Here is a 144,179-nt window from a genome sequence, read left to right on the forward strand (position 1 = left end):
AGTGTGTGATTCTGTACTATGCGTGTGATTCTGTACTCTGTGTGTGTGATTCTGCACTCTGTATGTGTGATTCTGCACTCTGTGTGTGTGATTCTGTACTCTTTGTGTGATTCTGTACTCTGTGTGTGATTCTGTACTCTGTGTGATTCTGTACTCTGTGTGTGTGATTCTGTATGCTTGTGTGTGATTCTGTACTCTGTGTGTGATTCTGTACTCTGTGTGAGATTCTGTACCCTGTGTGTGATTCTGTACTCTGTATGTGTGATTCTGTACTCTGTGTGATTCTGTACTCTGTGTGTGTGATTCTGTACTGTGTGTGTGATTCTGTACTCGGTGTGTGATTCTGTACCCTGTGTGTGATTCTGTACTTTGTATGTGTGATTCTGTACTCTGTGTGATTCTGTACTCTGTGTGTGTGATTCTGTACTGTGTGTGATTCTGTACTCTGTGTGTGATTCTGTACTCTGTGTGTGATTCTGTACTCTGTGTGTGATTCTGTACTCTGTGTGTGTGATTCTGTACTATGCGTGTGATTCTGTACTCTGTGTGTGATTCTGCACTCTGTGTGTGTGATTCTGTACTCTGTGTGTGTGATTCTGTACTATGCGTGTGATTCTGTACTCTGTGTGTGATTCTGCACTCTGTGTGTGATTGTGCACTCTGCGTGTGATTCTGTACTCTGTGTGTGTGATTCTGTACTCTGTGTGTGATTCTGTACTCTGCGTGTGTGATTCTGTACTATGCGTGTGATTCTGTACTATGCGTGTGATTCTGTACTCTGTGTGATTCTGTATTCAGTGTGTGATTCTGTACTATGCGTGTGATTCTGTACTCTGTGTGTGTGATTCTGCACTCTGTATGTGTGATTCTGCACTCTGTGTGTGTGATTCTGTACTCTTTGTGTGATTCTGTACTCTGTGTCTGATTCTGTACTCTGTGTTTGATTCTGTACTCTGTGTGTGTGATTCTGTACTCTTGTGTGTGATTCTGTACTCTTTTGTGTAATTCTAACTCTGTGTGTGATTCTGCACTCTGTGTGTGTGATTCTGTATGCTTGTGTGTGATTCTGTACTCTGTGTGTGACTCTGTACTCTGTGTGAGATTCTGTACCCTGTGTGTGATTCTGTACTCTGTATGTGTGATTCTGTACTCTGTGTGATTCTGTACTCTGGGTGTGTGATTCTGTACTGTGTGTGTGATTCTGTACTCGGTGTGTGATTCTGTACCCTGTGTGTGATTCTGTACTCTGTATGTGTGATTCTGTACTCTGTGTGATTCTGTACTCTGTGTGTGTGATTCTGTACTGTGTGTGATTCTGCACTCTGTGTGTGATTCTGTACTCTGTGTGTGATTCTGTCCTCTGTGTGTGATTCTGTACTCTGTGTGTGTGATTCTGTACTATGCGTGTGATTCTGTACTCTGTGTGTGATTCTGCACTCTGTGTGTGTGATTCTGTACTCTGTGTGTGTGATTCTGTACTATGCGTGTGATTCTGTACTCTGTGTGTGATTCTGCACTCTGTGTGTGATTTTGCACTCTGCGTGTGATTCTGTACTCTGTGTGTGTGATTCTGTACTCTGTGTGTGATTCTGTACTCTGCGTGTGTGATTCTGTACTATGCGTGTGATTCTGTACTATGCGTGTGATTCTGTACTCTGTGTGATTCTGTATTCAGTGTGTGATTCTGTACTATGCGTGTGATTCTGTAGTCTGTGTGTGTGATTCTGCACTCTGTATGTGTGATTCTGCACTCTGTGTGTGTGATTCTGTACTCTTTGTGTGATTCTGTACTCTGTGTGTGATTCTGTACTCTGCGTGTGTGATTCTGTACTATGCGTGTGATTCTGTACTATGCGTGTGATTCTGTACTCTGTGTGTGATTCTGTACTCTGTATGTGTGATTCTGTACTCTGTGTGATTCTGTACTCTGTGTGTGTGATTCTGCAATGTGTGTGTGATTCTGTACTCTGTGTGTGTGATTCTGCACTCTGTGTGTGTGATTCTGTACTCTGTGTGTGATTCTGTACGCTGTGTGAGATTCTGTACTCTGTGTGTGATTCTGTACTCTGTGTGATTCTGTACTCTGTGTGTGTGATTCTGTATGCTTGTGTGTGATTCTGTACTCTGTGTGTGATTCTGTACTCTGTGTGAGATTCTGTACCCTGTGTGTGATTCTGTACTCTGTATGTGTGATTCTGTACTCTGTGTGATTCTGTACTCAGTGTGTGTGATTCTGTACTGTGTGTGTGATTCTGTACTCGGTGTGTGATTCTGTACCCTGTGTGTGATTCTGTACTCTGTATGTGTGATTCTGTACTCTGTGTGTGTGATTCTGTTCTATGCGTGTGATTCTGTACTCTGTGTGTGATTCTGCACTCTGTGTGTGTGATTCTGTACTCTGTGTGTGTGATTCTGTACTATGCGTGTGATTCTGTACTCTGTGTGTGATTCTGCACTCTGTGTGTGATTGTGCACTCTGCGTGTGATTCTGTACTCTGTGTGTGTGATTCTGTACTCTGTGTGTGATTCTGTACTCTGCGTGTGTGATTCTGTACTATGCGTGTGATTCTGTACTATGCGTGTGATTCTGTACTCTGTGTGATTCTGTATTCAGTGTGTGATTATGTACTATGCGTGTGATTCTGTACTCTGTGTGTGTGATTCTGCACTCTGTATGTGTGATTCTGCACTCTGTGTGTGTGATTCTGTACTCTTTGTGTGATTCTGTACTCTGTGTCTGATTCTGTACTCTGTGTTTGATTCTGTACTCTGTGTGTGTGATTCTGTACTCTTGTGTGTGATTCTGTACTCTTGTGTGTGATTCTGTACTCTGTGTGTGATTCTGCACTCTGTGTGTGTGATTCTGTATGCTTGTGTGTGATTCTGTACTCTGTGTGTGATTCTGTACTCTGTGTGAGATTCTGTACCCTGTGTGTGATTCTGTACTCTGTATGTGTGATTCTGTAATCTGTGTGATTCTGTACTCTGTGTGTGTGATTCTGTACTGTGTGTGTGATTCTGTACTCGGTGTGTGATTCTGTACCCTGTGTGTGATTCTGTACTCTGTATGTGTGATTCTGTACTCTGTGTGATTCTGTACTCTGTGTGTGTGATTCTGTACTGTGTGTGATTCTGCACTCTGTGTGTGATTCTGTACTCTGTGTGTGATTCTGTACTCTGTGTGCGATTCTGTACTCTGTGTGTGTGATTCTGTACTATGCGTGTGATTCTGTACTCTGTGTGTGATTCTGCACTCTGTGTGTGTGATTCTGTACTCTGTGTGTGTGATTCTGTACTGTGCGTGTGATTCTGTACTCTGTGTGTGATTCTGCACTCTGTGTGTGTGATTCTGTACTCTGTGTGTGATTCTGTACTATGCGTGTGATTCTGTACTCTGTGTGTGATTCTGCACTCTGTGTGTGATTGTGCACTCTGCGTGTGATTCTGTACTCTGTGCGTGTGATTCTGTACTCTGTGTGTGATTCTGTACTCTGCGTGTGTGATTCTGTACTATGCGTGTGATTCTGTACGATGCGTGTGATTCTGTACTCTGTGTGATTCTGTATTCAGTGTGTGATTCTGTACTATGCGTGTGATTCTGTACTCTGTGTGTGTGATTCTGCACTCTGTATGTGTGATTCTGCACTCTGTGTGTGTGATTCTGTACTCTTTGTGTGATTCTGTACTCTGTGTGTGATTCTGTACTCTGTGTGATTCTGTACTCTGTGTGTGTGATTCTGTATGCTTGTGTGTGATTCTGTACTCTGTGTGTGATTCTGTACTCTGTGTGAGATTCTGTACCCTGTGTGTGATTCTGTACTCTGTATGTGTGATTCTGTACTCTGTGTGATTCTGTACTCTGTGTGTGTGATTCTGTACTGTGTGTGTGATTCTGTACTCGGTGTGTGATTCTGTACCCTGTGTGTGATTCTGTACTTTGTATGTGTGATTCTGTACTCTGTGTGATTCTGTACTCTGTGTGTGTGATTCTGTACTGTGTGTGATTCTGTACTCTGTGTGTGATTCTGTACTCTGTGTGTGATTCTGTACTCTGTGTGTGATTCTGTACTCTGTGTGTGTGATTCTGTACTATGCGTGTGATTCTGTACTCTGTGTGTGATTCTGCACTCTGTGTGTGTGATTCTGTACTCTGTGTGTGTGATTCTGTACTATGCGTGTGATTCTGTACTCTGTGTGTGATTCTGCACTCTGTGTGTGATTGTGCACTCTGCGTGTGATTCTGTACTCTGTGTGTGTGATTCTGTACTCTGTGTGTGATTCTGTACTCTGCGTGTGTGATTCTGTACTATGCGTGTGATTCTGTACTATGCGTGTGATTCTGTACTCTGTGTGATTCTGTATTCAGTGTGTGATTCTGTACTATGCGTGTGATTCTGTACTCTGTGTGTGTGATTCTGCACTCTGTATGTGTGATTCTGCACTCTGTGTGTGTGATTCTGTACTCTTTGTGTGATTCTGTACTCTGTGTCTGATTCTGTACTCTGTGTTTGATTCTGTACTCTGTGTGTGTGATTCTGTACTCTTGTGTGTGATTCTGTACTCTTTTGTGTAATTCTGTACTCTGTGTGTGATTCTGCACTCTGTGTGTGTGATTCTGTATGCTTGTGTGTGATTCTGTACTCTGTGTGTGACTCTGTACTCTGTGTGAGATTCTGTACCCTGTGTGTGTTTCTGTACTCTGTATGTGTGATTCTGTACTCTGTGTGATTCTGTACTCTGGGTGTGTGATTCTGTACTGTGTGTGTGATTCTGTACTCGGTGTGTGATTCTGTACCCTGTGTGTGATTCTGTACTCTGTATGTGTGATTCTGTACTCTGTGTGATTCTGTACTCTGTGTGTGTGATTCTGTACTGTGTGTGATTCTGCACTCTGTGTGTGATTCTGTACTCTGTGTGTGATTCTGTCCTCTGTGTGTGATTCTGTACTCTGTGTGTGTGATTCTGTACTATGCGTGTGATTCTGTACTCTGTGTGTGATTCTGCACTCTGTGTGTGTGATTCTGTACTCTGTGTGTGTGATTCTGTACTATGCGTGTGATTCTGTACTCTGTGTGTGATTCTGCACTCTGTGTGTGATTTTGCACTCTGCGTGTGATTCTGTACTCTGTGTGTGTGATTCTGTACTCTGTGTGTGATTCTGTACTCTGCGTGTGTGATTCTGTACTATGCGTGTGATTCTGTACTATGCGTGTGATTCTGTACTCTGTGTGATTCTGTATTCAGTGTGTGATTCTGTACTATGCGTGTGATTCTGTAGTCTGTGTGTGTGATTCTGCACTCTGTATGTGTGATTCTGCACTCTGTGTGTGTGATTCTGTACTCTTTGTGTGATTCTGTACTCTGTGTGTGATTCTGTACTCTGCGTGTGTGATTCTGTACTATGCGTGTGATTCTGTACTATGCGTGTGATTCTGTACTCTGTGTGTGATTCTGTACTCTGTATGTGTGATTCTGTACTCTGTGTGATTCTGTACTCTGTGTGTGTGATTCTGCACTGTGTGTGTGATTCTGTACTCTGTGTGTGTGATTCTGCACTCTGTGTGTGTGATTCTGTACTCTGTGTGTGATTCTGTACGCTGTGTGAGATTCTGTACTCTGTGTGTGATTCTGTACTCTGTGTGATTCTGTACTCTGTGTGTGTGATTCTGTATGCTTGTGTGTGATTCTGTACTCTGTGTGTGATTCTGTACTCTGTGTGAGATTCTGTACCCTGTGTGTGATTCTGTACTCTGTATGTGTGATTCTGTACTCTGTGTGATTCTGTACTCTGTGTGTGATTCTGTACTGTGTGTGTGATTCTGTACTCGGTGTGTGATTCTGTACCCTGTGTGTGATTCTGTACTCTGTATGTGTGATTCTGTACTCTGTGTGATTCTGTACTCAGTGTGTGTGATTCTGTACTGTGTGTGATTCTGCACTCTGTGTGTGATTCTGTACTCTGTGTGTGATTCTGTACTCTGTGTGTGATTCTGTACTCTGTGTGTGTGATTCTGTTCTATGCGTGTGATTCTGTACTCTGTGTGTGATTCTGCACTCTGTGTGTGTGATTCTGTACTCTGTGTGTGTGATTCTGTACTATGCGTGTGATTCTGTACTCTGTGTGTGATTCTGCACTCTGTGTGTGATTGTGCACTCTGCGTGTGATTCTGTACTCTGTGTGTGTGATTCTGTACTCTGTGTGTGATTCTGTACTCTGCGTGTGTGATTCTGTACTATGCGTGTGATTCTGTACTATGCGTGTGATTCTGTACTCTGTGTGATTCTGTATTCAGTGTGTGATTATGTACTATGCGTGTGATTCTGTACTCTGTGTGTGTGATTCTGCACTCTGTATGTGTGATTCTGCACTCTGTGTGTGTGATTCTGTACTCTTTGTGTGATTCTGTACTCTGTGTCTGATTCTGTACTCTGTGTTTGATTCTGTACTCTGTGTGTGTGATTCTGTACTCTTGTGTGTGATTCTGTACTCTTGTGTGTGATTCTGTACTCTGTGTGTGATTCTGCACTCTGTGTGTGTGATTCTGTATGCTTGTGTGTGATTCTGTACTCTGTGTGTGACTCTGTACTCTGTGTGAGATTTTGTACCCTGTATGTGATTCTGTACTCTGTATGTGTGATTCTGTACTCTGTGTGATTCTATACTCTGGGTGTGTGATTCTGTACTCGGTGTGTGATTCTGTACCCTGTGTGTGATTCTGTACTCTGTATGTGTGATTCTGTACTCTGTGTGATTCTGTACTCTGTGTGTGTGATTCTGTACTGTGTCTGATTCTGTACTCTGTGTGTGATTCTGTACTCTGTGTGTGTGATTCTGTACTATGCGTGTGATTCTGTACTCTGTGTGTGATTCTGCACTCTGTGTGTGTGATTCTGTACTCTGTGTGTGTGATTCTGTACTATGCGTGTGATTCTGTACTCTGTGTGTGATTCTGCACTCTGTGTGTGATTGTGCACTCTGCGTGTGATTCTGTACTCTGTGTGTGTGATTCTGTACTCTGTGTGTGAATCTGTACTCTGCGTGTGTGATTCTGTACTATGCGTGTGATTCTGTACTATGCGTGTGATTCTGTACTCTGTGTGATTCTGTATTCAGTGTGTGATTCTGTGCTATGCGTGTGATTCTGTACTCTGTGTGTGTGATTCTGCACTCTGTATGTGTGATTCTGCACTCTGTGTGTGTGATTCTGTACTCTTTGTGTGATTCTGTACTCTGTGTGTGATTCTGTACTCTGTGTGTGATTCTGTACTCTGTGTGTGATTCTGTACACTGAGTGTGATTCTGTACTCTGTGTGTGATTCTGTCCTCGGTATGTGATTCTGTACTATGCGTGTGATTCTGTACTCTGTATGTGTGATTCTGTACTCTGTGTGATTCTGTACTCTGTGTGTGTGATTCTGTACTGTGTGTGTGATTCTGTACTCGGTGTGTGATTCTGTACCCTGTGTGTGATTCTGTACTTTGTATGTGTGATTCTGTACTCTGTGTGATTCTGTACTCTGTGTGTGTGATTCTGTACTGTGTGTGATTCTGTACTCTGTGTGTGATTCTGTACTCTGTGTGTGATTCTGTACTCTGTGTGTGATTCTGTACTCTGTGTGTGTGATTCTGTACTATGCGTGTGATTCTGTACTCTGTGTGTGATTCTGCACTCTGTGTGTGTGATTCTGTACTCTGTGTGTGTGATTCTGTACTATGCGTGTGATTCTGTACTCTGTGTGTGATTCTGCACTCTGTGTGTGATTGTGCACTCTGCGTGTGATTCTGTACTCTGTGTGTGTGATTCTGTACTCTGTGTGTGATTCTGTACTCTGCGTGTGTGATTCTGTACTATGCGTGTGATTCTGTACTATGCGTGTGATTCTGTACTCTGTGTGATTCTGTATTCAGTGTGTGATTCTGTACTATGCGTGTGATTCTGTACTCTGTGTGTGTGATTCTGCACTCTGTATGTGTGATTCTGCACTCTGTGTGTGTGATTCTGTACTCTTTGTGTGATTCTGTACTCTGTGTCTGATTCTGTACTCTGTGTTTGATTCTGTACTCTGTGTGTGTGATTCTGTACTCTTGTGTGTGATTCTGTACTCTTTTGTGTAATTCTGTACTCTGTGTGTGATTCTGCACTCTGTGTGTGTGATTCTGTATGCTTGTGTGTGATTCTGTACTCTGTGTGTGACTCTGTACTCTGTGTGAGATTCTGTACCCTGTGTGTGATTCTGTACTCTGTATGTGTGATTCTGTACTCTGTGTGATTCTGTACTCTGGGTGTGTGATTCTGTACTGTGTGTGTGATTCTGTACTCGGTGTGTGATTCTGTACCCTGTGTGTGATTCTGTACTCTGTATGTGTGATTCTGTACTCTGTGTGATTCTGTACTCTGTGTGTGTGATTCTGTACTGTGTGTGATTCTGCACTCTGTGTGTGATTCTGTACTCTGTGTGTGATTCTGTCCTCTGTGTGTGATTCTGTACTCTGTGTGTGTGATTCTGTACTATGCGTGTGATTCTGTACTCTGTGTGTGATTCTGCACTCTGTGTGTGTGATTCTGTACTCTGTGTGTGTGATTCTGTACTATGCGTGTGATTCTGTACTCTGTGTGTGATTCTGCACTCTGTGTGTGATTTTGCACTCTGCGTGTGATTCTGTACTCTGTGTGTGTGATTCTGTAATCTGTGTGTGATTCTGTACTCTGCGTGTGTGATTCTGTACTATGCGTGTGATTCTGTACTATGCGTGTGATTCTGTACACTGTGTGATTCTGTATTCAGTGTGTGATTCTGTACTATGCGTGTGATTCTGTAGTCTGTGTGTGTGATTCTGCACTCTGTATGTGTGATTCTGCACTCTGTGTGTGTGATTCTGTACTCTTTGTGTGATTCTGTACTCTGTGTGTGATTCTGTACTCTGCGTGTGTGATTCTGTACTATGCGTGTGATTCTGTACTATGCGTGTGATTCTGTACTCTGTGTGTGATTCTGTACTCTGTATGTGTGATTCTGTACTCTGTGTGATTCTGTACTCTGTGTGTGTGATTCTGCACTGTGTGTGTGATTCTGTACTCTGTGTGTGTGATTCTGCACTCTGTGTGTGTGATTCTGTACTCTGTGTGTGATTCTGTACGCTGTGTGAGATTCTGTACTCTGTGTGTGATTCTGTACTCTGTGTGATTCTGTACTCTGTGTGTGTGATTCTGTATGCTTGTGTGTGATTCTGTACTCTGTGTGTGATTCTGTACTCTGTGTGAGATTCTGTACCCTGTGTGTGATTCTGTACTCTGTATGTGTGATTCTGTACTCTGTGTGATTCTGTACTCTGTGTGTGATTCTGTACTGTGTGTGTGATTCTGTACTCGGTGTGTGATTCTGTACCCTGTGTGTGATTCTGTACTCTGTATGTGTGATTCTGTACTCTGTGTGATTCTGTACTCAGTGTGTGTGATTCTGTACTGTGTGTGATTCTGCACTCTGTGTGTGATTCTGTACTCTGTGTGTGATTCTGTACTCTGTGTGTGATTCTGTACTCTGTGTGTGTGATTCTGTTCTATGCGTGTGATTCTGTACTCTGTGTGTGATTCTGCACTCTGTGTGTGTGATTCTGTACTCTGTGTGTGTGATTCTGTACTATGCGTGTGATTCTGTACTCTGTGTGTGATTCTGCACTCTGTGTGTGATTGTGCACTCTGCGTGTGATTCTGTACTCTGTGTGTGTGATTCTGTACTCTGTGTGTGATTCTGTACTCTGCGTGTGTGATTCTGTACTATGCGTGTGATTCTGTACTATGCGTGTGATTCTGTACTCTGTGTGATTCTGTATTCAGTGTGTGATTATGTACTATGCGTGTGATTCTGTACTCTGTGTGTGTGATTCTGCACTCTGTATGTGTGATTCTGCACTCTGTGTGTGTGATTCTGTACTCTTTGTGTGATTCTGTACTCTGTGTCTGATTCTGTACTCTGTGTTTGATTCTGTACTCTGTGTGTGTGATTCTGTACTCTTGTGTGTGATTCTGTACTCTTGTGTGTGATTCTGTACTCTGTGTGTGATTCTGCACTCTGTGTGTGTGATTCTGTATGCTTGTGTGTGATTCTGTACTCTGTGTGTGACTCTGTACTCTGTGTGAGATTCTGTACCCTGTGTGTGATTCTGTACTCTGTATGTGTGATTCTGTACTCTGTGTGATTCTATACTCTGGGTGTGTGATTCTGTACTCGGTGTGTGATTCTGTACCCTGTGTGTGATTCTGTACTCTGTATGTGTGATTCTGTACTCTGTGTGATTCTGTACTCTGTGTGTGTGATTCTGTACTGTGTCTGATTCTGTACTCTGTGTGTGATTCTGTACTCTGTGTGTGTGATTCTGTACTATGCGTGTGATTCTGTACTCTGTGTGTGATTCTGCACTCTGTGTGTGTGATTCTGTACTCTGTGTGTGTGATTCTGTACTATGCGTGTGATTCTGTACTCTGTGTGTGATTCTGCACTCTGTGTGTGATTGTGCACTCTGCGTGTGATTCTGTACTCTGTGTGTGTGATTCTGTACTCTGTGTGTGAATCTGTACTCTGCGTGTGTGATTCTGTACTATGCGTGTGATTCTGTACTATGCGTGTGATTCTGTACTCTGTGTGATTCTGTATTCAGTGTGTGATTCTGTACTATGCGTGTGATTCTGTACTCTGTGTGTGTGATTCTGCACTCTGTATGTGTGATTCTGCACTCTGTGTGTGTGATTCTGTACTCTTTGTGTGATTCTGTACTCTGTGTGTGATTCTGTACTCTGTGTGTGATTCTGTACTCTGTGTGTGATTCTGTACACTGAGTGTGATTCTGTACTCTGTGTGTGATTCTGTCCTCGGTATGTGATTCTGTACTATGCGTGTGATTCTGTACTCTGTGTGATTCTGTACTCTTGTGTGTGATTCTGTACTCTTTTGTGTAATTCTGTACTCTGTGTGTGATTCTGCACTCTGTGTGTGTGATTCTGTATGCTTGTGTGTGATTCTGTACTCTGTGTGTGACTCTGTACTCTGTGTGAGATTCTGTACCCTGTGTGTGATTCTGTACTCTGTATGTGTGATTCTGTACTCTGTGTGATTCTGTACTCTGGGTGTGTGATTCTGTACTGTGTGTGTGATTCTGTACTCGGTGTGTGATTCTGTACCCTGTGTGTGATTCTGTACTCTGTATGTGTGATTCTGTACTCTGTGTGATTCTGTACTCTGTGTGTGTGATTCTGTACTGTGTGTGATTCTGCACTCTGTGTGTGATTCTGTACTCTGTGTGTGATTCTGTCCTCTGTGTGTGATTCTGTACTCTGTGTGTGTGATTCTGTACTATGCGTGTGATTCTGTACTCTGTGTGTGATTCTGCACTCTGTGTGTGTGATTCTGTACTCTGTGTGTGTGATTCTGTACTATGCGTGTGATTCTGTACTCTGTGTGTGATTCTGCACTCTGTGTGTGATTTTGCACTCTGCGTGTGATTCTGTACTCTGTGTGTGTGATTCTGTACTCTGTGTGTGATTCTGTACTCTGCGTGTGTGATTCTGTACTATGCGTGTGATTCTGTACTATGCGTGTGATTCTGTACTCTGTGTGATTCTGTATTCAGTGTGTGATTCTGTACTATGCGTGTGATTCTGTAGTCTGTGTGTGTGATTCTGCACTCTGTATGTGTGATTCTGCACTCTGTGTGTGTGATTCTGTACTCTTTGTGTGATTCTGTACTCTGTGTGTGATTCTGTACTCTGCGTGTGTGATTCTGTACTATGCGTGTGATTCTGTACTATGCGTGTGATTCTGTACTCTGTGTGTGATTCTGTACTCTGTATGTGTGATTCTGTACTCTGTGTGATTCTGTACTCTGTGTGTGTGATTCTGCACTGTGTGTGTGATTCTGTACTCTGTGTGTGTGATTCTGCACTCTGTGTGTGTGATTCTGTACTCTGTGTGTGATTCTGTACGCTGTGTGAGATTCTGTACTCTGTGTGTGATTCTGTACTCTGTGTGATTCTGTACTCTGTGTGTGTGATTCTGTATGCTTGTGTGTGATTCTGTACTCTGTGTGTGATTCTGTACTCTGTGTGAGATTCTGTACCCTGTGTGTGATTCTGTACTCTGTATGTGTGATTCTGTACTCTGTGTGATTCTGTACTCTGTGTGTGATTCTGTACTGTGTGTGTGATTCTGTACTCGGTGTGTGATTCTGTACCCTGTGTGTGATTCTGTACTCTGTATGTGTGATTCTGTACTCTGTGTGATTCTGTACTCAGTGTGTGTGATTCTGTACTGTGTGTGATTCTGCACTCTGTGTGTGATTCTGTACTCTGTGTGTGATTCTGTACTCTGTGTGTGATTCTGTACTCTGTGTGTGTGATTCTGTTCTATGCGTGTGATTCTGTACTCTGTGTGTGATTCTGCACTCTGTGTGTGTGATTCTGTTCTATGCGTGTGATTCTGTACTATGCGTGTGATTCTGTACTCTGTGTGATTCTGTATTCAGTGTGTGATTCTGTACTATGCGTGTGATTCTGTACTCTGTGTGTGTGATTCTGCACTCTGTATGTGTGATTCTGCACTCTGTGTGTGTGATTCTGTACTCTTTGTGTGATTCTGTACTCTGTGTCTGATTCTGTACTCTGTGTTTGATTCTGTACTCTGTGTGTGTGATTCTGTACTCTTGTGTGTGATTCTGTACTCTTTTGTGTAATTCTGTACTCTGTGTGTGATTCTGCACTCTGTGTGTGTGATTCTGTATGCTTGTGTGTGATTCTGTACTCTGTGTGTGACTCTGTACTCTGTGTGAGATTCTGTACCCTGTGTGTGTTTCTGTACTCTGTATGTGTGATTCTGTACTCTGTGTGATTCTGTACTCTGGGTGTGTGATTCTGTACTGTGTGTGTGATTCTGTACTCGGTGTGTGATTCTGTACCCTGTGTGTGATTCTGTACTCTGTATGTGTGATTCTGTACTCTGTGTGATTCTGTACTCTGTGTGTGTGATTCTGTACTGTGTGTGATTCTGCACTCTGTGTGTGATTCTGTACTCTGTGTGTGATTCTGTCCTCTGTGTGTGATTCTGTACTCTGTGTGTGTGATTCTGTACTATGCGTGTGATTCTGTACTCTGTGTGTGATTCTGCACTCTGTGTGTGTGATTCTGTACTCTGTGTGTGTGATTCTGTACTATGCGTGTGATTCTGTACTCTGTGTGTGATTCTGCACTCTGTGTGTGATTTTGCACTCTGCGTGTGATTCTGTACTCTGTGTGTGTGATTCTGTACTCTGTGTGTGATTCTGTACTCTGCGTGTGTGATTCTGTACTATGCGTGTGATTCTGTACTATGCGTGTGATTCTGTACTCTGTGTGATTCTGTATTCAGTGTGTGATTCTGTACTATGCGTGTGATTCTGTAGTCTGTGTGTGTGATTCTGCACTCTGTATGTGTGATTCTGCACTCTGTGTGTGTGATTCTGTACTCTTTGTGTGATTCTGTACTCTGTGTGTGATTCTGTACTCTGCGTGTGTGATTCTGTACTATGCGTGTGATTCTGTACTATGCGTGTGATTCTGTACTCTGTGTGTGATTCTGTACTCTGTATGTGTGATTCTGTACTCTGTGTGATTCTGTACTCTGTGTGTGTGATTCTGCACTGTGTGTGTGATTCTGTACTCTGTGTGTGTGATTCTGCACTCTGTGTGTGTGATTCTGTACTCTGTGTGTGATTCTGTACGCTGTGTGAGATTCTGTACTCTGTGTGTGATTCTGTACTCTGTGTGATTCTGTACTCTGTGTGTGTGATTCTGTATGCTTGTGTGTGATTCTGTACTCTGTGTGTGATTCTGTACTCTGTGTGAGATTCTGTACCCTGTGTGTGATTCTGTACTCTGTATGTGTGATTCTGTACTCTGTGTGATTCTGTACTCTGTGTGTGATTCTGTACTGTGTGTGTGATTCTGTACTCGGTGTGTGATTCTGTACCCTGTGTGTGATTCTGTACTCTGTATGTGTGATTCTGTACTCTGTGTGATTCTGTACTCAGTGTGTGTGATTCTGTACTGTGTGTGATTCTGCACTCTGTGTGTGATTCTGTACTCTGTGTGTGATTCTGTACTCTGTGTGTGATTCTGTACTCTGTGTGTGTGATTCTGTTCTATGCGTGTGATTCTGTACTCTGTGTGTGATTCTGCACTCTGTGTGTGTGATTCTGTACTCTGTGTGTGTGATTCTGTACTATGCGTGTGATTCTGTACTCTGTGTGTGATTCTGCACTCTGTGTGTGATTGTGCACTCTGCGTGTGATTCTGTACTCTGTGTGTGTGATTCTGTACTCTGTGTGTGATTCTGTACTCTGCGTGTGTGATTCTGTACTATGCGTGTGATTCTGTACTATGCGTGTGATTCTGTACTCTGTGTGATTCTGTATTCAGTGTGTGATTATGTACTATGCGTGTGATTCTGTACTCTGTGTGTGTGATTCTGCACTCTGTATGTGTGATTCTGCACTCTGTGTGTGTGATTCTGTACTCTTTGTGTGATTCTGTACTCTGTGTCTGATTCTGTACTCTGTGTTTGATTCTGTACTCTGTGTGTGTGATTCTGTACTCTTGTGTGTGATTCTGTACTCTTGTGTGTGATTCTGTACTCTGTGTGTGATTCTGCACTCTGTGTGTGTGATTCTGTATGCTTGTGTGTGATTCTGTACTCTGTGTGTGACTCTGTACTCTGTGTGAGATTTTGTACCCTGTATGTGATTCTGTACTCTGTATGTGTGATTCTGTACTCTGTGTGATTCTATACTCTGGGTGTGTGATTCTGTACTCGGTGTGTGATTCTGTACCCTGTGTGTGATTCTGTACTCTGTATGTGTGATTCTGTACTCTGTGTGATTCTGTACTCTGTGTGTGTGATTCTGTACTGTGTCTGATTCTGTACTCTGTGTGTGATTCTGTACTCTGTGTGTGTGATTCTGTACTATGCGTGTGATTCTGTACTCTGTGTGTGATTCTGCACTCTGTGTGTGTGATTCTGTACTCTGTGTGTGTGATTCTGTACTATGCGTGTGATTCTGTACTCTGTGTGTGATTCTGCACTCTGTGTGTGATTGTGCACTCTGCGTGTGATTCTGTACTCTGTGTGTGTGATTCTGTACTCTGTGTGTGAATCTGTACTCTGCGTGTGTGATTCTGTACTATGCGTGTGATTCTGTACTATGCGTGTGATTCTGTACTCTGTGTGATTCTGTATTCAGTGTGTGATTCTGTGCTATGCGTGTGATTCTGTACTCTGTGTGTGTGATTCTGCACTCTGTATGTGTGATTCTGCACTCTGTGTGTGTGATTCTGTACTCTTTGTGTGATTCTGTACTCTGTGTGTGATTCTGTACTCTGTGTGTGATTCTGTACTCTGTGTGTGATTCTGTACACTGAGTGTGATTCTGTACTCTGTGTGTGATTCTGTCCTCGGTATGTGATTCTGTACTATGCGTGTGATTCTGTACTCTGTATGTGTGATTCTGTACTCTGTGTGATTCTGTACTCTGTGTGTGTGATTCTGTACTGTGTGTGTGATTCTGTACTCGGTGTGTGATTCTGTACCCTGTGTGTGATTCTGTACTTTGTATGTGTGATTCTGTACTCTGTGTGATTCTGTACTCTGTGTGTGTGATTCTGTACTGTGTGTGATTCTGTACTCTGTGTGTGATTCTGTACTCTGTGTGTGATTCTGTACTCTGTGTGTGATTCTGTACTCTGTGTGTGTGATTCTGTACTATGCGTGTGATTCTGTACTCTGTGTGTGATTCTGCACTCTGTGTGTGTGATTCTGTACTCTGTGTGTGTGATTCTGTACTATGCGTGTGATTCTGTACTCTGTGTGTGATTCTGCACTCTGTGTGTGATTGTGCACTCTGCGTGTGATTCTGTACTCTGTGTGTGTGATTCTGTACTCTGTGTGTGATTCTGTACTCTGCGTGTGTGATTCTGTACTATGCGTGTGATTCTGTACTATGCGTGTGATTCTGTACTCTGTGTGATTCTGTATTCAGTGTGTGATTCTGTACTATGCGTGTGATTCTGTACTCTGTGTGTGTGATTCTGCACTCTGTATGTGTGATTCTGCACTCTGTGTGTGTGATTCTGTACTCTTTGTGTGATTCTGTACTCTGTGTCTGATTCTGTACTCTGTGTTTGATTCTGTACTCTGTGTGTGTGATTCTGTACTCTTGTGTGTGATTCTGTACTCTTTTGTGTAATTCTGTACTCTGTGTGTGATTCTGCACTCTGTGTGTGTGATTCTGTATGCTTGTGTGTGATTCTGTACTCTGTGTGTGACTCTGTACTCTGTGTGAGATTCTGTACCCTGTGTGTGATTCTGTACTCTGTATGTGTGATTCTGTACTCTGTGTGATTCTGTACTCTGGGTGTGTGATTCTGTACTGTGTGTGTGATTCTGTACTCGGTGTGTGATTCTGTACCCTGTGTGTGATTCTGTACTCTGTATGTGTGATTCTGTACTCTGTGTGATTCTGTACTCTGTGTGTGTGATTCTGTACTGTGTGTGATTCTGCACTCTGTGTGTGATTCTGTACTCTGTGTGTGATTCTGTCCTCTGTGTGTGATTCTGTACTCTGTGTGTGTGATTCTGTACTATGCGTGTGATTCTGTACTCTGTGTGTGATTCTGCACTCTGTGTGTGTGATTCTGTACTCTGTGTGTGTGATTCTGTACTATGCGTGTGATTCTGTACTCTGTGTGTGATTCTGCACTCTGTGTGTGATTTTGCACTCTGCGTGTGATTCTGTACTCTGTGTGTGTGATTCTGTAATCTGTGTGTGATTCTGTACTCTGCGTGTGTGATTCTGTACTATGCGTGTGATTCTGTACTATGCGTGTGATTCTGTACACTGTGTGATTCTGTATTCAGTGTGTGATTCTGTACTATGCGTGTGATTCTGTAGTCTGTGTGTGTGATTCTGCACTCTGTATGTGTGATTCTGCACTCTGTGTGTGTGATTCTGTACTCTTTGTGTGATTCTGTACTCTGTGTGTGATTCTGTACTCTGCGTGTGTGATTCTGTACTATGCGTGTGATTCTGTACTATGCGTGTGATTCTGTACTCTGTGTGTGATTCTGTACTCTGTATGTGTGATTCTGTACTCTGTGTGATTCTGTACTCTGTGTGTGTGATTCTGCACTGTGTGTGTGATTCTGTACTCTGTGTGTGTGATTCTGCACTCTGTGTGTGTGATTCTGTACTCTGTGTGTGATTCTGTACGCTGTGTGAGATTCTGTACTCTGTGTGTGATTCTGTACTCTGTGTGATTCTGTACTCTGTGTGTGTGATTCTGTATGCTTGTGTGTGATTCTGTACTCTGTGTGTGATTCTGTACTCTGTGTGAGATTCTGTACCCTGTGTGTGATTCTGTACTCTGTATGTGTGATTCTGTACTCTGTGTGATTCTGTACTCTGTGTGTGATTCTGTACTGTGTGTGTGATTCTGTACTCGGTGTGTGATTCTGTACCCTGTGTGTGATTCTGTACTCTGTATGTGTGATTCTGTACTCTGTGTGATTCTGTACTCAGTGTGTGTGATTCTGTACTGTGTGTGATTCTGCACTCTGTGTGTGATTCTGTACTCTGTGTGTGATTCTGTACTCTGTGTGTGATTCTGTACTCTGTGTGTGTGATTCTGTTCTATGCGTGTGATTCTGTACTCTGTGTGTGATTCTGCACTCTGTGTGTGTGATTCTGTACTCTGTGTGTGTGATTCTGTACTATGCGTGTGATTCTGTACTCTGTGTGTGATTCTGCACTCTGTGTGTGATTGTGCACTCTGCGTGTGATTCTGTACTCTGTGTGTGTGATTCTGTACTCTGTGTGTGATTCTGTACTCTGCGTGTGTGATTCTGTACTATGCGTGTGATTCTGTACTATGCGTGTGATTCTGTACTCTGTGTGATTCTGTATTCAGTGTGTGATTATGTACTATGCGTGTGATTCTGTACTCTGTGTGTGTGATTCTGCACTCTGTATGTGTGATTCTGCACTCTGTGTGTGTGATTCTGTACTCTTTGTGTGATTCTGTACTCTGTGTCTGATTCTGTACTCTGTGTTTGATTCTGTACTCTGTGTGTGTGATTCTGTACTCTTGTGTGTGATTCTGTACTCTTGTGTGTGATTCTGTACTCTGTGTGTGATTCTGCACTCTGTGTGTGTGATTCTGTATGCTTGTGTGTGATTCTGTACTCTGTGTGTGACTCTGTACTCTGTGTGAGATTCTGTACCCTGTGTGTGATTCTGTACTCTGTATGTGTGATTCTGTACTCTGTGTGATTCTATACTCTGGGTGTGTGATTCTGTACTCGGTGTGTGATTCTGTACCCTGTGTGTGATTCTGTACTCTGTATGTGTGATTCTGTACTCTGTGTGATTCTGTACTCTGTGTGTGTGATTCTGTACTGTGTCTGATTCTGTACTCTGTGTGTGATTCTGTACTCTGTGTGTGTGATTCTGTACTATGCGTGTGATTCTGTACTCTGTGTGTGATTCTGCACTCTGTGTGTGTGATTCTGTACTCTGTGTGTGTGATTCTGTACTATGCGTGTGATTCTGTACTCTGTGTGTGATTCTGCACTCTGTGTGTGATTGTGCACTCTGCGTGTGATTCTGTACTCTGTGTGTGTGATTCTGTACTCTGTGTGTGAATCTGTACTCTGCGTGTGTGATTCTGTACTATGCGTGTGATTCTGTACTATGCGTGTGATTCTGTACTCTGTGTGATTCTGTATTCAGTGTGTGATTCTGTACTATGCGTGTGATTCTGTACTCTGTGTGTGTGATTCTGCACTCTGTATGTGTGATTCTGCACTCTGTGTGTGTGATTCTGTACTCTTTGTGTGATTCTGTACTCTGTGTGTGATTCTGTACTCTGTGTGTGATTCTGTACTCTGTGTGTGATTCTGTACACTGAGTGTGATTCTGTACTCTGTGTGTGATTCTGTCCTCGGTATGTGATTCTGTACTATGCGTGTGATTCTGTACTCTGTGTGATTCTGTACTCTTGTGTGTGATTCTGTACTCTTTTGTGTAATTCTGTACTCTGTGTGTGATTCTGCACTCTGTGTGTGTGATTCTGTATGCTTGTGTGTGATTCTGTACTCTGTGTGTGACTCTGTACTCTGTGTGAGATTCTGTACCCTGTGTGTGATTCTGTACTCTGTATGTGTGATTCTGTACTCTGTGTGATTCTGTACTCTGGGTGTGTGATTCTGTACTGTGTGTGTGATTCTGTACTCGGTGTGTGATTCTGTACCCTGTGTGTGATTCTGTACTCTGTATGTGTGATTCTGTACTCTGTGTGATTCTGTACTCTGTGTGTGTGATTCTGTACTGTGTGTGATTCTGCACTCTGTGTGTGATTCTGTACTCTGTGTGTGATTCTGTCCTCTGTGTGTGATTCTGTACTCTGTGTGTGTGATTCTGTACTATGCGTGTGATTCTGTACTCTGTGTGTGATTCTGCACTCTGTGTGTGTGATTCTGTACTCTGTGTGTGTGATTCTGTACTATGCGTGTGATTCTGTACTCTGTGTGTGATTCTGCACTCTGTGTGTGATTTTGCACTCTGCGTGTGATTCTGTACTCTGTGTGTGTGATTCTGTACTCTGTGTGTGATTCTGTACTCTGCGTGTGTGATTCTGTACTATGCGTGTGATTCTGTACTATGCGTGTGATTCTGTACTCTGTGTGATTCTGTATTCAGTGTGTGATTCTGTACTATGCGTGTGATTCTGTAGTCTGTGTGTGTGATTCTGCACTCTGTATGTGTGATTCTGCACTCTGTGTGTGTGATTCTGTACTCTTTGTGTGATTCTGTACTCTGTGTGTGATTCTGTACTCTGCGTGTGTGATTCTGTACTATGCGTGTGATTCTGTACTATGCGTGTGATTCTGTACTCTGTGTGTGATTCTGTACTCTGTATGTGTGATTCTGTACTCTGTGTGATTCTGTACTCTGTGTGTGTGATTCTGCACTGTGTGTGTGATTCTGTACTCTGTGTGTGTGATTCTGCACTCTGTGTGTGTGATTCTGTACTCTGTGTGTGATTCTGTACGCTGTGTGAGATTCTGTACTCTGTGTGTGATTCTGTACTCTGTGTGATTCTGTACTCTGTGTGTGTGATTCTGTATGCTTGTGTGTGATTCTGTACTCTGTGTGTGATTCTGTACTCTGTGTGAGATTCTGTACCCTGTGTGTGATTCTGTACTCTGTATGTGTGATTCTGTACTCTGTGTGATTCTGTACTCTGTGTGTGATTCTGTACTGTGTGTGTGATTCTGTACTCGGTGTGTGATTCTGTACCCTGTGTGTGATTCTGTACTCTGTATGTGTGATTCTGTACTCTGTGTGATTCTGTACTCAGTGTGTGTGATTCTGTACTGTGTGTGATTCTGCACTCTGTGTGTGATTCTGTACTCTGTGTGTGATTCTGTACTCTGTGTGTGATTCTGTACTCTGTGTGTGTGATTCTGTTCTATGCGTGTGATTCTGTACTCTGTGTGTGATTCTGCACTCTGTGTGTGTGATTCTGTACTCTGTGTGTGTGATTCTGTACTATGCGTGTGATTCTGTACTCTGTGTGTGATTCTGCACTCTGTGTGTGATTGTGCACTCTGCGTGTGATTCTGTACTCTGTGTGTGTGATTCTGTACTCTGTGTGTGATTCTGTACTCTGCGTGTGTGATTCTGTACTATGCGTGTGATTCTGTACTATGCGTGTGATTCTGTACTCTGTGTGATTCTGTATTCAGTGTGTGATTATGTACTATGCGTGTGATTCTGTACTCTGTGTGTGTGATTCTGCACTCTGTATGTGTGATTCTGCACTCTGTGTGTGTGATTCTGTACTCTTTGTGTGATTCTGTACTCTGTGTCTGATTCTGTACTCTGTGTTTGATTCTGTACTCTATGTGTGTGATTCTGTACTCTTGTGTGTGATTCTGTACTCTTGTGTGTGATTCTGTACTCTGTGTGTGATTCTGCACTCTGTGTGTGTGATTCTGTATGCTTGTGTGTGATTCTGTACTCTGTGTGTGACTCTGTACTCTGTGTGAGATTCTGTACTCTGTATGTGATTCTGTACTCTGTATGTGTGATTCTGTACTCTGTGTGATTCTATACTCTGGGTGTGTGATTCTGTACTCGGTGTGTGATTCTGTACCCTGTGTGTGATTCTGTACTCTGTATGTGTGATTCTGTACTCTGTGTGATTCTGTACTCTGTGTGTGTGATTCTGTACTGTGTCTGATTCTGTACTCTGTGTGTGATTCTGTACTCTGTGTGTGTGATTCTGTACTATGCGTGTGATTCTGTACTCTGTGTGTGATTCTGCACTCTGTGTGTGTGATTCTGTACTCTGTGTGTGTGATTCTGTACTATGCGTGTGATTCTGTACTCTGTGTGTGATTCTGCACTCTGTGTGTGATTGTGCACTCTGCGTGTGATTCTGTACTCTGTGTGTGTGATTCTGTACTCTGTGTGTGAATCTGTACTCTGCGTGTGTGATTCTGTACTATGCGTGTGATTCTGTACTATGCGTGTGATTCTGTACTCTGTGTGATTCTGTATTCAGTGTGTGATTCTGTACTATGCGTGTGATTCTGTACTCTGTGTGTGTGATTCTGCACTCTGTATGTGTGATTCTGCACTCTGTGTGTGTGATTCTGTACTCTTTGTGTGATTCTGTACTCTGTGTGTGATTCTGTACTCTGTGTGTGATTCTGTACTCTGTGTGTGATTCTGTACACTGAGTGTGATTCTGTACTCTGTGTGTGATTCTGTCCTCGGTATGTGATTCTGTACTATGCGTGTGATTCTGTACTCTGTATGTGTGATTCTGTACTCTGTGTGATTCTGTACTCTGTGTGTGTGATTCTGTACTGTGTGTGTGATTCTGTACTCGGTGTGTGATTCTGTACCCTGTGTGTGATTCTGTACTTTGTATGTGTGATTCTGTACTCTGTGTGATTCTGTACTCTGTGTGTGTGATTCTGTACTGTGTGTGATTCTGTACTCTGTGTGTGATTCTGTACTCTGTGTGTGATTCTGTACTCTGTGTGTGATTCTGTACTCTGTGTGTGTGATTCTGTACTATGCGTGTGATTCTGTACTCTGTGTGTGATTCTGCACTCTGTGTGTGTGATTCTGTACTCTGTGTGTGTGATTCTGTACTATGCGTGTGATTCTGTACTCTGTGTGTGATTCTGCACTCTGTGTGTGATTGTGCACTCTGCGTGTGATTCTGTACTCTGTGTGTGTGATTCTGTACTCTGTGTGTGATTCTGTACTCTGCGTGTGTGATTCTGTACTATGCGTGTGATTCTGTACTATGCGTGTGATTCTGTACTCTGTGTGATTCTGTATTCAGTGTGTGATTCTGTACTATGCGTGTGATTCTGTACTCTGTGTGTGTGATTCTGCACTCTGTATGTGTGATTCTGCACTCTGTGTGTGTGATTCTGTACTCTTTGTGTGATTCTGTACTCTGTGTCTGATTCTGTACTCTGTGTTTGATTCTGTACTCTGTGTGTGTGATTCTGTACTCTTGTGTGTGATTCTGTACTCTTTTGTGTAATTCTGTACTCTGTGTGTGATTCTGCACTCTGTGTGTGTGATTCTGTATGCTTGTGTGTGATTCTGTACTCTGTGTGTGACTCTGTACTCTGTGTGAGATTCTGTACCCTGTGTGTGATTCTGTACTCTGTATGTGTGATTCTGTACTCTGTGTGATTCTGTACTCTGGGTGTGTGATTCTGTACTGTGTGTGTGATTCTGTACTCGGTGTGTGATTCTGTACCCTGTGTGTGATTCTGTACTCTGTATGTGTGATTCTGTACTCTGTGTGATTCTGTACTCTGTGTGTGTGATTCTGTACTGTGTGTGATTCTGCACTCTGTGTGTGATTCTGTACTCTGTGTGTGATTCTGTCCTCTGTGTGTGATTCTGTACTCTGTGTGTGTGATTCTGTACTCTGTGTGTGTGATTCTGTACTATGCGTGTGATTCTGTACTCTGTGTGTGATTCTGCACTCTGTGTGTGATTTTGCACTCTGCGTGTGATTCTGTACTCTGTGTGTGTGATTCTGTACTCTGTGTGTGATTCTGTACTCTGCGTGTGTGATTCTGTACTATGCGTGTGATTCTGTACTATGCGTGTGATTCTGTACTCTGTGTGATTCTGTATTCAGTGTGTGATTCTGTACTATGCCTGTGATTCTGTAGTCTGTGTGTGTGATTCTGCACTCTGTATGTGTGATTCTGCACTCTGTGTGTGTGATTCTGTACTCTTTGTGTGATTCTGTACTCTGTGTGTGATTCTGTACTCTGCGTGTGTGATTCTGTACTATGCGTGTGATTCTGTACTATGCGTGTGATTCTGTACTCTGTGTGTGATTCTGTACTCTGTATGTGTGATTCTGTACTCTGTGTGATTCTGTACTCTGTGTGTGTGATTCTGCACTGTGTGTGTGATTCTGTACTCTGTGTGTGTGATTCTGCACTCTGTGTGTGTGATTCTGTACTCTGTGTGTGATTCTGTACGCTGTGTGAGATTCTGTACTCTGTGTGTGATTCTGTACTCTGTGTGATTCTGTACTCTGTGTGTGTGATTCTGTATGCTTGTGTGTGATTCTGTACTCTGTGTGTGATTCTGTACTCTGTGTGAGATTCTGTACCCTGTGTGTGATTCTGTACTCTGTATGTGTGATTCTGTACTCTGTGTGATTCTGTACTCTGTGTGTGATTCTGTACTGTGTGTGTGATTCTGTACTCGGTGTGTGATTCTGTACCCTGTGTGTGATTCTGTACTCTGTATGTGTGATTCTGTACTCTGTGTGATTCTGTACTCAGTGTGTGTGATTCTGTACTGTGTGTGATTCTGCACTCTGTGTGTGATTCTGTACTCTGTGTGTGATTCTGTACTCTGCGTGTGATTCTGTACTCTGTGTGTGATTCTGCACTCTGTGTGTGATTGTGCACTCTGCGTGTGATTCTGTACTCTGTGTGTGTGATTCTGTACTCTGTGTGTGAATCTGTACTCTGCGTGTGTGATTCTGTACTATGCGTGTGATTCTGTACTATGCGTGTGATTCTGTACTCTGTGTGATTCTGTATTCAGTGTGTGATTCTGTACTATGCGTGTGATTCTGTACTCTGTGTGTGTGATTCTGCACTCTGTATGTGTGATTCTGCACTCTGTGTGTGTGATTCTGTACTCTTTGTGTGATTCTGTACTCTGTGTGTGATTCTGTACTCTGTGTGTGATTCTGTACTCTGTGTGTGATTCTGTACACTGAGTGTGATTCTGTACTCTGTGTGTGATTCTGTCCTCGGTATGTGATTCTGTACTATGCGTGTGATTCTGTACTCTGTATGTGTGATTCTGTACTCTGTGTGATTCTGTACTCTGTGTGTGTGATTCTGTACTGTGTGTGTGATTCTGTACTCGGTGTGTGATTCTGTACCCTGTGTGTGATTCTGTACTTTGTATGTGTGATTCTGTACTCTGTGTGATTCTGTACTCTGTGTGTGTGATTCTGTACTGTGTGTGATTCTGTACTCTGTGTGTGATTCTGTACTCTGTGTGTGATTCTGTACTCTGTGTGTGATTCTGTACTCTGTGTGTGTGATTCTGTACTATGCGTGTGATTCTGTACTCTGTGTGTGATTCTGCACTCTGTGTGTGTGATTCTGTACTCTGTGTGTGTGATTCTGTACTATGCGTGTGATTCTGTACTCTGTGTGTGATTCTGCACTCTGTGTGTGATTGTGCACTCTGCGTGTGATTCTGTACTCTGTGTGTGTGATTCTGTACTCTGTGTGTGATTCTGTACTCTGCGTGTGTGATTCTGTACTATGCGTGTGATTCTGTACTATGCGTGTGATTCTGTACTCTGTGTGATTCTGTATTCAGTGTGTGATTCTGTACTATGCGTGTGATTCTGTACTCTGTGTGTGTGATTCTGCACTCTGTATGTGTGATTCTGCACTCTGTGTGTGTGATTCTGTACTCTTTGTGTGATTCTGTACTCTGTGTCTGATTCTGTACTCTGTGTTTGATTCTGTACTCTGTGTGTGTGATTCTGTACTCTTGTGTGTGATTCTGTACTCTTTTGTGTAATTCTGTACTCTGTGTGTGATTCTGCACTCTGTGTGTGTGATTCTGTATGCTTGTGTGTGATTCTGTACTCTGTGTGTGACTCTGTACTCTGTGTGAGATTCTGTACCCTGTGTGTGATTCTGTACTCTGTATGTGTGATTCTGTACTCTGTGTGATTCTGTACTCTGGGTGTGTGATTCTGTACTGTGTGTGTGATTCTGTACTCGGTGTGTGATTCTGTACCCTGTGTGTGATTCTGTACTCTGTATGTGTGATTCTGTACTCTGTGTGATTCTGTACTCTGTGTGTGTGATTCTGTACTGTGTGTGATTCTGCACTCTGTGTGTGATTCTGTACTCTGTGTGTGATTCTGTCCTCTGTGTGTGATTCTGTACTCTGTGTGTGTGATTCTGTACTCTGTGTGTGTGATTCTGTACTATGCGTGTGATTCTGTACTCTGTGTGTGATTCTGCACTCTGTGTGTGATTTTGCACTCTGCGTGTGATTCTGTACTCTGTGTGTGTGATTCTGTACTCTGTGTGTGATTCTGTACTCTGCGTGTGTGATTCTGTACTATGCGTGTGATTCTGTACTATGCGTGTGATTCTGTACTCTGTGTGATTCTGTATTCAGTGTGTGATTCTGTACTATGCCTGTGATTCTGTAGTCTGTGTGTGTGATTCTGCACTCTGTATGTGTGATTCTGCACTCTGTGTGTGTGATTCTGTACTCTTTGTGTGATTCTGTACTCTGTGTGTGATTCTGTACTCTGCGTGTGTGATTCTGTACTATGCGTGTGATTCTGTACTATGCGTGTGATTCTGTACTCTGTGTGTGATTCTGTACTCTGTATGTGTGATTCTGTACTCTGTGTGATTCTGTACTCTGTGTGTGTGATTCTGCACTGTGTGTGTGATTCTGTACTCTGTGTGTGTGATTCTGCACTCTGTGTGTGTGATTCTGTACTCTGTGTGTGATTCTGTACGCTGTGTGAGATTCTGTACTCTGTGTGTGATTCTGTACTCTGTGTGATTCTGTACTCTGTGTGTGTGATTCTGTATGCTTGTGTGTGATTCTGTACTCTGTGTGTGATTCTGTACTCTGTGTGAGATTCTGTACCCTGTGTGTGATTCTGTACTCTGTATGTGTGATTCTGTACTCTGTGTGATTCTGTACTCTGTGTGTGATTCTGTACTGTGTGTGTGATTCTGTACTCGGTGTGTGATTCTGTACCCTGTGTGTGATTCTGTACTCTGTATGTGTGATTCTGTACTCTGTGTGATTCTGTACTCAGTGTGTGTGATTCTGTACTGTGTGTGATTCTGCACTCTGTGTGTGATTCTGTACTCTGTGTGTGATTCTGTACTCTGTGTGTGATTCTGTACTCTGTGTGTGTGATTCTGTTCTATGCGTGTGATTCTGTACTCTGTGTGTGATTCTGCACTCTGTGTGTGTGATTCTGTACTCTGTGTGTGTGATTCTGTACTATGCGTGTGATTCTGTACTCTGTGTGTGATTCTGCACTCTGTGTGTGATTGTGCACTCTGCGTGTGATTCTGTACTCTGTGTGTGTGATTCTGTACTCTGTGTGTGATTCTGTACTCTGCGTGTGTGATTCTGTACTATGCGTGTGATTCTGTACTATTCGTGTGATTCTGTACTCTGTGTGATTCTGTATTCAGTGTGTGATTATGTACTATGCGTGTGATTCTGTACTCTGTGTGTGTGATTCTGCACTCTGTATGTGTGATTCTGCACTCTGTGTGTGTGATTCTGTACTCTTTGTGTGATTCTGTACTCTGTGTCTGATTCTGTACTCTGTGTTTGATTCTGTACTCTGTGTGTGTGATTCTGTACTCTTGTGTGTGATTCTGTACTCTTGTGTGTGATTCTGTACTCTGTGTGTGATTCTGCACTCTGTGTGTGTGATTCTGTATGCTTGTGTGTGATTCTGTACTCTGTGTGTGACTCTGTACTCTGTGTGAGATTCTGTACCCTGTGTGTGATTCTGTACTCTGTATGTGTGATTCTGTACTCTGTGTGATTCTATACTCTGGGTGTGTGATTCTGTACTCGGTGTGTGATTCTGTACCCTGTGTGTGATTCTGTACTCTGTATGTGTGATTCTGTACTCTGTGTGATTCTGTACTCTGTGTGTGTGATTCTGTACTGTGTCTGATTCTGTACTCTGTGTGTGATTCTGTACTCTGTGTGTGTGATTCTGTACTATGCGTGTGATTCTGTACTCTGTGTGTGATTCTGCACTCTGTGTGTGTGATTCTGTACTCTGTGTGTGTGATTCTGTACTATGCGTGTGATTCTGTACTCTGTGTGTGATTCTGCACTCTGTGTGTGATTGTGCACTCTGCGTGTGATTCTGTACTCTGTGTGTGTGATTCTGTACTCTGTGTGTGAATCTGTACTCTGCGTGTGTGATTCTGTACTATGCGTGTGATTCTGTACTATGCGTGTGATTCTGTACTCTGTGTGATTCTGTATTCAGTGTGTGATTCTGTACTATGCGTGTGATTCTGTACTCTGTGTGTGTGATTCTGCACTCTGTATGTGTGATTCTGCACTCTGTGTGTGTGATTCTGTACTCTTTGTGTGATTCTGTACTCTGTGTGTGATTCTGTACTCTGTGTGTGATTCTGTACTCTGTGTGTGATTCTGTACACTGAGTGTGATTCTGTACTCTGTGTGTGATTCTGTCCTCGGTATGTGATTCTGTACTATGCGTGTGATTCTGTACTCTGTGTGATTCTGTATTCAGTGTGTGATTCTGTACTATGCGTGTGATTCTGTACGCTGTGTGTGTGATTCTGCACTCTTTATGTGTGATTCCGCACTCTGTGTGTGTGATTCTGTACTCTTTGTGTGTTTCTGTACTCTTTGTGTGATTCTGTACTCTGTGTGTGATTCTGTACTATGCGTGTGATTCTTTACTATACGTGTGATTCTGTACTCTGTGTGTGATTCTGCACACTGTATGTGATTCTGTACTCTGTGTGTGATTCTGTACTCTGTGATGATTCTGTTCTCTATGTGTGATTCTGTACTGTGTGTGTGATTCTGTACAATGTATGGGATTTTGTACTCTGTGTGTGTGATTCTGTACTATGCGTGTGATTCTGTACTCTGGGTGTGTGATTCTGTACTCTTTATGTGTGATTCTGCACTCTGTGTGTGTGATTCTGTACTCTGTGTGTGATTCTGTACTCTGTGTTTGATTCTGTACTCTGTGTGTGTGATTCTGTACTCTTGTGTGTGATTCTGTACTCTTGTGTGTGATTCTGTACTCTGTGTGTGATTCTGCACTCTGTGTGTGTGATTCTGTATGCTTGTGTGTGATTCTGTACTCTGTGTGTGATTCTGTACTCTGTGTGAGATTCTGTACCCTGTGTGTGATTCTGTACTCTGTATGTGTGATTCTGTAATCTGTGTGATTCTGTACTCTGTGTGTGTGATTCTGTACTGTGTGTGTGATTCTGTACTCGGTGTGTGATTCTGTACCCTGTGTGTGATTCTGTACTCTGTATGTGTGATTCTGTACTCTGTGTGATTCTGTACTCTGTGTGTGTGATTCTGTACTGTGTGTGATTCTGCACTCTGTGTGTGATTCTGTACTCTGTGTGTGATTCTGTACTCTGTGTGCGATTCTGTACTCTGTGTGTGTGATTCTGTACTATGCGTGTGATTCTGTACTCTGTGTGTGATTCTGCACTCTGTGTGTGTGATTCTGTACTCTGTGTGTGTGATTCTGTACTATGCGTGTGATTCTGTACTCTGTGTGTGATTCTGCACTCTGTGTGTGATTTTGCACTCTGCGTGTGATTCTGTACTCTGTGTGTGTGATTCTGTACTCTGTGTGTGATTCTGTACTCTGCGTGTGTCATTCTGTAATATGCGTGTGATTCTGTACTATGCGTGTGATTCTGTACTCTGTGTGATTCTGTATTCAGTGTGTGATTCTGTACTATGCGTGTGATTCTGTACTCTGTGTGTGTGATTCTGTACTCTGTGTGTGATTCTGTACACTGTGTGTGATTCTGTACTCTGTGTGTGATTCTGTACTCTGTATGTGATTCTGTACTCTGCGTGTGATTCTGTACTCTGTGTGATTCTGTATTCAGTGTGTGATTCTGTACTATGCGTGTGATTCTGTACTCTATGTGTGTGATTCTGCACTCTGTATGTGTGATTCCGCACTCTGTGTGTGTGATTCTGTACTCTTTGTGTGATTCTGCACTCTGTGTGTGATTGTGCACTCTGCGTGTGATTCTGTACTCTGTGTGTGTGATTCTGTACTCTGTGTGTGATTCTGTACTCTGCGTGTGTGATTCTGTACTATGCGTGTGATTCTGTACTCTGTGTGTGATTCTGCACTCTGTGTGTGATTGTGCACTCTGCGTGTGATTCTGTACTCTGTGTGTGTGATTCTGTACTCTGTGTGTGATTCTGTACTCTGCGTGTGTGATTCTGTACTATGCGTGTGATTCTGTACTATGCGTGTGATTCTGTACTCTGTGTGATTCTGTATTCAGTGTGTGATTCTGTACTATGCGTGTGATTCTGTACTCTGTGTGTGTGATTCTGCACTCTGTATGTGTGATTCTGCACTCTGTGTGTGTGATTCTGTACTCTTTGTGTGATTCTGTACTCTGTGTGTGATTCTGTACTCTGTGTGTGATTCTGTACTCTGTGTGTGATTCTGTACACTGTGTGTGATTCTGTACTCTGTGTGTGATTCTGTACTCGGTATGTGATTCTGTACTATGCGTGTGATTCTGTACTCTGTGTGATTCTGTATTCAGTGTGTGATTCTGTACTATGCGTGTGATTCTGTACTCTGTGTGTGTGATTCTGCACTCTGTATGTGTGATTCTGCACTCTGTGTGTGATTCTGTACTCTGTGTGTGATTCTGTACTCTGTGTGTGATTCTGTACACAGTGTGTGATTCTGTACTCTGTATGTGATTCTGTACTCTGCGTGTGATTCTGTACTCTGTGTGATTCTGTATTCAGTGTGTGATTCTGTACTATGCGTGTGATTCTGTACTATACGTGTGATTCTGTACTCTGTGTGTGATTCTGTACACTCTATGTGATTCTGTACTCTGTGTGTGATTCTGTACTCGTGAGATTCTGTACTCTGTGATGATTCTGTACTCTGTGTGTGATTCTGTACTCGGTATGTGATTCTGTACTATGCGTGTGATTCTGTACTCTGTGTGATTCTGTATTCAGTGTGTGATTCTGTACTATGCGTGTGATTCTGTACTCTGTGTGTGTGATTCTGCACTCTGTATGTGTGATTCCGCACTCTGTGTGTGTGATTCTGTACTCTTTGTGTGTTTCTGTACTCTTTGTGTGATTCTGTACTCTGTGTGTGATTCTGTACTATGCGTGTGATTCTGTACTCTGTGTGTGATTCTGTACTCTGTATGTGTGATTCTGTACTCTGTGTGATTCTGTACTCTGTGTGTGTGATTCTGCACTGTGTGTGTGATTCTGTACTCTGTATGTGTGATTCTGCACTCTGTGTGTGTGATTCTGTACTCTGTGTGTGATTCTGTAAGCTGTGTGAGATTCTGTACTCTGTGTGTGATTCTGTACTCTGTGTGATTCTGTACTCTGTGTGTGTGATTCTGTATGCTTGTGTGTGATTCTGTACTCTGTATGTGTGATTCCGCACTCTGTGTGTGTGATTCTGTACTCTTTGTGTGATTCTGCACTCTGTGTGTGATTGTGCACTCTGCGTGTGATTCTGTACTCTGTGTGTGTGATTCTGTACTATGCGTGTGATTCTGTACTCTGTGTGTGATTCTGCACTCTGTGTGTGATTGTGCACTCTGCGTGTGATTCTGTACTCTGTGTGTGTGATTCTGTACTCTGTGTGTGATTCTGTACTCTGCGTGTGTGATTCTGTACTATGCGTGTGATTCTGTACTATGCGTGTGATTCTGTACTCTGTGTGATTCTGTATTCAGTGTGTGATTCTGTACTATGCGTGTGATTCTGTACTCTGTGTGTGTGATTCTGTACTGTGTGTGATTCTGCACTCTGTGTGTGATTCTGTACTCTGTGTGTGATTCTGTACTCTGTGTGCGATTCTGTACTCTGTGTGTGTGATTCTGTACTATGCGTGTGATTCTGTACTCTGTGTGTGATTCTGCACTCTGTGTGTGTGATTCTGTACTCTGTGTGTGTGATTCTGTACTATGCGTGTGATTCTGTACTCTGTGTGTGATTCTGCACTCTGTGTGTGATTTTGCACTCTGCGTGTGATTCTGTACTCTGTGTGTGTGATTCTGTACTCTGTGTGTGATTCTGTACTCTGCGTGTGTCATTCTGTACTATGCGTGTGATTCTGTACTATGCGTGTGATTCTGTACTCTGTGTGATTCTGTATTCAGTGTGTGATTCTGTACTATGCGTGTGATTCTGTACTCTGTGTGTGTGATTCTGTACTCTGTGTGTGATTCTGTACACTGTGTGTGATTCTGTACTCTGTGTGTGATTCTGTACTCTGTATGTGATTCTGTACTCTGCGTGTGATTCTGTACTCTGTGTGATTCTGTATTCAGTGTGTGATTCTGTACTATGCGTGTGATTCTGTACTCTATGTGTGTGATTCTGCACTCTGTATGTGTGATTCCGCACTCTGTGTGTGTGATTCTGTACTCTTTGTGTGATTCTGCACTCTGTGTGTGATTGTGCACTCTGCGTGTGATTCTGTACTCTGTGTGTGTGATTCTGTACTCTGTGTGTGATTCTGTACTCTGCGTGTGTGATTCTGTACTATGCGTGTGATTCTGTACTATGCGTGTGATTCTGTACTCTGTGTGATTCTGTATTCAGTGTGTGATTCTGTACTATGCGTGTGATTCTGTACTCTGTGTGTGTGATTCTGCACTCTGTATGTGTGATTCTGCACTCTGTGTGTGTGATTCTGTACTCTTTGTGTGATTCTGTACTCTGTGTGTGATTCTGTACTCTGTGTGTGATTCTGTACTCTGTGTGTGATTCTGTACACTGTGTGTGATTCTGTACTCTGTGTGTGATTCTGTACTCGGTATGTGATTCTGTACTATGCGTGTGATTCTGTACTCTGTGTGATTCTGTATTCAGTGTGTGATTCTGTACTATGCGTGTGATTCTGTACTCTGTGTGTGTGATTCTGCACTCTGTATGTGTGATTCTGCACTCTGTGTGTGTGATTCTGTACTCTTTGTGTGATTCTGTACTCTGTGTGTGATTCTGTACTCTGTGTGTGATTCTGTACTCTGTGTGTGATTCTGTACACAGTGTGTGATTCTGTACTCTGTATGTGATTCTGTACTCTGCGTGTGATTCTGTACTCTGTGTGATTCTGTATTCAGTGTGTGATTCTGTACTATGCGTGTGATTCTGTACTATACGTGTGATTCTGTACTCTGTGTGTGATTCTGTACACTCTATGTGATTCTGTACTCTGTGTGTGATTCTGTACTCGTGAGATTCTGTACTCTGTGATGATTCTGTACTCTGTGTGTGATTCTGTACTCGGTATGTGATTCTGTACTATGCGTGTGATTCTGTACTCTGTGTGATTCTGTATTCAGTGTGTGATTCTGTACTATGCGTGTGATTCTGTACTCTGTGTGTGTGATTCTGCACTCTGTATGTGTGATTCCGCACTCTGTGTGTGTGATTCTGTACTCTTTGTGTGTTTCTGTACTCTTTGTGTGATTCTGTACTCTGTGTGTGATTCTGTACTATGCGTGTGATTCTGTACTCTGTGTGTGATTCTGTACTCTGTATGTGTGATTCTGTACTCTGTGTGATTCTGTACTCTGTGTGTGTGATTCTGCACTGTGTGTGTGATTCTGTACTCTGTATGTGTGATTCTGCACTCTGTGTGTGTGATTCTGTACTCTGTGTGTGATTCTGTACGCTGTGTGAGATTCTGTACTCTGTGTGTGATTCTGTACTCTGTGTGATTCTGTACTCTGTGTGTGTGATTCTGTATGCTTGTGTGTGATTCTGTACTCTGTATGTGTGATTCCGCACTCTGTGTGTGTGATTCTGTACTCTTTGTGTGATTCTGCACTCTGTGTGTGATTGTGCACTCTGCGTGTGATTCTGTACTCTGTGTGTGTGATTCTGTACTCTGTGTGTGATTCTGTACTCTGCGTGTGTGATTCTGTACTATGCGTGTGATTCTGTACTCTGTGAGTGATTCGGCACTCTGTGTGTGATTGTGCACTCTGCGTGTGATTCTGTACTCTGTGTGTGTGATTCTGTACTCTGTGTGTGATTCTGTACTCTGCGTGTGTGATTCTGTACTATGCGTGTGATTCTGTACTATGCGTGTGATTCTGTACTCTGTGTGATTCTGTATTCAGTGTGTGATTCTGTACTATGCGTGTGATTCTGTACTCTGTGTGTGTGATTCTGCAATCTGTATGTGTGATTCTGCACTCTGTGTGTGTGATTCTGTACTCTTTGTGTGATTCTGTACTCTGTGTGTGATTCTGTACTCTGTGTGTGATTCTGTACTCTGTGTGTGATTCTGTACACTGTGTGTGATTCTGTACTCTGTGTGTGATTCTGTACTCGGTATGTGATTCTGTACTATGCGTGTGATTCTGTACTCTGTGTGATTCTGTATTCAGTGTGTGATTCTGTACTATGCGTGTGATTCTGTACTCTGTGTGTGTGATTCTGCACTCTGTATGTGTGATTCTGCACTCTGTGTGTGTGATTCTGTACTCTTTGTGTGATTCTGTACTCTGTGTGTGATTCTGTAATCTGTGTGTGATTCTGTACTCTGTGTGTGATTCTGTACACAGTGTGTGATTCTGTACTCTGTATGTGATTCTGTACTCTGCGTGTGATTCTGTACTCTGTGTGATTCTGTATTCAGTGTGTGATTCTGTACTATGCGTGTGATTCTGTACTATACGTGTGATTCTGTACTCTGTGTGTGATTCTGTACACTCTATGTGATTCTGTACTCTGTGTGTGATTCTGTACTCGTGAGATTCTGTACTCTGTGATGATTCTGTACTCTGTGTGTGTGATTCTGCACTCTGTATGTGTGATTCCGCACTCTGTGTGTGTGATTCTGTACTCTTTGTGTGTTTCTGTACTCTTTGTGTGATTCTGTACTCTGTGTGTGATTCTGTACTATGCGTGTGATTCTGTACTCTGTGTGTGATTCTGTACTCTGTATGTGTGATTCTGTACTCTGTGTGATTCTGTACTCTGTGTGTGTGATTCTGCACTGTGTGTGTGATTCTGTACTCTGTATGTGTGATTCTGCACTCTGTGTGTGTGATTCTGTACTCTGTGTGTGATTCTGTACGCTGTGTGAGATTCTGTACTCTGTGTGTGATTCTGTACTCTGTGTGATTCTGTACTCTGTGTGTGTGATTCTGTATGCTTGTGTGTGATTCTGTACTCTGTGTGTGATTCTGTACTCTGTGTGAGATTCTGTACCCTGTGTGTGATTCTGTACTCTGTATGTGTGATTCTGTACTCTGTGTGATTCTGTACTCTGTGTGTGTGATTCTGTACTGTGTGTGTGATTCTGTACTCGGTGTGTTATTCTGTACCCTGTGTGTGTTTCTGAACTCTTTATGTGTGATTCTGTACTCTGTGTGATTCTGTACTCTGTGTGTGTGATTCTGTACTGTGTGTGATTCTGCACTCTGTGTGTGATTCTGTACTCTGTGTGTGATTCTGTACTCTGTGTGTGATTCTGTACTCTGTGTGTGATTCTGTACTATGCGTGTGATTCTGTACTCTGTGTGTGATTCTGCACTCTGTGTGTGTGATTCTGTACTCTGTGTGTGTGATTCTGTACTATGTGTGTGATTCTGTACTCTGTGTGTGATTCTGCACTCTGTGTGTGATTGTGCACTCTGCGTGTGATTCTGTACTCTGTGTGTGTGATTCTGTACTCTGTGTGTGATTCTGTACTCTGCGTGTGTGATTCTGTACTATGCGTGTGATTCTGTACTATGCGTGTGATTCTGTACTCTGTGTGATTCTGTATTCAGTGTGTGATTCTGTACTATGCGTGTGATTCTGTACTCTGTGTGTGTGATTCTGCACTCTGTATGTGTGATTCTGCACTCTGTGTGTGTGATTCTGTACTCTTTGTGTGATTCTGTACTCTGTGTGTGATTCTGTACTCTGTGTGTGATTCTGTACTCTGTGTGTGATTCTGTACACTGTGTGTGATTCTGTACTCTGTGTGTGATTCTGTACTCGGTATGTGATTCTGTACTATGCGTGTGATTCTGTACTCTGTGTGATTCTGTATTCAGTGTGTGATTCTGTACTATGCGTGTGATTCTGTACTCTGTGTGTGTGATTCTGTACTCTTTGTGTGTTTCTGTACTCTTTGTGTGATTCTGTACTCTGTGTGTGATTCTGTACTATGCGTGTGATTCTTTACTATACGTGTGATTCTGTACTCTGTGTGTGATTCTGTACAATTTATGTGATTCTGTACTCTGTGTGTGATTCTGTACTCTGTGATGATTCTGTACTCTATGTGTGATTCTGTACTGTGTGTGTGATTCTGTACTATGTATGGGATTCTGTACTCTGTGTGTGTGATTCTGTACTATGCGTGTGATTCTGTACTCTGGGTGTGTGATTCTGTACTCTTTATGTGTGATTCTGCACTCTGTGTGTGTGATTCTGTACTCTGTGTGTGATTCTGTACTCTGTGTTTGATTCTGTACTCTTGTGTGTGATTCTGTACTCTGTGTGTGATTCTGCACTCTGTGTGTGTGATTCTGTATGCTTGTGTGTGATTCTGTACTCTGTGTGTGATTCTGTACTCTGTATGTGTGATTCTGTAATCTGTGTGATTCTGTACTCTGTGTGTGTGTGATTCTGTACTGTGTGTGTGATTCTGTACTCGGTGTGTGATTCTGTACCCTGTGTGTGATTCTGTACTCTGTATGTGTGATTCTGTACTCTGTGTGATTCTGTACTCTGTGTGTGTGATTCTGCACTGTGTGTGATTCTGCACTGTGTGTGATTCTGCACTCTGTGTGTGATTCTGTACTCTGTGTGTGATTCTGTACTCTTTATGTGTGATTCTGCACTCTGTGTGTGTGATTCTGTATGCTTGTGTGTGATTCTGTACTCTGTGTGTGATTCTGTACTCTGTATGTGTGATTCTGTAATCTGTGTGATTCTGTACTCTGTGTGTGTGTGATTCTGTACAGTGTGTGTGATTCTGTACTCGGTGTGTGATTCTGTACCCTGTGTGTGATTCTGTACTCTGTATGTGTGATTCTGTACTCTGTGTGATTCTGTACTCTGTGTGTGTGATTCTGCACTGTGTGAGATTCTGTACCCTGTGTGTGATTCTGTACTCTGTATGTGTGATTCTGTAATCTGTGTGATTCTGTACTCTGTGTGTGTGTGATTCTGTACTGTGTGTGTGATTCTGTACTCGGTGTGTGATTCTGTACCCTGTGTGTGATTCTGTACTCTGTATGTGTGATTCTGTACTCTGTGTGATTCTGTACTCTGTGTGTGTGATTCTGCACTGTGTGTGATTCTGCACTCTGTGTGTGATTCTGTACTCTGTGTGTGATTCTGTACTCTTTATGTGTGATTCTGCACTCTGTGTGTGTGATTCTGTACTCTGTGTGTGATTCTGTACTCTGTGTGTGATTCTGTACTCTGTGTGAGATTCTGTACCCTGTGTGTGATTCTGTACTCTGTATGTGTGATTCTGTAATCTGTGTGATTCTGTACTCTGTGTGTGTGATTCTGTACTGTGTGTGTGATTCTGTACTCGGTGTGTGATTCTGTACCCCGTGTGTGATTCTGTACTCTGTGTGATTCTGTACTCTGTGTGTGTGATTCTGTGCTGTGTGTGATTCTGCACTCTGTGTGTGATTCTGTACTCTGTGTGTGATTCTGTACTCTGTGTGCGATTCTGTACTCTGTGTGTGTGATTCTGTACTATGCGTGTGATTCTGTACTCTGTGTGTGATTCTGCACTCTGTGTGTGTGATTCTGTACTATGCGTGTGATTCTGTACTCTGTGTGTGATTCTGCACTCTGTGTGTGATTTTGCACTCTGCGTGTGATTCTGTACTCTGTGTGTGTGATTCTGTACTCTGTGTGTGATTATGTACTCTGCGTGTGTCATTCTGTACTATGCGTGTGATTCTGTACTATGCGTGTGATTCTGTACTCTGTGTGATTCTGTATTCAGTGTGTGATTCTGTACTATGCGTGTGATTCTGTACTCTGTGTGTGTGATTCTGCACTCTGTATGTGTGATTCTGCACACTGTGTGTGTGATTCTGTACTCTTTGTGTGATTCTGTACTCTGTGTGTGATTCTGTACTCTGTGTGTGATTCTGTACTCTGTGTGTGATTCTGTACACAGTGTGTGATTCTGTACTCTGTGTGTGATTCTGTACTCTGTATGTGATTCTGTACTCTGCGTGTGATTCTGTACTCTGTGTGATTCTGTATTCAGTGTGTGATTCTGTACTATGCGTGTGATTCTGTACTCTGTGTGTGTGATTCTGCACTCTGTATGTGTGATTCTGCACTCTGTGTGTGTGATTCTGTACTCTTTGTGTGTTTCTGTACTCTTTGTGTGATTCTGTACTCTGTGTGTGATTCTGTACTATGCGTGTGATTCTTTACTATACGTGTGATTCTGAACTCTGTGTGTGATTCTGTACACTGTATGTGATTCTGTACTCTGTGTGTGATTCTGTACTCGTGAGATTCTGTACTCTGTGATGATTCTGTACTCTGTGTGTGATTCTGTACTCGGTATGTGATTCTGTACTATGCGTGTGATTCTGTACTCTGTGTGATTCTGTATTCAGTGTGTGATTCTGTACTATGCGTGTGATTCTGTACTCTGTGTGTGTGATTCTGCACTCTGTATGTGTGATTCCGCACTCTGTGTGTGTGATTCTGTACTCTTTGTGTGTTTCTGTACTCTTTGTGTGATTCTGTACTCTGTGTGATTCTGTACTATGCGTGTGATTCTGTACTCTGTGTGTGATTCTGTACTCTGTATGTGTGATTCTGTACTCTGTGTGATTCTGTACTCTGTGTGTGTGATTCTGCACTGTGTGTGTGATTCTGTACTCTGTATGTGTGATTCTGCACTCTGTGTGTGTGATTCTGTACTCTGTGTGTGATTCTGTACGCTGTGTGAGATTCTGTACTCTGTGTGTGATTCTGTACTCTGTGTGATTCTGTACTCTGTGTGTGTGATTCTGTATGCTTGTGTGTGATTCTGTACTCTGTGTGTGATTCTGTACTCTGTGTGAGATTCTGTACCCTGTGTGTGATTCTGTACTCTGTATGTGTGATTCTGTACTCTGTGTGATTCTGTACTCTGTGTGTGTGATTCTGTACTGTGTGTGTGATTCTGTACTCGGTGTGTGATTCTGTACCCTGTGTGTGATTCTGTACTCTGTATGTGTGATTCTGTACTCTGTGTGATTCTGTACTCTGTGTGTGTGATTCTGTACTGTGTGTGATTCTGCACTCTGTGTGTGATTCTGTACTCTGTGTGTGATTCTGTACTCTGTGTGTGATTCTGTACTCTGTGTGTGATTCTGTACTATGCGTGTGATTCTGTACTCTGTGTGTGATTCTGCACTCTGTGTGTGTGATTCTGTACTCTGTGTGTGTGATTCTGTACTATGCGTGTGATTCTGAACTCTGTGTGTGATTCTGCACTCTGTGTGTGATTGTGCACTCTGCGTGTGATTCTGTACTCTGTGTGTGTGATTCTGTACTCTGTGTGTGATTCTGTACTCTGCGTGTGTGATTCTGTACTATGCGTGTGATTCTGTACAATGCATGTGATTCTGTACTCTGTGTGATTCTGTATTCAGTGTGTGATTCTGTACTATGCGTGTGATTCTGTACTCTGTGTGTGTGATTCTGCACTCTGTATGTGTGATTCTGCACTCTGTGTGTGTGATTCTGTACTCTTTGTGTGATTCTGTACTCTGTGTGTGATTCTGTACTCTGTGTGTGATTCTGTACACTGTGTGTGATTCTGTACGCTGTGTGAGATTCTGTACTCTGTGTGTGATTCTGTACTCTGTGTGATTCTGTACTCTGTGTGTGTGATTCTGTATGCTTGTGTGTGATTCTGTACTCTGTGTGTGATTCTGTACGCTGTGTGAGATTCTGTACTCTGTGTGTGATTCTGTACTCTGTGTGATTCTGTACTCTGTGTGTGATTCTGTACTCTGTATGTGTGATTCTGTACTCTGTGTGATTCTGTACTCTGTGTGTGTGATTCTGTACTGTGTGTGTGATTCTGTACTCGGTGTGTGATTCTGTACCCTGTGTGTGATTCTGTACTCTGTATGTGTGATTCTGTACTCTGTGTGATTCTGTACTCTGTGTGTGTGATTCTGTACTGTGTGTGATTCTGCACTCTGTGTGTGATTCTGTACTCTGTGTGTGATTCTGTACTCTGTGTGTGATTCTGTACTCTGTGTGTGATTCTGTACTATGCGTGTGATTCTGTACTCTGTGTGTGATTCTGCACTCTGTGTGTGTGATTCTGTACTCTGTGTGTGTGATTCTGTACTATGCGTGTGATTGTGTACTCTGTGTGTGATTCTGCACTCTGTGTGTGATTGTGCACTCTGCGTGTGATTCTGTACTCTGTGTGTGTGATTCTGTACTCTGTGTGTGATTCTGTACTCTGCGTGTGTGATTCTGTACTATGCGTGTGATTCTGTACTATGCGTGTGATTCTGTACTCTGTGTGATTCTGTATTCAGTGTGTGATTCTGTACTATGCGTGTGATTCTGTACTCTGTGTGTGTGATTCTGCACTCTGTATGTGTGATTCTGCACTCTGTGTGTGTGATTCTGTACTCTTTGTGTGATTCTGTACTCTGTGTGTGATTCTGTACTCTGTGTGTGATTCTGTACTCTGTGTGTGATTCTGTACACTGTGTGTGATTCTGTACTCTGTGTGTGATTCTGTACTCGGTATGTGATTCTGTACTATGCGTGTGATTCTGTACTCTGTGTGATTCTGTATTCAGTGTGTGATTCTGTACTATGCGTGTGATTCTGTACTCTGTGTGTGTGATTCTGCACTCTGTATGTGTGATTCCGCACTCTGTGTGTGTGATTCTGTACTCTTTGTGTGTTTCTGTACTCTTTGTGTGATTCTGTACTCTGTGTGTGATTCTGTACTATGCGTGTGATTCTTTACTATACGTGTGATTCTGTACTCTGTGTGTGATTCTGTACAATTTATGCGATTCTGTACTCTGTGTGTGATTCTGTACTCTGTGATGATTCTGTACTCTATGTGTGATTCTGTACTGTGTGTGTGATTCTGTACTATGTATGGGATTCTGTACTCTGTGTGTGTGATTCTGTACTATGCGTGTGATTCTGTACTCTGGGTGTGTGATTCTGTACTCTTTATGTGTGATTCTGCACTCTGTGTGTGTGATTCTGTTCTCTGTGTGTGATTCTGTACTCTGTGTTTGATTCTGTACTCTTGTGTGTGATTCTGTACTCTGTGTGTGATTCTGCACTCTGTGTGTGTGATTCTGTATGCTTGTGTGTGATTCTGTACTCTGTGTGTGATTCTGTACTCTGTGTGAGATTCTGTACCCTGTGTGTGATTCTGTACTCTGTATGTGTGATTCTGTAATCTGTGTGATTCTGTACTCTGTGTGTGTGATTCTGTACTGTGTGTGTGATTCTGTACTCGGTGTGTGATTCTGTAGCCTGTGTGTGATTCTGTACTCTGTATGTGTGATTCTGTACTCTGTGTGATTCTGTACTCTGTGTGTGTGATTCTGCACTGTGTGTGATTCTGCACTCTGTGTGTGATTCTGTACTCTGTGTGTGATTCTGTACTCTGTGTGCGATTCTGTACTCTGTGTGTGTGATTCTGTACTATGCGTGTGATTCTGTACTCTGTGTGTGATTCTGCACTCTGTGTGTGTGATTCTGTACTCTGTGTGTGTGATTCTGTACTATGCGTGTGATTCTGTACTCTGTGTGTGATTCTGCACTCTGTGTGTGATTTTGCACTCTGCGTGTGATTCTGTACTCTGTGTGTGTGATTCTGTACTCTGTGTGTGATTCTGTCCTCTGCGTGTGTCATTCTGTACTATGCGTGTGATTCTGTACTATGCGTGTGATTCTGTACTCTGTGTGATTCTGTATTCAGTGTGTGATTCTGTACTATGCGTGTGATTCTGTACTCTGTGTGTGTGATTCTGCACTCTGTATGTGTGATTCTGCACTCTGTGTGTGTGATTCTGTACTCTTTGTGTGATTCTGTACTCTGTGTTTGATTCTGTACTCTGTGTGTGATTCTGTACTCTGTGTGTGATTCTGTACACAGTGTGTGATTCTGTACTCTGTGTGTGATTCTGTACTCTGTATGTGATTCTGTACTCTGCGTGTGATTCTGTACTCTGTATGTGTGATTCTGTACTCTGTGTGATTCTGTACTCTGTGTGTGTGATTCTGCACTGTGTGTGTGATTCTGTACTCTGTATGTGTGATTCTGCACTCTGTGTGTGTGATTCTGTACTCTGTGTGTGATTCTGTACGCTGTGTGAGATTCTGTACTCTGTGTGTGATTCTGTACTCTGTGTGATTCTGTACTCTGTGTGTGTGATTCTGTATGCTTGTGTGTGATTCTGTACTCTGTGTGTGATCCTGTACTCTGCGTGTGTGATTCTGTACTATGCGTGTGATTCTGTACAATGCATGTGATTCTGTACTCTGTGTGATTCTGTATTCAGTGTGTGATTCTGTACTATGCGTGTGATTCTGTACTCTGTGTGTGTGATTCTGCACTCTGTATGTGTGATTCTGCACTCTGTGTGTGTGATTCTGTACTCTTTGTGTGATTCTGTACTCTGTGTGTGATTCTGTACTCTGTGTGTGATTCTGTACACTGTGTGTGATTCTGTACGCTGTGTGAGATTCTGTACTCTGTGTGTGATTCTGTACTCTGTGTGATTCTGTACTCTGTGTGTGTGATTCTGTATGCTTGTGTGTGATTCTGTACTCTGTGTGTGATTCTGTACGCTGTGTGAGATTCTGTACTCTGTGTGTGATTCTGTACTCTGTGTGATTCTGTACTCTGTGTGTCTGATTCTGTATGCTTGTGTGTGATTCTGTACTCTTTGTGTGATTCTGTACTCTGTGTGAGATTCTGTACCCTGTGTGTGATTCTGTACTCTGTATGTGTGATTCTGTACTCTGTGTGATTCTGTACTCTGTGTGTGTGATTCTGTACTGTGTGTGTGATTCTGTACTCGGTGTGTGATTCTGTACCCTGTGTGTGATTCTGTACTCTGTATGTGTGATTCTGTACTCTGTGTGATTCTGTACTCTGTTTGTGTGAGTCTGTACTGTGTGTGATTCTGCACTCTGTGTGTGATTCTGTACTCTGTGTGTGATTCTGTACTCTGTGTGTGATTCTGTACTCTGTGTGTGATTCTGTACTATGCGTGTGATTCTGTACTCTGTGTGTGATTCTGCACTCTGTGTGTGTGATTCTGTATGCTTGTGTGTGATTCTGTACTCTGTGTGTGATTCTGTACTCTGTGTGAGATTCTGTACCCTGTGTGTGATTCTGTACTCTGTATGTGTGATTCTGTAATCTGTGTGATTCTGTACTCTGTGTGTGTGATTCTGTACTGTGTGTGTGATTCTGTACTCGGTGTGTGATTCTGTACCCTGTGTGTGATTCTGTACTCTGTAAGTGTGATTCTGTACTCTGTGTGATTCTGTACTCTGTGTGCGATTCTGTACTCTGTGTGTGTGATTCTGTACTATGCGTGTGATTCTGTTCTCTGTGTGTGATTCTGCACTCTGTGTGTGTGATTCTGTACTCTGTGTGTGTGATTCTGTACTATGCGTGTGATTCTGTACTCTGTGTGTGATTCTGCACTCTGTGTGTGATTTTGCACTCTGCGTGTGATTCTGTACTCTGTGTGTGTGATTCTGTACTCTGTGTGTGATTATGTACTCTGCGTGTGTCATTCTGTACTATGCGTGTGATTCTGTACTATGCGTGTGATTCTGTACTCTGTGTGATTCTGTATTCAGTGTGTGATTCTGTACTATGCGTGTGATTCTGTACTCTGTGTGTGTGATTCTGCACTCTGTATGTGTGATTCTGCACACTGTGTGTGTGATTCTGTACTCTTTGTGTGATTCTGTACTCTGTGTGTGATTCTGTACTCTGTGTGTGATTCTGTACTCTGTGTGTGATTCTGTACACAGTGTGTGATTCTGTACTCTGTGTGTGATTCTGTACTCTGTATGTGATTCTGTACTCTGCGTGTGATTCTGTACTCTGTGTGATTCTGTATTCAGTGTGTGATTCTGTACTATGCGTGTGATTCTGTACTCTGTGTGTGTGATTCTGCACTCTGTATGTGTGATTCTGCACTCTGTGTGTGTGATTCTGTACTCTTTGTGTGTTTCTGTACTCTTTGTGTGATTCTGTACTCTGTGTGTGATTCTGTACTATGCGTGTGATTCTTTACTATACGTGTGATTCTGAACTCTGTGTGTGATTCTGTACACTGTATGTGATTCTGTACTCTGTGTGTGATTCTGTACTCGTGAGATTCTGTACTCTGTGATGATTCTGTACTCTGTGTGTGATTCTGTACTCGGTATGTGATTCTGTACTATGCGTGTGATTCTGTACTCTGTGTGATTCTGTATTCAGTGTGTGATTCTGTACTATGCGTGTGATTCTGTACTCTGTGTGTGTGATTCTGCACTCTGTATGTGTGATTCCGCACTCTGTGTGTGTGATTCTGTACTCTTTGTGTGTTTCTGTACTCTTTGTGTGATTCTGTACTCTGTATGTGTGATTCTGTACTCTGTGTGATTCTGTACTCTGTGTGTGTGATTCTGCACTGTGTGTGTGATTCTGTACTCTGTATGTGTGATTCTGCACTCTGTGTGTGTGATTCTGTACTCTGTGTGTGATTCTGTACTCTGTGTGTGATTCTGTACACTGTGTGTGATTCTGTACGCTGTGTGAGATTCTGTACTCTGTGTGTGATTCTGTACTCTGTGTGATTCTGTACTCTGTGTGTGTGATTCTGTATGCTTGTGTGTGATTCTGCACTCTGTGTGTGATTCTGTACGCTGTGTGAGATTCTGTACTCTGTGTGTGATTCTGTACTCTGTGTGATTCTGTACTCTGTGTGTCTGATTCTGTATGCTTGTGTGTGATTCTGTACTCTTTGTGTGATTCTGTACTCTGTGTGAGATTCTGTACCCTGTGTGTGATTCTGTACTCTGTATGTGTGATTCTGTACTCTGTGTGATTCTGTACTCTGTGTGTGTGATTCTGTACTGTGTGTGTGATTCTGTACTCGGTGTGTGATTCTGTACCCTGTGTGTGATTCTGTACTCTGTATGTGTGATTCTGTACTCTGTGTGATTCTGTACTCTGTGTGTGTGATTCTGTACTGTGTGTGATTCTGCACTCTGTGTGTGATTCTGTACTCTGTGTGTGATTCTGTACTCTGTGTGTGATTCTGTACTCTGTGTGTGATTCTGTACTATGCGTGTGATTCTGTACTCTGTGTGTGATTCTGCACTCTGTGTGTGTGATTCTGTACTCTGTGTGTGTGATTCTGTACTATGCGTGTGATTCTGTACTCTGTGTGTGATTCTGCACTCTGTGTGTGATTGTGCACTCTGCGTGTGATTCTGTACTCTGTGTGTGTGATTCTGTACTCTGTGTGTGATTCTGTACTCTGCGTGTGTGATTCTGTACTATGCGTGTGATTCTGTACTATGCGTGTGATTCTGTACTCTGTGTGATTCTGTATTCAGTGTGTGATTCTGTACTATGCGTGTGATTCTGTACTCTGTGTGTGTGATTCTGCACTCTGTATGTGTGATTCTGCACTCTGTGTGTGTGATTCTGTACTCTTTGTGTGATTCTGTACTCTGTGTGTGATTCTGTACTTTGTGTGTGATTCTGTACTCTGTGTGTGATTCTGTACACTGTGTGTGATTCTGTACTCTGTGTGTGATTCTGTACTCGGTATGTGATTCTGTACTATGCGTGTGATTCTGTACTCTGTGTGATTCTGTATTCAGTGTGTGATTCTGTACTATGCGTGTGATTCTGTACTCTGTGTGTGTGATTCTGCACTCTGTATGTGTGATTCCGCACTCTGTGTGTGTGATTCTGTACTCTTTGTGTGTTTCTGTACTCTTTGTGTGATTCTGTACTCTGTGTGTGATTCTGTACTATGCGTGTGATTCTTTACTATACGTGTGATTCTGTACTCTGTGTGTGATTCTGTACAATTTATGCGATTCTGTACTCTGTGTGTGATTCTGTACTCTGTGATGATTCTGTACTCTATGTGTGATTCTGTACTGTGTGTGTGATTCTGTACTATGTATGGGATTCTGTACTCTGTGTGTGATTCTGTACTATGCGTGTGATTCTGTACTCTGGGTGTGTGATTCTGTACTCTTTATGTGTGATTCTGCACTCTGTGTGTGTGATTCTGTACTCTGTGTGTGATTCTGTACTCTGTGTGTGATTCTGTACTCTGTGTGAGATTCTGTACCCTGTGTGTGATTCTGTACTCTGTATGTGTGATTCTGTAATCTGTGTGATTCTGTACTCTGTGTGTGTGATTCTGTACTGTGTGTGTGATTCTGTACTCGGTGTGTGATTCTGTAGCCTGTGTGTGATTCTGTACTCTGTATGTGTGATTCTGTACTCTGTGTGATTCTGTACTCTGTGTGTGTGATTCTGCACTGTGTGTGATTCTGCACTCTGTGTGTGATTCTGTACTCTGTGTGTGATTCTGTACTCTGTGTGCGATTCTGTACTCTGTGTGTGTGATTCTGTACTATGCGTGTGATTCTGTACTCTGTGTGTGATTCTGCACTCTGTGTGTGTGATTCTGTACTCGGTGTGTGATTCTGTACCCTGTGTGTGATTCTGTACTCTGTATGTGTGATTCTGTACTCTGTGTGATTCTGTACTCTGTGTGTGTGATTCTGTACTGTGTGTGATTCTGCACTCTGTGTGTGATTCTGTACTCTGTGTGTGATTCTGTACTCTGTGTGTGATTCTGTACTCTGTGTGTGATTCTGTACTATGCGTGTGATTCTGTACTCTGTGTGTGATTCTGCACTCTGTGTGTGTGATTCTGTACTCTGTGTGTGTGATTCTGTACTATGCGTGTGATTCTGTACTCTGTGTGTGATTCTGCACTCTGCGTGTGATTCTGTACTCTGTGTGTGTGATTCTGTACTCTGTGTGTGATTCTGTACTCTGCGTGTGTGATTCTGTACTATGCGTGTGATTCTGTACTATGCGTGTGATTCTGTACTCTGTGTGATTCTGTATTCAGTGTGTGATTCTGTACTATGCGTGTGATTCTGTACTCTGTGTGTGTGATTCTGCACTCTGTATGTGTGATTCTGCACTCTGTGTGTGTGATTCTGTACTCTTTGTGTGATTCTGTACTCTGTGTGTGATTCTGTACTTTGTGTGTGATTCTGTACTCTGTGTGTGATTCTGTACACTGTGTGTGATTCTGTACTCTGCGTGTGTGATTCTGTACTATGCGTGTGATTCTGTACTATGCGTGTGATTCTGTACTCTGTGTGATTCTGTATTCAGTGTGTGATTCTGTACTATGCGTGTGATTCTGTACTCTGTGTGTGTGATTCTGCACTCTGTATGTGTGATTCTGCACTCTGTGTGTGTGATTCTGTACTCTTTGTGTGATTCTGTACTCTGTGTGTGATTCTGTACTTTGTGTGTGATTCTGTACTCTGTGTGTGATTCTGTACACTGTGTGTGATTCTGTACTCTGTGTGTGATTCTGTACTCGGTATGTGATTCTGTACTATGCGTGTGATTCTGTACTCTGTGTGATTCTGTATTCAGTGTGTGATTCTGTACTATGCGTGTGATTCTGTACTCTGTGTGTGTGATTCTGCACTCTGTATGTGTGATTCCGCACTCTGTGTGTGTGATTCTGTACTCTTTGTGTGTTTCTGTACTCTTTGTGTGATTCTGTACTCTGTGTGTGATTCTGTACTATGCGTGTGATTCTTTACTATACGTGTGATTCTGTACTCTGTGTGTGATTCTGTACAATTTATGCGATTCTGTACTCTGTGTGTGATTCTGTACTCTGTGATGATTCTGTACTCTATGTGTGATTCTGTACTGTGTGTGTGATTCTGTACTATGTATGGGATTCTGTACTCTGTGTGTGTGATTCTGTACTATGCGTGTGATTCTGTACTCTGGGTGTGTGATTCTGTACTCTTTATGTGTGATTCTGCACTCTGTGTGTGTGATTCTGTACTCTGTGTGTGATTCTGTACTCTGTGTGTGATTCTGTACTCTGTGTGAGATTCTGTACCCTGTGTGTGATTCTGTACTCTGTATGTGTGATTCTGTAATCTGTGTGATTCTGTACTCTGTGTGTGTGATTCTGTACTGTGTGTGTGATTCTGTACTCGGTGTGTGATTCTGTAGCCTGTGTGTGATTCTGTACTCTGTATGTGTGATTCTGTACTCTGTGTGATTCTGTACTCTGTGTGTGTGATTCTGCACTGTGTGTGATTCTGCACTCTGTGTGTGATTCTGTACTCTGTGTGTGATTCTGTACTCTGTGTGCGATTCTGTACTCTGTGTGTGTGATTCTGTACTATGCGTGTGATTCTGTACTCTGTGTGTGATTCTGCACTCTGTGTGTGTGATTCTGTACTCGGTGTGTGATTCTGTACCCTGTGTGTGATTCTGTACTCTGTATGTGTGATTCTGTACTCTGTGTGATTCTGTACTCTGTGTGTGTGATTCTGTACTGTGTGTGATTCTGCACTCTGTGTGTGATTCTGTACTCTGTGTGTGATTCTGTACTCTGTGTGTGATTCTGTACTCTGTGTGTGATTCTGTACTATGCGTGTGATTCTGTACTCTGTGTGTGATTCTGCACTCTGTGTGTGTGATTCTGTACTCTGTGTGTGTGATTCTGTACTATGCGTGTGATTCTGTACTCTGTGTGTGATTCTGCACTCTGCGTGTGATTCTGTACTCTGTGTGTGTGATTCCGTACTCTGTGTGTGATTCTGTACTCTGCGTGTGTGATTCTGTACTATGCGTGTGATTCTGTACTATGCGTGTGATTCTGTACTCTGTGTGATTCTGTATTCAGTGTGTGATTCTGTACTATGCGTGTGATTCTGTACTCTGTGTGTGTGATTCTGCACTCTGTATGTGTGATTCTGCACTCTGTGTGTGTGATTCTGTACTCTTTGTGTGATTCTGTACTCTGTGTGTGATTCTGTACTTTGTGTGTGATTCTGTACTCTGTGTGTGATTCTGTACACTGTGTGTGATTCTGTACTCTGTGTGTGATTCTGTACTCGGTATGTGATTCTGTACTATGCGTGTGATTCTGTACTCTGTGTGATTCTGTATTCAGTGTGTGATTCTGTACTATGCGTGTGATTCTGTACTCTGTGTGTGTGATTCTGCACTCTGTATGTGTGATTCCGCACTCTGTGTGTGTGATTCTGTACTCTTTGTGTGTTTCTGTACTCTTTGTGTGATTCTGTACTCTGTGTGTGATTCTGTACTATGCGTGTGATTCTTTACTATACGTGTGATTCTGTACTCTGTGTGTGATTCTGTACAATTTATGCGATTCTGTACTCTGTGTGTGATTCTGTACTCTGTGATGATTCTGTACTCTATGTGTGATTCTGTACTGTGTGTGTGATTCTGTACTATGTATGGGATTCTGTACTCTGTGTGTGTGATTCTGTACTATGCGTGTGATTCTGTACTCTGGGTGTGTGATTCTGTACTCTTTATGTGTGATTCTGCACTCTGTGTGTGTGATTCTGTACTCTGTGTGTGATTCTGTACTCTGTGTGTGATTCTGTACTCTGTGTGAGATTCTGTACCCTGTGTGTGATTCTGTACTCTGTATGTGTGATTCTGTAATCTGTGTGATTCTGTACTCTGTGTGTGTGATTCTGTACTGTGTGTGTGATTCTGTACTCGGTGTGTGATTCTGTAGCCTGTGTGTGATTCTGTACTCTGTATGTGTGATTCTGTACTCTGTGTGATTCTGTACTCTGTGTGTGTGATTCTGCACTGTGTGTGATTCTGCACTCTGTGTGTGATTCTGTACTCTGTGTGTGATTCTGTACTCTGTGTGCGATTCTGTACTCTGTGTGTGTGATTCTGTACTATGCGTGTGATTCTGTACTCTGTGTGTGATTCTGCACTCTGTGTGTGTGATTCTGTACTCTGTGTGTGTGATTCTGTACTATTCGTGTGATTCTGTACTCTGTGTGTGATTCTGCACTCTGTGTGTGATTTTGCACTCTGCGTGTGATTCTGTACTCTGTGTGTGTGATTCTGTACTCTGTGTGTGATTCTGTACTCTGCGTGTGTCATTCTGTACTATGCGTGTGATTCTGTACTATGCGTGTGATTCTGTACTCTGTGTGATTCTGTATTCAGTGTGTGATTCTGTACTATGCGTGTGATTCTGTACTCTGTGTGTGTGATTCTGCACTCTGTATGTGTGATTCTGCACTCTGTGTGTGTGATTCTGTACTCTTTGTGTGATTCTGTACTCTGTGTTTGATTCTGTACTCTGTGTGTGATTCTGTACTCTGTGTGTGATTCTGTACACAGTGTGTGATTCTGTACTCTGTGTGTGATTCTGTACTCTGTATGTGATTCTGTACTCTGCGTGTGATTCTGTACTCTGTATGTGTGATTCTGTACTCTGTGTGATTCTGTACTCTGTGTGTGTGATTCTGCACTGTGTGTGTGATTCTGTACTCTGTATGTGTGATTCTGCACTCTGTGTGTGTGATTCTGTACTCTGTGTGTGATTCTGTACGCTGTGTGAGATTCTGTACTCTGTGTGTGATTCTGTACTCTGTGTGATTCTGTACTCTGTGTGTGTGATTCTGTATGCTTGTGTGTGATTCTGTACTCTGTGTGTGATTCTGTACTCTGCGTGTGTGATTCTGTACTATGCGTGTGATTCTGTACAATGCATGTGATTCTGTACTCTGTGTGATTCTGTATTCAGTGTGTGATTCTGTACTATGCGTGTAATTCTGTACTCTGTGTGTGTGATTCTGCACTCTGTATGTGTGATTCTGCACTCTGTGTGTGTGATTCTGTACTCTTTGTGTGATTCTGTACTCTGTGTGTGATTCTGTACTCTGTGTGTGATTCTGTACACTGAGTGTGATTCTGTACGCTGTGTGAGATTCTGTACTCTGTGTGTGATTCTGTACTCTGTGTGATTCTGTACTCTGTGTGTGTGATTCTGTATGCTTGTGTGTGATTCTGTACTCTGTGTGTGATTCTGTACGCTGTGTGAGATTCTGTACTCTGTGTGTGATTCTGTACTCTGTGTGATTCTGTACTCTGTGTGTCTGATTCTGTATGCTTGTGTGTGATTCTGTACTCTGTGTGTGATTCTGTACTCTGTGTGTGATTCTGTACTATGCGTGTGATTCTGTACTCTGTGTGTGATTCTGCACTCTGTGTGTGTGATTCTGTACTCTGTGTGTGTGATTCTGTACTATGCGTGTGATTCTGTACTCTGTGTGTGATTCTGCACTCTGTGTGTGATTGTGCACTCTGCGTGTGATTCTGTACTCTGTGTGTGTGATTCTGTACTCTGTGTGTGATTCTGTACTCTGCGTGTGTGATTCTGTACTATGCGTGTGATTCTGTACTATGCGTGTGATTCTGTACTCTGTGTGATTCTGTATTCAGTGTGTGATTCTGTACTATGCGTGTGATTCTGTACTCTGCGTGTGTGATTCTGCACTCTGTATGTGTGATTCTGCACTGTGTGTGTGATTCTGTACTCTTTGTGTGATTCTGTACTCTGTGTGTGATTCTGTACTCTGTGTGTGATTCTGTACTCTGTGTGTGATTCTGTACACTGTGTGTGATTCTGTACTCTGTGTGTGATTCTGTACTCGGTATGTGATTCTGTACTATGCGTGTGATTCTGTACTCTGTGTGTGTGATTCCGCACTCTGTGTGTGTGATTCTGTACTCTTTGTGTGTTTCTGTACTCTGTATGTGTGATTCTGTACTCTTTGTGATTCTGTACTCTGTGTGTGTGATTCTGTACTGTGTGTGATTCTGCACTCTGTGTGTGATTCTGTACTCTTTGTGTGATTCTGTACTCTGTGTGTGATTCTGTACTATGCGTGTGATTCTTTACTATACGTGTGATTCTGTACTCTGTGTGTGTGATTCTGCACTCTGTATGTGTGATTCCGCACTCTGTGTGTGTGATTCTGTACTCTTTGTGTGTTTCTGTACTCTTTGTGTGATTCTGTACTCTGTGTGTGATTCTGTACTATGCGTGTGATTCTTTACTATACGTGTGATTCTGTACTCTGTGTGTGATTCTGTACAATTTATGCGATTCTGTACTCTGTGTGTGATTCTGTACTCTGTGATGATTCTGTACTCTATGTGTGATTCTGTACTGTGTGTGTGATTCTGTACTATGTATGGGATTCTGTACTCTGTGTGTGTGATTCTGTACTATGCGTGTGATTCTGTACTCTGGGTGTGTGATTCTGTACTCTTTATGTGTGATTCTGCACTCTGTGTGTGTGATTCTGTACTCTGTGTGTGATTCTGTACTCTGTGTGTGATTCTGTACTCTGTGTGAGATTCTGTACCCTGTGTGTGATTCTGTACTCTGTATGTGTGATTCTGTAATCTGTGTGATTCTGTACTCTGTGTGTGTGATTCTGTACTGTGTGTGTGATTCTGTACTCGGTGTGTGATTCTGTAGCCTGTGTGTGATTCTGTACTCTGTATGTGTGATTCTGTACTCTGTGTGATTCTGTACTCTGTGTGTGTGATTCTGCACTGTGTGTGATTCTGCACTCTGTGTGTGATTCTGTACTCTGTGTGTGATTCTGTACTCTGTGTGCGATTCTGTACTCTGTGTGTGTGATTCTGTACTATGCGTGTGATTCTGTACTCTGTGTGTGATTCTGCACTCTGTGTGTGTGATTCTGTACTCGGTGTGTGATTCTGTACCCTGTGTGTGATTCTATACTCTGTATGTGTGATTCTGTACTCTGTGTGATTCTGTACTCTGTGTGTGTGATTCTGTACTGTGTGTGATTCTGCACTCTGTGTGTGATTCTGTACTCTGTGTGTGATTCTGTACTCTGTGTGTGATTCTGTACTCTGTGTGTGATTCTGTACTATGCGTGTGATTCTGTACTCTGTGTGTGATTCTGCACTCTGTGTGTGTGATTCTGTACTCTGTGTGTGTGATTCTGTACTATGCGTGTGATTCTGTACTCTGTGTGTGATTCTGCACTCTGCGTGTGATTCTGTACTCTGTGTGTGTGATTCCGTACTCTGTGTGTGATTCTGTACTCTGCGTGTGTGATTCTGTACTATGCGTGTGATTCTGTACTATGCGTGTGATTCTGTACTCTGTGTGATTCTGTATTCAGTGTGTGATTCTGTACTATGCGTGTGATTCTGTACTCTGTGTGTGTGATTCTGCACTCTGTATGTGTGATTCTGCACTCTGTGTGTGTGATTCTGTACTCTTTGTGTGATTCTGTACTCTGTGTGTGATTCTGTACTTTGTGTGTGATTCTGTACTCTGTGTGTGATTCTGTACACTGTGTGTGATTCTGTACTCTGTGTGTGATTCTGTACTCGGTATGTGATTCTGTACTATGCGTGTGATTCTGTACTCTGTGTGATTCTGTATTCAGTGTGTGATTCTGTACTATGCGTGTGATTCTGTACTCTGTGTGTGTGATTCTGCACTCTGTATGTGTGATTCCGCACTCTGTGTGTGTGATTCTGTACTCTTTGTGTGTTTCTGTACTCTTTGTGTGATTCTGTACTCTGTGTGTGATTCTGTACTATGCGTGTGATTCTTTACTATACGTGTGATTCTGTACTCTGTGTGTGATTCTGTACAATTTATGCGATTCTGTACTCTGTGTGTGATTCTGTACTCTGTGATGATTCTGTACTCTATGTGTGATTCTGTACTGTGTGTGTGATTCTGTACTATGTATGGGATTCTGTACTCTGTGTGTGTGATTCTGTACTATGCGTGTGATTCTGTACTCTGGGTGTGTGATTCTGTACTCTTTATGTGTGATTCTGCACTCTGTGTGTGTGATTCTGTACTCTGTGTGTGATTCTGTACTCTGTGTGTGATTCTGTACTCTGTGTGAGATTCTGTACCCTGTGTGTGATTCTGTACTCTGTATGTGTGATTCTGTAATCTGTGTGATTCTGTACTCTGTGTGTGTGATTCTGTACTGTGTGTGTGATTCTGTACTCGGTGTGTGATTCTGTAGCCTGTGTGTGATTCTGTACTCTGTATGTGTGATTCTGTACTCTGTGTGATTCTGTACTCTGTGTGTGTGATTCTGCACTGTGTGTGATTCTGCACTCTGTGTGTGATTCTGTACTCTGTGTGTGATTCTGTACTCTGTGTGCGATTCTGTACTCTGTGTGTGTGATTCTGTACTATGCGTGTGATTCTGTACTCTGTGTGTGATTCTGCACTCTGTGTGTGTGATTCTGTACTCTGTGTGTGTGATTCTGTACTATTCGTGTGATTCTGTACTCTGTGTGTGATTCTGCACTCTGTGTGTGATTTTGCACTCTGCGTGTGATTCTGTACTCTGTGTGTGTGATTCTGTACTCTGTGTGTGATTCTGTACTCTGCGTGTGTCATTCTGTACTATGCGTGTGATTCTGTACTATGCGTGTGATTCTGTACTCTGTGTGATTCTGTATTCAGTGTGTGATTCTGTACTATGCGTGTGATTCTGTACTCTGTGTGTGTGATTCTGCACTCTGTATGTGTGATTCTGCACTCTGTGTGTGTGATTCTGTACTCTTTGTGTGATTCTGTACTCTGTGTTTGATTCTGTACTCTGTGTGTGATTCTGTACTCTGTGTGTGATTCTGTACACAGTGTGTGATTCTGTACTCTGTGTGTGATTCTGTACTCTGTATGTGATTCTGTACTCTGCGTGTGATTCTGTACTCTGTATGTGTGATTCTGTACTCTGTGTGATTCTGTACTCTGTGTGTGTGATTCTGCACTGTGTGTGTGATTCTGTACTCTGTATGTGTGATTCTGCACTCTGTGTGTGTGATTCTGTACTCTGTGTGTGATTCTGTACGCTGTGTGAGATTCTGTACTCTGTGTGTGATTCTGTACTCTGTGTGATTCTGTACTCTGTGTGTGTGATTCTGTATGCTTGTGTGTGATTCTGTACTCTGTGTGTGATTCTGTACTCTGCGTGTGTGATTCTGTACTATGCGTGTGATTCTGTACAATGCATGTGATTCTGTACTCTGTGTGATTCTGTATTCAGTGTGTGATTCTGTACTATGCGTGTAATTCTGTACTCTGTGTGTGTGATTCTGCACTCTGTATGTGTGATTCTGCACTCTGTGTGTGTGATTCTGTACTCTTTGTGTGATTCTGTACTCTGTGTGTGATTCTGTACTCTGTGTGTGATTCTGTACACTGAGTGTGATTCTGTACGCTGTGTGAGATTCTGTACTCTGTGTGTGATTCTGTACTCTGTGTGATTCTGTACTCTGTGTGTGTGATTCTGTATGCTTGTGTGTGATTCTGTACTCTGTGTGTGATTCTGTACGCTGTGTGAGATTCTGTACTCTGTGTGTGATTCTGTACTCTGTGTGATTCTGTACTCTGTGTGTCTGATTCTGTATGCTTGTGTGTGATTCTGTACTCTGTGTGTGATTCTGTACTCTGTGTGTGATTCTGTACTATGCGTGTGATTCTGTACTCTGTGTGTGATTCTGCACTCTGTGTGTGTGATTCTGTACTCTGTGTGTGTGATTCTGTACTATGCGTGTGATTCTGTACTCTGTGTGTGATTCTGCACTCTGTGTGTGATTGTGCACTCTGCGTGTGATTCTGTACTCTGTGTGTGTGATTCTGTACTCTGTGTGTGATTCTGTACTCTGCGTGTGTGATTCTGTACTATGCGTGTGATTCTGTACTATGCGTGTGATTCTGTACTCTGTGTGATTCTGTATTCAGTGTGTGATTCTGTACTATGCGTGTGATTCTGTACTCTGCGTGTGTGATTCTGCACTCTGTATGTGTGATTCTGCACTGTGTGTGTGATTCTGTACTCTTTGTGTGATTCTGTACTCTGTGTGTGATTCTGTACTCTGTGTGTGATTCTGTACTCTGTGTGTGATTCTGTACACTGTGTGTGATTCTGTACTCTGTGTGTGATTCTGTACTCGGTATGTGATTCTGTACTATGCGTGTGATTCTGTACTCTGTGTGTGTGATTCCGCACTCTGTGTGTGTGATTCTGTACTCTTTGTGTGTTTCTGTACTCTGTATGTGTGATTCTGTACTCTTTGTGATTCTGTACTCTGTGTGTGTGATTCTGTACTGTGTGTGATTCTGCACTCTGTGTGTGATTCTGTACTCTTTGTGTGATTCTGTACTCTGTGTGTGATTCTGTACTATGCGTGTGATTCTTTACTATACGTGTGATTCTGTACTCTGTGTGTGTGATTCTGCACTCTGTATGTGTGATTCCGCACTCTGTGTGTGTGATTCTGTACTCTTTGTGTGTTTCTGTACTCTTTGTGTGATTCTGTACTCTGTGTGTGATTCTGTACTATGCGTGTGATTCTTTACTATACGTGTGATTCTGTACTCTGTGTGTGATTCTGTACAATTTATGCGATTCTGTACTCTGTGTGTGATTCTGTACTCTGTGATGATTCTGTACTCTATGTGTGATTCTGTACTGTGTGTGTGATTCTGTACTATGTATGGGATTCTGTACTCTGTGTGTGTGATTCTGTACTATGCGTGTGATTCTGTACTCTGGGTGTGTGATTCTGTACTCTTTATGTGTGATTCTGCACTCTGTGTGTGTGATTCTGTACTCTGTGTGTGATTCTGTACTCTGTGTGTGATTCTGTACTCTGTGTGAGATTCTGTACCCTGTGTGTGATTCTGTACTCTGTATGTGTGATTCTGTAATCTGTGTGATTCTGTACTCTGTGTGTGTGATTCTGTACTGTGTGTGTGATTCTGTACTCGGTGTGTGATTCTGTAGCCTGTGTGTGATTCTGTACTCTGTATGTGTGATTCTGTACTCTGTGTGATTCTGTACTCTGTGTGTGTGATTCTGCACTGTGTGTGATTCTGCACTCTGTGTGTGATTCTGTACTCTGTGTGTGATTCTGTACTCTGTGTGCGATTCTGTACTCTGTGTGTGTGATTCTGTACTATGCGTGTGATTCTGTACTCTGTGTGTGATTCTGCACTCTGTGTGTGTGATTCTGTACTCGGTGTGTGATTCTGTACCCTGTGTGTGATTCTGTACTCTGTATGTGTGATTCTGTACTCTGTGTGATTCTGTACTCTGTGTGTGTGATTCTGTACTGTGTGTGATTCTGCACTCTGTGTGTGATTCTGTACTCTGTGTGTGATTCTGTACTCTGTGTGTGATTCTGTACTCTGTGTGTGATTCTGTACTATGCGTGTGATTCTGTACTCTGTGTGTGATTCTGCACTCTGTGTGTGTGATTCTGTACTCTGTGTGTGTGATTCTGTACTATGCGTGTGATTCTGTACTCTGTGTGTGATTCTGCACTCTGCGTGTGATTCTGTACTCTGTGTGTGTGATTCCGTACTCTGTGTGTGATTCTGTACTCTGCGTGTGTGATTCTGTACTATGCGTGTGATTCTGTACTATGCGTGTGATTCTGTACTCTGTGTGATTCTGTATTCAGTGTGTGATTCTGTACTATGCGTGTGATTCTGTACTCTGTGTGTGTGATTCTGCACTCTGTATGTGTGATTCTGCACTCTGTGTGTGTGATTCTGTACTCTTTGTGTGATTCTGTACTCTGTGTGTGATTCTGTACTTTGTGTGTGATTCTGTACTCTGTGTGTGATTCTGTACACTGTGTGTGATTCTGTACTCTGTGTGTGATTCTGTACTCGGTATGTGATTCTGTACTATGCGTGTGATTCTGTACTCTGTGTGATTCTGTATTCAGTGTGTGATTCTGTACTATGCGTGTGATTCTGTACTCTGTGTGTGTGATTCTGCACTCTGTATGTGTGATTCCGCACTCTGTGTGTGTGATTCTGTACTCTTTGTGTGTTTCTGTACTCTTTGTGTGATTCTGTACTCTGTGTGTGATTCTGTACTATGCGTGTGATTCTTTACTATACGTGTGATTCTGTACTCTGTGTGTGATTCTGTACAATTTATGCGATTCTGTACTCTGTGTGTGATTCTGTACTCTGTGATGATTCTGTACTCTATGTGTGATTCTGTACTGTGTGTGTGATTCTGTACTATGTATGGGATTCTGTACTCTGTGTGTGTGATTCTGTACTATGCGTGTGATTCTGTACTCTGGGTGTGTGATTCTGTACTCTTTATGTGTGATTCTGCACTCTGTGTGTGTGATTCTGTACTCTGTGTGTGATTCTGTACTCTGTGTGTGATTCTGTACTCTGTGTGAGATTCTGTACCCTGTGTGTGATTCTGTACTCTGTATGTGTGATTCTGTAATCTGTGTGATTCTGTACTCTGTGTGTGTGATTCTGTACTGTGTGTGTGATTCTGTACTCGGTGTGTGATTCTGTAGCCTGTGTGTGATTCTGTACTCTGTATGTGTGATTCTGTACTCTGTGTGATTCTGTACTCTGTGTGTGTGATTCTGCACTGTGTGTGATTCTGCACTCTGTGTGTGATTCTGTACTCTGTGTGTGATTCTGTACTCTGTGTGCGATTCTGTACTCTGTGTGTGTGATTCTGTACTATGCGTGTGATTCTGTACTCTGTGTGTGATTCTGCACTCTGTGTGTGTGATTCTGTACTCTGTGTGTGTGATTCTGTACTATTCGTGTGATTCTGTACTCTGTGTGTGATTCTGCACTCTGTGTGTGATTTTGCACTCTGCGTGTGATTCTGTACTCTGTGTGTGTGATTCTGTACTCTGTGTGTGATTCTGTACTCTGCGTGTGTCATTCTGTACTATGCGTGTGATTCTGTACTATGCGTGTGATTCTGTACTCTGTGTGATTCTGTATTCAGTGTGTGATTCTGTACTATGCGTGTGATTCTGTACTCTGTGTGTGTGATTCTGCACTCTGTATGTGTGATTCTGCACTCTGTGTGTGTGATTCTGTACTCTTTGTGTGATTCTGTACTCTGTGTTTGATTCTGTACTCTGTGTGTGATTCTGTACTCTGTGTGTGATTCTGTACACAGTGTGTGATTCTGTACTCTGTGTGTGATTCTGTACTCTGTATGTGATTCTGTACTCTGCGTGTGATTCTGTACTCTGTATGTGTGATTCTGTACTCTGTGTGATTCTGTACTCTGTGTGTGTGATTCTGCACTGTGTGTGTGATTCTGTACTCTGTATGTGTGATTCTGCACTCTGTGTGTGTGATTCTGTACTCTGTGTGTGATTCTGTACGCTGTGTGAGATTCTGTACTCTGTGTGTGATTCTGTACTCTGTGTGATTCTGTACTCTGTGTGTGTGATTCTGTATGCTTGTGTGTGATTCTGTACTCTGTGTGTGATTCTGTACTCTGCGTGTGTGATTCTGTACTATGCGTGTGATTCTGTACAATGCATGTGATTCTGTACTCTGTGTGATTCTGTATTCAGTGTGTGATTCTGTACTATGCGTGTAATTCTGTACTCTGTGTGTGTGATTCTGCACTCTGTATGTGTGATTCTGCACTCTGTGTGTGTGATTCTGTACTCTTTGTGTGATTCTGTACTCTGTGTGTGATTCTGTACTCTGTGTGTGATTCTGTACACTGAGTGTGATTCTGTACGCTGTGTGAGATTCTGTACTCTGTGTGTGATTCTGTACTCTGTGTGATTCTGTACTCTGTGTGTGTGATTCTGTATGCTTGTGTGTGATTCTGTACTCTGTGTGTGATTCTGTACGCTGTGTGAGATTCTGTACTCTGTGTGTGATTCTGTACTCTGTGTGATTCTGTACTCTGTGTGTCTGATTCTGTATGCTTGTGTGTGATTCTGTACTCTGTGTGTGATTCTGTACTCTGTGTGTGATTCTGTACTATGCGTGTGATTCTGTACTCTGTGTGTGATTCTGCACTCTGTGTGTGTGATTCTGTACTCTGTGTGTGTGATTCTGTACTATGCGTGTGATTCTGTACTCTGTGTGTGATTCTGCACTCTGTGTGTGATTGTGCACTCTGCGTGTGATTCTGTACTCTGTGTGTGTGATTCTGTACTCTGTGTGTGATTCTGTACTCTGCGTGTGTGATTCTGTACTATGCGTGTGATTCTGTACTATGCGTGTGATTCTGTACTCTGTGTGATTCTGTATTCAGTGTGTGATTCTGTACTATGCGTGTGATTCTGTACTCTGCGTGTGTGATTCTGCACTCTGTATGTGTGATTCTGCACTGTGTGTGTGATTCTGTACTCTTTGTGTGATTCTGTACTCTGTGTGTGATTCTGTACTCTGTGTGTGATTCTGTACTCTGTGTGTGATTCTGTACACTGTGTGTGATTCTGTACTCTGTGTGTGATTCTGTACTCGGTATGTGATTCTGTACTATGCGTGTGATTCTGTACTCTGTGTGTGTGATTCCGCACTCTGTGTGTGTGATTCTGTACTCTTTGTGTGTTTCTGTACTCTGTATGTGTGATTCTGTACTCTTTGTGATTCTGTACTCTGTGTGTGTGATTCTGTACTGTGTGTGATTCTGCACTCTGTGTGTGATTCTGTACTCTTTGTGTGATTCTGTACTCTGTGTGTGATTCTGTACTCTGTGTGTGATTCTGTACTATGCGTGTGATTCTTTACTATACGTGTGATTCTGTACTCTGTGTGTGATTCTGTACAATTTATGTGATTCTGTACTCTGTGTGTGATTCTGTACTCTGTGATGATTCTGTACTCTATGTGTGATTCTGTACTGTGTGTGTGATTCTGTACTATGTATGGGATTCTGTACTCTGTGTGTGTGATTCTGTACTCTTGTGTGTGATTCTGTACTCTGTGTTTGATTCTGTACTCTTGTGTGTGATTCTGTACTCTGGGTGTGTGATTCTGTACTCTTTATGTGTGATTCTGCACTCTGTGTGTGTGATTCTGTACTCTGTGTGTGATTCTGTACTCTGTGTTTGATTCTGTACTCTTGTGTGTGATTCTGTACTCTGTGTGTGATTCTGCACTCTGTGTGTGTGATTCTGTATGCTTGTGTGTGATTCTGTACTCTGTGTGTGATTCTGTACTCTGTGTGAGATTCTGTACCCTGTGTGTGATTCTGTACTCTGTATGTGTGATTCTGTAATCTGTCTGATTCTGTACTCTGTGTGTGTGATTCTGTACTGTGTGTGTGATTCTGTACTCGGTGTGTGATTCTGTACCCTGTGTGTGATTCTGTACTCCGTATGTGTGATTCTGTACTCTGTGTGATTCTGTACTCTGTGTGTGTGATTCTGCACTATGTGTGATTCTGCACTCTGTGTGTGATTCTGTACTCTGTGTGTGATTCTGTACTCTGTGTGCGATTCTGTACTCTGTGTGTGTGATTCTGTACTATGCGTGTGATTCTGTACTCTGTGTGTGATTCTGCACTCTGTGTGTGTGATTCTGTACTCTGTGTGTGTGATTCTGTACTATGCGTGTGATTCTGTACTCTGTGTGTGATTCTGCACTCTGTGTGTGATTTTGCACTCTGCGTGTGATTCTGTACTCTGTGTGTGTGATTCTGTACTCTGTGTGTGATTCTGTACTCTGCGTGTGTCATTCTGTACTATGCGTGTGATTCTGTACTATGCGTGTGATTCTGTACTCTGTGTGATTCTGTATTCAGTGTGTGATTCTGTACTATGCGTGTGATTCTGTACTCTGTGTGTGTGATTCTGCACTCTGTATGTGTGATTCTGTACTCTTTGTGTGATTCTGTACTCTGTGTGTGATTCTGTACTCTGTGTGTGATTCTGTACTCTGTGTGTGATTCTGTACACAGTGTGTGATTCTGTACTCTGTGTGTGATTCTGTACTCTGTATGTGATTCTGTACTCTGCGTGTGATTCTGTACTCTGTGTGATTCTGTATTCAGTGTGTGATTCTGTACTATGCGTGTGATTCTATACTCTGTGTTTGATTCTGTACTCTGTTTGTGATTCTGTACTCTGTGTGTGATTCTGTACACAGTGTGTGATTCTGTACTCTGTGTGTGATTCTGTACTCTGTATGTGATTCTGTACTCTGCGTGTGATTCTGTACTCTGTATGTGTGATTCTGTACTCTGTGTGATTCTGTACTCTGTGTGTGTGATTCTGCACTGTGTGTGTGATTCTGTACTCTGTATGTGTGATTCTGCACTCTGTGTGTGTGATTCTGTACTCAGTGTGTGATTCTGTACGCTGTGTGAGATTCTGTACTCTGTGTGTGATTCTGTACTTCTGTGTGATTCTGTACTCTGTGAGTGTGATTCTGTATGCTTGTGTGTGATTCTGTACTCTGTGTGTGATTCTGTACTCTGTGTGAGATCCTGTACCCTGTGTGTGATTCTGTACTCTGTATGTGTGATTCTGTACTCTGTGTGATTCTGTACTCTGTGTGTGTGATTCTGTACTGTGTGTGTGATTCTGTACTCGGTGTGTGATTCTGTACCCTGTGTGTGATTCTGTACTCTGTATGTGTGATTCTGTACTCTGTGTGATTCTGTACTCTGTGTGTGTGATTCTGTACTGTGTGTGATTCTGCACTCTGTGTGTGATTCTGTACTCTGTGTGTGATTCTGTACTCTGTGTGTGATTCTGTACTCTGTGTGTGATTCTGTACTATGCGTGTGATTCTGTACTCTGTGTGTGATTCTGCACTCTGTGTGTGTGATTCTGTACTCTGTGTGTGTGATTCTGTACTATGCGTGTGATTCTGTACTCTGTGTGTGATTCTGCACTCTGTGTGTGATTGTGCACTCTGCGTGTGATTCTGTACTCTGTGTGTGTGATTCTGTACTCTGTGTGTGATTCTGTACTCTGCGTGTGTGATTCTGTACTATGCGTGTGATTCTGTACTATGCGTGTGATTCTGTACTCTGTGTGATTCTGTATTCAGTGTGTGATTCTGTACTATGCGTGTGATTCTGTACTCTGCGTGTGTGATTCTGCACTCTGTATGTGTGATTCTGCACTGTGTGTGTGATTCTGTACTCTTTGTGTGATTCTGTACTCTGTGTGTGATTCTGTACTCTGTGTGTGATTCTGTACTCTGTGTGTGATTCTGTACACTGTGTGTGATTCTGTACTCTGTGTGTGATTCTGTACTCGGTATGTGATTCTGTACTATGCGTGTGATTCTGTACTCTGTGTGATTCTGTATTCAGTGTGTGATTCTGTACTATGCGTGTGATTCTGTACTCTGTGTGTGTGATTCCGCACTCTGTGTGTGTGATTCTGTACTCTTTGTGTGTTTCTGTACTCTGTATGTGTGATTCTGTACTCTGTGTGATTCTGTACTCTGTGTGTGTGATTCTGTACTGTGTGTGATTCTGCACTCTGTGTGTGATTCTGTACTCTTTGTGTGATTCTGTACTCTGTGTGTGATTCTGTACTCTGTGTGTGATTCTGTACTATGCGTGTGATTCTTTACTATACGTGTGATTCTGTACTCTGTGTGTGATTCTGTACAATTTATGTGATTCTGTACTCTGTGTGTGATTCTGTACTCTGTGATGATTCTGTACTCTATGTGTGATTCTGTACTGTGTGTGTGATTCTGTACTATGTATGGGATTCTGTACTCTGTGTGTGTGATTCTGTACTATGCGTGTGATTCTGTACTCTGGGTGTGTGATTCTGTACTCTTTATGTGTGATTCTGCACTCTGTGTGTGTGATTCTGTACTCTGTGTGTGATTCTGTACTCTGTGTTTGATTCTGTACTCTTGTGTGTGATTCTGTACTCTGTGTGTGATTCTGCACTCTGTGTGTGTGATTCTGTATGCTTGTGTGTGATTCTGTACTCTGTGTGTGATTCTGTACTCTGTGTGAGATTCTGTACCCTGTGTGTGATTCTGTACTCTGTATGTGTGATTCTGTAATCTGTCTGATTCTGTACTCTGTGTGTGTGATTCTGTACTGTGTGTGTGATTCTGTACTCGGTGTGTGATTCTGTACCCTGTGTGTGATTCTGTACTCTGTATGTGTGATTCTGTACTCTGTGTGATTCTGTACTCTGTGTGTGTGATTCTGCACTGTGTGTGATTCTGCACTCTGTGTGTGATTCTGTACTCTGTGTGTGATTCTGTACTCTGTGTGCGATTCTGTACTCTGTGTGTGTGATTCTGTACTGTGTGTGTGATTCTGTACTATGTATGGGATTCTGTACTCTGTGTGTGTGATTCTGTACTATGCGTGTGATTCTGTAGCCTGTGTGTGATTCTGTACTCTGTATGTGTGATTCTGTACTCTGTGTGATTCTGTACTCTGTGTGTGTGATTCTGCACTGTGTGTGATTCTGCACTCTGTGTGTGATTCTGTACTCTGTGTGTGATTCTGTACTCTGTGTGCGATTCTGTACTCTGTGTGTGTGATTCTGTACTATGCGTGTGATTCTGTACTCTGTGTGTGATTCTGCACTCTGTGTGTGTGATTCTGTACTCTGTGTGTGTGATTCTGTACTATGCGTGTGATTCTGTACTCTGTGTGTGATTCTGCACTCTGTGTGTGATTTTGCACTCTGCGTGTGATTCTGTACTCTGTGTGTGTGATTCTGTACTCTGTGTGTGATTCTGTACTCTGCGTGTGTCATTCTGTACTATGCGTGTGATTCTGTACTATGCGTGTGATTCTGTACTCTGTGTGATTCTGTATTCAGTGTGTGATTCTGTACTATGCGTGTGATTCTGTACTCTGTGTGTGTGATTCTGCACTCTGTATGTGTGATTCTGCACTCTGTGTGTGTGATTCTGTACTCTTTGTGTGATTCTGTACTCTGTGTTTGATTCTGTACTCTGTGTGTGATTCTGTACTCTGTGTGTGATTCTGTACACAGTGTGTGATTCTGTACTCTGTGTGTGATTCTGTACTCTGTATGTGATTCTGTACTCTGCGTGTGATTCTGTACTCTGTATGTGTGATTCTGTACTCTGTGTGATTCTGTACTCTGTGTGTGTGATTCTGCACTGTGTGTGTGATTCTGTACTCTGTATGTGTGATTCTGCACTCTGTGTGTGTGATTCTGTACTCTGTGTGTGATTCTGTACGCTGTGTGAGATTCTGTACTCTGTGTGTGATTCTGTACTCTGTGTGATTCTGTACTCTGTGTGTGTGATTCTGTATGCTTGTGTGTGATTCTGTACTCTGTGTGTGATTCTGTACTCTGTGTGAGATCCTGTACCCTGTGTGTGATTCTGTACTCTGTATGTGTGATTCTGTACTCTGTGTGATTCTGTACTCTGTGTGTGTGATTCTGTACTGTGTGTGTGATTCTGTACTCGGTGTGTGATTCTGTACCCTGTGTGTGATTCTGTACTCTGTATGTGTGATTCTGTACTCTGTGTGATTCTGTACTCTGTGTGTGTGATTCTGTACTGTGTGTGATTCTGCACTCTGTGTGTGATTCTGTACTCTGTGTGTGATTCTGTACTCTGTGTGTGATTCTGTACTCTGTGTGTGATTCTGTACTATGCGTGTGATTCTGTACTCTGTGTGTGATTCTGCACTCTGTGTGTGTGATTCTGTACTCTGTGTGTGTGATTCTGTACTATGCGTGTGATTCTGTACTCTGTGTGTGATTCTGCACTCTGTGAGTGATTGTGCACTCTGCGTGTGATTCTGTACTCTGTGTGTGTGATTCTGTACTCTGTGTGTGATTCTGTACTCTGCGTGTGTGATTCTGTACTATGCGTGTGATTCTGTACTATGCGTGTGATTCTGTACTCTGTGTGATTCTGTATTCAGTGTGTGATTCTGTACTATGCGTGTGATTCTGTACTCTGCGTGTGTGATTCTGCACTCTGTATGTGTGATTCTGCACTGTGTGTGTGATTCTGTACTCTTTGTGTGATTCTGTACTCTGTGTGTGATTCTGTACTCTGTGTGTGATTCTGTACTCTGTGTGTGATTCTGTACACTGTGTGTGATTCTGTACTCTGTGTGTGATTCTGTACTCGGTATGTGATTCTGTACTATGCGTGTGATTCTGTACTCTGTGTGTGTGATTCCGCACTCTGTGTGTGTGATTCTGTACTCTTTGTGTGTTTCTGTACTCTGTATGTGTGATTCTGTACTCTTTGTGATTCTGTACTCTGTGTGTGTGATTCTGTACTGTGTGTGATTCTGCACTCTGTGTGTGATTCTGTACTCTTTGTGTGATTCTGTACTCTGTGTGTGATTCTGTACTCTGTGTGTGATTCTGTACTATGCGTGTGATTCTTTACTATACGTGTGATTCTGTACTCTGTGTGTGATTCTGTACAATTTATGTGATTCTGTACTCTGTGTGTGATTCTGTACTCTGTGATGATTCTGTACTCTATGTGTGATTCTGTACTGTGTGTGTGATTCTGTACTATGTATGGGATTCTGTACTCTGTGTGTGTGATTCTGTACTCTTGTGTGTGATTCTGTACTCTGTGTTTGATTCTGTACTCTTGTGTGTGATTCTGTACTCTGGGTGTGTGATTCTGTACTCTTTATGTGTGATTCTGCACTCTGTGTGTGTGATTCTGTACTCTGTGTGTGATTCTGTACTCTGTGTTTGATTCTGTACTCTTGTGTGTGATTCTGTACTCTGTGTGTGATTCTGCACTCTGTGTGTGTGATTCTGTATGCTTGTGTGTGATTCTGTACTCTGTGTGTGATTCTGTACTCTGTGTGAGATTCTGTACCCTGTGTGTGATTCTGTACTCTGTATGTGTGATTCTGTAATCTGTCTGATTCTGTACTCTGTGTGTGTGATTCTGTACTGTGTGTGTGATTCTGTACTCGGTGTGTGATTCTGTACCCTGTGTGTGATTCTGTACTCCGTATGTGTGATTCTGTACTCTGTGTGATTCTGTACTCTGTGTGTGTGATTCTGCACTATGTGTGATTCTGCACTCTGTGTGTGATTCTGTACTCTGTGTGTGATTCTGTACTCTGTGTGCGATTCTGTACTCTGTGTGTGTGATTCTGTACTATGCGTGTGATTCTGTACTCTGTGTGTGATTCTGCACTCTGTGTGTGTGATTCTGTACTCTGTGTGTGTGATTCTGTACTATGCGTGTGATTCTGTACTCTGTGTGTGATTCTGCACTCTGTGTGTGATTTTGCACTCTGCGTGTGATTCTGTACTCTGTGTGTGTGATTCTGTACTCTGTGTGTGATTCTGTACTCTGCGTGTGTCATTCTGTACTATGCGTGTGATTCTGTACTATGCGTGTGATTCTGTACTCTGTGTGATTCTGTATTCAGTGTGTGATTCTGTACTATGCGTGTGATTCTGTACTCTGTGTGTGTGATTCTGCACTCTGTATGTGTGATTCTGTACTCTTTGTGTGATTCTGTACTCTGTGTGTGATTCTGTACTCTGTGTGTGATTCTGTACTCTGTGTGTGATTCTGTACACAGTGTGTGATTCTGTACTCTGTGTGTGATTCTGTACTCTGTATGTGATTCTGTACTCTGCGTGTGATTCTGTACTCTGTGTGATTCTGTATTCAGTGTGTGATTCTGTACTATGCGTGTGATTCTATACTCTGTGTTTGATTCTGTACTCTGTTTGTGATTCTGTACTCTGTGTGTGATTCTGTACACAGTGTGTGATTCTGTACTCTGTGTGTGATTCTGTACTCTGTATGTGATTCTGTACTCTGCGTGTGATTCTGTACTCTGTATGTGTGATTCTGTACTCTGTGTGATTCTGTACTCTGTGTGTGTGATTCTGCACTGTGTGTGTGATTCTGTACTCTGTATGTGTGATTCTGCACTCTGTGTGTGTGATTCTGTACTCAGTGTGTGATTCTGTACGCTGTGTGAGATTCTGTACTCTGTGTGTGATTCTGTACTTCTGTGTGATTCTGTACTCTGTGTGTGTGATTCTGTATGCTTGTGTGTGATTCTGTACTCTGTGTGTGATTCTGTACTCTGTGTGAGATCCTGTACCCTGTGTGTGATTCTGTACTCTGTATGTGTGATTCTGTACTCTGTGTGATTCTGTACTCTGTGTGTGTGATTCTGTACTGTGTGTGTGATTCTGTACTCGGTGTGTGATTCTGTACCCTGTGTGTGATTCTGTACTCTGTATGTGTGATTCTGTACTCTGTGTGATTCTGTACTCTGTGTGTGTGATTCTGTACTGTGTGTGATTCTGCACTCTGTGTGTGATTCTGTACTCTGTGTGTGATTCTGTACTCTGTGTGTGATTCTGTACTCTGTGTGTGATTCTGTACTATGCGTGTGATTCTGTACTCTGTGTGTGATTCTGCACTCTGTGTGTGTGATTCTGTACTCTGTGTGTGTGATTCTGTACTATGCGTGTGATTCTGTACTCTGTGTGTGATTCTGCACTCTGTGTGTGATTGTGCACTCTGCGTGTGATTCTGTACTCTGTGTGTGTGATTCTGTACTCTGTGTGTGATTCTGTACTCTGCGTGTGTGATTCTGTACTATGCGTGTGATTCTGTACTATGCGTGTGATTCTGTACTCTGTGTGATTCTGTATTCAGTGTGTGATTCTGTACTATGCGTGTGATTCTGTACTCTGCGTGTGTGATTCTGCACTCTGTATGTGTGATTCTGCACTGTGTGTGTGATTCTGTACTCTTTGTGTGATTCTGTACTCTGTGTGTGATTCTGTACTCTGTGTGTGATTCTGTACTCTGTGTGTGATTCTGTACACTGTGTGTGATTCTGTACTCTGTGTGTGATTCTGTACTCGGTATGTGATTCTGTACTATGCGTGTGATTCTGTACTCTGTGTGATTCTGTATTCAGTGTGTGATTCTGTACTATGCGTGTGATTCTGTACTCTGTGTGTGTGATTCCGCACTCTGTGTGTGTGATTCTGTACTCTTTGTGTGTTTCTGTACTCTGTATGTGTGATTCTGTACTCTGTGTGATTCTGTACTCTGTGTGTGTGATTCTGTACTGTGTGTGATTCTGCACTCTGTGTGTGATTCTGTACTCTTTGTGTGATTCTGTACTCTGTGTGTGATTCTGTACTCTGTGTGTGATTCTGTACTATGCGTGTGATTCTTTACTATACGTGTGATTCTGTACTCTGTGTGTGATTCTGTACAATTTATGTGATTCTGTACTCTGTGTGTGATTCTGTACTCTGTGATGATTCTGTACTCTATGTGTGATTCTGTACTGTGTGTGTGATTCTGTACTATGTATGGGATTCTGTACTCTGTGTGTGTGATTCTGTACTATGCGTGTGATTCTGTACTCTGGGTGTGTGATTCTGTACTCTTTATGTGTGATTCTGCACTCTGTGTGTGTGATTCTGTACTCTGTGTGTGATTCTGTACTCTGTGTTTGATTCTGTACTCTTGTGTGTGATTCTGTACTCTGTGTGTGATTCTGCACTCTGTGTGTGTGATTCTGTATGCTTGTGTGTGATTCTGTACTCTGTGTGTGATTCTGTACTCTGTGTGAGATTCTGTACCCTGTGTGTGATTCTGTACTCTGTATGTGTGATTCTGTAATCTGTCTGATTCTGTACTCTGTGTGTGTGATTCTGTACTGTGTGTGTGATTCTGTACTCGGTGTGTGATTCTGTACCCTGTGTGTGATTCTGTACTCTGTATGTGTGATTCTGTACTCTGTGTGATTCTGTACTCTGTGTGTGTGATTCTGCACTGTGTGTGATTCTGCACTCTGTGTGTGATTCTGTACTCTGTGTGTGATTCTGTACTCTGTGTGCGATTCTGTACTCTGTGTGTGTGATTCTGTACTGTGTGTGTGATTCTGTACTATGTATGGGATTCTGTACTCTGTGTGTGTGATTCTGTACTATGCGTGTGATTCTGTAGCCTGTGTGTGATTCTGTACTCTGTATGTGTGATTCTGTACTCTGTGTGATTCTGTACTCTGTGTGTGTGATTCTGCACTGTGTGTGATTCTGCACTCTGTGTGTGATTCTGTACTCTGTGTGTGATTCTGTACTCTGTGTGCGATTCTGTACTCTGTGTGTGTGATTCTGTACTATGCGTGTGATTCTGTACTCTGTGTGTGATTCTGCACTCTGTGTGTGTGATTCTGTACTCTGTGTGTGTGATTCTGTACTATGCGTGTGATTCTGTACTCTGTGTGTGATTCTGCACTCTGTGTGTGATTTTGCACTCTGCGTGTGATTCTGTACTCTGTGTGTGTGATTCTGTACTCTGTGTGTGATTCTGTACTCTGCGTGTGTCATTCTGTACTATGCGTGTGATTCTGTACTATGCGTGTGATTCTGTACTCTGTGTGATTCTGTATTCAGTGTGTGATTCTGTACTATGCGTGTGATTCTGTACTCTGTGTGTGTGATTCTGCACTCTGTATGTGTGATTCTGCACTCTGTGTGTGTGATTCTGTACTCTTTGTGTGATTCTGTACTCTGTGTTTGATTCTGTACTCTGTGTGTGATTCTGTACTCTGTGTGTGATTCTGTACACAGTGTGTGATTCTGTACTCTGTGTGTGATTCTGTACTCTGTATGTGATTCTGTACTCTGCGTGTGATTCTGTACTCTGTATGTGTGATTCTGTACTCTGTGTGATTCTGTACTCTGTGTGTGTGATTCTGCACTGTGTGTGTGATTCTGTACTCTGTATGTGTGATTCTGCACTCTGTGTGTGTGATTCTGTACTCTGTGTGTGATTCTGTACGCTGTGTGAGATTCTGTACTCTGTGTGTGATTCTGTACTCTGTGTGATTCTGTACTCTGTGTGTGTGATTCTGTATGCTTGTGTGTGATTCTGTACTCTGTGTGTGATTCTGTACTCTGTGTGAGATCCTGTACCCTGTGTGTGATTCTGTACTCTGTATGTGTGATTCTGTACTCTGTGTGATTCTGTACTCTGTGTGTGTGATTCTGTACTGTGTGTGTGATTCTGTACTCGGTGTGTGATTCTGTACCCTGTGTGTGATTCTGTACTCTGTATGTGTGATTCTGTACTCTGTGTGATTCTGTACTCTGTGTGTGTGATTCTGTACTCTGTGTGATTCTGCACTCTGTGTGTGATTCTGTACTCTGTGTGTGATTCTGTACTCTGTGTGTGATTCTGTACTCTGTGTGTGATTCTGTACTATGCGTGTGATTCTGTACTCTGTGTGTGATTCTGCACTCTGTGTGTGTGATTCTGTACTCTGTGTGTGTGATTCTGTACTATGCGTGTGATTCTGTACTCTGTGTGTGATTCTGCACTCTGTGTGTGATTGTGCACTCTGCGTGTGATTCTGTACTCTGTGTGTGTGATTCTGTACTCTGTGTGTGATTCTGTACTCTGCGTGTGTGATTCTGTACTGTGCGTGTGATTCTGTACTATGCGTGTGATTCTGTACTCTGTGTGATTCTGTATTCAGTGTGTGATTCTGTACTATGCGTGTGATTCTGTACTCTGCGTGTGTGATTCTGCACTCTGTATGTGTGATTCTGCACTGTGTGTGTGATTCTGTACTCTTTGTGTGATTCTGTACTCTGTGTGTGATTCTGTACTCTGTGTGTGATTCTGTACTCTGTGTGTGATTCTGTACACTGTGTGTGATTCTGTACTCTGTGTGTGATTCTGTACTCGGTATGTGATTCTGTACTATGCGTGTGATTCTGTACTCTGTGTGTGTGATTCCGCACTCTGTGTGTGTGATTCTGTACTCTTTGTGTGTTTCTGTACTCTGTATGTGTGATTCTGTACTCTTTGTGATTCTGTACTCTGTGTGTGTGATTCTGTACTGTGTGTGATTCTGCACTCTGTGTGTGATTCTGTACTCTTTGTGTGATTCTGTACTCTGTGTGTGATTCTGTACTCTGTGTGTGATTCTGTACTATGCGTGTGATTCTTTACTATACGTGTGATTCTGTACTCTGTGTGTGATTCTGTACAATTTATGTGATTCTGTACTCTGTGTGTGATTCTGTACTCTGTGATGATTCTGTACTCTATGTGTGATTCTGTACTGTGTGTGTGATTCTGTACTATGTATGGGATTCTGTACTCTGTGTGTGTGATTCTGTACTATGCGTGTGATTCTGTACTCTGGGTGTGTGATTCTGTACTCTTTATGTGTGATTCTGCACTCTGTGTGTGTGATTCTGTACTCTGTGTGTGATTCTGTACTCTGTGTTTGATTCTGTACTCTTGTGTGTGATTCTGTACTCTGTGTGTGATTCTGCACTCTGTGTGTGTGATTCTGTATGCTTGTGTGTGATTCTGTACTCTGTGTGTGATTCTGTACTCTGTGTGAGATTCTGTACCCTGTGTGTGATTCTGTACTCTGTATGTGTGATTCTGTAATCTGTCTGATTCTGTACTCTGTGTGTGTGATTCTGTACTGTGTGTGTGATTCTGTACTCGGTGTGTGATTCTGTACCCTGTGTGTGATTCTGTACTCCGTATGTGTGATTCTGTACTCTGTGTGATTCTGTACTCTGTGTGTGTGATTCTGCACTATGTGTGATTCTGCACTCTGTGTGTGATTCTGTACTCTGTGTGTGATTCTGTACTCTGTGTGCGATTCTGTACTCTGTGTGTGTGATTCTGTACTATGCGTGTGATTCTGTACTCTGTGTGTGATTCTGCACTCTGTGTGTGTGATTCTGTACTCTGTGTGTGTGATTCTGTACTATGCGTGTGATTCTGTACTCTGTGTGTGATTCTGCACTCTGTGTGTGATTTTGCACTCTGCGTGTGATTCTGTACTCTGTGTGTGTGATTCTGTACTCTGTGTGTGATTCTGTACTCTGCGTGTGTCATTCTGTACTATGCGTGTGATTCTGTACTATGCGTGTGATTCTGTACTCTGTGTGATTCTGTATTCAGTGTGTGATTCTGTACTATGCGTGTGATTCTGTACTCTGTGTGTGTGATTCTGCACTCTGTATGTGTGATTCTGTACTCTTTGTGTGATTCTGTACTCTGTGTGTGATTCTGTACTCTGTGTGTGATTCTGTACTCTGTGTGTGATTCTGTACACAGTGTGTGATTCTGTACTCTGTGTGTGATTCTGTACTCTGTATGTGATTCTGTACTCTGCGTGTGATTCTGTACTCTGTGTGATTCTGTATTCAGTGTGTGATTCTGTACTATGCGTGTGATTCTATACTCTGTGTTTGATTCTGTACTCTGTTTGTGATTCTGTACTCTGTGTGTGATTCTGTACACAGTGTGTGATTCTGTACTCTGTGTGTGATTCTGTACTCTGTATGTGATTCTGTACTCTGCGTGTGATTCTGTACTCTGTATGTGTGATTCTGTACTCTGTGTGATTCTGTACTCTGTGTGTGTGATTCTGCACTGTGTGTGTGATTCTGTACTCTGTATGTGTGATTCTGCACTCTGTGTGTGTGATTCTGTACTCTGTGTGTGATTCTGTACGCTGTGTGAGATTCTGTACTCTGTGTGTGATTCTGTACTTCTGTGTGATTCTGTACTCTGTGAGTGTGATTCTGTATGCTTGTGTGTGATTCTGTACTCTGTGTGTGATTCTGTACTCTGTGTGAGATCCTGTACCCTGTGTGTGATTCTGTACTCTGTATGTGTGATTCTGTACTCTGTGTGATTCTGTACTCTGTGTGTGTGATTCTGTACTGTGTGTGTGATTCTGTACTCGGTGTGTGATTCTGTACCCTGTGTGTGATTCTGTACTCTGTATGTGTGATTCTGTACTCTGTGTGATTCTGTACTCTGTGTGTGTGATTCTGTACTGTGTGTGATTCTGCACTCTGTGTGTGATTCTGTACTCTGTGTGTGATTCTGTACTCTGTGTGTGATTCTGTACTCTGTGTGTGATTCTGTACTATGCGTGTGATTCTGTACTCTGTGTGTGATTCTGCACTCTGTGTGTGTGATTCTGTACTCTGTGTGTGTGATTCTGTACTATGCGTGTGATTCTGTACTCTGTGTGTGATTCTGCACTCTGTGTGTGATTGTGCACTCTGCGTGTGATTCTGTACTCTGTGTGTGATTCTGTACTCTGTGTGTGATTCTGTACTCTGCGTGTGTGATTCTGTACTATGCGTGTGATTCTGTACTATGCGTGTGATTCTGTACTCTGTGTGATTCTGTATTCAGTGTGTGATTCTGTACTATGCGTGTGATTCTGTACTCTGCGTGTGTGATTCTGCACTCTGTATGTGTGATTCTGCACTGTGTGTGTGATTCTGTACTCTTTGTGTGATTCTGTACTCTGTGTGTGATTCTGTACTCTGTGTGTGATTCTGTACTCTGTGTGTGATTCTGTACACTGTGTGTGATTCTGTACTCTGTGTGTGATTCTGTACTCGGTATGTGATTCTGTACTATGCGTGTGATTCTGTACTCTGTGTGATTCTGTATTCAGTGTGTGATTCTGTACTATGCGTGTGATTCTGTACTCTGTGTGTGTGATTCCGCACTCTGTGTGTGTGATTCTGTACTCTTTGTGTGTTTCTGTACTCTGTATGTGTGATTCTGTACTCTGTGTGATTCTGTACTCTGTGTGTGTGATTCTGTACTGTGTGTGATTCTGCACTCTGTGTGTGATTCTGTACTCTTTGTGTGATTCTGTACTCTGTGTGTGATTCTGTACTCTGTGTGTGATTCTGTACTATGCGTGTGATTCTTTACTATACGTGTGATTCTGTACTCTGTGTGTGATTCTGTACAATTTATGTGATTCTGTACTCTGTGTGTGATTCTGTACTCTGTGATGATTCTGTACTCTATGTGTGATTCTGTACTGTGTGTGTGATTCTGTACTATGTATGGGATTCTGTACTCTGTGTGTGTGATTCTGTACTATGCGTGTGATTCTGTACTCTGGGTGTGTGATTCTGTACTCTTTATGTGTGATTCTGCACTCTGTGTGTGTGATTCTGTACTCTGTGTGTGATTCTGTACTCTGTGTTTGATTCTGTACTCTTGTGTGTGATTCTGTACTCTGTGTGTGATTCTGCACTCTGTGTGTGTGATTCTGTATGCTTGTGTGTGATTCTGTACTCTGTGTGTGATTCTGTACTCTGTGTGAGATTCTGTACCCTGTGTGTGATTCTGTACTCTGTATGTGTGATTCTGTAATCTGTCTGATTCTGTACTCTGTGTGTGTGATTCTGTACTGTGTGTGTGATTCTGTACTCGGTGTGTGATTCTGTACCCTGTGTGTGATTCTGTACTCTGTATGTGTGATTCTGTACTCTGTGTGATTTTGTACTCTGTGTGTGTGATTCTGCACTGTGTGTGATTCTGCACTCTGTGTGTGATTCTGTACTCTGTGTGTGATTCTGTACTCTGTGTGCGTTTCTGTACTCTGTGTGTGTGATTCTGTACTATGCGTGTGATTCTGTACTCTGTGTGTGATTCTGCACTCTGTGTGTGTGATTCTGTACTCTGTGTGTGTGATTCTGTACTATGCGTGTGATTCTGTACTCTGTGTGTGATTCTGCACTCTGTGTGTGATTTTGCACTCTGCGTGTGATTCTGTACTCTGTGTGTGTGATTCTGTACTCTGTGTGTGATTCTGTACTCTGCGTGTGTCATTCTGTACTATGCGTGTGATTCTGTACTATGCGTGTGATTCTGTACTCTGTGTGATTCTGTATTCAGTGTGTGATTCTGTACTATGCGTGTGATTCTGTACTCTGTGTGTGTGATTCTGCACTCTGTATGTGTGATTCTGCACTCTGTGTGTGTGATTCTGTACTCTTTGTGTGATTCTGTACTCTGTGTGTGATTCTGTACTCTGTGTGTGATTCTGTACTCTGTGTGTGATTCTGTACACAGTGTGTGATTCTGTACTCTGTGTGTGATTCTGTACTCTGTATGTGATTCTGTACTCTGCGTGTGATTCTGTACTCTGTGTGATTCTGTATTCAGTGTGTGATTCTGTACTATGCGTGTGATTCTGTACTCTGTGTGTGTGATTCTGCACTCTGTATGTGTGATTCTGCACTCTGTGTGTGTGATTCTGTACTCTGTGTGATTCTGTACTCTGTGTGTGTGATTCTGCACTGTGTGTGTGATTCTGTACTCTGTATGTGTGATTCTGCACTCTGTGTGTGTGATTCTGTACTCTGTGTGTGATTCTGTACGCTGTGTGAGATTCTGTACTCTGTGTGTGATTCTGTACTTCTGTGTGATTCTGTACTCTGTGAGTGTGATTCTGTATGCTTGTGTGTGATTCTGTACTCTGTGTGTGATTCTGTACTCTGTGTGAGATCCTGTACCCTGTGTGTGATTCTGTACTCTGTATGTGTGATTCTGTACTCTGTGTGATTCTGTACTCTGTGTGTGTGATTCTGTACTGTGTGTGTGATTCTGTACTCGGTGTGTGATTCTGTACCCTGTGTGTGATTCTGTACTCTGTATGTGTGATTCTGTACTCTGTGTGATTCTGTACTCTGTGTGTGTGATTCTGTACTGTGTGTGATTCTGCACTCTGTGTGTGATTCTGTACTCTGTGTGTGATTCTGTACTCTGTGTGTGATTCTGTACTCTGTGTGTGATTCTGTACTATGCGTGTGATTCTGTACTCTGTGTGTGATTCTGCACTCTGTGTGTGTGATTCTGTACTCTGTGTGTGTGATTCTGTACTATGCGTGTGATTCTGTACTCCGTGTGTGATTCTGCACTCTGTGTGTGATTGTGCACTCTGCGTGTGATTCTGTACTCTGTGTGTGATTCTGTACTCTGTGTGTGATTCTGTACTCTGCGTGTGTGATTCTGTACTATGCGTGTGATTCTGTACTATGCGTGTGATTCTGTACTCTGTGTGATTCTGTATTCAGTGTGTGATTCTGTACTATGCGTGTGATTCTGTACTCTGCGTGTGTGATTCTGCACTCTGTATGTGTGATTCTGCACTGTGTGTGTGATTCTGTACTCTTTGTGTGATTCTGTACTCTGTGTGTGATTCTGTACTCTGTGTGTGATTCTGTACTCTGTGTGTGATTCTGTACACTGTGTGTGATTCTGTACTCTGTGTGTGATTCTGTACTCGGTATGTGATTCTGTACTATGCGTGTGATTCTGTACTCTGTGTGATTCTGTATTCAGTGTGTGATTCTGTACTATGCGTGTGATTCTGTACTCTGTGTGTGTGATTCCGCACTCTGTGTGTGTGATTCTGTACTCTGTGTGTGATTCTGCACTCTGTGTGTGTGATTCTGTACTCTGTGTGTGTGATTCTGTACTATGCGTGTGATTCTGTACTCTGTGTGTGATTCTGCACTCTGTGTGTGATTGTGCACTCTGCGTGTGATTCTGTACTCTGTGTGTGATTCTGTACTCTGTGTGTGATTCTGTACTCTGCGTGTGTGATTCTGTACTATGCGTGTGATTCTGTACTATGCGTGTGATTCTGTACTCTGTGTGATTCTGTATTCAGTGTGTGATTCTGTACTATGCGTGTGATTCTGTACTCTGCGTGTGTGATTCTGCACTCTGTATGTGTGATTCTGCACTGTGTGTGTGATTCTGTACTCTTTGTGTGATTCTGTACTCTGTGTGTGATTCTGTACTCTGTGTGTGATTCTGTACACTGTGTGTGATTCTGTACTCTGTGTGTGATTCTGTACTCGGTATGTGATTCTGTACTATGCGTGTGATTCTGTACTCTGTGTGATTCTGTATTCAGTGTGTGATTCTGTACTATGCGTGTGATTCTGTACTCTGTGTGTGTGATTCCGCACTCTGTGTGTGTGATTCTGTACTCTTTGTGTGTTTCTGTACTCTGTATGTGTGATTCTGTACTCTGTGTGATTCTGTACTCTGTGTGTGTGATTCTGTACTGTGTGTGATTCTGCACTCTGTGTGTGATTCTGTACTCTTTGTGTGATTCTGTACTCTGTGTGTGATTCTGTACTCTGTGTGTGATTCTGTACTATGCGTGTGATTCTTTACTATACGTGTGATTCTGTACTCTGTGTGTGATTCTGTACAATTTATGTGATTCTGTACTCTGTGTGTGATTCTGTACTCTGTGATGATTCTGTACTCTATGTGTGATTCTGTACTGTGTGTGTGATTCTGTACTATGTATGGGATTCTGTACTCTGTGTGTGTGATTCTGTACTATGCGTGTGATTCTGTACTCTGGGTGTGTGATTCTGTACTCTTTATGTGTGATTCTGCACTCTGTGTGTGTGATTCTGTACTCTGTGTGTGATTCTGTACTCTGTGTTTGATTCTGTACTCTTGTGTGTGATTCTGTACTCTGTGTGTGATTCTGCACTCTGTGTGTGTGATTCTGTATGCTTGTGTGTGATTCTGTACTCTGTGTGTGATTCTGTACTCTGTGTGAGATTCTGTACCCTGTGTGTGATTCTGTACTCTGTATGTGTGATTCTGTAATCTGTCTGATTCTGTACTCTGTGTGTGTGATTCTGTACTGTGTGTGTGATTCTGTACTCGGTGTGTGATTCTGTACCCTGTGTGTGATTCTGTACTCTGTATGTGTGATTCTGTACTCTGTGTGATTTTGTACTCTGTGTGTGTGATTCTGCACTGTGTGTGATTCTGCACTCTGTGTGTGATTCTGTACTCTGTGTGTGATTCTGTACTCTGTGTGCGATTCTGTACTCTGTGTGTGTGATTCTGTACTATGCGTGTGATTCTGTACTCTGTGTGTGATTCTGCACTCTGTGTGTGTGATTCTGTACTCTGTGTGTGTGATTCTGTACTATGCGTGTGATTCTGTACTCTGTGTGTGATTCTGCACTCTGTGTGTGATTTTGCACTCTGCGTGTGATTCTGTACTCTGTGTGTGTGATTCTGTACTCTGTTTGTGATTCTGTACTCTGCGTGTGTCATTCTGTACTATGCGTGTGATTCTGTACTATGCGTGTGATTCTGTACTCTGTGTGATTCTGTATTCAGTGTGTGATTCTGTACTATGCGTGTGATTCTGTACTCTGTGTGTGTGATTCTGCACTCTGTATGTGTGATTCTGCACTCTGTGTGTGTGATTCTGTACTCTTTGTGTGATTCTGTACTCTGTGTGTGATTCTGTACTCTGTGTGTGATTCTGTACTCTGTGTGTGATTCTGTACACAGTGTGTGATTCTGTACTCTGTGTGTGATTCTGTACTCTGTATGTGATTCTGTACTCTGCGTGTGATTCTGTACTCTGTGTGATTCTGTATTCAGTGTGTGATTCTGTACTATGCGTGTGATTCTGTACTCTGTGTGTGTGATTCTGCACTCTGTATGTGTGATTCTGCACTCTGTGTGTGTGATTCTGTACTCTGTGTGATTCTGTACTCTGTGTGTGTGATTCTGCACTGTGTGTGTGATTCTGTACTCTGTATGTGTGATTCTGCACTCTGTGTGTGTGATTCTGTACTCTGTGTGTGATTCTGTACGCTGTGTGAGATTCTGTACTCTGTGTGTGATTCTGTACTTCTGTGTGATTCTGTACTCTGTGAGTGTGATTCTGTATGCTTGTGTGTGATTCTGTACTCTGTGTGTGATTCTGTACTCTGTGTGAGATCCTGTACCCTGTGTGTGATTCTGTACTCTGTATGTGTGATTCTGTACTCTGTGTGATTCTGTACTCTGTGTGTGTGATTCTGTACTGTGTGTGTGATTCTGTACTCGGTGTGTGATTCTGTACCCTGTGTGTGATTCTGTACTCTGTATGTGTGATTCTGTACTCTGTGTGATTCTGTACTCTGTGTGTGTGATTCTGTACTGTGTGTGATTCTGCACTCTGTGTGTGATTCTGTACTCTGTGTGTGATTCTGTACTCTGTGTGTGATTCTGTACTCTGTGTGTGATTCTGTACTATGCGTGTGATTCTGTACTCTGTGTGTGATTCTGCACTCTGTGTGTGTGATTCTGTACTCTGTGTGTGTGATTCTGTACTATGCGTGTGATTCTGTACTCTGTGTGTGATTCTGCACTCTGTGTGTGATTGTGCACTCTGCGTGTGATTCTGTACTCTGTGTGTGATTCTGTACTCTGTGTGTGATTCTGTACTCTGCGTGTGTGATTCTGTACTATGCGTGTGATTCTGTACTATGCGTGTGATTCTGTACTCTGTGTGATTCTGTATTCAGTGTGTGATTCTGTACTATGCGTGTGATTCTGTACTCTGCGTGTGTGATTCTGCACTCTGTATGTGTGATTCTGCACTGTGTGTGTGATTCTGTACTCTTTGTGTGATTCTGTACTCTGTGTGTGATTCTGTACTCTGTGTGTGATTCTGTACTCTGTGTGTGATTCTGTACACTGTGTGTGATTCTGTACTCTGTGTGTGATTCTGTACTCGGTATGTGATTCTGTACTATGCGTGTGATTCTGTACTCTGTGTGATTCTGTATTCAGTGTGTGATTCTGTACTATGCGTGTGATTCTGTACTCTGTGTGTGTGATTCCGCACTCTGTGTGTGTGATTCTGTACTCTTTGTGTGTTTCTGTACTCTGTATGTGTGATTCTGTACTCTGTGTGATTCTGTACTCTGTGTGTGTGATTCTGTACTGTGTGTGATTCTGCACTCTGTGTGTGATTCTGTACTCTTTGTGTGATTCTGTACTCTGTGTGTGATTCTGTACTCTGTGTGTGATTCTGTACTATGCGTGTGATTCTTTACTATACGTGTGATTCTGTACTCTGTGTGTGATTCTGTACAATTTATGTGATTCTGTACTCTGTGTGTGATTCTGTACTCTGTGATGATTCTGTACTCTATGTGTGATTCTGTACTGTGTGTGTGATTCTGTACTATGTATGGGATTCTGTACTCTGTGTGTGTGATTCTGTACTATGCGTGTGATTCTGTACTCTGGGTGTGTGATTCTGTACTCTTTATGTGTGATTCTGCACTCTGTGTGTGTGATTCTGTACTCTGTGTGTGATTCTGTACTCTGTGTTTGATTCTGTACTCTTGTGTGTGATTCTGTACTCTGTGTGTGATTCTGCACTCTGTGTGTGTGATTCTGTATGCTTGTGTGTGATTCTGTACTCTGTGTGTGATTCTGTACTCTGTGTGAGATTCTGTACCCTGTGTGTGATTCTGTACTCTGTATGTGTGATTCTGTAATCTGTCTGATTCTGTACTCTGTGTGTGTGATTCTGTACTGTGTGTGTGATTCTGTACTCGGTGTGTGATTCTGTACCCTGTGTGTGATTCTGTACTCTGTATGTGTGATTCTGTACTCTGTGTGATTCTGTACTCTGTGTGTGTGATTCTGCACTGTGTGTGATTCTGCACTCTGTGTGTGATTCTGTACTCTGTGTGTGATTCTGTACTCTGTGTGCGATTCTGTACTCTGTGTGTGTGATTCTGTACTATGCGTGTGATTCTGTACTCTGTGTGTGATTCTGCACTCTGTGTGTGTGATTCTGTACTCTGTGTGTGTGATTCTGTACTATGCGTGTGATTCTGTACTCTGTGTGTGATTCTGCACTCTGTGTGTGATTTTGCACTCTGCGTGTGATTCTGTACTCTGTGTGTGTGATTCTGTACTCTGTGTGTGATTCTGTACTCTGCGTGTGTCATTCTGTACTATGCGTGTGATTCTGTACTATGCGTGTGATTCTGTACTCTGTGTGATTCTGTATTCAGTGTGTGATTCTGTACTATGCGTGTGATTCTGTACTCTGTGTGTGTGATTCTGCACTCTGTATGTGTGATTCTGCACTCTGTGTGTGTGATTCTGTACTCTTTGTGTGATTCTGTACTCTGTGTGTGATTCTGTACTCTGTGTGTGATTCTGTACTCTGTGTGTGATTCTGTACACAGTGTGTGATTCTGTACTCTGTGTGTGATTCTGTACTCTGTATGTGATTCTGTACTCTGCGTGTGATTCTGTACTCTGTGTGATTCTGTATTCAGTGTGTGATTCTGTACTATGCGTGTGATTCTGTACTCTGTGTGTGTGATTCTGCACTCTGTATGTGTGATTCTGCACTCTGTGTGTGTGATTCTGTACTCTTTGTGTGTTTCTGTACTCTTTGTGTGATTCTGTACTCTGTGTGTGATTCTGTACTATGCGTGTGATTCTTTACTATACGTGTGATTCTGTACTCTGTGTGTGATTCTGTACACTCTATGTGATTCTGTACTCTGTGTGTGATTCTGTACTCGTGAGATTCTGTACTCTGTGATGATTCTGTACTCTGTGTGTGATTCTGTACTCGGTATGTGATTCTGTACTATGCGTGTGATTCTGTACTCTGTGTGATTCTGTATTCAGTGTGTGATTCTGTACTATGCGTGTGATTCTGTACTCTGTGTGTGTGATTCTGCACTCTGTATGTGTGATTCCGCACTCTGTGTGTGTGATTCTGTACTCTTTGTGTGTTTCTGTACTCTTTGTGTGATTCTGTACTCTGTGTGTGATTCTGTACTATGCGTGTGATTCTTTACTATACGTGTGATTCTGTACTCTGTGTGTGATTCTGTACACTGTATGTGATTCTGTACTCTGTGTGTGATTCTGTACTCTGTGATGATTCTGTACTCTATGTGTGATTCTGTACTGTGTGTGTGATTCTGTACTATGTATGGGATTCTGTACTCTGTGTGTGTGATTCTGTACTATGCGTGTGATTCTGTACTCTGGGTGTGTGATTCTGTACACTTTATGTGTGATTCTGCACTCTGTGTGTGTGATTCTGTACTCTGTGTGTGATTCTGTACTCTGTGTTTGATTCTGTACTCTGTGTGTGTGATTTTGTACTCTTGTGTGTGATTCTGTACTCTTGTGTGTGATTCTGTACTCTGTGTGTGATTCTGCACTCTGTGTGTGTGATTCTGTATGCTTGTGTGTGATTCTGTACTCTGTGTGTGATTCTGTACTCTGTGTGAGATTCTGTACCCTGTGTGTGATTCTGTACTCTGTATGTGTGATTCTGTACTCTGTGTGATTCTGTACTCTGTGTGTGTGATTCTGTACTGTGTGTGTGATTCTGTACTCGGTGTGTGATTCAGTACTCTTTGTGTGATTCTGTACTCTGTGTGTGATTCTGTACTATGCGTGTGATTCTTTACTATACGTGTGATTCTGTACTCTGTGTGTGATTCTGTACACTCTATGTGATTCTGTACTCTGTGTGTGATTCTGGACTCGTGAGATTCTGTACTCTGTGATGATTCTGTACTCTGTGTGTGATTCTGTACTCGGAATGTGATTCTGTACTATGCGTGTGATTCTGTACTCTGTGTGATTCTGTATTCAGTGTGTGATTCTGTACTATGCGTGTGATTCTGTACTCTGTGTGTGTGATTCTGCACTCTGTATGTGTGATTCCGCACTCTGTGTGTGTGATTCTGTACTCTTTGTGTGTTTCTGTACTCTTTGTGTGATTCTGTACTCTGTGTGTGATTCTGTACTATGCGTGTGATTCTTTACTATACGTGTGATTCTGTACTCTGTGTGCGATTCTGTACTCTGTGTGTGTGATTCTGTACTATGCGTGTGATTCTGTACTCTGTGTGTGATTCTGCACTCTGTGTGTGTGATTCTGTACTCTGTGTGTGTGATTCTGTACTATGCGTGTGATTCTGTACTCTGTGTGTGATTCTGCACTCTGTGTGTGATTTTGCACTCTGCGTGTGATTCTGTACTCTGTGTGTGTGATTCTGTACTCTGTGTGTGATTCTGTACTCTGCGTGTGTCATTCTGTACTATGCGTGTGATTCTGTACTATGCGTGTGATTCTGTACTCTGTGTGATTCTGTATTCAGTGTGTGATTCTGTACTATGCGTGTGATTCTGTACTCTGTGTGTGTGATTCTGCACTCTGTATGTGTGATTCTGCACTCTGTGTGTGTGATTCTGTACTCTTTGTGTGATTCTGTACTCTGTGTGTGATTCTGTACTCTGTGTGTGATTCTGTACTCTGTGTGTGATTCTGTACACAGTGTGTGATTCTGTACTCTGTGTGTGATTCTGTACTCTGTATGTGATTCTGTACTCTGCGTGTGATTCTGTACTCTGTGTGATTCTGTATTCAGTGTGTGATTCTGTACTATGCGTGTGATTCTGTACTCTGTGTGTGTGATTCTGCACTCTGTATGTGTGACTCTGCACTCTGTGTGTGTGATTCTGTACTCTTTGTGTGTTTCTGTACTCTTTGTGTGATTCTGTACTCTGTGTGTGATTCTGTACTTTGCGTGTGATTCTTTACTATACGTGTGATTCTGTACTCTGTGTGTGATTCTGTACACTCTATGTGATTCTGTACTCTGTGTGTGATTCTGTACTCGTGAGATTCTGTACTCTGTGATGATTCTGTACTCTGTGTGTGATTCTGTACTCGGTATGTGATTCTGTACTATGCGTGTGATTCTGTACTCTGTGTGATTCTGTATTCAGTGTGTGATTCTGTACTATGCGTGTGATTCTGTACTCTGTGTGTGTGATTCTGCACTCTGTATGTGTGATTCCGCACTCTGTGTGTGTGATTCTGTACTCTTTGTGTGTTTCTGTACTCTTTGTGTGATTCTGTACTCTGTGTGTGATTCTGTACTATGCGTGTGATTCTTTACTATACGTGTGATTCTGTACTCTGTGTGTGATTCTGTACACTGTATGTGATTCTGTACTCTGTGATGATTCTGTACTCTATGTGTGATTCTGTACTGTGTGTGTGATTCTGTACTATGTATGGGATTCTGTACTCTGTGTGTGTGATTCTGTACTATGCGTGTGATTCTGTACTCTGGGTGTGTGATTCTGTACACTTTATGTGTGATTCTGCACTCTGTGTGTGTGATTCTGTACTCTGTGTGTGATTCTGTACTCTGTGTTTGATTCTGTACTCTGTGTGTGTGATTTTGTACTCTTGTGTGTGATTCTGTACTCTTGTGTGTGATTCTGTACTCTGTGTGTGATTCTGCACTCTGTGTGTGTGATTCTGTATGCTTGTGTGTGATTCTGTACTCTGTGTGTGATTCTGTACTCTGTGTGAGATTCTGTACCCTGTGTGTGATTCTGTACTCTGTATGTGTGATTCTGTACTCTGTGTGATTCTGTACTCTGTGTGTGTGATTCTGTACTGTGTGTGTGATTCTGTACTCGGTGTGTGATTCAGTACTCTTTGTGTGATTCTGTACTCTGTGTGTGATTCTGTACTATGCGTGTGATTCTTTACTATACGTGTGATTCTGTACTCTGTGTGTGATTCTGTACACTCTATGTGATTCTGTACTCTGTGTGTGATTCTGTACTCGTGAGATTCTGTACTCTGTGATGATTCTGTACTCTGTGTGTGATTCTGTACTCGGTATGTGATTCTGTACTATGCGTGTGATTCTGTACTCTGTGTGATTCTGTATTCAGTGTGTGATTCTGTACTATGCGTGTGATTCTGTACTCTGTGTGTGTGATTCTGCACTCTGTATGTGTGATTCCGCACTCTGTGTGTGTGATTCTGTACTCTTTGTGTGTTTCTGTACTCTTTGTGTGATTCTGTACTCTGTGTGTGATTCTGTACTATGCGTGTGATTCTTTACTATACGTGTGATTCTGTACTCTGTGTGTGATTCTGTACACTGTATGTGATTCTGTACTCTGTGTGTGATTCTGTACTCTGTGATGATTCTGTACTCTATGTGTGATTCTGTACTGTGTGTGTGATTCTGTACTATGTATGGGATTCTGTACTCTGTGTGTGTGATTCTGTACTATGCGTGTGATTCTGTACTCTGGGTGTGTGATTCTGTACACTTTATGTGTGATTCTGCACTCTGTGTGTGTGATTCTGTACTCTGTGTGTGATTCTGTACTCTGTGTTTGATTCTGTACTCTGTGTGTGTGATTCTGTACTCTTGTGTGTGATTCTGTACTCTTGTGTGTGATTCTGTACTCTGTGTGTTATTCTGCACTCTGTGTGTGTGATTCTGTATGCTTGTGTGTGATTCTGTACTCTGTGTGTGATTCTGTACTCTGTGTGAGATTCTGTAGCCTGTGTGTGATTCTGTACTCTGTATGTGTGATTCTGTACTCTGTGTGATTCTGTACTCTGTGTGTGTGATTCTGTACTGTGTGTGTGATTCTGTACTCGGTGTGTGATTCTGTACCTTGTGTTTGATTCTGTACTCTGTATGTGTGATTCTGTACTCTGTGTGGTTCTGTACTCTGTGTGTGTGATTCTGTACTGTGTTTGATTCTGCACTCTGTGTGTGATTCTGTACTCTGTGTGTGATTCTGTACTCTGTGTGTGATTCTGTACTCTGTGTGTGTGATTCTGTACTATGCGTGTGATTCTGTACTCTGTGTGTGATTCTGCACTCTGTGTGTGTGATTCTGTACTCTGTGTGTGTGATTCTGTACTATGCGTGTGATTCTGTACTCTGTGTGTGATTCTGCACTCTGTGTGTGATTGTGCACTCTGCGTGTGATTCTGTACTCTGTGTGTGTGATTCTGTACTCTGTGTGTGATTCTGTACTCTGCGTGTGTGATTCTGTACTATGCGTGTGATTCTGTACTATGCGTGTGATTCTGTACTCTGTGTGATTCTGTATTCAGTGTGTGATTCTGTACTATGCGTGTGATTCTGTACTCTGCGTGTGTGATTCTGCACTCTGTATGTGTGATTCTGCACTGTGTGTGTGATTCTGTACTCTTTGTGTGATTCTGTACTCTGTGTGTGATTCTGTACTCTGTGTGTGATTCTGTACTCTGTGTGTGATTCTGTACACTGTGTGTGATTCTGTACTCTGTGTGTGATTCTGTACTCGGTATGTGATTCTGTACTATGCGTGTGATTCTGTACTCTGTGTGATTCTGTATTCAGTGTGTGATTCTGTACTATGCGTGTGATTCTGTACTCTGTCTGTGTGATTCCGCACTCTGTGTGTGTGATTCTGTACTCTTTGTGTGTTTCTGTACTCTGTATGTGTGATTCTGTACTCTGTGTGATTCTGTACTCTGTGTGTGTGATTCTGTACTGTGTGTGATTCTGCACTCTGTGTGTGATTCTGTACTCTTTGTGTGATTCTGTACTCTGTGTGTGATTCTGTACTCTGTGTGTGATTCTGTACTATGCGTGTGATTCTTTACTATACGTGTGATTCTGTACTCTGTGTGTGATTCTGTACAATTTATGTGATTCTGTACTCTGTGTGTGATTCTGTACTCTGTGATGATTCTGTACTCTATGTGTGATTCTGTACTGTGTGTGTGATTCTGTACTATGTATGGGATTCTGTACTCTGTGTGTGTGATTCTGTACTATGCGTGTGATTCTGTACTCTGGGTGTGTGATTCTGTACTCTTTATGTGTGATTCTGCACTCTGTGTGTGTGATTCTGTACTCTGTGTGTGATTCTGTACTCTGTGTTTGATTCTGTACTCTTGTGTGTGATTCTGTACTCTGTGTGTGATTCTGCACTCTGTGTGTGTGATTCTGTATGCTTGTGTGTGATTCTGTACTCTGTGTGTGATTCTGTACTCTGTGTGAGATTCTGTACCCTGTGTGTGATTCTGCACTCTGTATGTGTGATTCCGCACTCTGTGTGTGTGATTCTGTACTCTTTGTGTGTTTCTGTACTCTTTGTGTGATTCTGTACTCTGTGTGTGATTCTGTACTATGCGTGTGATTCTTTACTATACGTGTGATTCTGTACTCTGTGTGTGATTCTGTACACTGTATGTGATTCTGTACTCTGTGTGTGATTCTGTACTCTGTGATGATTCTGTACTCTATGTGTGATTCTGTACTGTGTGTGTGATTCTGTACTATGTATGGGATTCTGTACTCTGTGTGTGTGATTCTGTACTATGCGTGTGATTCTGTACTCTGGGTGTGTGATTCTGTACACTTTATGTGTGATTCTGCACTCTGTGTGTGTGATTCTGTACTCTGTGTGTGATTCTGTACTCTGTGTTTGATTCTGTACTCTGTGTGTGTGATTTTGTACTCTTGTGTGTGATTCTGTACTCTTGTGTGTGATTCTGTACTCTGTGTGTGATTCTGCACTCTGTGTGTGTGATTCTGTATGCTTGTGTGTGATTCTGTACTCTGTGTGTGATTCTGTACTCTGTGTGAGATTCTGTACCCTGTGTGTGATTCTGTACTCTGTATGTGTGATTCTGTACTCTGTGTGATTCTGTACTCTGTGTGTGTGATTCTGTACTGTGTCTGTGATTCTGTACTCGGTGTGTGATTCAGTACTCTTTGTGTGATTCTGTACTCTGTGTGTGATTCTGTACTATGCGTGTGATTCTTTACTATACGTGTGATTCTGTACTCTGTGTGTGATTCTGTACACTCTATGTGATTCTGTACTCTGTGTGTGATTCTGGACTCGTGAGATTCTGTACTCTGTGATGATTCTGTACTCTGTGTGTGATTCTGTACTCGGAATGTGATTCTGTACTATGCGTGTGATTCTGTACTCTGTGTGATTCTGTATTCAGTGTGTGATTCTGTACTATGCGTGTGATTCTGTACTCTGTGTGTGTGATTCTGCACTCTGTATGTGTGATTCCGCACTCTGTGTGTGTGATTCTGTACTCTTTGTGTGTTTCTGTACTCTTTGTGTGATTCTGTACTCTGTGTGTGATTCTGTACTATGCGTGTGATTCTTTACTATACGTGTGATTCTGTACTCTGTGTGCGATTCTGTACTCTGTGTGTGTGATTCTGTACTATGCGTGTGATTCTGTACTCTGTGTGTGATTCTGCACTCTGTGTGTGTGATTCTGTACTCTGTGTGTGTGATTCTGTACTATGCGTGTGATTCTGTACTCTGTGTGTGATTCTGCACTCTGTGTGTGATTTTGCACTCTGCGTGTGATTCTGTACTCTGTGTGTGTGATTCTGTACTCTGTGTGTGATTCTGTACTCTGCGTGTGTCATTCTGTACTATGCGTGTGATTCTGTACTATGCGTGTGATTCTGTACTCTGTGTGATTCTGTATTCAGTGTGTGATTCTGTACTATGCGTGTGATTCTGTACTCTGTGTGTGTGATTCTGCACTCTGTATGTGTGATTCTGCACTCTGTGTGTGTGATTCTGTACTCTTTGTGTGATTCTGTACTCTGTGTGTGATTCTGTACTCTGTGTGTGATTCTGTACTCTGTGTGTGATTCTGTACACAGTGTGTGATTCCGCACTCTGTGTGTGTGATTCTGTACTCTTTGTGTGTTTCTGTACTCTTTGTGTGATTCTGTACTCTGTGTGTGATTCTGTACTATGCGTGTGATTCTTTACTATACGTGTGATTCTGTACTCTGTGTGCGATTCTGTACTCTGTGTGTGTGATTCTGTACTATGCGTGTGATTCTGTACTCTGTGTGTGATTCTGCACTCTGTGTGTGTGATTCTGTACTCTGTGTGTGTGATTCTGTACTATGCGTGTGATTCTGTACTCTGTGTGTGATTCTGCACTCTGTGTGTGATTTTGCACTCTGCGTGTGATTCTGTACTCTGTGTGTGTGATTCTGTACTCTGTGTGTGATTCTGTACTCTGCGTGTGTCATTCTGTACTATGCGTGTGATTCTGTACTATGCGTGTGATTCTGTACTCTGTGTGATTCTGTATTCAGTGTGTGATTCTGTACTATGCGTGTGATTCTGTACTCTGTGTGTGTGATTCTGCACTCTGTATGTGTGATTCTGCACTCTGTGTGTGTGATTCTGTACTCTTTGTGTGATTCTGTACTCTGTGTGTGATTCTGTACTCTGTGTGTGATTCTGTACTCTGTGTGTGATTCTGTACACAGTGTGTGATTCTGTACTCTGTGTGTGATTCTGTACTCTGTATGTGATTCTGTACTCTGCGTGTGATTCTGTACTCTGTGTGATTCTGTATTCAGTGTGTGATTCTGTACTATGCGTGTGATTCTGTACTCTGTGTGTGTGATTCTGCACTCTGTATGTGTGACTCTGCACTCTGTGTGTGTGATTCTGTACTCTTTGTGTGTTTCTGTACTCTTTGTGTGATTCTGTACTCTGTGTGTGATTCTGTACTTTGCGTGTGATTCTTTACTATACGTGTGATTCTGTACTCTGTGTGTGATTCTGTACACTCTATGTGATTCTGTACTCTGTGTGTGATTCTGTACTCGTGAGATTCTGTACTCTGTGATGATTCTGTACTCTGTGTGTGATTCTGTACTCGGTATGTGATTCTGTACTATGCGTGTGATTCTGTACTCTGTGTGATTCTGTATTCAGTGTGTGATTCTGTACTATGCGTGTGATTCTGTACTCTGTGTGTGTGATTCTGCACTCTGTATGTGTGATTCCGCACTCTGTGTGTGTGATTCTGTACTCTTTGTGTGTTTCTGTACTCTTTGTGTGATTCTGTACTCTGTGTGTGATTCTGTACTATGCGTGTGATTCTTTACTATACGTGTGATTCTGTACTCTGTGTGTGATTCTGTACACTGTATGTGATTCTGTACTCTGTGATGATTCTGTACTCTATGTGTGATTCTGTACTGTGTGTGTGATTCTGTACTATGTATGGGATTCTGTACTCTGTGTGTGTGATTCTGTACTATGCGTGTGATTCTGTACTCTGGGTGTGTGATTCTGTACACTTTATGTGTGATTCTGCACTCTGTGTGTGTGATTCTGTACTCTGTGTGTGATTCTGTACTCTGTGTTTGATTCTGTACTCTGTGTGTGTGATTTTGTACTCTTGTGTGTGATTCTGTACTCTTGTGTGTGATTCTGTACTCTGTGTGTGATTCTGCACTCTGTGTGTGTGATTCTGTATGCTTGTGTGTGATTCTGTACTCTGTGTGTGATTCTGTACTCTGTGTGAGATTCTGTACCCTGTGTGTGATTCTGTACTCTGTATGTGTGATTCTGTACTCTGTGTGATTCTGTACTCTGTGTGTGTGATTCTGTACTGTGTGTGTGATTCTGTACTCGGTGTGTGATTCAGTACTCTTTGTGTGATTCTGTACTCTGTGTGTGATTCTGTACTATGCGTGTGATTCTTTACTATACGTGTGATTCTGTACTCTGTGTGTGATTCTGTACACTCTATGTGATTCTGTACTCTGTGTGTGATTCTGTACTCGTGAGATTCTGTACTCTGTGATGATTCTGTACTCTGTGTGTGATTCTGTACTCGGTATGTGATTCTGTACTATGCGTGTGATTCTGTACTCTGTGTGATTCTGTATTCAGTGTGTGATTCTGTACTATGCGTGTGATTCTGTACTCTGTGTGTGTGATTCTGCACTCTGTATGTGTGATTCCGCACTCTGTGTGTGTGATTCTGTACTCTTTGTGTGTTTCTGTACTCTTTGTGTGATTCTGTACTCTGTGTGTGATTCTGTACTATGCGTGTGATTCTTTACTATACGTGTGATTCTGTACTCTGTGTGTGATTCTGTACACTGTATGTGATTCTGTACTCTGTGTGTGATTCTGTACTCTGTGATGATTCTGTACTCTATGTGTGATTCTGTACTGTGTGTGTGATTCTGTACTATGTATGGGATTCTGTACTCTGTGTGTGTGATTCTGTACTATGCGTGTGATTCTGTACTCTGGGTGTGTGATTCTGTACACTTTATGTGTGATTCTGCACTCTGTGTGTGTGATTCTGTACTCTGTGTGTGATTCTGTACTCTGTGTTTGATTCTGTACTCTGTGTGTGTGATTCTGTACTCTTGTGTGTGATTCTGTACTCTTGTGTGTGATTCTGTACTCTGTGTGTTATTCTGCACTCTGTGTGTGTGATTCTGTATGCTTGTGTGTGATTCTGTACTCTGTGTGTGATTCTGTACTCTGTGTGAGATTCTGTAGCCTGTGTGTGATTCTGTACTCTGTATGTGTGATTCTGTACTCTGTGTGATTCTGTACTCTGTGTGTGTGATTCTGTACTGTGTGTGTGATTCTGTACTCGGTGTGTGATTCTGTACCTTGTGTTTGATTCTGTACTCTGTATGTGTGATTCTGTACTCTGTGTGGTTCTGTACTCTGTGTGTGTGATTCTGTACTGTGTTTGATTCTGCACTCTGTGTGTGATTCTGTACTCTGTGTGTGATTCTGTACTCTGTGTGTGATTCTGTACTCTGTGTGTGTGATTCTGTACTATGCGTGTGATTCTGTACTCTGTGTGTGATTCTGCACTCTGTGTGTGTGATTCTGTACTCTGTGTGTGTGATTCTGTACTATGCGTGTGATTCTGTACTCTGTGTGTGATTCTGCACTCTGTGTGTGATTGTGCACTCTGCGTGTGATTCTGTACTCTGTGTGTGTGATTCTGTACTCTGTGTGTGATTCTGTACTCTGCGTGTGTGATTCTGTACTATGCGTGTGATTCTGTACTATGCGTGTGATTCTGTACTCTGTGTGATTCTGTATTCAGTGTGTGATTCTGTACTATGCGTGTGATTCTGTACTCTGCGTGTGTGATTCTGCACTCTGTATGTGTGATTCTGCACTGTGTGTGTGATTCTGTACTCTTTGTGTGATTCTGTACTCTGTGTGTGATTCTGTACTCTGTGTGTGATTCTGTACTCTGTGTGTGATTCTGTACACTGTGTGTGATTCTGTACTCTGTGTGTGATTCTGTACTCGGTATGTGATTCTGTACTATGCGTGTGATTCTGTACTCTGTGTGATTCTGTATTCAGTGTGTGATTCTGTACTATGCGTGTGATTCTGTACTCTGTCTGTGTGATTCCGCACTCTGTGTGTGTGATTCTGTACTCTTTGTGTGTTTCTGTACTCTGTATGTGTGATTCTGTACTCTGTGTGATTCTGTACTCTGTGTGTGTGATTCTGTACTGTGTGTGATTCTGCACTCTGTGTGTGATTCTGTACTCTTTGTGTGATTCTGTACTCTGTGTGTGATTCTGTACTCTGTGTGTGATTCTGTACTATGCGTGTGATTCTTTACTATACGTGTGATTCTGTACTCTGTGTGTGATTCTGTACAATTTATGTGATTCTGTACTCTGTGTGTGATTCTGTACTCTGTGATGATTCTGTACTCTATGTGTGATTCTGTACTGTGTGTGTGATTCTGTACTATGTATGGGATTCTGTACTCTGTGTGTGTGATTCTGTACTATGCGTGTGATTCTGTACTCTGGGTGTGTGATTCTGTACTCTTTATGTGTGATTCTGCACTCTGTGTGTGTGATTCTGTACTCTGTGTGTGATTCTGTACTCTGTGTTTGATTCTGTACTCTTGTGTGTGATTCTGTACTCTGTGTGTGATTCTGCACTCTGTGTGTGTGATTCTGTATGCTTGTGTGTGATTCTGTACTCTGTGTGTGATTCTGTACTCTGTGTGAGATTCTGTACCCTGTGTGTGATTCTGCACTCTGTATGTGTGATTCCGCACTCTGTGTGTGTGATTCTGTACTCTTTGTGTGTTTCTGTACTCTTTGTGTGATTCTGTACTCTGTGTGTGATTCTGTACTATGCGTGTGATTCTTTACTATACGTGTGATTCTGTACTCTGTGTGTGATTCTGTACACTGTATGTGATTCTGTACTCTGTGTGTGATTCTGTACTCTGTGATGATTCTGTACTCTATGTGTGATTCTGTACTGTGTGTGTGATTCTGTACTATGTATGGGATTCTGTACTCTGTGTGTGTGATTCTGTACTATGCGTGTGATTCTGTACTCTGGGTGTGTGATTCTGTACACTTTATGTGTGATTCTGCACTCTGTGTGTGTGATTCTGTACTCTGTGTGTGATTCTGTACTCTGTGTTTGATTCTGTACTCTGTGTGTGTGATTTTGTACTCTTGTGTGTGATTCTGTACTCTTGTGTGTGATTCTGTACTCTGTGTGTGATTCTGCACTCTGTGTGTGTGATTCTGTATGCTTGTGTGTGATTCTGTACTCTGTGTGTGATTCTGTACTCTGTGTGAGATTCTGTACCCTGTGTGTGATTCTGTACTCTGTATGTGTGATTCTGTACTCTGTGTGATTCTGTACTCTGTGTGTGTGATTCTGTACTGTGTCTGTGATTCTGTACTCGGTGTGTGATTCAGTACTCTTTGTGTGATTCTGTACTCTGTGTGTGATTCTGTACTATGCGTGTGATTCTTTACTATACGTGTGATTCTGTACTCTGTGTGTGATTCTGTACACTCTATGTGATTCTGTACTCTGTGTGTGATTCTGGACTCGTGAGATTCTGTACTCTGTGATGATTCTGTACTCTGTGTGTGATTCTGTACTCGGAATGTGATTCTGTACTATGCGTGTGATTCTGTACTCTGTGTGATTCTGTATTCAGTGTGTGATTCTGTACTATGCGTGTGATTCTGTACTCTGTGTGTGTGATTCTGCACTCTGTATGTGTGATTCCGCACTCTGTGTGTGTGATTCTGTACTCTTTGTGTGTTTCTGTACTCTTTGTGTGATTCTGTACTCTGTGTGTGATTCTGTACTATGCGTGTGATTCTTTACTATACGTGTGATTCTGTACTCTGTGTGCGATTCTGTACTCTGTGTGTGTGATTCTGTACTATGCGTGTGATTCTGTACTCTGTGTGTGATTCTGCACTCTGTGTGTGTGATTCTGTACTCTGTGTGTGTGATTCTGTACTATGCGTGTGATTCTGTACTCTGTGTGTGATTCTGCACTCTGTGTGTGATTTTGCACTCTGCGTGTGATTCTGTACTCTGTGTGTGTGATTCTGTACTCTGTGTGTGATTCTGTACTCTGCGTGTGTCATTCTGTACTATGCGTGTGATTCTGTACTATGCGTGTGATTCTGTACTCTGTGTGATTCTGTATTCAGTGTGTGATTCTGTACTATGCGTGTGATTCTGTACTCTGTGTGTGTGATTCTGCACTCTGTATGTGTGATTCTGCACTCTGTGTGTGTGATTCTGTACTCTTTGTGTGATTCTGTACTCTGTGTGTGATTCTGTACTCTGTGTGTGATTCTGTACTCTGTGTGTGATTCTGTACACAGTGTGTGATTCTGTACTCTGTGTGTGATTCTGTACTCTGTATGTGATTCTGTACTCTGCGTGTGATTCTGTACTCTGTGTGATTCTGTATTCAGTGTGTGATTCTGTACTATGCGTGTGATTCTGTACTCTGTGTGTGTGATTCTGCACTCTGTATGTGTGACTCTGCACTCTGTGTGTGTGATTCTGTACTCTTTGTGTGTTTCTGTACTCTTTGTGTGATTCTGTACTCTGTGTGTGATTCTGTACTTTGCGTGTGATTCTTTACTATACGTGTGATTCTGTACTCTGTGTGTGATTCTGTACACTCTATGTGATTCTGTACTCTGTGTGTGATTCTGTACTCGTGAGATTCTGTACTCTGTGATGATTCTGTACTCTGTGTGTGATTCTGTACTCGGTATGTGATTCTGTACTATGCGTGTGATTCTGTACTCTGTGTGATTCTGTATTCAGTGTGTGATTCTGTACTATGCGTGTGATTCTGTACTCTGTGTGTGTGATTCTGCACTCTGTATGTGTGATTCCGCACTCTGTGTGTGTGATTCTGTACTCTTTGTGTGTTTCTGTACTCTTTGTGTGATTCTGTACTCTGTGTGTGATTCTGTACTATGCGTGTGATTCTTTACTATACGTGTGATTCTGTACTCTGTGTGTGATTCTGTACACTGTATGTGATTCTGTACTCTGTGTGTGATTCTGTACTCTGTGATGATTCTGTACTCTATGTGTGATTCTGTACTGTGTGTGTGATTCTGTACTATGTATGGGATTCTGTACTCTGTGTGTGTGATTCTGTACTATGCGTGTGATTCTGTACTCTGGGTGTGTGATTCTGTACACTTTATGTGTGATTCTGCACTCTGTGTGTGTGATTCTGTACTCTGTGTGTGATTCTGTACTCTGTGTTTGATTCTGTACTCTGTGTGTGTGATTTTGTACTCTTGTGTGTGATTCTGTACTCTTGTGTGTGATTCTGTACTCTGTGTGTGATTCTGCACTCTGTGTGTGTGATTCTGTATGCTTGTGTGTGATTCTGTACTCTGTGTGTGATTCTGTACTCTGTGTGAGATTCTGTACCCTGTGTGTGATTCTGTACTCTGTATGTGTGATTCTGTACTCTGTGTGATTCTGTACTCTGTGTGTGTGATTCTGTACTGTGTGTGTGATTCTGTACTCGGTGTGTGATTCAGTACTCTTTGTGTGATTCTGTACTCTGTGTGTGATTCTGTACTATGCGTGTGATTCTTTACTATACGTGTGATTCTGTACTCTGTGTGTGATTCTGTACACTCTATGTGATTCTGTACTCTGTGTGTGATTCTGTACTCGTGAGATTCTGTACTCTGTGATGATTCTGTACTCTGTGTGTGATTCTGTACTCGGTATGTGATTCTGTACTATGCGTGTGATTCTGTACTCTGTGTGATTCTGTATTCAGTGTGTGATTCTGTACTATGCGTGTGATTCTGTACTCTGTGTGTGTGATTCTGCACTCTGTATGTGTGATTCCGCACTCTGTGTGTGTGATTCTGTACTCTTTGTGTGTTTCTGTACTCTTTGTGTGATTCTGTACTCTGTGTGTGATTCTGTACTATGCGTGTGATTCTTTACTATACGTGTGATTCTGTACTCTGTGTGTGATTCTGTACACTGTATGTGATTCTGTACTCTGTGTGTGATTCTGTACTCTGTGATGATTCTGTACTCTATGTGTGATTCTGTACTGTGTGTGTGATTCTGTACTATGTATGGGATTCTGTACTCTGTGTGTGTGATTCTGTACTATGCGTGTGATTCTGTACTCTGGGTGTGTGATTCTGTACACTTTATGTGTGATTCTGCACTCTGTGTGTGTGATTCTGTACTCTGTGTGTGATTCTGTACTCTGTGTTTGATTCTGTACTCTGTGTGTGTGATTCTGTACTCTTGTGTGTGATTCTGTACTCTTGTGTGTGATTCTGTACTCTGTGTGTTATTCTGCACTCTGTGTGTGTGATTCTGTATGCTTGTGTGTGATTCTGTACTCTGTGTGTGATTCTGTACTCTGTGTGAGATTCTGTAGCCTGTGTGTGATTCTGTACTCTGTATGTGTGATTCTGTACTCTGTGTGATTCTGTACTCTGTGTGTGTGATTCTGTACTGTGTGTGTGATTCTGTACTCGGTGTGTGATTCTGTACCTTGTGTTTGATTCTGTACTCTGTATGTGTGATTCTGTACTCTGTGTGGTTCTGTACTCTGTGTGTGTGATTCTGTACTGTGTTTGATTCTGCACTCTGTGTGTGATTCTGTACTCTGTGTGTGATTCTGTACTCTGTGTGTGATTCTGTACTCTGTGTGTGTGATTCTGTACTATGCGTGTGATTCTGTACTCTGTGTGTGATTCTGCACTCTGTGTGTGTGATTCTGTACTCTGTGTGTGTGATTCTGTACTATGCGTGTGATTCTGTACTCTGTGTGTGATTCTGCACTCTGTGTGTGATTGTGCACTCTGCGTGTGATTCTGTACTCTGTGTGTGTGATTCTGTACTCTGTGTGTGATTCTGTACTCTGCGTGTGTGATTCTGTACTATGCGTGTGATTCTGTACTATGCGTGTGATTCTGTACTCTGTGTGATTCTGTATTCAGTGTGTGATTCTGTACTATGCGTGTGATTCTGTACTCTGCGTGTGTGATTCTGCACTCTTTATGTGTGATTCTGCACTGTGTGTGTGATTCTGTACTCTTTGTGTGATTCTGTACTCTGTGTGTGATTCTGTACTCTGTGTGTGATTCTGTACTCTGTGTGTGATTCTGTACACTGTGTGTGATTCTGTACTCTGTGTGTGATTCTGTACTCGGTATGTGATTCTGTACTATGCGTGTGATTCTGTACTCTGTGTGATTCTGTATTCAGTGTGTGATTCTGTACTATGCGTGTGATTCTGTACTCTGTCTGTGTGATTCCGCACTCTGTGTGTGTGATTCTGTACTCTTTGTGTGTTTCTGTACTCTGTATGTGTGATTCTGTACTCTGTGTGATTCTGTACTCTGTGTGTGTGATTCTGTACTGTGTGTGATTCTGCACTCTGTGTGTGATTCTGTACTCTTTGTGTGATTCTGTACTCTGTGTGTGATTCTGTACTCTGTGTGTGATTCTGTACTATGCGTGTGATTCTTTACTATACGTGTGATTCTGTACTCTGTGTGTGATTCTGTACAATTTATGTGATTCTGTACTCTGTGTGTGATTCTGTACTCTGTGATGATTCTGTACTCTATGTGTGATTCTGTACTGTGTGTGTGATTCTGTACTATGTATGGGATTCTGTACTCTGTGTGTGTGATTCTGTACTATGCGTGTGATTCTGTACTCTGGGTGTGTGATTCTGTACTCTTTATGTGTGATTCTGCACTCTGTGTGTGTGATTCTGTACTCTGTGTGTGATTCTGTACTCTGTGTTTGATTCTGTACTCTTGTGTGTGATTCTGTACTCTGTGTGTGATTCTGCACTCTGTGTGTGTGATTCTGTATGCTTGTGTGTGATTCTGTACTCTGTGTGTGATTCTGTACTCTGTGTGAGATTCTGTACCCTGTGTGTGATTCTGTACTCTGTATGTGTGATTCTGTAATCTGTCTGATTCTGTACTCTGTGTGTGTGATTCTGTACTGTGTGTGTGATTCTGTACTCGGTGTGTGATTCTGTACCCTGTGTGTGATTCTGTACTCCGTATGTGTGATTCTGTACTCTGTGTGATTCTGTACTCTGTGTGTGTGATTCTGCACTGTGTGTGATTCTGCACTCTGTGTGTGATTCTGTACTCTGTGTGTGATTCTGTACTCTGTGTGCGATTCAGTACTCTTTGTGTGATTCTGTACTCTGTGTGTGATTCTGTACTATGCGTGTGATTCTTTACTATACGTGTGATTCTGTACTCTGTGTGTGATTCTGTACACTCTATGTGATTCTGTACTCTGTGTGTGATTCTGTACTCGTGAGATTCTGTACTCTGTGATGATTCTGTACTCTGTGTGTGATTCTGTACTCGGTATGTGATTCTGTACTATGCGTGTGATTCTGTACTCTGTGTGATTCTGTATTCAGTGTGTGATTCTGTACTATGCGTGTGATTCTGTACTCTGTGTGTGTGATTCTGCACTCTGTATGTGTGATTCCGCACTCTGTGTGTGTGATTCTGTACTCTTTGTGTGTTTCTGTACTCTTTGTGTGATTCTGTACTCTGTGTGTGATTCTGTACTATGCATGTGATTCTTTACTATACGTGTGATTCTGTACTCTGTGTGTGATTCTGTACACTGTATGTGATTCTGTACTCTGTGTGTGATTCTGTACTCTGTGATGATTCTGTACTCTATGTGTGATTCTGTACTGTGTGTGTGATTCTGTACTATGTATGGGATTCTGTACTCTGTGTGTGTGATTCTGTACTATGCGTGTGATTCTGTACTCTGGGTGTGTGATTCTGTACACTTTATGTGTGATTCTGCACTCTGTGTGTGTGATTCTGTACTCTGTGTGTGATTCTGTACTCTGTGTTTGATTCTGTACTCTGTGTGTGTGATTCTGTACTCTTGTGTGTGATTCTGTACTCTTGTGTGTGATTCTGTACTCTGTGTGTGATTCTGCACTCTGTGTGTGTGATTCTGTATGCTTGTGTGTGATTCTGTACTCTGTGTGTGATTCTGTACTCTGTGTGAGATTCTGTACCCTGTGTGTGATTCTGTACTCTGTATGTGTGATTCTGTACTCTGTGTGATTCTGTACTCTGTGTGTGTGATTCTGTACTGTGTGTGTGATTCTGTACTCGGTGTGTGATTCTGTACCTTGTGTTTGATTCTGTACTCTGTATGTGTGATTCTGTACTCTGTGTGGTTCTGTACTCTGTGTGTGTGATTCTGTACTGTGTTTGATTCTGCACTCTGTGTGTGATTCTGTACTCTGTGTGTGATTCTGTACTCTGTGTGTGATTCTGTACTCTGTGTGTGTGATTCTGTACTATGCGTGTGATTCTGTACTCTGTGTATGATTCTGCACTCTGTGTGTGTGATTCTGTACTCTGTGTGTGTGATTCTGTACTATGCGTGTGATTCTGTACTCTGTGTGTGATTCTGCACTCTGTGTGTGATTGTGCACTCTGCGTGTGATTCTGTACTCTGTGTGTGTGATTCTGTACTCTGTGTGTGATTCTGTACTCTGCGTGTGTGATTCTGTACTATGCGTGTGATTCTGTACTATGCGTGTGATTCTGTACTCTGTGTGATTCTGTATTCAGTGTGTGATTCTGTACTATGCGTGTGATTCTGTACTCTGCGTGTGTGATTCTGCACTCTGTATGTGTGATTCTGCACTGTGTGTGTGATTCTGTACTCTTTGTGTGATTCTGTACTCTGTGTGTGATTCTGTACTCTGTGTGTGATTCTGTACTCTGTGTGTGATTCTGTACACTGTGTGTGATTCTGTACTCTGTGTGTGATTCTGTACTCGGTATGTGATTCTGTACTATGCGTGTGATTCTGTACTCTGTGTGATTCTGTATTCAGTGTGTGATTCTGTACTATGCGTGTGATTCTGTACTCTGTGTGTGTGATTCCGCACTCTGTGTGTGTGATTCTGTACTCTTTGTGTGTTTCTGTACTCTGTATGTGTGATTCTGTACTCTGTGTGATTCTGTACTCTGTGTGTGTGATTCTGTACTGTGTGTGATTCTGCACTCTGTGTGTGATTCTGTACTCTTTGTGTGATTCTGTACTCTGTGTGTGATTCTGTACTCTGTGTGTGATTCTGTACTATGCGTGTGATTCTTTACTATACATGTGATTCTGTACTCTGTGTGTGATTCTGTACAATTTATGTGATTCTGTACTCTGTGTGTGATTCTGTACTCTGTGATGATTCTGTACTCTATGTGTGATTCTGTACTGTGTGTGTGATTCTGTACTATGTATGGGATTCTGTACTCTGTGTGTGTGATTCTGTACTATGCGTGTGATTCTGTACTCTGGGTGTGTGATTCTGTACTCTTTATGTGTGATTCTGCACTCTGTGTGTGTGATTCTGTACTCTGTGTGTGATTCTGTACTCTGTGTTTGATTCTGTACTCTTGTGTGTGATTCTGTACTCTGTGTGTGATTCTGCACTCTGTGTGTGTGATTCTGTATGCTTGTGTGTGATTCTGTACTCTGTGTGTGATTCTGTACTCTGTGTGAGATTCTGTACCCTGTGTGTGATTCTGTACTCTGTATGTGTGATTCTGTAATCTGTCTGATTCTGTACTCTGTGTGTGTGATTCTGTACTGTGTGTGTGATTCTGTACTCGGTGTGTGATTCTGTACCCTGTGTGTGATTCTGTACTCTGTATGTGTGATTCTGTACTCTGTGTGATTCTGTACTCTGTGTGTGTGATTCTGCACTGTGTGTGATTCTGCACTCTGTGTGTGATTCTGTACTCTGTGTGTGATTCTGTACTCTGTGTGCGATTCTGTACTCTGTGTGTGTGATTCTGTACTATGCGTGTGATTCTGTACTCTGTGTGTGATTCTGCACTCTGTGTGTGTGATTCTGTACTCTGTGTGTGTGATTCTGTACTATGCGTGTGATTCTGTACTCTGTGTGTGATTCTGCACTCTGTGTGTGATTTTGCACTCTGCGTGTGATTCTGTACTCTGTGTGTGTGATTCTGTACTCTGTGTGTGATTCTGTACTCTGCGTGTGTCATTCTGTACTATGCGTGTGATTCTGTACTATGCGTGTGATTCTGTACTCTGTGTGATTCTGTATTCAGTGTGTGATTCTGTACTATGCGTGTGATTCTGTACTCTGTGTGTGTGATTCTGCACTCTGTATGTGTGATTCTGCACTCTGTGTGTGTGATTCTGTACTCTTTGTGTGATTCTGTACTCTGTGTGTGATTCTGTACTCTGTGTGTGATTCTGTACTCTGTGTGTGATTCTGTACACAGTGTGTGATTCTGTACTCTGTGTGTGATTCTGTACTCTGTATGTGATTCTGTACTCTGCGTGTGATTCTGTACTCTGTGTGATTCTGTATTCAGTGTGTGATTCTGTACTATGCGTGTGATTCTGTACTCTGTGTGTGTGATTCTGCACTCTGTATGTGTGATTCTGCACTCTGTGTGTGTGATTCTGTACTCTTTGTGTGTTTCTGTACTCTTTGTGTGATTCTGTACTCTGTGTGTTATTCTGTACTATGCGTGTGATTCTTTACTATACGTGTGATTCTGTACTCTGTGTGTGATTCTGTACACTCTATGTGATTCTGTACTCTGTGTGTGATTCTGTACTCGTGAGATTCTGTACTCTGTGATGATTCTGTACTCTGTGTGTGATTCTGTACTCGGTATGTGATTCTGTACTATGCGTGTGATTCTGTACTCTGTGTGATTCTGTATTCAGTGTGTGATTCTGTACTATGCGTGTGATTCTGTACTCTGTGTGTGTGATTCTGCACTCTGTATGTGTGATTCCGCACTCTGTGTGTGTGATTCTGTACTCTTTGTGTGTTTCTGTACTCTTTGTGTGATTCTGTACTCTGTGTGTGATTCTGTACTATGCGTGTGATTCTTTACTATACGTGTGATTCTGTACTCTGTGTGTGATTCTGTACACTGTATGTGATTCTGTACTCTGTGTGTGATTCTGTACTCTGTGATGATTCTGTACTCTATGTGTGATTCTGTACTGTGTGTGTGATTCTGTACTATGTATGGGATTCTGTACTCTGTGTGTGTGATTCTGTACTATGCGTGTGATTCTGTACTCTGGGTGTGTGATTCTGTACACTTTATGTGTGATTCTGCACTCTGTGTGTGTGATTCTGTACTCTGTGTGTGATTCTGTACTCTGTGTTTGATTCTGTACTCTGTGTGTGTGATTTTGTACTCTTGTGTGTGATTCTGTACTCTTGTGTGTGATTCTGTACTCTGTGTGTGATTCTGCACTCTGTGTGTGTGATTCTGTATGCTTGTGTGTGATTCTGTACTCTGTGTGTGATTCTGTACTCTGTGTGAGATTCTGTACCCTGTGTGTGATTCTGTACTCTGTATGTGTGATTCTGTACTCTGTGTGATTCTGTACTCTGTGTGTGTGATTCTGTACTGTGTGTGTGATTCTGTACTCGGTGTGTGATTCTGTACTCTTTGTGTGATTCTGTACTCTGTGTGTGATTCTGTACTATGCGTGTGATTCTTTACTATACGTGCGATTCTGTACTCTGTGTGTGATTCTGTACACTCTATGTGATTCTGTACTCTGTGTGTGATTCTGTACTCGTGAGATTCTGTACTCTGTGATGATTCTGTACTCTGTGTGTGATTCTGTACTCGGTATGTGATTCTGTACTATGCGTGTGATTCTGTACTCTGTGTGATTCTGTATTCAGTGTGTGATTCTGTACTATGCGTGTGATTCTGTACTCTGTGTGTGTGATTCTGCACTCTGTATGTGTGATTCCGCACTCTGTGTGTGTGATTCTGTACTCTTTGTGTGTTTCTGTACTCTTTGTGTGATTCTGTACTCTGTGTGTGATTCTGTACTATGCGTGTGATTCTTTACTATACGTGTGATTCTGTACTCTGTGTGTGATTCTGTACACTGTATGTGATTCTGTACTCTGTGTGTGATTCTGTACTCTGTGATGATTCTGTACTCTATGTGTGATTCTGTACTGTGTGTGTGATTCTGTACTATGTATGGGATTCTGTACTCTGTGTGTGTGATTCTGTACTATGCGTGTGATTCTGTACTCTGGGTGTGTGATTCTGTACACTTTATGTGTGATTCTGCACTCTGTGTGTGTGATTCTGTACTCTGTGTGTGATTCTGTACTCTGTGTTTGATTCTGTACTCTGTGTGTGTGATTCTGTACTCTTGTGTGTGATTCTGTACTCTTGTGTGTGATTCTGTACTCTGTGTGTTATTCTGCACTCTGTGTGTGTGATTCTGTATGCTTGTGTGTGATTCTGTACTCTGTGTGTGATTCTGTACTCTGTGTGAGATTCTGTAGCCTGTGTGTGATTCTGTACTCTGTATGTGTGATTCTGTACTCTGTGTGATTCTGTACTCTGTGTGTGTGATTCTGTACTGTGTGTGTGATTCTGTACTCGGTGTGTGATTCTGTACCTTGTGTTTGATTCTGTACTCTGTATGTGTGATTCTGTACTCTGTGTGGTTCTGTACTCTGTGTGTGTGATTCTGTACTGTGTTTGATTCTGCACTCTGTGTGTGATTCTGTACTCTGTGTGTGATTCTGTACTCTGTGTGTGATTCTGTACTCTGTGTGTGTGATTCTGTACTATGCGTGTGATTCTGTACTCTGTGTGTGATTCTGCACTCTGTGTGTGTGATTCTGTACTCTGTGTGTGTGATTCTGTACTATGCGTGTGATTCTGTACTCTGTGTGTGATTCTGCACTCTGTGTGTGATTGTGCACTCTGCGTGTGATTCTGTACTCTGTGTGTGTGATTCTGTACTCTGTGTGTGATTCTGTACTCTGCGTGTGTGATTCTGTACTATGCGTGTGATTCTGTACTATGCGTGTGATTCTGTACTCTGTGTGATTCTGTATTCAGTGTGTGATTCTGTACTATGCGTGTGATTCTGTACTCTGCGTGTGTGATTCTGCACTCTGTATGTGTGATTCTGCACTGTGTGTGTGATTCTGTACTCTTTGTGTGATTCTGTACTCTGTGTGTGATTCTGTACTCTGTGTGTGATTCTGTACTCTGTGTGTGATTCTGTACACTGTGTGTGATTCTGTACTCTGTGTGTGATTCTGTACTCGGTATGTGATTCTGTACTATGCGTGTGATTCTGTACTCTGTGTGATTCTGTATTCAGTGTGTGATTCTGTACTATGCGTGTGATTCTGTACTCTGTGTGTGTGATTCCGCACTCTGTGTGTGTGATTCTGTACTCTTTGTGTGTTTCTGTACTCTGTATGTGTGATTCTGTACTCTGTGTGATTCTGTACTCTGTGTGTGTGATTCTGTACTGTGTGTGATTCTGCACTCTGTGTGTGATTCTGTACTCTTTGTGTGATTCTGTACTCTGTGTGTGGTTCTGTACTCTGTGTGTGATTCTGTACTATGCGTGTGATTCTTTACTATACGTGTGATTCTGTACTCTGTGTGTGATTCTGTACAATTTATGTGATTCTGTACTCTGTGTGTGATTCTGTACTCTGTGATGATTCTGTACTCTATGTGTGATTCTGTACTGTGTGTGTGATTCTGTACTATGTATGGGATTCTGTACTCTGTGTGTGTGATTCTGTACTATGCGTGTGATTCTGTACTCTGGGTGTGTGATTCTGTACTCTTTATGTGTGATTCTGCACTCTGTGTGTGTGATTCTGTACTCTGTGTGTGATTCTGTACTCTGTGTTTGATTCTGTACTCTTGTGTGTGATTCTGTACTCTGTGTGTGATTCTGCACTCTGTGTGTGTGATTCTGTATGCTTGTGTGTGATTCTGTACTCTGTGTGTGATTCTGTACTCTGTGTGAGATTCTGTACCCTGTGTGTGATTCTGTACTCTGTATGTGTGATTCTGTAATCTGTCTGATTCTGTACTCTGTGTGTGTGATTCTGTACTGTGTGTGTGATTCTGTACTCGGTGTGTGATTCTGTACCCTGTGTGTGATTCTGTACTCTGTATGTGTGATTCTGTACTCTGTGTGATTCTGTACTCTGTGTGTGTGATTCTGCACTGTGTGTGATTCTGCACTCTGTGTGTGATTCTGTACTCTGTGTGTGATTCTGTACTCTGTGTGCGATTCTGTACTCTGTGTGTGTGATTCTGTACTATGCGTGTGATTCTGTACTCTGTGTGTGATTCTGCACTCTGTGTGTGTGATTCTGTACTCTGTGTGTGTGATTCTGTACTATGCGTGTTATTCTGTACTCTGTGTGTGATTCTGCACTCTGTGTGTGATTTTGCACTCTGCGTGTGATTCTGTACTCTGTGTGTGTGATTCTGTACTCTGTGTGTGATTCTGTACTCTGCGTGTGTCATTCTGTACTATGCGTGTGATTCTGTACTATGCGTGTGATTCTGTACTCTGTGAAATTCTGTATTCAGTGTGTGATTCTGTACTATGCGTGTGATTCTGTACTCTGTGTGTATGATTCTGCACTCTGTATGTGTGATTCTGCACTCTGTGTGTGTGATTCTGTACTCTTTGTGTGATTCTGTACTCTGTGTGTGATTCTGTACTCTGTGTGTGATTCTGTACTCTGTGTGTGATTCTGTACACAGTGTGTGATTCTGTACTCTGTGTGTGATTCTGTACTCTGTATGTGATTCTGTACTCTGCGTGTGATTCTGTACTCTGTGTGATTCTGTATTCAGTGTGTGATTCTGTACTATGCGTGTGATTCTGTACTCTGTGTGTGTGATTCTGCACTCTGTATGTGTGATTCTGCACTCTGTGTGTGTGATTCTGTACTCTTTGTGTGTTTCTGTACTCTTTGTGTGATTCTGTACTCTGTGTGTGATTCTGTACTATGCGTGTGATTCTTTACTATACGTGTGATTCTGTACTCTGTGTGTGATTCTGTACACTCTATGTGATTCTGTACTCTGTGTGTGATTCTGTACTCGTGAGATTCTGTACTCTGTGATGATTCTGTACTCTGTGTGTGATTCTGTACTCGGTATGTGATTCTGTACTATGCGTGTGATTCTGTACTCTGTGTGATTCTGTATTCAGTGTGTGATTCTGTACTATGCGTGTGATTCTGTACTCTGTGTGTGTGATTCTGCACTCTGTATGTGTGATTCCGCACTCTGTGTGTGTGATTCTGTACTCTTTGTGTGTTTCTGTACTCTTTGTGTGATTCTGTACTCTGTGTGTGATTCTGTACTCTGCGTGTGATTCTTTACTATACGTGTGATTCTGTACTCTGTGTGTGATTCTGTACACTGTATGTGATTCTGTACTCTGTGTGTGATTCTGTACTCTGTGATGATACTGTACTCTATGTGTGATTCTGTACTGTGTGTGTGATTCTGTACTATGTATGGGATTCTGTACTCTGTGTGTGTGATTCTGTACTATGCGTGTGATTCTGTACTCTGGGTGTGTGATTCTGTACACTTTATGTGTGATTCTGCACTCTGTGTGTGTGATTCTGTACTCTGTGTGTGATTCTGTACTCTGTGTTTGATTCTGTACTCTGTGTGTGTGATTCTGTACTCTTGTGTGTGATTCTGTACTCTTGTGTGTGATTCTGTACTCTGTGTGTGATTCTGCACTCTGTGTGTGTGATTCTGTATGCTTGTGTGTGATTCTGTACTCTGTGTGTGATTCTGTACTCTGTGTGAGATTCTGTACCCTGTGTGTGATTCTGTACTCTGTATGTGTGATTCTGTACTCTGTGTGATTCTGTACTCTGTGTGTGTGATTCTGTACTGTGTGTGTGATTCTGTACTCGGTGTGTGATTCTGTACTCTTTGTGTGATTCTGTACTCTGTGTGTGATTCTGTACTATGCGTGTGATTCTTTACTATACGTGTGATTCTGTACTCTGTGTGTGATTCTGTACTCGTGAGATTCTGTACTCTGTGATGATTCTGTACTCTGTGTGTGATTCTGTACTCGGTATGTGATTCTGTACTATGCGTGTGATTCTGTACTCTGTGTGATTCTGTATTCAGTGTGTGATTCTGTACTATGCGTGTGATTCTGTACTCTGTGTGTGTGATTCTGCACTCTGTATGTGTGATTCCGCACTCTGTGTGTGTGATTCTGTACTCTTTGTGTGTTTCTGTACTCTTTGTGTGATTCTGTACTCTGTGTGTGATTCTGTACTCTGCGTGTGATTCTTTACTATACGTGTGATTCTGTACTCTGTGTGTGATTCTGTACACTGTATGTGATTCTGTACTCTGTGTGTGATTCTGTACTCTGTGATGATACTGTACTCTATGTGTGATTCTGTACTGTGTGTGTGATTCTGTACTATGTATGGGATTCTGTACTCTGTGTGTGTGATTCTGTACTATGCGTGTGATTCTGTACTCTGGGTGTGTGATTCTGTACACTTTATGTGTGATTCTGCACTCTGTGTGTGTGATTCTGTACTCTGTGTGTGATTCTGTACTCTGTGTTTGATTCTGTACTCTGTGTGTGTGATTCTGTACTCTTGTGTGTGATTCTGTACTCTTGTGTGTGATTCTGTACTCTGTGTGTGATTCTGCACTCTGTGTGTGTGATTCTGTATGCTTGTGTGTGATTCTGTACTCTGTGTGTGATTCTGTACTCTGTGTGAGATTCTGTACCCTGTGTGTGATTCTGTACTCTGTATGTGTGATTCTGTACTCTGTGTGATTCTGTACTCTGTGTGTGTGATTCTGTACTGTGTGTGTGATTCTGTACTCGGTGTGTGATTCTGTACTCTTTGTGTGATTCTGTACTCTGTGTGTGATTCTGTACTATGCGTGTGATTCTTTACTATACGTGTGATTCTGTACTCTGTGTGTGATTCTGTACACTCTATGTGATTCTGTACTCTGTGTGTGATTCTGTACTCGTGAGATTCTGTACTCTGTGATGATTCTGTACTCTGTGTGTGATTCTGTACTCGGTATGTGATTCTGTACTATGCGTGTGATTCTGTACTCTGTGTGATTCTGTATTCAGTATTTGATTCTGTACTATGCGTGTGATTCTGTACTCTGTGTGTGTGATTCTGCACTCTGTATGTGTGATTCCGCACTCTGTGTGTGTGATTCTGTACTCTTTGTGTGTTTCTGTACTCTTTGTGTGATTCTGTACTCTGTGTGTGATTCTGTACTATGCGTGTGATTCTTTACTATACGTGTGATTCTGTACTCTGTGTGTGATTCTGTACACTGTATGTGATTCTGTACTCTGTGTGTGATTCTGTACTCTGTGATGATTCTGTACTCTATGTGTGATTCTGTACTGTGTGTGTGATTCTGTACTATGTATGGGATTCTGTACTCTGTGTTTGTGATTCTGTACTATGCGTGTGATTCTGTACTCTGGGTGTGTGATTCTGTACACTTTATGTGTGATTCTGCACTCTGTGTGTGTGATTCTGTACTCTGTGTGTGATTCTGTACTCTGTGTTTGATTCTGTACTCTGTGTGTGTGATTCTGTACTCTTGTGTGTGATTCTGTACTCTTGTGTGTGATTCTGTACTCTGTGTGTGATTCTGCACTCTGTGTGTGTGATTCTGTATGCTTGTGTGTGATTCTGTACTCTGTGTGTGATTCTGTACTCTGTGTGAGATTCTGTACCCTGTGTGTGATTCTGTACTCTGTATGTGTGATTCTGTACTCTGTGTGATTCTGTACTCTGTGTGTGTGATTCTGTACTGTGTGTGTGATTCTGTACTCGGTGTGTGATTCTGTACCTTGTGTTTGATTCTGTACTCTGTATGTGTGATTCTGTACTCTGTGTGGTTCTGTACTCTGTGTGTGTGATTCTGTACTGTGTTTGATTCTGCACTCTGTGTGTGTGATTCTGTACTATGCGTGTGATTCTGTACTCTGTGTGTGATTCTGCACTCTGTGTGTGTGATTCTGTACTCTGTGTGTGTGATTCTGTACTATGCGTGTGATTCTGTACTCTGTGTGTGATTTTGCACTCTGCATGTGATTCTGTACTCTGTGTGTGTGATTCTGTACTCTGTGTGTGATTCTGTACTCTGCGTGTGTGATTCTGTACTATGCGTGTGATTCTGTACTATGCGTGTGATTCTGTACTCTGTGTGATTCTGTATTCAGTGTGTGATTCTGTACTATGCGTGTGATTCTGTACTCTGTGTGTGTGATTCTGCACTCTGTATGTGTGATTCTTCACTCTGTGTGTGTGATTCTGTACTCTTTGTGTGATTCTGTACTCTGTGTGTGATTCTGTACTCTGTGTGTGATTCTGTACTCTGTGTGTGATTCTGTACACTGTGTGTGATTCTGTACTCTGTGTGTGATTCTGTACTCTGTATGTGATTCTGTACTCTGCGTGTGATTCTGTACTCTGTGTGATTCTGTATTCAGTGTGTGATTCTGTACTATGCGTGTGATTCTGTACTCTATGTGTGTGATTCTGCACTCTGTATGTGTGATTCCGCACTCTGTGTGTGTGATTCTGTACTCTTTGTGTGTTTCTGTACTCTTTGTGTGATTCTGTACTTTGCGTGTGATTCTGTACTCTGTGTGTGATTCTGCACTCTGTGTGTGATTGTGCACTCTGCGTGTGATTCTGTACTCTGTGTGTGTGATTCTGTACTCTGTGTGTGATTCTGTACTCTGCGTGTGTGATTCTGTACTATGCGTGTGATTCTGTACTATGCGTGTGATTCTGTACTCTGTGTGATTCTGTATTCAGTGTGTGATTCTGTACTATGCGTGTGATTCTGTACTCTGTGTGTGTGATTCTGCACTCTGTATGTGTGATTCTGCACTCTGTGTGTGTGATTCTGTACTTTTTGTGTGATTCTGTACTCTGTGTGTGATTCTGTACTCTGTGTGTGATTCTGTACTCTGTGTGTGATTCTGTACACTGTGTGTGATTCTGTACTCTGTGTGTGATTCTGTACTCGGTATGTGATTCTGTACTATGCGTGTGATTCTGTACTCTGTGTGATTCTGTATTCAGTGTGTGATTCTGTACTATGCGTGTGATTCTGTACTCTGTGTGTGTGATTCTGCACTCTGTATGTGTGATTCCGCACTCTGTGTGTGTGATTCTGTACTCTTTGTGTGTTTCTGTACTCTGTATGTGTGATTCTGTACTCTGTGTGATTCTGTACTCTGTGTGTGTGATTCTGTACTGTGTGTGATTCTGCACTCTGTGTGTGATTCTGTACTCTTTGTGTGATTCTGTACTCTGTGTGTGATTCTGTACTCTGTGTGTGATTCTGTACTATGCGTGTGATTCTTTACTATACGTGTGATTCTGTACTCTGTGTGTGATTCTGTACAATTTATGTGATTCTGTACTCTGTGTGTGATTCTGTACTCTGTGATGATTCTGTACTCTATGTGTGATTCTGTACTGTGTGTGTGATTCTGTACTATGTATGGGATTCTGTACTCTGTGTGTGTGATTCTGTACTATGCGTGTGATTCTGTACTCTGGGTGTGTGATTCTGTACTCTTTATGTGTGATTCTGCACTCTGTGTGTGTGATTCTGTACTCTGTGTGTGATTCTGTACTCTGTGTTTGATTCTGTACTCTTGTGTGTGATTTTGTACTCTGTGTGTGATTCTGCACTCTGTGTGTGTGATTCTGTCTGCTTGTGTGTGATTCTGTACTCTGTGTGTGATTCTGTACTCTGTGTGAGATTCTGTACCCTGTGTGTGATTCTGTACTCTGTATGTGTGATTCTGTAATCTGTCTGATTCTGTACTCTGTGTGTGTGATTCTGTACTGTGTGTGTGATTCTGTACTCGGTGTGTGATTCTGTACCCTGTGTGTGATTCTGTACTCTGTGTGATTCTGTACTCTGTGTGTGTGATTCTGCACTGTGTGTGATTCTGCACTCAGTGTGTGATTCTGTACTCTGTGTGTGATTCTGTACTCTGTGTGCGATTCTGTACTCTGTGTGTGTGATTCTGTACTATGCGTGTGATTCTGTACTCTGTGTGTGATTCTGCACTCTGTGTGTGTGATTCTGTACTTTGTGTGTGTGATTCTGTACTATGCGTGTGATTCTGTACTCTGTGTGTGATTCTGCACTCTGTGTGTGATTTTGCACTCTGCGTGTGATTCTGTACTCTGTGTGTGTGATTCTGTACTCTGTGTGTGATTCTGTACTCTGCGTGTGTCATTCTGTACTATGCGTGTGATTCTGTACTATGCGTGTGATTCTGTACTCTGTGTGATTCTGTATTCAGTGTGTGATTCTGTACTATGCGTGTGATTCTGTACTCTGTGTGTGTGATTCTGCACTCTGTATGTGTGATTCTGCACTCTGTGTGTGTGATTCTGTACTCTTTGTGTGATTCTGTACTCTGTGTGTGATTCTGTACTCTGTGTGTGATTCTGTACTCTGTGTGTGATTCTGTACACAGTGTGTGATTCTGTACTCTGTGTGTGATTCTGTACTCTGTATGTGATTCTGTACTCTGCGTGTGATTCTGTACTCTGTGTGATTCTGTATTCAGTGTGTGATTCTGTACTATGCGTGTGTTTCTGTACTCTGTGTGTGTGATTCTGCACTCTGTATGTGTGATTCTGCACTCTGTGTGTGTGATTCTGTACTCTTTGTGTGTTTCTGTACTCTTTGTGTGATTCTGTACTCTGTGTGTGATTCTGTACTATGCGTGTGATTCTTTACTATACGTGTGATTCTGTACTCTGTGTGTGATTCTGTACACTGTATGTGATTCTGTACTCTGTGTGTGATTCTGTACTCGTGAGATTCTGTACTCTGTGATGATTCTGTACTCTGTGTGTGATTCTGTACTCGGTATGTGATTCTGTACTATGCGTGTGATTCTGTACTCTGTGTGATTCTGTATTCAGTGTGTGATTCTGTACTATGCGTGTGATTCTGTACTCTGTGTGTGTGATTCTGCACTCTGTATGTGTGATTCCGCACTCTGTGTGTGTGATTCTGTACTCTTTGTGTGTTTCTGTACTCTTTGTGTGATTCTGTACTCTGTGTGTGATTCTGTACTATGCGTGTGATTCTTTACTATACGTGTGATTCTGTACTCTGTGTGTGATTCTGTACACTGTATGTGATTCTGTACTCTTTGTGTGTTTCTGTACTCTTTGTGTGATTCTGTACTCTGTGTGTGATTCTGTACTATGCGTGTGATTCTTTACTATACGTGTGATTCTGTACTCTGTGTGTGATTCTGTACACTGTATGTGATTCTGTACTCTGTGTGTGATTCTGTACTCTGTGATGATTCTGTACTCTATGTGTGATTCTGTACTGTGTGTGTGATTCTGTACTATGTATGGGATTCTGTACTCTGTGTGTGTGATTCTGTACTATGCGTGTGATTCTGTACTCTGGGTGTGTGATTCTGTACACTTTATGTGTGATTCTGCACTCTGTGTGTGTGATTCTGTACTCTGTGTGTGATGCTGTACTCTGTGTTTGATTCTGTACTCTGTGTGTGTGATTCTGTACTCTTGTGTGTGATTCTGTACTCTTGTGTGTGATTCTGTACTCTGTGTGTGATTCTGCACTCTGTGTGTGTGATTCTGTATGCTTGTGTGTGATTCTGTACTCTGTGTGTGATTCTGTACTCTGTGTGAGATTCTGTACCCTGTGTGTGATTCTGTACTCTGGATGTGTGATTCTGTACTCTGTGTGATTCTGTACTCTGTGTGTGTGATTCTGTACTGTGTGTGTGATTCTGTACTCGGTGTGTGATTCTGTACCTTGTGTTTGATTCTGTACTCTGTATGTGTGATTCTGTACTCTGTGTGGTTCTGTACTCTGTGTGTGTGATTCTGTACTGTGTTTGATTCTGCACTCTGTGTGTGTGATTCTGTACTATGCGTGTGATTCTGTACTCTGTGTGTGATTCTGCACTCTGTGTGTGTGATTCTGTACTCTGTGTGTGTGATTCTGTACTATGCGTGTGATTCTGTACTCTGTGTGTGATTTTGCACTCTGCATGTGATTCTGTACTCTGTGTGTGTGATTCTGTACTCTGTGTGTGATTCTGTACTCTGCGTGTGTGATTCTGTACTATGCGTGTGATTCTGTACTATGCGTGTGATTCTGTACTCTGTGTGATTCTGTATTCAGTGTGTGATTCTGTACTATGCGTGTGATTCTGTACTCTGTGTGTGTGATTCTGCACTCTGTATGTGTGATTCTTCACTCTGTGTGTGTGATTCTGTACTCTTTGTGTGATTCTGTACTCTGTGTGTGATTCTGTACTCTGTGTGTGATTCTGTACTCTGTGTGTGATTCTGTACACTGTGTGTGATTCTGTACTCTGTGTGTGATTCTGTACTCTGTATGTGATTCTGTACTCTGCGTGTGATTCTGTACTCTGTGTGATTCTGTATTCAGTGTGTGATTCTGTACTATGCGTGTGATTCTGTACTCTATGTGTGTGATTCTGCACTCTGTATGTGTGATTCCGCACTCTGTGTGTGTGATTCTGTACTCTTTGTGTGTTTCTGTACTCTTTGTGTGATTCTGTACTTTGCGTGTGATTCTGTACTCTGTGTGTGATTCTGCACTCTGTGTGTGATTGTGCACTCTGCGTGTGATTCTGTACTCTGTGTGTGTGATTCTGTACTCTGTGTGTGATTCTGTACTCTGCGTGTGTGATTCTGTACTATGCGTGTGATTCTGTACTATGCGTGTGATTCTGTACTCTGTGTGATTCTGTATTCAGTGTGTGATTCTGTACTATGCGTGTGATTCTGTACTCTGTGTGTGTGATTCTGCACTCTGTATGTGTGATTCTGCACTCTGTGTGTGTGATTCTGTACTTTTTGTGTGATTCTGTACTCTGTGTGTGATTCTGTACTCTGTGTGTGATTCTGTACTCTGTGTGTGATTCTGTACACTGTGTGTGATTCTGTACTCTGTGTGTGATTCTGTACTCGGTATGTGATTCTGTACTATGCGTGTGATTCTGTACTCTGTGTGATTCTGTATTCAGTGTGTGATTCTGTACTATGCGTGTGATTCTGTACTCTGTGTGTGTGATTCTGCACTCTGTATGTGTGATTCCGCACTCTGTGTGTGTGATTCTGTACTCTTTGTGTGTTTCTGTACTCTGTATGTGTGATTCTGTACTCTGTGTGATTCTGTACTCTGTGTGTGTGATTCTGTACTGTGTGTGATTCTGCACTCTGTGTGTGATTCTGTACTCTTTGTGTGATTCTGTACTCTGTGTGTGATTCTGTACTCTGTGTGTGATTCTGTACTATGCGTGTGATTCTTTACTATACGTGTGATTCTGTACTCTGTGTGTGATTCTGTACAATTTATGTGATTCTGTACTCTGTGTGTGATTCTGTACTCTGTGATGATTCTGTACTCTATGTGTGATTCTGTACTGTGTGTGTGATTCTGTACTATGTATGGGATTCTGTACTCTGTGTGTGTGATTCTGTACTATGCGTGTGATTCTGTACTCTGGGTGTGTGATTCTGTACTCTTTATGTGTGATTCTGCACTCTGTGTGTGTGATTCTGTACTCTGTGTGTGATTCTGTACTCTGTGTTTGATTCTGTACTCTTGTGTGTGATTTTGTACTCTGTGTGTGATTCTGCACTCTGTGTGTGTGATTCTGTCTGCTTGTGTGTGATTCTGTACTCTGTGTGTGATTCTGTACTCTGTGTGAGATTCTGTACCCTGTGTGTGATTCTGTACTCTGTATGTGTGATTCTGTAATCTGTCTGATTCTGTACTCTGTGTGTGTGATTCTGTACTGTGTGTATGATTCTGTACTCGGTGTGTGATTCTGTACCCTGTGTGTGATTCTGTACTCTGTGTGATTCTGTACTCTGTGTGTGTGATTCTGCACTGTGTGTGATTCTGCACTCAGTGTGTGATTCTGTACTCTGTGTGTGATTCTGTACTCTGTGTGCGATTCTGTACTCTGTGTGTGTGATTCTGTACTATGCGTGTGATTCTGTACTCTGTGTGTGATTCTGCACTCTGTGTGTGTGATTCTGTACTTTGTGTGTGTGATTCTGTACTATGCGTGTGATTCTGTACTCTGTGTGTGATTCTGCACTCTGTGTGTGATTTTGCACTCTGCGTGTGATTCTGTACTCTGTGTGTGTGATTCTGTACTCTGTGTGTGATTCTGTACTCTGCGTGTGTCATTCTGTACTATGCGTGTGATTCTGTACTATGCGTGTGATTCTGTACTCTGTGTGATTCTGTATTCAGTGTGTGATTCTGTACTATGCGTGTGATTCTGTACTCTGTGTGTGTGATTCTGCACTCTGTATGTGTGATTCTGCACTCTGTGTGTGTGATTCTGTACTCTTTGTGTGATTCTGTACTCTGTGTGTGATTCTGTACTCTGTGTGTGATTCTGTACTCTGTGTGTGATTCTGTACACAGTGTGTGATTCTGTACTCTGTGTGTGATTCTGTACTCTGTATGTGATTCTGTACTCTGCGTGTGATTCTGTACTCTGTGTGATTCTGTATTCAGTGTGTGATTCTGTACTATGCGTGTGTTTCTGTACTCTGTGTGTGTGATTCTGCACTCTGTATGTGTGATTCTGCACTCTGTGTGTGTGATTCTGTACTCTTTGTGTGTTTCTGTACTCTTTGTGTGATTCTGTACTCTGTGTGTGATTCTGTACTATGCGTGTGATTCTTTACTATACGTGTGATTCTGTACTCTGTGTGTGATTCTGTACACTGTATGTGATTCTGTACTCTGTGTGTGATTCTGTACTCGTGAGATTCTGTACTCTGTGATGATTCTGTACTCTGTGTGTGATTCTGTACTCGGTATGTGATTCTGTACTATGCGTGTGATTCTGTACTCTGTGTGATTCTGTATTCAGTGTGTGATTCTGTACTATGCGTGTGATTCTGTACTCTGTGTGTGTGATTCTGCACTCTGTATGTGTGATTCCGCACTCTGTGTGTGTGATTCTGTACTCTTTGTGTGTTTCTGTACTCTTTGTGTGATTCTGTACTCTGTGTGTGATTCTGTACTATGCGTGTGATTCTTTACTATACGTGTGATTCTGTACTCTGTGTGTGATTCTGTACACTGTATGTGATTCTGTACTCTGTGTGTGATTCTGTACTCTGTGATGATTCTGTACTCTATGTGTGGTTCTGTACTGTGTGTGTGATTCTGTACTATGTATGGGATTCTGTACTCTGTGTGTGTGATTCTGTACTATGCGTGTGATTCTGTACTCTGGGTGTGTGATTCTGTACACTTTATGTGTGATTCTGCACTCTGTGTGTGTGATTCTGTACTCTGTGTGTGATTCTGTACTCTGTGTTTGATTCTGTACTCTGTGTGTGTGATTCTGTACTCTTGTATGTGATTCTGTACTCTTGTGTGTGATTCTGTACTCTGTGTGTGATTCTGCACTCTGTGTGTGTGATTCTGTATGCTTGTGTGTGATTCTGTACTCTGTGTGTGATTCTGTACTCTGTGTGAGATTCTGTACCCTGTGTGTGATTCTGTACTCTGTATGTTTGATTCTGTACTCTGTGTGATTCTGTACTCTGTGTGTGTGATTCTGTACTGTGTGTGTGATTCTGTACTCGGTGTGTGATTCTGTACCTTGTGTTTGATTCTGTACTCTGTATGTGTGATTCTGTACTCTGTGTGGTTCTGTACTCTGTGTGTGTGATTCTGTACTGTGTTTGATTCTGCACTCTGTGTGTGATTCTGTACTCTGTGTGTGATTCTGTACTCTGTGTGTGATTCTGTACTCTGTGTGTGTGATTCTGTACTATGCGTGTGATTCTGTACTCTGTGTGTGATTCTGCACTCTGTGTGTGTGATTCTGTACTCTGTGTGATTCTGTACTCTGTGTGTGTGATTCTGTACTGTGTGTGTGATTCTGTACTCGGTGTGTGATTCTGTACCTTGTGTTTGATTCTGTACTCTGTATGTGTGATTCTGTACTCTGTGTGGTTCTGTACTCTGTGTGTGTGATTCTGTACTGTGTTTGATTCTGCACTCTGTGTGTGATTCTGTACTCTGTGTGTGATTCTGTACTCTGTGTGTGATTCTGTACTCTGTGTGTGTGATTCTGTACTATGCGTGTGATTCTGTACTCTGTGTGTGATTCTGCACTCTGTGTGTGTGATTCTGTACTCTGTGTGTGTGATTCTGTACTATGCGTGTGATTCTGTACTCTGTGTGTGATTTTGCACTCTGCGTGTGATTCTGTACTCTGTGTGTGTGATTCTGTACTCTGTGTGTGATTCTGTACTCTGCGTGTGTGATTCTGTACTATGCGTGTGATTCTGTACTATGCGTGTGATTCTGTACTCTGTGTGATTCTGTATTCAGTGTGTGATTCTGTACTATGCGTGTGATTCTGTACTCTGTGTGTGTGATTCTGCACTCTGTATGTGTGATTCTTCACTCTGTGTGTGTGATTCTGTACTCTTTGTGTGATTCTGTACTCTGTGTGTGATTCTGTACTCTGTGTGTGATTCTGTACTCTGTGTGTGATTCTGTACACTGTGTGTGATTCTGTACTCTGTGTGTGATTCTGTACTCTGTATGTGATTCTGTACTCTGCGTGTGATTCTGTACTCTGTGTGATTTTGTATTCAGTGTGTGATTCTGTACTATGCGTGTGATTCTGTACTCTATGTGTGTGATTCTGCACTCTGTATGTGTGATTCCGCACTCTGTGTGTGTGATTCTGTACTCTTTGTGTGTTTCTGTACTCTTTGTGTGATTCTGTACTATGCGTGTGATTCTGTACTCTGTGTGTGATTCTGCACTCTGTGTGTGATTGTGCACTCTGCGTGTGATTCTGTACTCTGTGTGTGTGATTCTGTACTCTGTGTGTGATTCTGTACTCTGCGTGTGTGATTCTGTACTATGCGTGTGATTCTGTACTATGCGTGTGATTCTGTACTCTGTGTGATTCTGTATTCAGTGTGTGATTCTGTACTATGCGTGTGATTCTGTACTCTGTGTGTGTGATTCTGCACTCTGTATGTGTGATTCTGCACTCTGTGTGTGTGATTCTGTACTCTTTGTGTGATTCTGTACTCTGTGTGTGATTCTGTACTCTGTGTGTGATTCTGTACTCTGTGTGTGATTCTGTACACTGTGTGTGATTCTGTACTCTGTGTGTGATTCTGTACTCGGTATGTGATTCTGTACTATGCGTGTGATTCTGTACTCTGTGTGATTCTGTATTCAGTGTGTGATTCTGTACTATGCGTGTGATTCTGTACTCTGTGTGTGTGATTCTGCACTCTGTATGTGTGATTCCGCACTCTGTGTGTGTGATTCTGTACTCTTTGTGTGTTTCTGTACTCTTTGTGTGATTCTGTACTCTGTGTGTGATTCTGTACTATGCGTGTGATTCTTTACTATACGTGTGATTCTGTACTCTGTGTGTGATTCTGTACACTGTATGTGATTCTGTACTCTGTGTGTGATTCTGTACTCTGTGATGATTCTCTACTCTATGTGTGATTCTGTACTGTGTGTGTGATTCTGTACTATGTATGGGATTCTGTACTCTGTGTGTGTGATTCAGTACTATGCGTGTGATTCTGTACTCTGGGTGTGTGATTCTGTACTCTTTATGTGTGATTCTGCACTCTGTGTGTGTGATTCTGTACTCTGTGTGTGATTCTGTACTCTGTGTTTGATTCTGTACTCTGTGTGTGTGATTCTGTACTCTTGTGTGTGATTCTGTACTCTTGTGTGTGATTCTGTACTCTGTGTGTGATTCTGCACTCTGTGTGTGTGATTCTGTATGCTTGTGTGTGATTCTGTACTCTGTGTGAGATTCTGTACCCTGTGTGTGATTCTGTACTCTGTATGTGTGATTCTGTAATCTGTGTGATTCTGTACTCTGTGTGTGTGATTCTGTACTGTGTGTGTGATTCTGTACTCGGTGTGTGATTCTGTACCCTGTGTGTGATTCTGTACTCTGTATGTGTGATTCTGTACTCTGTGTGATTTTGTACTCTGTGTGTGTGATTCTGCACTGTGTGTGATTCTGCACTCTGTGTGTGATTCTGTACTCTGTGTGTGATTCTGTACTCTGTGTGCGATTCTGTACTCTGTGTGTGTGATTCTGTACTATGCGTGTGATTCTGTACTCTGTGTGTGATTCTGCACTCTGTGTGTGTGATTCTGTACTCTGTGTGTGTGATTCTGTACTATGCGTGTGATTCTGTACTCTGTGTGTGATTCTGCACTCTGTGTGTGATTTTGCACTCTGCGTGTGATTCTGTACTCTGTGTGTGTGATTCTGTACTCTGTGTGTGATTCTGTACTCTGCGTGTGTCATTCTGTACTATGCGTGTGATTCTGTACTATACGTGTGATTCTGTACTCTGTGTGATTCTGTATTCAGTGTGTGATTCTGTACTATGCGTGTGATTCTGTACTCTGTGTGTGTGATTCTGCACTCTGTATGTGCGATTCTGCACTCTGTGTGTGTGATTCTGTACTCTGTGTGTGATTCTGTACTCTGTGTGTGTTTCTGTACACAGTGTGTGATTCTGTACTCTGTGTGTGATTCTGTACTCTTTGTGTGATTCTGTACTATGCGTGTGATTCTGTACTCTGTGTGTGATTCTGCACTCTGTGTGTGATTGTGCACTCTGCGTGTGATTCTGTACTCTGTGTGTGTGATTCTGTACTCTGTGTGTGATTCTGTACTCTGCGTGTGTGATTCTGTACTATGCGTGTGATTCTGTACACAGTGTGTGATTCTGTACTCTTTGTGTGTTTCTGTACTCTTTGTGTGATTCTGTACTATGCGTGTGATTCTGTACTCTGTGTGTGATTCTGCACTCTGTGTGTGATTGTGCACTCTGCGTGTGATTCTGTACTCTGTGTGTGTGATTCTGTACTCTGTGTGTGATTCTGTACTCTGCGTGTGTGATTCTGTACTATGCGTGTGATTCTGTACTATGCGTGTGATTGTGTACTCTGTGTGATTCTGTATTCAGTGTGTGATTCTGTACTATGCGTGTGATTCTGTACTCTGTGTGTGTGATTCTGCACTCTGTATGTGTGATTCTGCACTCTGTGTGTGTGATTCTGTACTCTTTGTGTGATTCTGTACTCTGTGTGTGATTCTGTACTCTGTGTGTGATTCTGTACTCTGTGTGTGATTCTGTACACTGTGTGTGATTCTGTACTCTGTGTGTGATTCTGTACTCGGTATGTGATTCTGTACTATGCGTGTGATTCTGTACTCTGTGTGATTCTGTATTCAGTGTGTGATTCTGTACTATGCGTGTGATTCTGTACTCTGTGTGTGTGATTCTGCACTCTGTATGTGTGATTCCGCACTCTGTGTGTGTGATTCTGTACTCTTTGTGTGTTTCTGTACTCTTTGTGTGATTCTGTACTCTGTGTGTGATTCTGTACTATGCGTGTGATTCTTTACTATACGTGTGATTCTGTACTCTGTGTGTGATTCTGTACACTGTATGTGATTCTGTACTCTGTGTGTGATTCTGTACTCTGTGATGATTCTCTACTCTATGTGTGATTCTGTACTGTGTGTGTGATTCTGTACTATGTATGGGATTCTGTACTCTGTGTGTGTGATTCTGTACTATGCGTGTGATTCTGTACTCTGGGTGTGTGATTCTGTACTCTTTATGTGTGATTCTGCACTCTGTGTGTGTGATTCTGTACTCTGTGTGTGATTCTGTACTCTGTGTTTGATTCTGTACTCTGTGTGTGTGATTCTGTACTCTTGTGTGTGATTCTGTACTCTTGTGTGTGATTCTGTACTCTGTGTGTGATTCTGCACTCTGTGTGTGTGATTCTGTATGCTTGTGTGTGATTCTGTACTCTGTGTGAGATTCTGTACCCTGTGTGTGATTCTGTACTCTGTATGTGTGATTCTGTAATCTGTGTGATTCTGTACTCTGTGTGTGTGATTCTGTACTGTGTGTGTGATTCTGTACTCGGTGTGTGATTCTGTACCCTGTGTGTGATTCTGTACTCTGTATGTGTGATTCTGTACTCTGTGTGATTCTGTACTCTGTGTGTGTGATTCTGCACTGTGTGTGATTCTGCACTCTGTGTGTGATTCTGTACTCTGTGTGTGATTCTGTACTCTGTGTGCGATTCTGTACTCTGTGTGTGTGATTCTGTACTATGCGTGTGATTCTGTACTCTGTGTGTGATTCTGCACTCTGTGTGTGTGATTCTGTACTCTGTGTGTGTGATTCTGTACTATGCGTGTGATTCTGTACTCTGTGTGTGATTCTGCACTCTGTGTGTGATTTTGCACTCTGCGTGTGATTCTGTACTCTGTGTGTGTGATTCTGTACTCTGTGTGTGATTCTGTACTCTGCGTGTGTCATTCTGTACTATGCGTGTGATTCTGTACTATGCGGGTGATTCTGTACTCTGTGTGATTCTGTATTCAGTGTGTGATTCTGTACTATGCGTGTGATTCTGTACTCTGTGTGTGTGATTCTGCACTCTGTATGTGTGATTCTGCACTCTGTGTGTGTGATTCTGTACTCTGTGTGTGATTCTGTACTCTGTGTGTGTTTCTGTACACAGTGTGTGATTCTGTACTCTGTGTGTGATTCTGTACTCTGTATGTGATTCTGTACTCTGCGTGTGATTCTGTACTCTGTGTGATTCTGTATTCAGTGTGTGATTCTGTACTATGCGTGTGATTCTGTACTCTGTGTGTGTGATTCTGCACTCTGTATGTGTGATTCTGCACTCTGTGTGTGTGATTCTGTACTCTTTGTGTGTTTCTGTACTCTTTGTGTGATTCTGTACTCTGTGTGTGATTCTGTACTATGCGTGTGATTCTTTACTATACGTGTGATTCTGTACTCTGTGTGTGATTCTGTACACTGTATGTGATTCTGTACTCTGTGTGTGATTCTGTACTCGTGAGATTCTGTACTCTGTGATGATTCTGTACTCTGTGTGTGATTCTGTACTCGGTATGTGATTCTGTACTATGCGTGTGATTCTGTACTCTGTGTGATTCTGTATTCAGTGTGTGATTCTGTACTATGCGTGTGATTCTGTACTCTGTGTGTGTGATTCTGCACTCTGTATGTGTGATTCCGCACTCTGTGTGTGTGATTCTGTACTCTTTGTGTGTTTCTGTACTCTTTGTGTGATTCTGTACTCTGTGTGTGATTCTGTACTATGCGTGTGATTCTTTACTATACGTGTGATTCTGTACTCTGTGTGTGATTCTGTACACTGTATGTGATTCTGTACTCTGTGTGTGATTCTGTACTCTGTGATGATTCTGTACTCTATGTGTGATTCTGTACTGTGTGTGTGATTCTGTACTATGTATGGGATTCTGTACTCTGTGTGTGTGATTCTGTACTATGCGTGTGATTCTGTACTCTGGGTGTGTGATTCTGTACACTTTATGTGTGATTCTGCACTTTGTGTGTGTGATTCTGTACTCTGTGTGTGATTCTGTACTCTGTGTTTGATTCTGTACTCTGTGTGTGTGATTCTGTACTCTTGTGTGTGATTCTGTACTCTTGTGTGTGATTCTGTACTCTGTGTGTGATTCTGCACTCTGTGTGTGTGAGTCTGTATGCTTGTGTGTGATTCTGTACTCTGTGTGTGATTCTGTACTCTGTGTGAGATTCTGTACCCTGTGTGTGATTCTGTACTCTGTATGTGTGATTCTGTACTCTGTGTGATTCTGTACTCTGTGTGTGTGATTCTGTACTGTGTGTGTGATTCTGTACTCGGTGTGTGATTCTGTACCTTGTGTTTGATTCTGTACTCTGTATGTGTGATTCTGTACTCTGTGTGGTTCTGTACTCTGTGTGTGTGATTCTGTACTGTGTTTGATTCTGCACTCTGTGTGTGATTCTGTACTCTGTGTGTGATTCTGTACTCTTGGTGTGATTCTGTACTATGCGTGGGATTCTGTACTCTGTGTGTGATTCTGCACTCTGTGTGTGTGATTCTGTACTCTATGTGTGTGATTCTGCACTCTGTATGTGTGATTCTGCACTCTGTGTGTGTGATTCTGTACTCTTTGTGTGTTTCTGTACTCTGTGTGATTCTGTACTATGCGTGTGATTCTGTACTCTGTGTGTGATTCTGCACTCTGTGTGTGATTGTGCACTCTGCGTGTGATTCTGTACTCTGTGTGTGTGATTCTGTACTCTGTGTGTGATTCTGTACTCTGCGTGTGTGATTCTGTACTATGCGTGTGATTCTGTACTATGCGTGTGATTCTGTACTCTGTGTGATTCTGTATTCAGTGTGTGATTCTGTACTATGCGTGTGATTCTGTACTCTGTGTGTGTGATTCTGCACTCTGTATGTGTGATTCTGCACTCTGTGTGTGTGATTCTGTACTCTTTGTGTGATTCTGTACTCTGCGTGTGATTTTGTACTCTGTGTGTGATTCTGTACTCTGTGTGTGATTCTGTACACTGTGTGTGATTCTGTACTCTGTGTGTGATTCTGTACTCGGTATGTGATTCTGTACTATGCGTGTGATTCTGTACTCTGTGTGATTCTGTATTCAGTGTGTGATTCTGTACTATGCGTGTGATTCTGTACTCTGTGTGTGTGATTCTGCACTCTGTATGTGTGATTCCGCACTCTGTGTGTGTGATTCTGTACTCTTTGTGTGTTTCTGTACTCTTTGTGTGATTCTGTACTCTGTGTGTGATTCTGTTCTATGCGTGTGATTCTTTACTATACGTGTGATTCTGTACTCTGTGTGTGATTCTGTACACTGTATGTGATTCTGTACTCTGTGTGTGATTCTGTACTCTGTGATGATTCTCTACTCTATGTGTGATTCTGTACTGTGTGTGTGATTCTGTACTATGTATGGGATTCTGTACTCTGTGTGTGTGATTCTGTACTATGCGTGTGATTCTGTACTCTGGGTGTGTGATTCTGTACTCTTTATGTGTGATTCTGCACTCTGTGTGTGTGATTCTGTACTCTGTGTGTGATTCTGTACTCTGTGTTTGATTCTGTACTCTGTGTGTGTGATTCTGTACTCTTGTGTGTGATTCTGTACTCTTGTGTGTGATTCTGTACTCTGTGTGTGATTCTGCACTCTGTGTGTGTGATTCTGTATGCTTGTGTGTGATTCTGTACTCTGTGTGTGATTCTGTACTCTGTGTGAGATTCTGTACCCTGTGTGTGATTCTGTACTCTGTATGTGTGATTCTGTAATCTGTGTGATTCTGTACTCTGTGTGTGTGATTCTGTACTGTGTGTGTGATTCTGTACTCGGTGTGTGATTCTGTACCCTGTGTGTGATTCTGTACTCTGTATGTGTGATTCTGTACTCTGTGTGATTCTGTGCTCTGTGTGTGTGATTCTGCACTGTGTGTGATTCTGCACTCTGTGTGTGATTCTGTACATTGTGTGTGATTCTGTACTCTGTGTGCGATTCTTTACTCTGTGTGTGTGATTCTGTACTATGCGTGTGATTCTGTACTCTGTGTGTGATTCTGCACTCTGTGTGTGTGATTCTGTACTCTGTGTGTGTGATTCTGTACTATGCGTGTGATTCTGTACTCTGTGTGTGATTCTGCACTCTGTGTGTGATTTTGCACTCTGCGTGTGATTCTGTACTCTGTGTGTGATTCTGTACACAGTGTGTGATTCTGTACTCTGTGTGTGATTCTGTACTCTGTATGTGATTCTGTACTCTGCGTGTGATTCTGTACTCTGTGTGATTCTGTATTCAGTGTGTGATTCTGTACTATGCGTGTGATTCTGTACTCTGTGTGTGTGATTCTGCACTCTGTATGTGTGATTCTGCACTCTGTGTGTGTGATTCTGTACTCTTTGTGTGTTTCTGTACTATGCGTGTGATTATTTACTATACGTGTGATTCTGTACTCTGTGTGTGATTCTGTACACTGTATGTGATTCTGTACTCTGTGTGTGATTTTGTACTCGTGAGATTCTGTACTCTGTGATGATTCTGTACTCTGTGTGTGATTCTGTACTCGGTATGTGATTCTGTACTATGCGTGTGATTCTGTACTCTGTGTGATTCTGTATTCAGTGTGTGATTCTGTACTATGCGTGTGATTCTGTACTCTGTGTGTGTGATTCTGCACTCTGTATGTGTGATTCCGCACTCTGTGTGTGTGATTCTGTACTCTTGGTGTGTTTCTGTACTCTTTGTGTGATTCTGTACTCTGTGTGTGATTCTGTACTATGCGTGTGATTCTTTACTATACGTTTGATTCTGTACTCTGTGTGTGATTCTGTACACTGTATGTGATTCTGTACTCTGTGTGTGATTCTGTACTCTGTGATGATTCTGTACTCTATGTGTGATTCTGTACTGTGTGTGTGATTCTGTACTCTGGGTGTGTGATTCTGTACACTTTATGTGTGATTCTGCACTCTGTGTGTGTGATTCTGTACTCTGTGTGTGATTCTGTACTCTGTGTTTGATTCTGTACTCTGTGTGTGTGATTCTGTACTCTTGTGTGTGATTCTGTACTCTTGTGTGTGATTCTGTACTCTGTGTGTGATTCTGCACTCTGTGTGTGTGATTCTGTATGCTTGTGTGTGATTCTGTACTCTGTGTGTGATTCTGTACTCTGTGTGAGATTCTGTACCCTGTGTGTGATTCTGTACTCTGTATGTGTGATTCTGTACTCTGTGTGATTCTGTACTCTGTGTGTGTGATTCTGTACTGTGCGTGTGATTCTGTACTCGGTGTGTGATTCTGTACCTTGTGTTTGATTCTGTACTCTGTATGTGTGATTCTGTACTCTGTGTGATTCTGTACTCTGTGTGTGTGATTCTGTACTGTGTTTGATTCTGCACTCTGTGTGTGATTCTGTACTCTGTGTGTGATTCTGTACTCTGTGTGTGATTCTGTACTCTGTGTGTGTGATTCTGTACTATGCGTGTGATTCTGTACTCTGTGTGTGATTCTGCACTCTGTGTGTGTGATTCTGTACTCTGTGTGTGTGATTCTGTACTATGCGTGTGATTCTGTACTCTGTGTGTGATTCTGCTCTCTGTGTGTGATTTTGCACTCTGCGTGTGATTCTGTACTCTGTGTGTGTGATTCTGTACTCTGTGTGTGATTCTGTACTCTGCGTGTGTGATTCTGTACTATGCGTGTGATTCTGTACTATGCGTGTGATTCTGTACTCTGTGTGATTCTGTATTCAGTGTGTGATTCTGTACTATGCGTGTGATTCTGTACTCTGTGTGTGTGATTCTGCACTCTGTATGTGTGATTCTGCACTCTGTGTGTGTGATTCTGTACTCTTTGTGTGATTCTGTACTCTGTGTGTGATTCTGTACTCTGTGTGTGATTCTGTACTCTGTGTGTGATTCTGTTCACTGTGTGTGATTCTGTACTCTGTGTGTGATTCTGTACTCTGTATGTGATTCTGTACTCTGCGTGTGATTCTGTACTCTGTGTGATTCTGTATTCAGTGTGTGATTCTGTACTATGCGTGTGATTCTGTACTCTGTGTGTGTGATTCTGCACTCTGTATGTGTGATTCTGCACTCTGTGTGTGTGATTCTGTACTCTTTGTGTGTTTCTGTAATCTTTGTGTGATTCTGTACTCTGTGTGTGATTCTGTACTATGCGTGTGATTCTTGACTATACGTGTGATTCTGTACTCTGTGTGTGATTCTGTACACTGTATGTGATTCTGTACTCTGTGTGTGATTCTGTACTCGTGAGATTCTGTACTCTGTGATGATTCTGTACTCTGTGTGTGATTCTGTACTCTGTGTGTGTGATTCTGTACTGTGTGATTCTGCACTCTGTGTGTGTGATTCTCTACTGTGTGTGTGATTCTGTACTCTGTATGGGATTCTGTACTCTGTGTGTGTGATTCTGTACTTTGTGATTCTGTACTCTGCATGAGTGATTCTGTAATGTGTGTGTGATTCTGTACTCTGCATGGGATTCTGTACTGTGTGTGTGATTCTGTACTCTGTATGTGTGATTCTGCACTCTGTGAGTGTGATTCTGTACTCTGTGTGTGATTCTGTACGCTGTGTGAGATTCTGTACTCTGTGTGTGATTCTGTACTCTGTGTGATTCTGTACTCTGTGTGTGTGATTCTGTACTGTGTGTGTGATTCTGTACTCGGCGTGTGATTCTGTACCCTGTGTGTGATTCTGTACTCTGTATGTGTGATTCTGTACTCTGTGTGATTCTGTACTCTGTGTGTGAGATTCTGTATTGTGTGTGATTCTGCACTCTGTGTGTGATTCTGTACTATGTGTGTGATTCTGTACTCTGTGTGTGATACTGTACTCTGTGTGTGTGATTCTGTACTATGCGGGTGATTCTGTACTCTGTGTGTGATTCTGCACTCTGTGTGTGTGATTCTGTAGTCTGTGTGTGTGATTCTGTACTATGCGTGTGATTCTGTACTCTGTGTGTGATTCTGCACTCTGTGTGTGATTGTGCACTTTGCGTGTGATTCTGTACTCTGTGTGTGTGATTCTGTACTCTGTGTGTGTGATTCTGTACTGTGTTTGATTCTGCACTCTGTGTGTGATTCTGTACTCTGTGTGTGATTCTGTACTCTGTGTGTGTGATTCTGTACTATGCGTGTGATTCTGTACTCTGTGTGTGATTCTGCACTGTGTGTGTGATTCTGTACTCTGTGTGTGTGATTCTGTACTATGCGTGTGATTCTGTACTCTGTGTGTGATTCTGCACTCTGTGTGTGATTTTGCACTCTGCGTGTGATTCTGTACTCTGCGTGTGTCATTCTGTACTATGCGTGTGATTCTGTACTATGCGTGTGATTCTGTACTCTGTGTGATTCTGTATTCAGTGTGTGATTCTGTACTATGCGTGTGATTCTGTACTCTGTGTGTGTGATTCTGCACTCTGTATGTGTGATTCTGCACTCTGTGTGTGTGATTCTGTACTCTTTGTGTGATTCTGTACTCTGTGTGTGATTCTGTACTCTGTGTGTGATTCTGTACTCTGTGTGTGATTCTGTACACAGTGTGTGATTCTGTACTCTGTGTGTGATTCTGTACTCTGTATGTGATTCTCTACTCTACGTGTGATTCTGTACTCTGTGTGATTCTGTATTCAGTGTGTGATTCTGTACTATGCGTGTGATTCTGTACTCTGTGTGTGTGATTCTGCACACTGTATGTGTGATTCTGCACTCTGTGTGTGTGATTCTGTACTCTTTGTGTGTTTCTGTACTCTTTGTGTGATTCTGTACTCTGTGTGTGATTCTGTACTATGCGTGTGATTCTTTACTATACGTGTGCTTCTGTACTCTGTGTGTGATTCTGTACACTGTATGTGATTCTGTACTCTGTGGGTGATTCTGTACTCGTGAGATTCTGTACTCTGTGATGATTCTGTACTCTGTGTGTGATTCTGTACTCGGTATGTGATTCTGTACTATGCGTGTGATTCTGTACTCTGTGTGATTCTGTATTCAGTGTGTGATTCTGTACTATGCGTGTGATTCTGTACTCTGTGTGTGTGATTCTGCACTCTGTATGTGTGATTCCGCACTCTGTGTGTGTGATTCTGTACTCTTTGTGTGTTTCTGTACTCTTTGTGTGATTCTGTACTCTGTGTGTGATTCTGTACTATGCGTGTGATTCTTTACTATACGTGTGATTCTGTACTCTGTGTGTGATTCTGTACACTGTATGTGATTCTGTACTCTGTGTGTGATTCTGTACTCTGTGATGATTCTGTACTCTATGTGTGATTCTGTACTGTGTGTGTGATTCTGTACTATGTATGGGATTCTGTACTCTGTGTGTGTGATTCTGTACTATGCGTGTGATTCTGTACTCTGGGTGTGTGATTCTGTACACTTTATGTGTGATTCTGCACTCTGTGTGTGTGATTCTGTACTCTGTGTGTGATTCTGTACTCTGTGTTTGATTCTGTACTCTGTGTGTGTGATTCGGTACTCTTGTGTGTGATTCTGTACTCTTGTGTGTGATTCTGTACTCTGTGTGTGATTCTGCACTCTGTGTGTGTGATTCTGTATGCTTGTGTGTGATTCTGTACTCTGTGTGTGATTCTGTACTCTGTGTGAGATTCTGTACCCTGTGTGTGATTCTGTACTCTGTATGTGTGATTCTGTACTCTGTGTGATTCTGTACTCTGTGTGTGTGATTCTGTACTGTGTGTGTGATTCTGTACTCGGTGTGTGATTCTGTACCTTGTGTTTGATTCTGTACTCTGTATGTGTGATTCTGTACTCTGTGTGATTCTGTACTCTGTGTGTGTGATTCTGTACTGTGTTTGATTCTGCACTCTGTGTGTGATTCTGTACTCTGTGTGTGATTCTGTACTCTGTGTGTGATTCTGTACTCTGTGTGTGTGATTCTGTACTATGCGTGTGATTCTGTACTATGCGTGTGATTCTGTACTCTGTGTGTGATTCTGCACTCTGTGTGTGTGATTCTGTACTCTGTGTGTGTGATTCTGTACTATGCGTGTGATTCTGTACTCTGTGTGTGATTCTGTACTCTGTGTGTGATTCTGTACTCTGTGTGTGATTCTGTACACAGTGTGTGATTCTGTACTCTGTGTGTGATTCTGTACTCTGTATGTGATTCTCTACTCTACGTGTGATTCTGTACTCTGTGTGATTCTGTATTCAGTGTGTGATTCTGTACTATGCGTGTGATTCTGTACTCTGTGTGTGTGATTCTGCACACTGTATGTGTGATTCTGCACTCTGTGTGTGTGATTCTGTACACTGTATGTGATTCTGTACTCTGTGGGTGATTCTGTACTCGTGAGATTCTGTACTCTGTGATGATTCTGTACTCTGTGTGTGATTCTGTACTCGGTATGTGATTCTGTACTATGCGTGTGATTCTGTACTCTGTGTGATTCTGTATTCAGTGTGTGATTCTGTACTATGCGTGTGATTCTGTACTCTGTGTGTGTGATTCTGCACTCTGTATGTGTGATTCCGCACTCTGTGTGTGTGATTCTGTACTCTTTGTGTGTTTCTGTACTCTTTGTGTGATTCTGTACTCTGTGTGTGATTCTGTACTATGCGTGTGATTCTTTACTATACGTGTGATTCTGTACTCTGTGTGTGATTCTGTACACTGTATGTGATTCTGTACTCTGTGTGTGATTCTGTACTCTGTGATGATTCTGTACTCTATGTGTGATTCTGTACTGTGTGTGTGATTCTGTACTATGTATGGGATTCTGTACTCTGTGTGTGATTCTGTACTATGCGTGTGATTCTGTACTCTGGGTGTGTGATTCTGTACACTTTATGTGTGATTCTGCACTCTGTGTGTGTGATTCTGTACTCTGTGTGTGATTCTGTACTCTGTGTTTGATTCTGTACTCTGTGTGTGTGATTCTGTACTCTTGTGTGTGATTCTGTACTCTTGTGTGTGATTCTGTACTCTGTGTGTGATTCTGCACTCTGTGTGTGTGATTCTGTATGCTTGTGTGTGATTCTGTACTCTGTGTGTGATTCTGTACTCTGTGTGAGATTCTGTACCCTGTGTGTGATTCTGTACTCTGTATGTGTGATTCTGTACTCTGTGTGATTCTGTACTCTGTGTGTGTGATTCTGTACTGTGTGTGTGATTCTGTACTCGGTGTGTGATTCTGTACCTTGTGTTTGATTCTGTACTCTGTATGTGTGATTCTGTACTCTGTGTGATTCTGTACTCTGTGTGTGTGATTCTGTACTGTGTTTGATTCTGCACTCTGTGTGTGATTCTGTACTCTGTGTGTGATTCTGTACTCTGTGTGTGATTCTGTACTCTGTGTGTGTGATTCTGTACTATGCGTGTGATTCTGTACTATGCGTGTGATTCTGTACTCTGTGTGTGATTCTGCACTCTGTGTGTGTGATTCTGTACTCTGTGTGTGTGATTCTGTACTATGCGTGTGATTCTGTACTCTGTGTGTGATTCTGCTCTCTGTGTGTGATTTTGCACTCTGCGTGTGATTCTGTACTCTGTGTGTGTGATTCTGTACTCTGTGTGTGATTCTGTACTCTGCGTGTGTGATTCTGTACTATGCGTGTGATTCTGTACTATGCGTGTGATTCTGTACTCTGTGTGATTCTGTATTCAGTGTGTGATTCTGTACTATGCGTGTGATTCTGTACTCTGTGTGTGTGATTCTGCACTCTGTATGTGTGATTCTGCACTCTGTGTGTGTGATTCTGTACTCTTTGTGTGATTCTGTACTCTGTGTGTGATTCTGTACTCTGTGTGTGATTCTGTACTCTGTGTGTGATTCTGTTCACTGTGTGTGATTCTGTACTCTGTGTGTGATTCTGTACTCTGTATGTGATTCTGTACTCTGCGTGTGATTCTGTACTCTGTGTGATTCTGTATTCAGTGTGTGATTCTGTACTATGCGTGTGATTCTGTACTCTGTGTGTGTGATTCTGCACTCTGTATGTGTGATTCTGCACTCTGTGTGTGTGATTCTGTACTCTTTGTGTGTTTCTGTAATCTTTGTGTGATTCTGCACTCTGTGTGTGATTCTGTACTATGCGTGTGATTCTTGACTATACGTGTGATTCTGTACTCTGTGTGTGATTCTGTACACTGTATGTGATTCTGTACTCTGTGTGTGATTCTGTACTCGTGAGATTCTGTACTCTGTGATGATTCTGTACTCTGTGTGTGATTCTGTACTCTGTGTGTGTGATTCTGTACTGTGTGATTCTGCACTCTGTGTGTGTGATTCTCTACTGTGTGTGTGATTCTGTACTCTGTATGGGATTCTGTACTCTGTGTGTGTGATTCTGTACTTTGTGATTCTGTACTCTGCATGAGTGATTCTGTAATGTGTGTGTGATTCTGTACTCTGCATGGGATTCTGTACTGTGTGTGTGATTCTGTACTCTGTATGTGTGATTCTGCACTCTGTGTGTGTGATTCTGTACTCTGTGTGTGATTCTGTACGCTGTGTGAGATTCTGTACTCTGTGTGTGATTCTGTACTCTGTGTGATTCTGTACTCTGTGTGTGTGATTCTGTACTGTGTGTGTGATTCTGTACTCAGCGTGTGATTCTGTACCCTGTGTGTGATTCTGTACTCTGTATGTGTGATTCTGTACTCTGTGTGATTCTGTACTCTGTGTGTGTGATTCTGTATTGTGTGTGATTCTGCACTCTGTGTGTGATTCTGTACTATGTGTGTGATTCTGTACTCTGTGTGTGATACTGTACTCTGTGTGTGTGATTCTGTACTATGCGGGTGATTCAGTACTCTGTGTGTGATTCTGCACTCTGTGTGTGTGATTCTGTAGTCTGTGTGTGTGATTCTGTACTATGCGTGTGATTCTGTACTCTGTGTGTGATTCTGCACTCTGTGTGTGATTGTGCACTTTGCGTGTGATTCTGTACTCTGTGTGTGTGATTCTGTACTCTGTGTGTGTGATTCTGTACTGTGTTTGATTCTGCACTCTGTGTGTGATTCTGTACTCTGTGTGTGATTCTGTACTCTGTGTGTGTGATTCTGTACTATGCGTGTGATTCTGTACTCTGTGTGTGATTCTGCACTGTGTGTGTGATTCTGTACTCTGTGTGTGTGATTCTGTACTATGCGTGTGATTCTGTACTCTGTGTGTGATTCTGCACTCTGTGTGTGATTTTGCACTCTGCGTGTGATTCTGTACTCTGCGTGTGTCATTCTGTACTATGCGTGTGATTCTGTACTATGCGTGTGATTCTGTACTCTGTGTGATTCTGTATTCAGTGTGTGATTCTGTACTATGCGTGTGATTCTGTACTCTGTGTGTGTGATTCTGCACTCTGTATGTGTGATTCTGCACTCTGTGTGTGTGATTCTGTACTCTTTGTGTGATTCTGTACTCTGTGTGTGATTCTGTACTCTGTGTGTGATTCTGTACTCTGTGTGTGATTCTGTACACAGTGTGTGATTCTGTACTCTGTGTGTGATTCTGTACTCTGTATGTGATTCTCTACTCTACGTGTGATTCTGTACTCTGTGTGATTCTGTATTCAGTGTGTGATTCTGTACTATGCGTGTGATTCTGTACTCTGTGTGTGTGATTCTGCACACTGTATGTGTGATTCTGCACTCTGTGTGTGTGATTCTGTACTCTTTGTGTGTTTCTGTACTCTTTGTGTGATTCTGTACTCTGTGTGTGATTCTGTACTATGCGTGTGATTCTTTACTATACGTGTGCTTCTGTACTCTGTGTGTGATTCTGTACACTGTATGTGATTCTGTACTCTGTGGGTGATTCTGTACTCGTGAGATTCTGTACTCTGTGATGATTCTGTACTCTGTGTGTGATTCTGTACTCGGTATGTGATTCTGTACTATGCGTGTGATTCTGTACTCTGTGTGATTCTGTATTCAGTGTGTGATTCTGTACTATGCGTGTGATTCTGTACTCTGTGTGTGTGATTCTGCACTCTGTATGTGTGATTCCGCACTCTGTGTGTGTGATTCTGTACTCTTTGTGTGTTTCTGTACTCTTTGTGTGATTCTGTACTCTGTGTGTGATTCTGTACTATGCGTGTGATTCTTTACTATACGTGTGATTCTGTACTCTGTGTGTGATTCTGTACACTGTATGTGATTCTGTACTCTGTGTGTGATTCTGTACTCTGTGATGATTCTGTACTCTATGTGTGATTCTGTACTGTGTGTGTGATTCTGTACTATGTATGGGATTCTGTACTCTGTGTGTGTGATTCTGTACTATGCGTGTGATTCTGTACTCTGGGTGTGTGATTCTGTACACTTTATGTGTGATTCTGCACTCTGTGTGTGTGATTCTGTACTCTGTGTGTGATTCTGTACTCTGTGTTTGATTCTGTACTCTGTGTGTGTGATTCTGTACTCTTGTGTGTGATTCTGTACTCTTGTGTGTGATTCTGTACTCTGTGTGTGATTCTGCACTCTGTGTGTGTGATTCTGTATGCTTGTGTGTGATTCTGTACTCTGTGTGTGATTCTGTACTCTGTGTGAGATTCTGTACCCTGTGTGTGATTCTGTACTCTGTATGTGTGATTCTGTACTCTGTGTGATTCTGTACTCTGTGTGTGTGATTCTGTACTGTGTGTGTGATTCTGTACTCGGTGTGTGATTCTGTACCTTGTGTTTGATTCTGTACTCTGTATGTGTGATTCTGTACTCTGTGTGATTCTGTACTCTGTGTGTGTGATTCTGTACTGTGTTTGATTCTGCACTCTGTGTGTGATTCTGTACTCTGTGTGTGATTCTGTACTCTGTGTGTGATTCTGTACTCTGTGTGTGTGATTCTGTACTATGCGTGTGATTCTGTACTCTGTGTGTGATTCTGCACTCTGTGTGTGTGATTCTGTACTCTGTGTGTGTGATTCTGTACTATGCGTGTGATTCTGTACTCTGTGTGTGATTCTGCACTCTGTGTGTGATTTTGCACTCTGCGTGTGATTCTGTACTCTGTGTGTGTGATTCTGTACTCTGTGTGTGATTCTGTACTCTGCGTGTGTGATTCTGTACTATGCGTGTGATTCTGTACTATGCGTGTGATTCTGTACTCTGTGTGATTCTGTATTCAGTGTGTGATTCTGTACTATGCGTGTGATTCTGTACTCTGTGTGTGTGATTCTGCACTCTGTATGTGTGATTCTCCACTCTGTGTGTGTGATTCTGTACTCTTTGTGTGATTCTGTACTCTGTGTGTGATTCTGTACTCTGTGTGTGATTCTGTACTCTGTGTGTGATTCTGTACACTGTGTGTGATTCTGTACTCTGTGTGTGATTCTGTACTCTGTATGTGATTCTGTACTCTGCGTGTGATTCTGTACTCTGGGTGATTCTGTATTCAGTGTGTGATTCTGTACTATGCGTGTGATTCTGTACTCTGTGTGTGTGATTCTGCACTCTGTATGTGTGATTCTGCACTCTGTGTGTGTGATTCTGTACTCTTTGTGTGTTTCTGTACTCTTTGTGTGATTCTGTACTCTGTGTGTGATTCTGTACTATGCGTGTGATTCTTTACTATACGTGTGATTCTGTACTCTGTGTGTGATTCTGTACACTGTATGTGATTCTGTACTCTGTGTGTGATTCTGTACTCGTGAGATTCTGTACTCTGTGATGATTCTGTACTCTGTGTGTGATTCTGTACTCTGTGTGTGTGATTCTGTACTGTGTGATTCTGCACTCTGTGTGTGTGATTCTCTACTGTGTGTGTGATTCTGTACTCTGTATGGGATTCTGTACTCTGCGTGTGTGATTCTGTACTGTGTGATTCTGTACTCTGCATGTGTGATTCTGTAATGTGTGTGTGATTCTGTACTCTGCATGGGATTCTGTACTGTGTGTGTGATTCTGTACTCTGTATGTGTGATTCTGCACTCTGTGTGTGTGATTCTGTACTCTGTGTGTGATTCTGTACGCTGTGTGAGATTCTGTACTCTGTGTGTGATTCTGTACTCTGTGTGATTCTGTACTCTGTGTGTGTGATTCTGTACTGTGTGTGTGATTCCGTACTCGGCGTGTGATTCTGTACCCTGTGTGTGATTCTGTACTCTGTATGTGTGATTCTGTACTCTGTGTGATTCTGTACTCTGTGTGTGTGATTCTGTATTGTGTGTGATTCCGCACTCTGTGTGTGTGATTCTGTACTCTTTGTGTGTTTCTGTACTCTTTGTGTGATTCTGTACTCTGTGTGTGATTCTGTACACTGTATGTGATTCTGTACTCTGTGTGTGATTCTGTACACTGTATGTGATTCTGTACTCTGTGATGATTCTGTACTCTATGTGTGATTCTGTACTGTGTGTGTGATTCTGTACTATGTATGGGATTCTGTACTCTGTGTGTGTGATTCTGTACTATGCGTGTGATTCTGCACTCTGGGTGTGTGATTCTGTACACTTTATGTGTGATTCTGCACTCTGTGTGTGTGATTCTGTACTCTGTGTGTGATTCTGTACTCTGTGTTTGATTCTGTACTCTGTGTGTGTGATTCTGTACTCTTGTGTGTGATTCTGTACTCTTGTGTGTGATTCTGTACTCTGTGTGTGATTCTGCACTCTGTGTGTGTGATTCTGTATGCTTGTGTGTGATTCTGTACTCTGTGTGGGATTCTGTACTCTGTGTGAGATTCTGTACCCTGTGTGTGATTCTGTACTCTGTATGTGTGATTCTTTACTCTGTGTGATTCTGTACTCTGTGTGTGTGATTCTGTACTGTGTGTGTGATTCTGTACTCGGTGTGTGATTCTGTACCTTGTGTTTGATTCTGTACTCTGTATGTGTGATTCTGTACTCTGTGTGATTCTGTACTCTGTGTGTGTGATTCTGTACTGTGTTTGATTCTGCACTCTGTGTGTGATTCTGTACTCTGTGTGTGATTCTGTACTCTGTGTGTGATTCTGTACTCTGTGTGTGTGATTCTGTACTATGCGTGTGATTCTGTACTCTGTGTGTGATTCTGCACTCTGTGTGTGTGATTCTGTACTCTGTGTGTGTGATTCTGTACTATGCGTGTGATTCTGTACTCTGTGTGTGATTCTGCACTCTGTGTGTGATTTTGCACTCTGCGTGTGATTCTGTACTCTGTGTGTGTGATTCTGTACTCTGTGTGTGATTCTGTACTCTGCGTGTGTGATTCTGTACTATGCGTGTGATTCTGTACTATGCGTGTGATTCTGTACTCTGTGTGATTCTGTATTCAGTGTGTGATTCTGTACTATGCGTGTGATTCTGTACTCTGTGTGTGTGATTCTGCACTCTGTATGTGTGATTCTGCACTCTGTGTGTGTGATTCTGTACTCTTTGTGTGATTCTGTACTCTGTGTGTGATTCTGTACTCTGTGTGTGATTCTGTACTCTGTGTGTGATTCTGTACACTGTGTGTGATTCTGTACTCTGTGTGTGATTCTGTACTCTGTATGTGATTCTGTACTCTGCGTGTGATTCTGTACTCTGTGTGATTCTGTATTCAGTGTGTGATTCTGTACTATGCGTGTGATTCTGTACTCTGTGTGTGTGATTCTGCACTCTGTATGTGTGATTCTGCACTCTGTGTGTGTGATTCTGTACTCTTTGTGTGTTTCTGTACTCTTTGTGTGATTCTGTACTCTGTGTGTGATTCTGTACTATGCGTGTGATTCTTTACTATACGTGTGATTCTGTACTCTGTGTGTGATTCTGTACACTGTATGTGATTCTGTACTCTGTGTGTGATTCTGTACTCGTGAGATTCTGTACTCTGTGATGATTCTGTACTCTGTGTGTGATTCTGTACTCTGTGTGTGTGATTCTGTACTGTGTGATTCTGCACTCTGTGTGTGTGATTCTCTACTGTGTGTGTGATTCTGTACTCTGTATGGGATTCTGTACTCTGTGTGTGTGATTCTGTACTGTGTGATTCTGTACTCTGCATGTGTGATTCTGTCATGTGTGTGTGATTCTGTACTCTGCATGGGATTCTGTACTGTGTGTGTGATTCTGTACTCTGTATGTGTGATTCTGCACTCTGTGTGTGTGATTCTGTACTCTGTGTGTGATTCTGTACGCTGTGTGAGATTCTGTACTCTGTGTGTGATTCTGTACTCTGTGTGATTCTGTACTCTGTGTGTGTGATTCTGTACTGTGTGTGTGATTCTGTACTCGGCGTGTGATTCTGTACCCTGTGTGTGATTCTGTACTCTGTATGTGTGATTCTGTACTCTGTGTGATTCTGTACTCTGTGTGATTCTGTACTCTGTGTGTGTGATTCTGTATTGTGTGTGATTCTGCACTCTGTGTGTGATTCTGTACTATGTGTGTGATTCTGTACTCTGTGTGTGATTCTGTACTCTGTGTGTGTGATTCTGTACTATGCGTGTGATTCTGTACTCTGTGTGTGATTCTGCACTCTGTGTGTGTGATTCTGTACTCTGTGTGTGTGATTCTGTACTATGCGTGTGATTCTGTACTCTGTGTGTGATTCTGCACTCTGTGTGTGATTGTGCACTCTGCGTGTGATTCTGTACTCTGTGTGTGTGATTCTGTACTCTGTGTGTGTGATTCTGTACTGTGTTTGATTCTGCACTCTGTGTGTGATTCTGTACTCTGTGTGTGATTCTGTACTCTGTGTGTGATTCTGTACTCTGTGTGTGTGATTCTGTACTATGCGTGTGATTCTGTACTCTGTGTGTGATTCTGCACTCTGTGTGTGTGATTCTGTACTCTGTGTGTGTGATTCTGTACTATGCGTGTGATTCTGTACTCTGTGTGTGATTCTGCACTCTGTGTGTGATTTTGCACTCTGCGTGTGATTCTGTACTCTGCGTGTGTGATTCTGTACTATGCGTGTGATTCTGTACTATGCGTGTGATTCTGTACTCTGTGTGATTCTGTATTCAGTGTGTGATTCTGTACTATGCGTGTGATTCTGTACTCTGTGTGTGTGATTCTGCACTCTGTATGTGTGATTCTGCACTCTGTGTGTGTGATTCTGTACTCTTTGTGTGATTCTGTACTCTGTGTGTGATTCTGTACTCTGTGTGTGATTCTGTACTCTGTGTGTGATTCTGTACACTGTGTGTGATTCTGTACTCTGTGTGTGATTCTGTACTCTGTATGTGATTCTGTACTCTGCGTGTGATTCTGTACTCTGTGTGATTCTGTATTCAGTGTGTGATTCTGTACTATGCGTGTGATTCTGTACTCTGTGTGTGTGATTCTGCACTCTGTATGTGTGATTCTGCACTCTGTGTGTGTGATTCTGTACTCTTTGTGTGTTTCTGTACTCTTTGTGTGATTCTGTACTCTGTGTGTGATTCTGTACTATGCGTGTGATTCTTTACTATACGTGTGATTCTGTACTCTGTGTGTGATTCTGTACACTGTATGTGATTCTGTACTCTGTGTGTGATTCTGTACTCGTGAGATTCTGTACTCTGTGATGATTCTGTACTCTGTGTGTGATTCTGTACTCTGTGTGAGTGATTCTGTACTGTGTGATTCTGCACTCTGTGTGTGTGATTCTCTACTGTGTGTGTGATTCTGTACTCTGTATGGGATTCTGTACTCTGTGTGTGTGATTCTGTACTGTGTGATTCTGTACTCTGCATGTGTGATTCTGTAATGTGTGTGTGATTCTGTACTCTGCATGGGATTCTGTACTGTGTGTGTGATTCTGTACTCTGTATGTGTGATTCTGCACTCTGTGTGTGTGATTCTGTACTCTGTGTGTGATTCTGTACGCTGTGTGAGATTCTGTACTCTGTGTGTGATTCTGTACTCTGTGTGATTCTGTACTCTGTGTGTGTGATTCTGTACTGTGTGTGTGATTCTGTACTCGGCGTGTGATTCTGTACCCTGTGTGTGATTCTGTACTCTGTATGTGTGATTCTGTACTCTGTGTGATTCTGTACTCTGTGTGTGTGATTCTGTACTGTGTGTGATTCTGCACTCTGTGTGTGATTCTGTACTATGTATGTGATTCTGTACTCTGTGTGTGATTCTGTACTCTGTGTGTGTGATTCTGTACTATGCGTGTGATTCTGTACTCTGTGTGTGATTCTGCACTCTGTGTGTGTGATTCTGTACTCTGTGTGTGTGATTCAGTACTCTGCGTGTGATTCTGTACTATGCGTGTGATTCTTTACTAGACGTGTGATTCTGTACTCTGTGTGTGATTCTGTACACTGTATGTGATTCTGTACTCTGTGTGTGATTCTGTACTCGTGAGATTCTGTACTCTGTGATGATTCTGTACTCTGTGTGTGATTCTGTACTCGGTATGTGATTCTGTACTATGCGTGTGATTCTGTACTCTGTGTGATTCTGTATTCAGTGTGTGATTCTGTACTATGCGTGTGATTCTGTACTCTGTGTGTGTGATTCTGCACTCTGTATGTGTGATTCCGCACTCTGTGTGTGTGATTCTGTACTCTTTGTGTGTTTCTGTACTCTTTGTGTGATTCTGTACTCTGTGTGTGATTCTGTACTATGCGTGTGATTCTTTACTATACGTGTGATTCTGTACTCTGTGTGTGATTCTGTACACTGTATGTGATTCTGTACTCTGTGTGTGATTCTGTACTCTGTGATGATTCTGTACTCTATGTGTGATTCTGTACTGTGTGTGTGATTCTGTACTATGTATGGGATTCTGTACTCTGTGTGTGTGATTCTGTACTATGCGTGTGATTCTGTACTCTGGGTGTGTGATTCTGTACTCTTTATGTGTGATTCTGCACTCTGTGTGTGTGATTCTGTGCTCTGTGTGTGATTCTGTACTCTGTGTTTGATTCTGTACTCTGTGTGTGTGATTCTGTACTCTTGTGTGTGATTCTGTACTCTTGTGTGTGATTCTGTACTCTGTGTGTGATTCTGCACTCTGTGTGTGTGATTATGTATGCTTGTGTGTGATTCTGTACTCTGTGTGTGATTCTGTACTCTGTGTGAGATTCTGTACCCTGTGTGTGATTCTGTACTCTGTATGTGTGATTCTGTACTCTGTGTGATTCTGTACTCTGTGTGTGTGATTCTGTACTGTGTGTGTGATTCTGTACTCGGTGTGTGATTCTGTACCTTGTGTGTGATTCTGTACTCTGTATGTGTGATTCTGTACTCTGTGTGATTCTGTACTCTGTGTGTGTGAATCTGTACTGTGTGTGATTCTGCACTCTGTGTGTGATTCTGTACTCTGTGTGTGATTATGTACTCTGTGTGTGATTCTGTACTCTGTGTGTGTGATTCTGTACTATGCGTGTGATTCTGTACTCTGTGTGTGATTCTGCACTCTGTGTGTGTGATTCTGTACTCTGTGTGTGTGATTCTGTACTATGCGTGTGATTCTGTACTCTGTGTGTGATTCTGCACTCTGTGTGTGATTTTGCACTCTGCGTGTGATTCTGTACTCTGTGTGTGTGATTCTGTACTCTGTGTGTGATTCTGTACTCTGCGTGTGTGATTCTGTACTATGCGTGTGATTCTGGACTATGCGTGTGATTCTGTACTCTGTGTGATTCTGTATTCAGTGTGTGATTCTGTACTATGCGTGTGATTCTGTACTCTGTGTGTGTGATTCTGCACTCTGTATGTGTGATTCTGCACTCTGTGTGTGGGATTCTGTACTCTGTGTGTGTGATTCTGTACTCTGTGTGTGATTCTGTACTCTGTGTGTGATTCTGTACTCTGTGTGTGATTCTGTACACTGTGTGTGATTCTGTACTCTGTGTGTGATTCTGTACTCTGTATGTGATTCTGTACTCTGCGTGTGATTCTGTACTCTGTGTGATTCTGTATTCAGTGTGTGATTCTGTACTATGCGTGTGATTCTGTACTCTGTGTGTGTGATTCTGCACTCTGTATGTGTGATTCTGCACTCTGTGTGTGTGATTCTGTACTCTTTGTGTGTTTCTGTACTCTTTGTGTGATTCTGTACTCTGTGTGTGATTCTGTACTATGCGTGTGATTCTTTACTATACGTGTGATTCTGTACTCTGTGTGTGATTCTGTACACTGTATGTGATTCTGTACTCTGTGTGTGATTCTGTACTTGTGAGATTCTGTACTCTGTGATGATTCTGTACTCTGTGTGTGATTCTGTACTCTGTATGTGTGATTCTGTACTGTGTGATTCTGCACTCTGTGTGTGTGATTCTCTACTGTGTGTGTGATTCTGTACTCTGTATGGGATTCTGTACTCTGTGTGTGATTCTGTACTGTGTGATTCTGTACTCTGCATGTGTGATTCTGTAATGTGTGTGTGATTCTGTACTCTGCATGGGATTCTGAACTGTGTGTGTGATTCTGTACTCTGTATGTGTGATTCTGCACTCTGTGTGTGTGATTCTGTACTCTGTGTGTGATTCTGTACGCTGTGTGAGATTCTGTACTCTGTGTGTGATTCTGTACTCTGTGTGATTCTGTACTCTGTGTGTGTGATTCTGTACTGTGTGTGTGATTCTGTACTCGGCGTGTGATTCTGTTCCCTGTGTGTGATTCTGTACTCTGTATGTGTGATTCTGTACTGTGTGTGATTCTGCATTTTGTGTGTGATTCTGTACTATGTGTGTGATTCTGTACTCTGTGTGTGATTCTGTACTCTGTGTGTGTGATTCTGTACTATGCGTGTGATTCTGTACTCTGTATGTGATTCTGCACTCTGTGTGTGTGATTCTGTACTCTGTGTGTGTGATTCTGTACTATGCGTGTGATTCTGTACTCTGTGTGTGATTCTGCACTCTGTGTGTGATTGTGTACTCTGCGTGTGTGATTCTGTACTATGCGTGTGATTCTGTACTATGCGTGTGATTCTGTACTCTGTGTGATTCTGTATTCAGTGTGTGATTCTGTACTATGCGTGTGATTCTGTACTCTGTGTGTGTAATTCTGCACTCTGTATGTGTGATTCTGCACTCTGTGTGTGTGATTCTGTACTCTTTGTGTGATTCTGTACTCTGTGTGTGATTCTGTACTCTGTGTGTGATTCTGTACTCTGTGTGTGATTCTGTACACTGTGTGTGATTCTGTACTCTGTGTGTGATTCTGTACTCTGTATGTGATACTGTACCATGCGTGTGATTCTGTACTGTGTGTGATTCTGTATTCAGTGTGTGATTCTGTACTATGCGTGTGATTCTGTACTCTGTGTGTGTGATTCTGCACTCTGTATGTGTGATTCTGCACTCTGTGTGTGTGATTCTGTACTCTTTGTGTGTTTCTGTACTCTTTGTGTGATTCTGTACTCTGTGTGTGATTCTGTACTATGCGTGTGATTCTTTACTATACGTGTGATTCTGTACTCTGTGTGTGATTCTCTACACTGTATGTGATTCTGTACTCTGTGTGTGATTCTGTACTCGTGAGATTCTGTACTCTGTGATGATTCTGTACTCTGTGTGTGTGATTCTGTACTCTGTGTGTGTGATTCTGTACTGTGTGATTCTGTACTCTCTATGTGTGATTCTGTACTGTGTGTGTGATTCTGTACTCTGCATGGGATTCTGTACTCTGTGTGTGTGATTCTGTACTATGCGTGTGATTCTGTACTCTGTGTGTGTGATTCTGTACTCTGTATGTGTGATTCTGCACTCTGTGTGTGTGATTCTGTACTCTGTGTGAGATTTTGTACTCTGTGTGTGATTCTGTACTCTGTGTGTGATTCTGTACTCTATGTGTGATTCTGTACTCTGTGTGTGATTCTGTACTCTGAATGTGATTCTGTACTCTGTGTGTGATTCTGTACTCGGTGTGTGTGATTCTGTACTCTTGTGTGTGATTCTGTACTGTGTGTGAATCTGTACTCAGTGTGTGTGATTCTGTACTATGCGTGTGATTCTGTAATCTGTGTGTGATTCTGTACTCTGTATGTGATTCTGTACGCTGTGATGATTCTGTACTCTGTGTGTGATTCTGTACTCTGTGTGTGTGATTCTGTACTCTTGTGTGTGATTCTGTACTGTGTGATTCTGCACTCTGTGTGTGTGATTCTGTACTATGCGTGTGATTCTTTACTATACGTGTGATTCTGTACTCTGTGTGTGATTCTGTACACTGTATGTGATTCTGTACTCTGTGTGTGATTCTGTACTCGTGAGATTCTGTACTCTGTGATGATTCTGTACTCTGTGTGTGATTCTGTACTCTGTGTGTGTGATTCTGTACTGTGTGATTCTGCACTCTGTGTGTGTGATTCTGTACTGTGTGTGTGATTCTGTACTCTGTATGGGATTCTGTACTCTGTGTGTGATTCTGTACTGTGTGATTCTGTACTCTGCATGTGTGATTCTGTACTGTGTGTGTGATTCTGTACTGTGTGATTCTGCACTCTGTGTGTGTGATTCTGTACTGTGTGTGTGATTCTGTACTCTGTATGGGATTCTGTACTCTGTGTGTGTGATTCTGTACTGTGTGATTCTGTACTCTGTATGTGTGATTCTGTACTGTGTGTGTGATTCTGTACTCTGCATGGGATTCTGTTCTCTGTGTGTGTGATTCTGTACTCTTTGTGTGATTCTGTACTCTGTGTGTGATTCTGTACTCTGTGTGTGATTCTGTACTCTGTGTGTGATTCTGTACACTGTGTGTGATTCTGTACTCTGTGTGTGATTCTGTACTCTGTATGTGATACTGTACCATGCGTGTGATTCTGTACTGTGTGTGATTCTGTATTCAGTGTGTGATTCTGTACTATGCGTGTGATTCTGTACTCTGTGTGTGTGATTCTGCACTCTGTATGTGTGATTCTGCACTCTGTGTGTGTGATTCTGTACTCTTTGTGTGTTTCTGTACTCTTTGT

The sequence above is a fragment of the Scyliorhinus torazame genome, chromosome 12, assembly GCF_047496885.1.
Source record: "Scyliorhinus torazame isolate Kashiwa2021f chromosome 12, sScyTor2.1, whole genome shotgun sequence".
In the NCBI taxonomy this organism is placed as follows: Eukaryota; Metazoa; Chordata; class Chondrichthyes; order Carcharhiniformes; family Scyliorhinidae; genus Scyliorhinus; species Scyliorhinus torazame.